General features: G+C 37.0%; 4 protein-coding genes across 4 annotated transcripts in view; all 4 read right to left on the bottom strand.

The window, feature by feature from the left end:
- The window catches only part of LOC121317734, a 24,551-nt gene extending 23,498 nt beyond the window's left edge, over positions 1–1,053 (bottom strand). Inside the window, exon 1 of the mRNA XM_041253880.1 lies at positions 870–1,053. The gene's annotated coding sequence lies outside the window, so the exon portion shown is untranslated. The remainder of the gene's footprint in view (positions 1–869) is intronic.
- A 33,189-nt stretch (positions 1,054–34,242) lies between these two features.
- Positions 34,243–59,412, bottom strand: LOC121317733 (dolichyl-diphosphooligosaccharide--protein glycosyltransferase subunit 2-like). The gene is made up of 4 exons (XM_041253879.1): positions 59,273–59,412; positions 43,572–43,635; positions 39,166–39,800; positions 34,243–34,246 (listed from the first exon to the last, which is right to left on the bottom strand). Exons 1-4 carry the CDS (start codon positions 59,410–59,412, stop codon positions 34,243–34,245), a joined length of 843 nt encoding a protein of 280 aa, XP_041109813.1.
- A 1,604-nt stretch (positions 59,413–61,016) lies between these two features.
- On the bottom strand, positions 61,017–95,662 carry LOC121317506 (adhesion G protein-coupled receptor F5-like). The gene is made up of 21 exons (XM_041253513.1): positions 95,481–95,662; positions 90,646–90,752; positions 88,337–88,400; positions 87,259–87,417; positions 86,547–86,711; positions 84,043–84,149; positions 82,037–82,098; positions 81,278–81,426; positions 79,723–79,914; positions 79,036–79,236; positions 78,567–78,725; positions 77,724–77,942; positions 75,836–76,048; positions 74,868–75,020; positions 73,902–74,083; positions 72,958–73,146; positions 71,194–72,555; positions 70,294–70,335; positions 69,803–69,862; positions 65,073–65,136; positions 61,017–63,281 (listed from the first exon to the last, which is right to left on the bottom strand). The coding sequence occupies exons 2-21, from the start codon at positions 90,748–90,750 to the stop codon at positions 63,214–63,216; spliced, it is 3,915 nt and encodes a 1,304-aa protein (XP_041109447.1). The 5' UTR covers positions 90,751–90,752; positions 95,481–95,662; the 3' UTR covers positions 61,017–63,213.
- Positions 95,663–128,956: 33,294 nt separating this feature from the next.
- Positions 128,957–144,179, bottom strand: part of LOC121317505 (tumor necrosis factor receptor superfamily member 21-like) — a 27,525-nt gene continuing 12,302 nt past the window's right edge. Inside the window, exons 4-6 of the mRNA XM_041253512.1 lie at positions 138,810–139,075; positions 129,905–130,112; positions 128,957–129,454 (exon numbers count right to left, since the gene is read on the bottom strand). Coding sequence (XP_041109446.1) covers positions 129,225–129,454; positions 129,905–130,112; positions 138,810–139,075 — 704 coding nt within the window. The 3' untranslated portion in view covers positions 128,957–129,224. The remainder of the gene's footprint in view (positions 129,455–129,904; positions 130,113–138,809; positions 139,076–144,179) is intronic.

Raw genomic sequence — 144,179 nt, 5'->3', positions numbered from 1 at the left:
GAGTTTTCTAATTTCAAATATGTATAACAATGTTGTTTCATTTTCACCATTCACTGGTTACTGGTGACCAAACAATACTGGTATTGTAAGTAAGTTTTCACCCAAAACACAATAACCATCTATATGTCCTTTTTAAAAATGTATTAATCAACTAATTGTAGTTACATTTGACTTAAATTCAATTTTAGGGTTTGCAGCTGGTTATGATAAGAATCAGGCTGGTATTTCTTGTTGAAAAATCTAGCAACTGCTAGTGAGCTGGTGGCCGACAAAAAATTGGAAATTGGTGTGTAAAACTAACATTATTTCATTATTATTGTTTGTTTGTTTGTTTGTTTTTAAGAAAGATAATTGAAATTAAACAAATGTTGTTTCTTGTACTGGAATTTGGTTTTGCATCCAGAACTGAGCCAGTGTATACTTTAGCCCATAAGTATTTCTATGCATACATAGTCATTTTTTCAGGTTTTCTTTGGTTATTGTCAGATGACCAATATATATATATATATATATATATATATATATATGACAAACGTGTAGTTATTTTTCTATCTTACAAATAACATTTAAAATATGTTTTCTTCACTCCACAATTCATGGTTATTGTTGCCAATAAACACAAAAAATTAATTGAAATGATAAACTTCAACCAGCAGAGCTGTTTGGCAATTACAGGTCATAAAGGGCACATACTGTATATATACAGCAGTTAATAAAAACTCTCATGAAAACAATACAATTCACTGTCAACATGTCCAATTGTGAAATAACCAAACTGGAAAAACATTCATTTCAACAACAGGTTAATAACATTTAAAATGAAACGTTGTTTTTTATTTATTGTTTAAAAAATAAAATAAAACCTTTACCTCGGTTGCAAATGGTTACTGCAAGTGTTCTGAATTCTTACTTCAGTTTCAGAAGGGTAAATAATCCATACTCTCCTAATCAGCTGTACAGTAAGGATCTCTCAGGATCTTATTCAGCGTCTCAATGAAAGGCTGAATGGAAAACACCAGCTCTGATGTTATCACAATCAAAGTGAGCGTACTCTTGGAGCTTGGTGCTCTTCTACCAGCCAAATAAGTTCTCCGTCACATGTATCTGGTTTAAATTTGCATTAAAAATATCGCCTTTTGCCATCTGGTCAAGTAAATATTCCATCAGTCACTATGCCATTCCACTTTCCATTCCTTTTTTTTTATATTAAATTGTCTTATAAATTTGTCCTCATTTTTACAGCAAAATAACAACAGGTTATGAACAGAGCACATTGCAATATACTGAATAATAATAATAATAATAATAATAATAATAATAATAATAATAATAATAATAATAAATTAATAAAAGACATGCCAGTGTCTTAATCCAGTCTCCCTGTGGTTCCAGATGTCTAATATCTCTGTGACGCAAGACACTCACTAAAGTATAATTTATTTATAGTGTTTTTCTAAGTGAATTAGGTTGCCACTCTGTATGGGTTGGCACACTAAGGATGCCCAAGGAGGCCCAGATATCCAGACACCTTTGCTCTAATATCTCCATTTTGATGACCAGTCTATATGAGAGTCTGTCAAAGGCTGCAGTACTACCCAGATGTAACTGACAATCATGTAGAGAGGGGCCCGTCCTACTTTTATACAGCACATTTTCAAACAAAGACATCTCCATTATTCTCTGAAATTAATTATTGAAATGAAAAGTGAAGCCTTTTGAAGCATTTTGTTCAGTAAGGTTCGTTCGCTGTTGTCGAGTCGCATGAAGAGCTTCATGCTCAGGGTAAGGTCCTGGACCCGCATAACCCAGTGTCTCAAGTGAAAGGCATCACTAAAATGTAACAGAATACAGAACTATATATTTGAAATTATTATATAAAACTGACAGTTGCACTATACGTTGTGTCATCACCTTGTGTCGTTGATACACAATATTAAGCAATTATACATTTTCTAGGTAGACTAGAATGTAGCCTATAATTTAAATATGCTGCACCTTTTTCTTTTTTTGTCATTTATCTCCCTTATTTAAAAAAGTAGTATACTGCAAGTATGCTCCAGTCAAAATATTATGGTTTTACTATTACTGCTATATTATTTTACTTTCAGTATACCAATATTTTTATGAAAGTTGTCACATACTGACCAGCATTTTATTTTATTTTTTTAATTTATTTTCACAGTCGGCTGTGACAGCCGGATTGGAACCTGAGCTCTCCAGGCTATAGGGGGGTGCATCCTGCAGTCCACTCGGCACCCAATAGTTTTTTAAAGCCACAAGTTTAGTAATGTGATATAGACAATTTAATGTTTATGTGACCGGAAATGACGCACAGGGGTGGTTGGGCTTCTTTTTCAAGTCCAGTTGGCTTTTTTTCTCACAGAGATCTGGCAACCCTGATGCTCGTGTGAGTGTCCAGCAGAGTGTGTCTGGTTTGGGTGCTCGTGAGAGTGTCTGCCAGCGTGTGTGCTTAAATAAAAAGGATTTGAAGAACAGTAACCAAGTGTGTTGTCTCAATCCTTCCTGCTAGCCTGTGAAACACTACAATACCTTCTTCTCTTAAAAGGGTGATTTAAGCCCTTCACGTTCCATGAGGCAATACCTAATTATTTTTAGAGTTAAAGGCTTGCATATTTTATTGGAGATAAAAGATAAACAGACATCTGGAGACCGGCTATATGCATATACTAACGACAACTGGCACAAAAAAAGAAAATGACAACAAAAAAAACAGTAACTGCACACTCAACTGGATTAAAAAAAAAAAACGTTAGTGAAACTTTAAGAGCCGTGATTCTCCTAGTGGGATCCACAACTCAAAAACCATGCTCCCACCCCCCCCAATTCAGACATCAATGCCCATGACTTACATATCAATTGTATTCCCCCTTTTTTTGAAAGATCCAATATTAATCCCAGCTATCAGTATCACTCATTTAATTTATTTCAATATGCTTATGTTTAGAACTCATAATTAAAATATTGCGTTAATAACCAATCACTGAGAATGTAGAGCATGTACATATTGGTGTAAATCTTACCACATATGCACCCAAACTTATCATGTTAAACGCTGTACGTCCTCTCTGGAATATACAGTGCCTAAAAAGTCTACACCCCCTTGAACTTTTTTTCACATTTTGTTGTGTCAGTGCCTCAGAGTTTCATGCATTTAAATTACAATATTGTTCCACTTATCTACACACCATACTCCACACTGTTAAAGGAAAAAAGTTTTTATTGAGAAAAAAAATGTAGCTCTTGCAAAGTTGCCATTGGCCTCTTGTTAGCCTCTTTGATCAGTCTCCTTCTTGCTCGGTCATCCAGTTTGGAGGAATGGCCTGATCTAGGCAGGGTCTTGGTGGTGCCATACAGCTTCCACTTCTTAATAATCATCTTGACCATGCTCCAAGGGATATTCAAAGCCTTTGGTATTTTTTTATACCATCCCCTGATCTGTGCCTTTCAACAACTTTGTCCCGGAGTTCCTTTGAAAGAGCCTTGGTGCTCATGGTCGAGTCTTTGCTTTGAAATGCACTACCCAGCAGAGGGAACCTAGAGGAACTGCTTATCCTGAAATCATGTGAATCACTACAATTTAACACAGGTGGAGACCACTTAACTTGGTGTGTGATTTTGAAGACGATTGGTTACACCTGAGCTAATTTAGGATTGCTATTACAAGGGGAGTGGACACTTATTCAACTAAGCTATTTCAGTTTTTATGTTTAATTAATGTTCTACAAAATTCTAGAATATTTTTTCACTTCAAAAGAACATTGGTCCAGCAACATATGGGTAGAATTTAAACGATAATTTTAGATAATTGGGGGAAAAACTATTAATTTACAGGAGTACACCAATTTAAAGTTAAAACTATAAGAAACAAAGTCAAGTATACAAACATTTCAGCTACTGCCTTCTTAAGAGTACACTGAAGAAGGCACTGCAGAAACGTTAGTAGACTTGCCTGTTTCTTGCACAGTTCTGATTGAGCTTTTTGAAGTTCTCGAGGGTAAACGGATTTTGTAAACAGTTACTGCAGTTATACATTCGATTCAGCCTGAGTAAGTCAATGGCACTGAAGTCCAGGCACTGTCCAATGATTTCATTAAATGCTGGTATTGCTGTTGTGATAGATGGCACACTTTCGATAGTGCATGATTGACTCATAGTCATATGGAGTCTTAAAGTCAGTGATAAAGTTGTCATCATATTTATTAAAGTTGTGCTCTTTGCCTGTAAAAAAAAATCTTTATTAATACAGTCACATTTGAATGCAGATACCTCTGATTGTGTTTACAGGTAAACCGGTGTACCTGGGCGACCCTAATTATACCATTACCTGTTACAAAAAAATATATAGTTTACTACAGTAAATGTACATGGTACCTATTTTTACAGTCTGCTGTGCTGTCTGTGCTTGATCACAATTTATCTGTGATTTTATTCAGATTTACTACACTGTGCTAGGCTTTTCTCATGATATACTGCAGTGTTTTTATAAGGATAATCAAAGGTGGGCTACAGGTCTGATGGCATGACTGTATTTGAATAATCTTACAAATACACAGTACTTTCCTTAACAAAATGGGTTTATAGAAGCCCTACACATGAAAATGCCACAGATAACAGCTTAGTTGTCAGTGTGGCAAAAACAATTACACATGTAAAAGCATGGGTGAATGTCATGTACCTAATGTTATAGTAACTTTAACATATAATGTGTGTTTGTTGTTGTCTGAAGATGCAGGGTATTTTATGCATTTTGATACCTCAAGTAGACAGAAAGATAAAAGTGCCCTGTTGGAGTCTCATATACTTTATCCCAAGAGCAATCAACAGTGCCTTCAGTTTTTCTACAAGATGACAGGAGGCTCTGATAACTTGTTGTTAATCTGGCTTAGATTGGATGATGGAACTGGGAATGTTCGTACAGCTATGAAAGTACAGACTGTTAAAGGTATTTAAGTCATGTTATTAATAATAGTAGTAATTATGTGAAAATAGCTCTGCTTAAAAAAAAAAAAAACTAGTTAAATACAGAACATTTGTGTTTCAACTGTATTATCCAAATTTACCTGCAATAACGTAAAGATAAGATAACATTTATAGTGCTAAAGAGACCAAAGTTCATCTTTTCATTTGGGGAACTGAAAAACGTGAATGTGTTGCCTTACGAATTAAAAAATGTATAGGTTTAGTGTACTGTTTCTGCAGGTTGATCATTTAAAAACCTGTGATATCAGTAGCTACTTCAATACAAATTGAAACACACTAACTGAAAAAAAAATTGAAGAATATCAGTAAAATTAGAAAAACCACTAGCCTGCAACATTTTTATAGGCGTGTGACATGTCATGTGAAAATGTCACTAAAAGCTGCAGTTATGTGCAACTCTTCACTACAATAAGTTTATTTATATAGCGTCCTTCATACAGGTGTGATACAAAGCACTTTACAGGACAAAAATAGTGAAATTTATAAAAACAAAACAAACATGTCAGATGAAAAAAGCTTAAGAAATATATAATGTAAAAATATTTATAATTCAAACAAAAATACAAAGATACAACAATAAAAACCAAAACAGATATGTACATGCATATACATATACAGTACATATTATAAAAATGCCAGCTCAAACAAATATGGTTTTAGTCTGGCTTTAGAATTAGATAGAGTCTCATCTTCCCTCACATGTGCTGGTAGCTCATTCCAAAGTCTGGGGGCTCTATATAACCGACATACCATGAATGACCTAAAGTGTGTAGTTTTAGAAAAAATAAAATTTGATAATGTTCAGTATAGAAAAATAAAGGAAAATAAATGGATAAATAGACTAGATACAATGATGTCTGAAGGTTTAAGTAGAAAGGAACAGCAGATTGTGACATCATTAGCTACGGTGCCTTGTTAAAGTATTCAGACTCTTCCTCTGGTGTCCCATTTTGTGAAATTACAAAATGATGCATACACATTTTTTTAAACGTAATATTTTATTCAAAATTTGAATGCTCAAACTGACGACTTCTAAGGGTAAGATAAGTTACAGTAAATGTCAGCAAAAACTAAAGAGAAAAAACTGAAATATGTTGATTGCATAAGTATTCAGACCCGTAAACTCAATATTTGGTGGAAGCACCATTGGCTCCAATTCAAGTCTTTCCACAGATTCTCAATAGGATTCAAGTCAGGACCTTGACTGGGCCACTCAAGGACATTTACTTTCTTATTCTTAAGTCACTCCAGTATAGCTTTGGCCTTAAGCTTTAGATTATTGTCCTGCTGAAAGGTAAATTTATGCGTCAGTTTTAAGTCTTTAGCAGACTGCAATAGGTATTTCTCTAGTAGTTGCCTGTACTTTGCTCCATCCATTGTTCCTTCAATCCTAACAAGATTTCCAGTCCCTGCTGAGGAGAAGCATCCCCACAGCATGATGCTGCCACCACCTTGCTTGACTGTAGGGATGGTGTTGACTGGGAGATGTGCTGTGTTGGGTCTGCGAAAAAAACTTAATGCTCGGCATTTAGACCTAAAAGTTTCAATTTGATCTCGTCAGACTACAAAACCTTCTGCCACATTTTGGCGGGATCAGTCAGGTGCTTTGTTGCAAACTCCATGCAGGCTTTGAGATGGCTTATTTTTAGTAATGGCTTCCTTCTTGCCACCCTGCGCTATGGAAGACAGATGCAGATAGAGCACCGGACAGAGCCACAACTTTTCGTCATCACCACCCCGATGATGACCCTACTCCCACATTAATAACAATCAGACTGCCCGGAACCCAACAACAGAGAAGTAGAGTGGAACCCTCTGCAGCTGCAGAGCCACCTGTCCTCTCAACACCCCCAGAGCAGACTGTGACAGTGCTACTACTACCTGACACAACGACACCCAGACCTACCAGCAGAACCTAGGTAACCACCGTGCCGCCACCCACGGCAGCCATCGCCAGACCCAGATTGAAGATACCTCGCATCACCGGTCAGACCTCAATGGAAGACTCGGCCCAGTTTGAGCTAGCTGTGGAAAGATATGACTGGAACCTCCCCACTACAGCCACCTACCTGTCACAGTCTCTGGAGGGAGCTGCATCTGAGATCCTACTGGATCTAAACCCGTCTGAAATAGACAGCTATGGAGCCCTTTTAAGGGCTCTGAAGAGAAGGTTCATGGGGGGCCACTCCTACCTGCTGCTCCAAGACTAACTGTGCAACCGGAAATGCATAACAGGGGAGCGCTGGGAGCAGACATCGTAGAAGGGGGGCCGCAGACCCCTCCACCACCAACCCCTGCACCCCAACCCAAGCTTGCTATCGTCAGCTAAACTGGTGAGGGCACCTTTTTGTACACCATCATCAGGATAGAAGAGGTGACTTGCCCGGCCTTGATTGACACTGGATTGTCAATCACCATCTTCCGCCCTGACGTCATTCAACAGGCCACCACTGACTGGGAGAACTGGGTTACAGAGATGACCGTCCACCTGCGCACAGTTACCAACGAACTGGCACCCATCAAAAGGAGAGAGTGGCTAACTATAGAGCACAGAGGCCTCCTTCGGGATGTTCAAAGACAACTGTTTTTATATGCCGGGGAAAGGTGCAGGTATTCACAGATCCATGGAGATATTCTGGGAATGTTGATTGGTGGAGCTGCAGGAACTCTTACTCTGACCATTGCTGTTATTGCAATTTTAACCAGGAGACATCGATAGACAGTTAAATAATCCTTCTTCCTCTGTCCTAAATCCAAATTCTTATGTTCCAACAACTCTTTCCTTTCTTTAAATATTGATTTTCTTAAGACATACAAGCATGTTATGGTGAACAATATTTTATTTAATAACTTTAATGACAGCACATTTAATATCTAAATATTGTATTTTACAGCTTTACTAAAAAATAATTTCATCCTTGTTTAAAAATGAATATATTTTATAATATTGTGCGCTGATCTGTAAAATAAAAAAAACGAATAAGCAAATGTGTTCATTTATATTTCAGTTTCTGAAAGAGAAAATAAAAAACAAGTAGATTGATTTGTTTCTGCTGAGATTTAAAAGGAACATCTTCCACTTTCTGGAGTGTGGGTGGAAATGACCAAAGCTAGCAGTGAAACATGTAAGGCATCAAATAGAGTAATATCCTAGAGCACATCATTGAAATACTAAGAGTAACATTTAAATACAGCGCCTTAAACACACAAAGCATGCAGTGTAGTGCACTATTTCACCATTTCCCCAGATTAACATAAGCAATTACATTGATAATACAATCAACCTCGGTTAATTCGACTGGTGGATAACACGACACTTGGTCCTGGATTTTCTCTATATAAAATATATGCATCCTGCCTCTTTGTTTATTTTTTAATTCAATACCACACTTTACTCGTAACTCGACACTTATTATTGGCATTATTCGTTCATTCATTTGCAACTACCTAGTGCAGCTGGTTACAGACAAGTATCAGTTCACAATGAGTGAGAAGCGAAAATGTAGTTCTTGTTCCATTTACTTTAAAGCTCAGGTTATTCGGGTTAACAAGATTGTTGCAGATCTTTCAAAATGTGTGTTTTTGTATGTGAAACAATTGGCAATGTTTGACTTCTGTGTGAAACGGTAAGTTGTATATTATTGTTTTTGTTCACCAAGTTAATTCTGTAGAATGTAGATTTATTAACTTTTGCTATTTAAGCCATCAAATTAGACAATAAATGCCAATAACTAAAAGTATAGTCAACAATTTGTGGTAGGATTGTTTTTACTAAAAATAACTCTGTAGTTATTTTATTAATTCTTATTTCAATTAAACTATGAGTTGTACCAAGCTTGTACAGTACTGTATACTGACTGTAATTGATTCATTCAAAGCAGTTCTTTCAACTGTTTTCATAACTAAAATAAATGTGTAAATACTGTGCACATGTGAGTTCTGTTACTTATTTATATGCATGCCAATGCCATGGCTCATGTGCACCCGTAGTTAACTCGACACCTTGGGTAAGCCAACATCAAATGGCATCTCCGTGGGATGTTGAGTTAATCGAGGTTGACTGAATATATAACAAACGAAAGTAAGATGTGGATAAATTTACATTTTCCAATGTGTAAATGCTCCTTTTCTAATGGTATCTCTGTTTTTTGCATATTATTTCCTCTGTTATGAATGGCCTCTCTGTAACTGTTCACAGAAGGCTTCTGACCACTTTTGACAACATTACTGCCTGTACAATTCGTTTTGCATGATGTGACACATTCACTTTAAATAGGGTATTATTCTCTAAAAAAGACTGTTTCTTCCCAGTAGGAGCCCTTAGATCCAGTGCACTGGAGGAGAGAGTTAACAGAGTAATCAAGCAGAGTTTAAACTAGGGACTTGGGGGGCAAGGAGGCTAGAGCCAAGACTATAGCCAAGGGGAGTTAACACTACAAACTACACAGCAAACAACAAATACAATAATTAAAATCAGGACTGGAAATGATGTGAGGGGAACAAGAATAAAACAAGTACAGTCAAATAGTCACTGATGTTCATAAACTTATATGCCTATATGTAAATGCAAGAAGCACTGTAAGTAGAAGCCATTATAGGAATAACAGAATCCTGGTTCTCTAAACAATGGAGACGAGTTCAACATAGAAGGATATAGGTTAGTTAGGAAAGACAGACCCAATATAAAAATGAAGAATGGGAAATACTGGAAAGTAATAGCAACAACAGTGAATCAATATGGATTCAATTAAGTGAAAACAAATCTAATGGTTTAATAGTGAGAGACTGCTATAGACCCTCCAGTTCTGATAATCATTAAATGAAAACTTATATGCAAACATCAAAATATTAAGTAAGGAAGGGGACCACTTAATTATGAGAGACTTCAACTTCCCAAACATAAACTGGGATCACATGACCTTAGACAACAGTTCAGACATGGGAGAATTAGTGCAAGATTGTTTTCTATCACATCTGGTGAATGCCTCGACTAGATACAATTCCTGTCTTGATTTGGTATTAACAAACAACAAAGTAACAAACAAAGAAGCAAGGACACATAACTTACAGGTAATAGAGCTAAATAAATCAAGCGTAGATGAAGAAAAAAAAATAGCAAATATATTAAATGATTACTTTTCACAAGTTTTTACAAAGGAAGATATTGACAACATGCCCCACATGTCATCCAGTTCCTATCCAGTTTTAAATAACTTTAGCATAACTGAGGCAGAAGTGTTAAAGGGACTAGGAGCTCTTAAAATAAACAAATCCCCTGGGCCGGATGAGATCCTCCCAGTAGTACTCAAAGAAATGAAAGAAGTAATTTACAAAACGCTAACCAAGATCATGCATCAGTCTCTTGACACAGGGGTGGTAGCGACAAACTGGAAAATTGCAAACGTAATACCAATCCACAAAAAGGGAAACAAAACTGAACCAGGTAACTACAGACCAGTAAGCCTGACTTCTATTATATGCAAACTTATGGAAACTATAATAAGATCCAAAATGGAAAATTACCTATATGGTAACAGGGTCCTGGGAGACAGTCAACATGGTTTTAGGAAAGGGAGATCGTGTCTAACTAACTTGCTTGATTTTTTTGAGGATGCAACATCGATAATGGATAATTGCAAAGCATATGACATGGTTTATTTAGATTTCCAGAAAGCTTTTGACAAAGTCCCACACAAAAGATTAATTCTCAAACTGAACGCAGTTGGGATTCAAGGAAACACATGTACATGGATTAGGGAGTGGTTAACATGTAGAAAACAGAAAGTACTGATTAGAGGAAAAACCTCAGAATGGAGTGTGGTAACCAGCGGTGTACCACAGGGATCAGTATTAGGTCCTCTGCTATTCCTAATCTACATTAATGATTTAGATTCTGGTATAGTAAGCAAACTTGTTAAATTTGCAGACGACACAAAAATAGGAGGAGTGGCAAACACTGTTGCAGCAGCAAAGGTCATTCAAAATGATCTAGACAAGATTCAAAACTGGGCAGACACATGGCAAATGACATTTAATAGAGAAAAGTGTAAGGTACTGCACGCAGGAAATAAAAATGTACATTATAAATTTCATATGGGAGATACTGAAATTGGAGAAGGAATCTATGAAAAAGACCTAGGAGTTTTTGTTGACTCAGAAATGTCTTCATCTAGACAATATGGGGAAGCTATAAAAAAGGCTAACAAGATGCTCGGATACATTGTGAAAAGTGTTGAATTTAAATCAAGGGAAGTAATGTTAAAACTGTACAATGCACTAGTAAGACCTCATCTTGAATATTGTGTGCAGTTCTGGTCACCTCGCTATAAAAAAGATATTGCTGCTCTAGAAAGAGTGCAAAGAAGAGCGACCAGAATTATTCCGGGCTTAAAAGGCATGTCATATGCAGACAGGCTAAAAGAATTGAATCTGTTCAGTCTTGATCAAAGAAGACTATGTGGCGACCTAATTCAAGCATTCAAAATTCTAGAAGGTATTGACAGTGTTGACCCAAGGGACTTTTTCAGCCTGAAAAAAGAAACAAGGACCAGGGGTCACAAATGGAAATTAGACAAAGGGGCATTCAGAACAGAAAATAGGAGGCATTTTTTTACACAGAGAATTGTGAGGGTCTGGAATCAACTCCCTAGTAATGTTGTTGAAGCTGACACCCTGGGATCCTTCAAGAAGCTGCTTGATGAGATTTTGGGATCAATAAGCTACTAACAACCAAACAAGGAAGATGGGCCGAATGGCCTCCTCTCGTTTGTAAACTTTCTTATGTTCTTATGTTCTTATGTTCTTATGTTCTTAAGGTAAATCAAAGACGGTGGTATAAGATTACAGGAGAGCAGATTAGAATCAATAGGAGATCAGAATCTTTATACAATATACCTAAGTTAACAGAATGTACACAAACATAATTACAGGAGTTTGCTATAAGAGAGAATGGTGTACCAAAGGAGCTAGCAGAACTTAAAATAAACAAAGCCCCAGGGACTGATGGAATCTGTCCTGGAGACTTCAGGGAAACTAGTGCGAGTGCTTCTTTGCAGCTGTGGTTTTAAAGTTTCGATTAAATTTATAATCATTGCTTTTGGGAGATGGTAATTTTAAATTCAAGTTTCATCTAAAAAATCAAGAACAGCATTTGGATCTGTCAGAAGCCTTTCTCGCAATAATTGTCTATCTTCTCTCTCCTCTAAAAAAAAAAGTAAAGATGCCATTGAGAAAGTGGGGTACTTTTTTGTTCTTTTTTAAACTAAGTTTGGATAGGTTCTACATTGTCATAAATGTTAGGATCAAAATTTAGGAAATTAACGAGTTAGGAACGCCCTGTAATACATTCTTTCCTATCTTAACTTAAGATAGGAAAATTAGTTAGAGTCCTTTTTCTGTAATACAGATTTTCCAAAACTGACACTTAGAATTTCCTATCTGTAAGATAAGATAAGATTTGGCAGTTAGGATTTTTCTGTAAGACAGCTCCAGGTTTTTAAAGCAATCTAGTCGCTTTAACACTTATGCCTCTGTTATGCTCAAGTTATTTAAAACTGGATAGGACATGTGGGGCGTTTTGCCTGTATTCTCCTTTGTAAAAACTTGTGAAAAGTAATCATTTAATATATTTGCTATTTATTTATTACCTCCTCCTTCAATGTTCTTTTGATGTTATAATATTGGAAAAACTTTTTGGAACTGATTTTAACCCCTTCAGTAATGTTCATTTCTATCTCTCTCTCTTGGCCTTTCTAATTTCCTTTTTGACTTACGTTTGCAGTTCCAAGTACTCTTTCTGTGTAGTTTGTTCTTGGTCCCTTTTAAACGCTCTGTAACGTGCCTTTTTTTCTCAGAATATATTTTTTTAGTTGACCATTAAACCATTTTGGCCATTTTGTTTTAGATTTTGATTAGTCTACTTTTTGGATATAATTGTTTTGTGCCTCTAGTACTACTTTATTAGATTCCTTTCAGGATGCGGCTACTAAAATCAACATAATCTGCTTAGATTTTCAAAAAGCTTTTGACAAAGTATCGCACAAAAAACTATACCTAAAGATTAAATCAGTAGGAATAAACAGTAAAGTAGCAGCATGGATTCATAACTGGTTACAAGATAGAAAGCAGAGAGTTATAATTAGAAGCCAGGCATCAAACGAGCATTGGGACCATTGTTATTCCTATTCTATTTAAATGACCAGGACCAAGACCTAATCAGTAAACTATGCAAATTTACAGACGACACAAAACTGGGAGGGATAGCCAGCACCCAATCAGCAACTTTAATAATACAAAAGGATTTAGACAAGATTCAAGCTTGGGCTGACACATGGCAGATAACATTTAATATGAATAAAGTCTTACACATAAGGGGCAAAAACTTTAGCGGCATGTAGAAAATGAACAGTAACGAAATAGAGGAAGCTATGTATGAAAAGGACTGGGGGGGTCATAGTGGATTAAACTTTAAAGTGAACTAGACAGTGCGGAGAAGCAATAAAAAAAGACAGGACAAGACAGTTTCATTCAAATCTAGAGAATCTTTATTAAAATTACATAATGCACTGATACGCCAACATCTAGAATAATGTGTACAGTTCTGGTCCCCATATCATAAAAAACGACAGGCCTTGGAAAGAGACCAGAGGAGAGCAACACAATAATTCTAGGATTGAAAGGCATGTCGTGTGAAGACAGACTGAAAGAGCTGAATCTGTAGAGCCTAGAAAGAAGGAGAGTCAGAGGAGACTTAATAGCGGTATTTAAAATTGTCAAGGGGTTTAACAAAGGAACTGCTGAGATTGTTTTTCACAGGTCACAGAGAACAGGACCAGGGGCCATGGGTGGAAGCTGAAGAAGGGCATATTCAGAACCGAGGGAAGAAGGAACAGGGTCATTGTCTGTGCAGGGATAGATTGGTCCCCCTCTGGCTCACTGTGAACCACTCTTGAGGAGTGGGATGATGGAGGGGAGGACGGAGAAGCAAAAGGGAACAGGTAGAAGTGCTTGAACTAGGATTTAACTAGCAAGCTAATTGAAGGTAGGAGAGGATCCCATTCCTCCTGCCCCCTGAACCATATACAGTAGTCTCCTCATTTAAGAACACCTCCTAACAGAACACTTCACGAAAGGGAACACCCTTGTAATGAAACACAGACAGAGATTCATTCACAACCGATACTGACTCTTGTGAGAGTGTCTTGAGGGACACTGATTGGTTTATTAACTCTTTCCAGAACCACCGTTATATCATTTCATTGTTTTGTATTCCGATTTCCACAAGTGCACCTCATCGCTACAAAATGGCATGTAAACAAATGGCAAAATGCACCCCTGTTTCTCCTACTACACACAGTGGGAAATTGTTCAAGCTCTTGGAAAAAACCTGAATCAGACACAAGTTGCCGAACTATTTGGTGTTTCCCGTTCTGGTGAATTGTTTTCACCATTCTGTTAAATAATGTGCACGTGCATAACATAATGTGCTGCTCCATTTTTTAACATTTGTAGGGGTGCTGAGTTAATTTAGTTTGACAGGTTATTAACGTTACCTTAACCCTAAGTAACATTGACATTGTGAAGGCCCGAGACACATCAGCTAATTTCCTAGTCCATAGCGATTTAAGCTTTTTGACCGTGTTGTATTGCTTTAGTTTTATTAAGGTTAGTTTGTTTGTTATTTATTATTACAGTTCATTAACATACACTTGCCTATTGTTTTGCTTTTACTTATTCAGTTAATTTCATATGTTGTGCACGTGCACCATGACAAGTAATACATATGTATTTCTTTTATGTTTTGATTCATATTGTGTCTGGTGGCTAACTCTGTGTTAGAGAACATTTTGGCTATAAGAACACTTCACTTGCTTCCCGAGGGGTGTTCTCTTAGCTGGAGACTACTGTACTGTATTCTGTTTTACCAGTATAAATATTGAAGGGACCATAATCATAATCATTTAGAGTTATTAATTGAATATTTTATCAAAATACAAGAAGTCACTTTGTAAAGATGCATTGAGTAATTTAAACTAACAGACCCTGAATCTCCCACCTCGGGGTTTCTATAACTCCCCATTTATGGTATTTATTTTTCTACAACCCAAGAGCAAATATATATTGTTGTCCTATGGTGGATGTCACAGTTTACATTCCCATCAAAGCAGTGGTCCTTTTTTCTCTAAAATGATTCAATAAATAAATGTTCTCTTGTGTAATGTAGATAGTGTGTAGTTTTCTGGTACAATTACTTTGCAGAACAACAAGGTATTCATATGTAAGATATTTATGTTTTATCAAAAAAAGTGTAACTGACCTACAGTATTTAGAAATAATTTATTCAAGAGCTTCATTTATATAGGTGGGCCAGTTCTTAGATGTGGATGTGTGTGGGGTTGTGCTGGTAGAGCTGTGTAGTACAGTATATGCAGGGTTTATTTATTGTATAGTGTGTATTTGAAGGGTTTCCTGGTTTTCTTCTGGCTCTATCTAGGAAAGACCACATCACCCAAGTTTGTTATAACATAATACAATAATACAATTGCAATCTTAATCAAATTTCTTTATTTTCAGGAATTAGTTCTAAAACAAATAATTTCTAACTATTGCTAATATTACTACAATTAGAATGTTTTAGTCTTATTTACTAAATATGTATACATAAAAAAGCAAATCAAAATAAAGTTGAAAATAAATTTAGACCCATTGAAACTGAGTTATAATTAAGGTTCACATTACAAATCATTAGAGGGGTGCTAGGGGTGCAGTAGCTTTGCATATACAGGGGTTACAGTTTTGTTTAATGGCTTTCAGCACCCCCACTAAAAAATTGTTCCAGTGCCATTGAATCATTAGATATTATTTCGGACATGTTGCTTTATATTGAAGAATATAATTATGTCTGACAGTTTTTATATTAAAAGAAGTACAAATTGAATATTGTTCCGAAACTAAAATAATGTTCCAAAACTAATGATTCCTCAATTGATACATAAAAAAAAAATGTCCAAATGAAAATATCATTTTGTATTGATTGTTTAAATTGTTATAAGTTGGGTTTTATGATGAGTTCTGTTGTTTAAATATTCAGTTATTGTTTCCCTCCTTCCATACGAGTCATGTGACAATGAATCCTTTTAACTCTACAGATCCCACCTACTCTGCATATATACTGAGAGAGAGCAGGTGGGGTCAGCAGATGCCCCATTGTCACATGACTCTAATGGACTGAGTAAGGCTGTTCGATGCCAGGCAGTAAGAAATACCCAAGTTCACAGGAAGCCAGGCATTATTGGAGCAACACCATCTAGAACTGTTCAGAATTATTGCAAATGCCATTCAATACAGTCATTTAGACAATCAATTTAAATGACATTTTCAGCTATTTTACTAATTAAAGGAAACGAATCCCTGACCCTCCCACCTGGGGGAATAGTGCCAGAGATTATCAATGCCTGTTACAACAGTTATCAGATTCTCACGACTATTGTCTTATTCCCCAAGCAAATCCCCACCTAGTATCTACAGCTATGGCCAAAAGTTTTGCATAACCTAGAACAGGGCTGTCAAACGTAGTTTCTGGAGGTCCGTAGTGTCTTCTGGCTTTCATTCTACTCGAGCTCTTAATTACTTAATTAGCCAAATTGTTTGATTAATTGAACAAATTTAACACTTCTCTCCAGGTCTCAAAATGTTTGTGTAGTGTATCTTGATTCAAGTGCATTTTGTAAACCATCAACTGTAAAAGACCTTGAAAAATATTAAATATGTCCAACTGAACAAATAATTAGATCAGTTATGTTAATGGAGAGCTTAAGTTGAAATGAAAACCAGAAGGCCCTTTGGCCCTCAAGGACTGGAGTTTGACACTCCTGGCCTAGAATTTTAAGATTGAGAAATAATTTACAAAAAAAAAAAAAAAAAAAGAAAAAAAGAAAAATCAATGTGAATATCATTTAAATATTTTATTTAACATCATGTAATCAAATAAATTACAAAATGATACTGCAGAAGTCTACCATAATAGTAGTACCGTTTTTCATGTTAGATTTCGAAATGTCACATTTTCCAGTTTTTGTCAGTTTTTCATTACGTATATGAAAAACTACAAAGGGGTATGTCATTCAATATGTTAACATAACATGCTTTAAAAAGCAAAACTGTTACAGTATAGATGGGCTGGGAAGCAAAACAGGCAAATCCCCCCCCCCCCCCTCCCCCTCTTCTTGGGCAGGATAGCATGATAAATCTATAAACAAAATAAATTTTGTTTTGTGTTACAGCATAGCTCTAAAAGTATGTATATTTCTCACTTCACAAATTATTAGCAGTTTACTTTCAATTTAAATTTGGTTAAAAATAAGTTTGTCCATTATACATGTTAGAACCCCTTTGTTGTTTATTGAACAAAAAAAAAAAACTAAAATGTTTGGAACATTTTACAACAATATTTAAACTTAATAATAATTTAGTTTTTAAAAATCCTACATTTATCATAAGGGTGTATGTAAAAACAAAAAACAAAAAAAATAATAAGTTTGTCACCAATGTTACAGATTGTCCTGATACTTTTGCTTTCCCATTTGTAGTCAGTAAAACAGAAAGCTTTGTTTTCCAACGCTGGAAAATTGCCCACTTTATATATTATCTGTGCAGTGGGCTACTCCCCTTTCTAATTGTCCATTGCGGAAAATACAGGCCAGTTTTGCAGATTATTTTCCTTAGGGAGACCCACAAAATACCTTCTGTATAAATTTGTTGGATTTATGCAATCCGGAGTATTTTTTACAAGAGCTGTTTGAATTCATTTATTTTTATGTATGAGTTTGTACACAAATTGTAAACGGGAAGCTGCAGTAATTACTAATCAGTCTCAACTGAAAAGTTGAAAAAAGAGTATTATTTTTTTTGTTTACAAATGCCAGAATGGATGCTTTTCTATGCTTAAAAATGATTAGTTTCTAAACAAGGTAGCAACAATGACTACAGCACATTTGCAGCATACATCACTACTCTAGGCTGCTGTTCGCTTTTTTAACAACAGTCTAGAGGAGTTTAATTCATAACAACCTTTATTTTAATAATAAACTATTGACTTATTTTGATATCCATGTAAAGAGGGCCTGATATTGCATTCCAGGTTCTTTCTTTTCAATCTAGAAAAAACTAAAAACAAACAAACAAACAATTATCCTTAATATTAGGACCTAACCTAAACCACCCCTGCATGTTAAACACTTTTTATAAACTTGACAGTGTAAAGCATGAATGTATAGGTTCTCTCTTTTGCCAGTCACCCAATTAAATATTGTTTTGTTTTTTGAACATGAGTATTCTATAGAATTCTATAGAAAAATCTCATATAGGTGGAATTGTGCTGGTAAACAGCAGGATATTAAAAGTTACTTTACAATTAATTATTTTAAAAGAATCGAGCATTTAATCTAATATTGTAATATAACTGTTTACATTTAATGTACTAATTGTACTAGTGCTGTAACAAAAGAGCAGGAATATATCATATGAAATACAATTAAAATGGTTGCTTTTTCTTTGGTCTAAAAGAGAAATTATAAAACGTATAGCATAAAGAGGGCCTATGAAATCTTTAGTGTTCAAATGATATGCAAGAGTCAGAAAAATGACAAACCTGACACTGTTACTTTCTTCACTTCTTTACAGAACTTGAGGTTTCACTCTTGGACTGTGGAGCGTACTGAAATAGAAAATAAAGCAGATATGTTGTAAAATAATGTATACTATTGAAAACTGTAAAACAGTCATGCTAGAATTAGGAAGCTGTTCAAAAAAGATCCACTCACCACAGAGTTCACCCATTTCAAGAGAGCATCTCGCACCTACGCTCAGACAAAAAGAGAAAATTATACAGTGACCTGTTATTTCAGAACAAAAAGCTAGTAACAGTGGTTAATCACCTAGTCATATACTGGCAATTCCATTTTCAAGGCACCATGAATAGCAAGAAGATACCAAAAACTACAGCAGATGGTACTACAGGGGGCCACAAATGTACTTCAGTTCCTGTTAGCTGGTATCTCATAGGCGTGTCATGAAAAAGTGGTGCTAATGTATCTTACTGTGGTTTCATGCAAAGTTTTGATTGGGAGTGCAGTAAAGCAGAAAATAAAATAACAAAATAACACAAAAGTAGTTTAGTAAATATCATAGCATTTGTATTCTGTATCGATATCTGCTGTTTTTCCTTAGATCATTAGTTACTATGCTTACTTACTATTCCAGCAAACATGCTTCTGAAAATACTCCTCTGAGCTGATGTGAGGGCAGGAAGCATATCAGTGTTACACAGGCTTCAGTGCACTATACTTTGTCTACAGGATTCACTGAACACCACTAATATGCTTCCCCAACAGAACATTTTCAGGAGCCAGTTTTGCTTAAATAGCAAATAATCATGGCACTAATGATATACTTTAACTAGAAACAACAACAAAAAAGCACACGTAAAATGGAGAATATGTGTTTGTGTGTGTGATAATAGCATAAATGGCACGAATAGGTAGTTTACCTATATATATATATATATCTATATTATGGATATATATATATTATAGTATATATATATATATATATTATATAATTATATATATATATATACAAAGGTAGTGGTTACAATCCATCACCAACATCCACTATTTCATAAATGTCTTACATATTTATTTTATTCATGTATCTTTTACACATCTTTATTTACTACTGTTTTGTAATTTGTTTATGTTTTCACTTTTATTTAAGCTATTTACTTTACCTACAACTTACATTTCTCTATCTGCCTTGCTGACTAAACAACAGTTAACATTTTTAAATAGTAGTGTCCAATTAACACTAAAACTGTACGAGGACCAATTAAGGTAAACAAATCCTTGTATCTTGAAGGGGCCATAGTAACACAAATCTCCCCCCAACTTTGTTTTCAAACTGATATCTTACTCAGGATTTCACTGATCAAATTGAAACATTTGAAAATATGAACATTTAAAGCATTTACTGCTCATACACACCTTTTTCTCTGTAAAGCACCCAGTTATCAAAATAAGCAGGCCCTTTAAATAATAATAATACAAATATATTAGTATAGTTGTTAGTTTAGTATTGGCTTAACAGGTAGTTACACTTTCATTGATTTTGAAAATGTAAAACAGAATCAACATATTAAATAATTTGTGCATACCTGGAATGAGTTCAATACAGAAAATAAGTAGTGAACTGCTTTAGCTCCAAATGTCTCAGGCAGGTCAAATATCATAGTAAGGAATCCCAGAGCCCATGTTAATCCAAATACTGGAGTCAGGATAATAACTGCTTTCATTATACTTTTCACATTCTCCTTGACATCTGCTTTATCTCCTTCTGATACTGAAGGTCTCATTACCTTTGAAATGACCACAACCAAAGTAAAAGTATTGATGATAACAATGATTCCAACAGGTAGAACAAAAGCAAAAATGGATCCATTCATTCCCCCTTCATACGTTAGCCAACAGGAATCTTTTCTATGATATTTATTAGGATTTTTCATGTATGTTCCAATCACAATGCATATTGGGCTTAAGTAGCCAAGAGCAAATGAAAAAGATAGGTAAATTCTCTTTCTCAGTTGTTGAAAGAGGAAAATCATTTGGTGAAGGAGCATCATGCTTTGACAGAGCATCCAAAAAAACATCACTAAGAATGAAATGTGCATGGAGATTGCTAGAGCTAGACAGAGTTTACTACCCCTGCCACCTTGGAAAGAAGCAGACACAAAGCAGCAGTCTGCAATAAGCAGAGACAAAGAAATGTTTACCAGGGCTGTGTGTCGAAAATGGGAGATGTTTGACTTAACTACTGAATTCCATACTAAAAATTCAATTATGAGACAGAGCATAAGAGAACAAATGGACACACCCACTCCAACATAACCAATTTCTTCAAGCCAAGGTAAACTGATAGGGAATTTTGACATTAGCACAGAGAAAGATGTTAAGTGGTCACAAACACAAGATGTAGTGGCTGAGTTTGAATTTTGTCTGTCCAATCGGCAGCCTTCACCGGACCATCCTCCGCTACCATCATTTCCTTTGAAATCCCAGTAAACACACATCATCTTATACTTTGAAGTTGTTTCATTGTCCAATTGAAATTGCATTTCTACTGTTTGTGGTTCTGCATCTACTAATGTGATGGATTGAATTACACTGTTAACACCAAAGTTTTCCACTGTATTTTTGGGTAAAATTGAATTTAAAGAAAAAAATGTTAAGATAGAAATTGTGGCATTTGGGGAGTTTATTTTAATGTTCATTTGGACAGCTGCATGTGAGGATTGTATTTCTGTTATAGCAGCTGCTAGTATAGGCTTGCATACCAACTGAACATTTTTAAATATTTTAGAAAATGAGTCATTTTTTGCATATGCCAGCTTTGTAAAGTTTTCGATAGTCTGAAGGAATTCGGAAGCTTTATTAGTAGATTCATTCCATGTTTTTGTCAAAGAAGAGTCCAAGAGACTGTTTGCTCTACCAACATATTCCTGCATGAGGTAAGAAAATCATAGTTAGCCATTGCACAACATGCACCATACCAACAAAGAGAATAATTTTATTAATTCAAAATGGGTGAGTTATTTATATAGGTAACATGAAAATAATAAAGCCAACGGGTGATACAGACATTAACATTGGTATAGTCCGATATTGGATTTTATAAAAATAATATTAGCTCAAGTGAACTAATTGTGACTGTGTGAGGCATTTTGGATTAAAAAATAGGATCATGCCATACCACTATATCACATAGTATCATTAAAAGAACATTCACACTTTATCAGTGAGGGAGTCCACATACAGTAAGTATGTGAATCTGAATTCATTTCAACATTCAATCAATTCAATTTATTTTGTATAACACCTTTCATGCCAAGGCATCCCAAAGCGCTGAAGACATTAAGAAAGAGCTAGTCAAAGCATTTGTCGCTGAAATTATTATGCCTGTATTTATAGGTTTCAATAAAAGGGAAAGACTTACTTCCAAAACCCCCCCTGAAAATGTGGAATTTGTCTTCATTGAAGCAGAAGTTATTAGTGTCAGAACATTCAATGATGCATTAAAGGCTGCAGCTGACACCTGTGTAATTGTATTTTCAGTCTTTGCAAGGTCTGTTAACAAGTTACTGACAACTTCTTTCGGGTGTCCAAGACCTTCTACCAGTTCCTGTAATAAAGAAAAACATATATATGATCATTCAGTGGGATATAATGAATATTTACATTAGATTTACTTTTAAGCAATTATTTACAATTACGTGGCTAATATATACAGTATATTTTAAAAAGGCACCAATGTAGAAGTATCTATTCATTAATTAAAGGATGTTTAGGACATACAAGTAAACTCAATGTATGTGTATAGATGTGTATTTTCCATTTTTAAATAATATTTTAATAAACTATAATGTCAATCTGATAGTTTAAGGTAAATAAACAAGCAATGGGTAGTTCTTTATTATCCTTTGGTAAAATATATTAAATCAATAAAAGTTACTGAATTTGATGTAAAGACGTGTAATAGTCAGATGAAGGGTCTTGAGCTGCTTTTGTTTTTTTGTGTTCTGACAGAAACAAACTTCTAGTTTGTTTTATTCAACTACAAAGTTTTATCTGTATTGGAAATCACATCGAATCAAGATGAACCCTAAAACATCAATGTTATGAAGAATAATATTTATTTATACAATCAGTGTATTCAGAGTATTGTCTTGTCACTTGGCATATGTAAAGTCAAGAAAGATGATGGGAGGCATGCTGTACAGAAAAGTATGTTCTTTTGTATTCTGAATATAACTAAATATTTTAGACCATTAAGCTACTAGCCTTGTACCATACATACCACACAGGACCATTTCACACCATATTTACACTGAGACATTGTAGACTGAGACATCCCTCGCTTGCTTGCAACAAAGATTTGGCAAGACCTCAACTTTCTACATCTATAAAACCAATCCCAGAAAAATAGTACAGTTTAAAATGTTTTTTTTTTGTTTTTTTAGTACTGTACTGACAAGGCAAAAGCTAACACCGGATTGTTAAATTGATATCCAGTACAGGCAAAGAGCTTAGCTGAAATTTACCTTTGCCCTTTGAAGTACTTCATATAATTTTTTGTCAATGCAGTTTTCCACTGCTTTGTCCCATGTGCTTCCTTCACATTTTCGTGTTCTTATCCCCACCTCAGTAGGTGAACACTCCAGAACTGCCACTTTACCACTTTTGCTTGCTGACCAGTCTCCATCTTCTGGACAAACATTATCATCACCTGGAATTTTGATGGAAGCAACATCAAATCAGTGGTTATAATTATTTCATAATTGTAAGGTTGTTGTCACACACTCCTCAGAGTGGAGCATTTTCATTTGACTATGTCTTGGTATTTACAGTTTGAATTAGCGTAGGGGTGGTAGAGGTGAGCTGAGCCTGAATAATAATTGGGCATTTCAAATTGGGAGAAAATAACAAAAATAATTGGCAACGACTAAATTTTAAAATAAAAATAATAGCTTACAGTACCTAAAGGCTAGTTTTTTTTTTTTTTTTTTTTTTTTAAGATCTACTGCTTCTGACACAAATTATGTGAAATGGCAGACTTGTAGTCGAGTCCTCAAACCTCAAGTCCGAGAACTGAGTGTGGAGACCAAGTCATCAGTGACCGAGTCACTATCATCATTCAAGTCCGAGTCATTATCATTCGAGTCCGAGTCCCGAGTCATCAGTGTCCGAGTCACTATCATTCAAGTTTAAGTACGAGTCCTAGTCATCAGTGCCCGAGTCACTATCATTCGAGTTTAAGTCAGAGTCCGAGTCATCAATGTCCGAGTCATTATCATTCGAGTCCGAGTCCCGAGTCATCAGTGTCCGAGTCACTATCATTCGAGTTTAAGTCAGAGTCCGAGTCATCAATGTCCGAGTCACTATCATTCGAGTCTGAGTCCCGAGACCTTGACTTTGGCTCTCAAGTCTGAGTCCTTGAAACAAACTCAAATCAATTCTCATTAAACTAGTGCTAGTAGTGGGGGAAAACTTTATCTAAAATACACTGTCTGATATCCCTCTGGAAAAATGCACAAAAATGATTTCAATGTATTTTTTCTAGTTATATTATACCGTTCTATTTAGGAGGAAGTGTGGTCTAGTGATTAAAGTCCAGGGCTTGTAACTAGAAGGTCACTGGTTCAAATCCCACCACTGCCACTGACTGACTCACTGTGTGACCCTGAGCAAGTCACTTAACCTTCTTGTGCTCCATCCTGCAGGCAAGATGTTCTATCAATGTCCTATGGTAATGTTTTATTCACAGCATACCTTTGTAAAGTGCTTTGTGATGGTGGTTCACTATGAAAGATGATATATAAATATATATATATATATATATATATATATATATATATATATATATATATATATATATATATATATATATATATATATATTATATATTATATTTGCATGCCTTTTTCAACTTGTTTGTCACTATCTTCTTTTCTTTTGGAATTGGAATTGAAATACTGTTTGAATGTATCTGAAGTTTATAGATAAGCTTCCAGTTTGTGGATGTTGTTTTTCACTTTGATAGAAGCCGTGATCTGGACTAGTATCTACTTAAATTCAGGTATAATCTGCCAATCTGATTTAGAAATTGCCGGAACTGTATGCTGTGTTCTTAGTATGTCGTATTACTTTTATTATTTGTTTTGCAAAGCAGAAACTTTGTTTCATGATGCATTTATGATACTGTGCTTCAGTTCATTTGATCTCAGATGAACAACAATGTATTTTTTATCTTTACTCTTTTACACAAAAACATCTATTTATGTATTTCCTCTTTGTGTAGGTTCATAATAAAATAAAAAAAATTAAGTTCTCACAGAGATTTCTAGGTTGACACTGCTTTATAATAATAAAATCTTTACTTTTATAGCATTACAGAGGTAGGCTGTGAACTGTGTATTATATGCAGAATCACTTACAGTAGGACACTGATTTGACATCTCATCTGCAGGATGGAGCACAAGGAGGTTAAGTGACTTGCTCAGGGATTTGAACCAGCGACGATTTTAAGCACTAGACCACACTGCCTCTATAGTACAGCCAGTACATGCTAGAGCTGGGGATAATGGACCACTCCTTGGTTGGGTCAGGTTTATTTTAGACCCATGAAGACCTCTTCATGGACTTGGATGTTATTTCTGACTATATTGATTATTATTATCCAGTGTGTGCTAGGCTTTCTGTTGCTCTCTCGCTTTCTCTCTCTGGTTTTGTAGCTCTGTATTTCTTCCTATTATCTTGTATTCTATTATGATTTACAGTGTAATCGTAAATCTCGAAAAACTACTCACTTCTAAATCTTTTGTAGTCATTTCTGTATTACTTTAGTATAAATACATGTTAATCTGGATTCATATGTTGTTTTTTTCTGACTTTATGTGAACGAAAAGACACAAAAGCGCCCGTTTTCTCATTGGAAATAGTGATATTTTGAAATGTACCTGTCCTGGTCACAAAAGCAAAGTTTGTGGGGAATAATAGCCATTTTCTATACTTTTGAGGCATAAGCAATTAGGAAATAACACTTACTACCCAGGAACAAAAATTGTGTTACATAGTGTTATTTTCCTTTTGGTAAATTGAGTGGTATTAAGTTGTTCTGTTGTTCTTTTTTGCTATTAAGCAGTCCTTCTATCATATCAGTCTGATATACCTGCCTAATTAACGGTAGACAAGTTTTGATTTGACTAGTGGCTTGTTTTATATTGAATTTGACAGGCGAATTCATTGACGTTGCTTGCAAATAGTGACGGCATGAGCTGGTAATGAGTGGACAGTAGAAGCAAAGCACAGACTGTTTAATCACACAGCAACGTTTTGATATGAATTAAGAAGCTCTAAATGTATCTGTATGATTACAACTTATATGTTTTTTTTTTCATTAATTGTTTTCAGTAAACTCAAAATTACCAAGCTGACCAATGTTCTATTGTTTTCAGTGCAAATAAATGATATTCTAGAGATTCAAGCAGCTCAGCAATATCAAATTAGTTATTTTTCAAGAATGCAGTTTAAGAATTGTGGTACAGTGCTTATGAAAACTTGGAACACAGTTTAAAGTAATAAAGAGTAAGGCTCTTTAAAAACCAACAAATTAATTACTTGTTAACCATGCTGACATTAGTTATTCCTTATAACACCTAATGCAAAAGAGCAAAAAAAAACGTGGTCTTTTCAACAGTTGAAGTTGGATTTGGAGCTGGACTCGACGTGTGTTTAGGCTACAACCTAACTAACTCGCTTCCAATTTCTTATTCTTTCAATGAGTGGCTGCAAAGACAACAGCGCTAACCAGTGATTGGATAATGTTTTGTTGGATGGGTTTTTATTCTGCAGTTTCCTAGTAACGGAAGGCATTGTATTCTGAGAGATGTAGTTGTTGGTGTAAGTTTTAGGGGAAGTAGGACTGGAAAGGTAGATTCTTGTGTATTAGAAAATAAAAAAGCACTCGTCATGAAGCACAAATGTCTTAGTCTGAGTCCCACAAGGTCGAGTCCGAGTTGAGACCGAGTCTTCTTCAGCTGTGACTCGAGTCCGAGAAACAAAAACTGTGACTCAGGTTCAAGTCCCGGATTCGAGTCCTACAAGTCTGTGAAATGGTAACAAATGTTCCAACAGTCTTGTATAGGGCTACATTTTACGAATGTAGAAACTTATATATCACACCCAAAGTCAGCTTCTCTGCACTCATTCTTTGCTATAAACATGTTCATATTTGTTCCAGCATTTGCTGTGTTAGTTCTGACTTTGTGTATGCTTATCAAAGCCACTGCTTTTAAGATGTCCATGTTTTTGCTTTGTGGTGGAGAGTGGCTCCAGCAGAAATAATTGAATATGTTGCCTTGTTTTATTTTCTTTTTTGGTGGTGGTGAGATTAAGATTTTCGCTACCTGATCCACAGTATTATAGCCTTCTAAAGTGTTAATTTTTCCCGTTTTAAAATGAATCTATTTTTTGCATTGAAAAACCCATCTCACAGCAAATGTAAAGGTTCTGCACACCGAAGGCTGTCTCTGTTTGTCCGCCACTGACTTTTTGGAGGGTTCAGTACAAAAGTGCTTAATGTATTCAGGATTTCTTACTAAAAAAGTAATTGGAGAAAAAAAAAACTTTATTTACAATATTGACGGAAAACAAAATATTCTACAATTTACGTTTTTTCAAGTAAACATTTAAATATTTAGGAACATTTGTCGTATAATAACTTTGAATGTGTCAACACTATTTTGTCTGCTTTAATAATCATTATGTTTAATTGTTAAATATTTTGAAATACCTATTTTTTATACCGTCAAATGTTGTGTAAAAATGCAGTCCTATAAAACAAACACACACACGTATATTGCAGAAATACAAGCAGTTGGTACAGACTACAGTCTCCCAAAGGGTGAAGAATGGGTTGTTTACTGAAGGGCTCTCTGATCTTCCACTAGACCACAATGAATTTGCTTACACAACTCCAGCGGCTAAGAAATGTTTACCCACGTTTGTGCGAGAGTGGGCCCAGAGAGATAATTCCTTAAAGCAAAAGTAGCCTAATGTACATACAAAACGTTAACAGTGGTGCAGTGCGAACGAGCATCTACATTCAAGGCCAAGGGAAGCAATATTTAAGGCCCTTGAGGCGCAGGGCCTGTGCGGTCACATAGGGTGAATAGGCCTAGGGCCAGCCCTGTATGCAAGCGCCTTTTTTTCACTGTGCACATGTTTCTTTTGTCAAAAAGTGAGGGGGCACTTTTTTCTTTTACATTTTTTTAAATATATTTTAAATGCTTTCTTCTGAGTTCAGCTGCTCTTCACTTTTCATTATCTACCATAGATATTTCTAAAGTAGGCTAAATCAGCAAGTTGCTTTATAGAATAATCATGTTTCCTTTTGTTTTTCCAGCAATACACATCTGTGCAAAAGATTATGTTGGTATTTACTAATATAAAGGCAATTTGCAAGATCTAGCCTTCATTGCATATGTCTGTGGCAATAGCGGTGGGCTGTTTTTCTGCTGTAGGAGAGGGACATATACAGTAGTCCCAGTTGCAGCAAAATGTTCTACTGTGCGTTTAATGGTACCTTTCAAGGCAATACAAAAAACATTGTTAGCCGCAGCTACAATTTAGAACAGTCTTGCTACATGTGCTTCATGAATACGACTGGAGGTTTTAGGCACAGTTAAAAATGATACTTTTTAGGAAAGCAACTATCCCTGTTAGCTTTTGTGAAATGGTTTTAATCAAATCTTTAAAGTAAAATTAGTACAATAGTTATTTTAACTTACCTTTAAGAATTGAAATGTTTATGTCTTGTGATTTCACCTGCCCCATAATGTTTTCAAATGAACATGTTACAGTAATATCATCAGGAGTACCAGTATCACAATTGATTGTTATTGAGGATGTATAGATTTCTGAAAAGATAAAATAGACTTAGTTACACAATAATATAATAAAACAGTAAAAGGTCATTGATCGGAAAATAAATTAGCTCCAAATTCCTCTAACTTTTTCAGGACATGCAATTATTCATCTAAATTTAGCCTATTTACACTAACTGCTTCACATGTTATATTTGAAACTGTATGTTTTCAGCTGAAAGGCTTTTTTTTAAGTGACATCAATTTAGCCCCAGAATAAAATATCCTCCAATTTTACTCAAACACAAACCTCAGCTGCTAAAAATAACTTCCACATTAATCCTCAATACAGTACTTTTAAAAAAGAATTAAAATGAACCCCAGGACCAGGAGATAGTCAAGAGAAAAATATTTTCACACATCCAACATACTCTCAGAAGAGGCTACACAGCTGCTGAAGTGATCTGAAGAAGACAGCCATGGAGTTTTCACTGCTCCACTCGCACTGGCAAAAGGTAGCAGCTGGTTGTGTTTTGTTATGATATGTTAATACATGCACAGAGGTGATTGTAATACATTCAGCCAGACTGTCAATTTCAGTGTTGTTCTGACAAGTTATTTACAAGGATCTAAGCATGTGGGACAGTCCTAACAGTACAAGCTGCAGTAAGTTATAAGTTAAAAGTACAAATGTGATAGATTTAAGATTATGGAATTCAGAAAACCAGGAATCGGTGATGCCTGGTGCCAAAATACTGAAACATAGTTGTAACAGGGGATATCTGTGCTGACTGTCTGGGGCATGGGTGGTTCTGCAGGAAGAGGGCAGCAGCTTTGTAAGAGCCGTCTGTCAGTCATGGCAATGACACAGAGAGGTGAGGAAGAGGGTTGGTGGGCTTTCCCTCTCTCTGATTGGCTGAGAGGCAGGCCTTGGGGGATAGCTCGGCCCATAAATACTGCACTTGGTTATGCATTCAGGTAGCCGTGATTGAGAATACACAGAGACGCTGGCCGAGAAGGCCGGTGTAAACATAGACCAGGCAGGAACGGCAGTGGTTGGAACAACACTGCGCACCAGCAACCCCTGTGGCTGATAGGGCGCCTGCGGGTCTGCAGTGGAGCCTTTCAGATATAGTTCTGGTGGCTTTGCTGTGAATCCGCAGTGTATAAAATGACGGATGGGCAGGAACACATTTCGGAGGACACATGTTTCAGCCTCTGTTTCCTGAGTCACTGGGGGGGTTGCAGCGGTGAACCGGGATAAAAAGTAATAATTGGTCATTCCAAATTGGGCAGAAAACTGGGTCAAAATTGTCCAACCAATAAGAACCACACAGTTGAATAAATGCTGTTAATATATGGAGTTGCGTACTACTAAAAGTGGTACTAAATATTAGTAAATGGTAACTACAGTGTGACTCCATGTATATATGTATTAACTTTGCTTCAAAAATCCAATGAAAACAATGGTGGTGTTATTTGTAGGTTTCTAAATGTATTCTTTGTTAAACTTTACAAATGTAAACTTTGATTTTAATTCTGTGTTTTTTACCTTTTGAAAAAAGTTAGGAATAAGTTACACTTTGGAGTGAAAATATTAAGAATATGAATTAAAATATGAATTGGTTAATGGAAAGGTTGAACTTATTTGATGAATCCAAAAAACTGTACTACAGTAAATCTGAACATTTAAAACACAAGCTTCATACTGCACACTATGGGGCTTCAACGTCATGCAACATACACACTGGTATTGTACAGTTGAGTAATGCATACAGATACATTGAAAGCAATAAGCAAGAAAACTTGTATTTAATAAGGAGTCTTACCTTCAGTGACTTTCAGATTTGAAATTGTATTATTCCATGTCACTGTATACGTCTCATTGCTCTTGTTGATAATGCAGGTTGAATTTACTTGAATTGGTGTTTTGTTCCCACAGTCAGGGAATTGTGGGTTTGCAACACCCACAATATAATCCGGTAAGAGGGCTACATTAAGGGTTTTAACTCCTTTGTGTGTTATTAAACCTTGCGAAAACTCACAGGTGTAGATACCTAGGAAAACATATTTCAACAGGCAAAAAAAAAAACAGAATTAAATTTTAACAATACCTCCAGTTTTTTATAATAATAACTGCAGATCTTTGTTTCTGTTACATTTGTTCACCCCCCAAATAATTAAAATGCAGTTCTGCTGATATGTACCGGTGCATAACGACAGAGGACACTGTGCTTTTGATCTGTTTTTCTATTCTTCTTTTCTCCAGTGCTAGCTTCAAATGTCATTCTAATTGCTTTTTACATTTCCCTCACTTCTTTTCAGGATCTGAATGTTTTAGTATACAAGTATGCATGTCCATTTGTCTATTTTATGATCATTTGTAATTATTCTGAACAGTTCCTCCAATATTGAGTTGTTATCATTTTATATACCTGTCTTTACTTTGATTGCCCAAAGATTCGGTCTTCTTTATTATTTGGTTCAAATCATGTGACAATGTGAATTTGAACTCTGCAAGCTCATCTGACCTGTACTCACTTGTGGAGGAAACATAAATATTCATTCCTTAGGCATATTTTAAATGCTACACTGGGTGATTATAAAGTCACTTTGAATTGAATGAGGCCATCTTTTATTGAGTGTTTTGTGTCCCTTTGAATATGCTGCCTTCTTTATGATGGAGCACCACCTCAAAACTAATGGAGGACATAAACTGTACCAATTACAGACATCTAGGATACAGTACTCCACATCACCCTCTTTGACCCGTGGTCGTATTTTTCCTCGCTCAGCTGCTTTGTTTATTTTTTTCACAGTAATTGCAGAAGTGGCCAATAGACTTTAAATTTACTCACACTAAGAGAATATTATGGCAAATCCATTCCATCACATGGCTTGCCTCTTCCATAGCTACGTATTTTGCATTGAAGAGTAATACAAATGTAGACATACCTCCCCAGCTTTCACTTGTTTTGAAAATGGTAATGGTGTAAACTGGTCCTAAAGAACCAAATTCCACTCCGTTTCCTGGTACAACTTGCAGTAATTTGCCGTTTTGACTCAAGAACCATTTTGGGTTCACTGTATTGTCCTCCAGAGTACAAGTTATTATAACCTGAACTCCAGATTTAACAGTCTTTCCATTTCCTTCCTTGATGGTGATTTGAACAATTCCTAATTCAAGGGTTACATGGTAAATATATGAATGATGTATTTGTTAGGTTCAGTACTTTTATTCCTAATATTCATCTTCATTCTTATTAAGATCACTTTATCTTTTCTTACTTCACTTGTTGCCTTTATCAGATTATATCTCCTTATCAAGTGCTTTTCATTTTTTTATGCCATGCAAAGCTACTTTGCTCTTTGGATGCAAGTTATTGAAACACAGAGGTCAGGAGATACCCACCCAGCATGTTTCTGCCGATTGGAAAACCAGTATGTGAGGCAGGGTCTTTTCATCCTGATAGTATACCACTATTGTACAGTACTGTAGCTCTACCTTTCCCTCAGGGGCACCAGATGAGAGCTGCATGCAATCAAGCAGAATGGCACCAATGGAATAAAAGTATGAGAGGCAAGGCTCTTTTGTCATCGTAGTTTACTACTGGTATAATTTGAATTATATTTTAATGCTTTAACAAGCCACGTCTCATTTGGGAGCGATGTTGGTTAAAATGAGAAAGTTTTCCTCATTCAAAGACACAATAAAATATATCCAAAATCCCATAATAAACATAGGTTATTTGTACTGTCTTTTATAAAGAAAAATAATCCTTTATATTGTAGTAAAACTGGTGCGACATAGAGTCCGACTTGTCAGCTAAAAGAAGACTATCAAAAATGTCTAAGGTTCAGCATTTATAACATAGGTAAAGCTCTAAAGGGGTTGATAAAATAAATCATATTCTTTACATGTTCTCTGGGTCTCTAAAAACAAAGCTTTTTTTGGAGTACAAAAGGCATATTTATCCTATTGTAGGCATCTGTTTCTGATATCATTTATTCACTAGGTTTACTGCATGCTTAGATGTATTAAATTGTATTCCTCGGCTATATCTGCTTGAAGGGGAATTTAATGATTTTAAAAATAATAGATCTCCTAAATGATGTATTTCCCCTCGGTGGGATTGACATTGGATTGAGCTTCTTTTTGAACTAGTGGGCTCTTGTAGCATTAGGCCTTGTTCTTATAAGACGGACGTATTGCTGGAAGATACTTCCGTAACCAACTAATATTCTAAAATTAATTTTTAATTGTTTATTTTTTTGCTTGAGACATTACGCTATTCCCAGGGGTTCACATAACTGGTATGCAGGTCCGCATGTGAACCAATAAAGAAAAATACAGACTCCCATATTTTTCTTTGAAGACACAAAGGCGTACCGTATGTCTATACGTTTAACAGGAAAGCATTTTTTATAAAGGCAGCGAGGTCGCTCGCTTGCAATGTGAGCCATACCTGCCTAACCTCTGGGTTTTTCCCAGACTCGGGGTCCCCAGGCTTCGTCAACTATCTCCAGGAGGGTTCTAATTTAATTACAGTTTCTCCCTGCTAGTGCTGTCATTGGCTGTTTTTATTAAAGAATGGAGAGTGATCAGTGGAACCACCAGTTCATACGATCAATAATCTTCTTTTAATGGGCACTTGAAAAAAATCAATGATAGCAGGGATCTTTATGAAGCCATCCATTCAGAGTTATGAGTGGTGGCATTAAGGAAGCTCGCTGATGCTTCGCTTCCCAAACTGAGCGGGAGTGAGAGGAGCTGTCGATGTTCCTACTTAAACTTTCAAAGCTATTGTTGTGGTCTCTGACACTGCCCTAATTTTGGTGCGTACCAAACCATTTCTGCTGGTACTCATGTGAGAACCTAATGTTAAAAGTTATGTGAACTCCTGGCTGTTCCTGATGTCCAAAATCTCATCCTTCATCGGAACATGCTAGATTAAACAGACAACTTGTTATAAGAACTGTTGATATGACCTAAATTATTGAGAACAGGTCCTTAAATAGGCCTAATTTTCTTTAATTCAACGGGTCAATACATTTCTCAATTTTTACCTGAGGGCAGGGGATAAAATGGTCTTCCAATGATTGCTGTACCCAGATTATGCTCCCTCCGGCAACAATACTGGTTTTCTGTTCGTACAATAAGCCACTAATTTTAGTCACAGAGCCAGCATTGTTGCAGGAGGGAGCATGAACGGATATACTGGGATATTTAAAAGACAAATTTTTTTTTTCCAGGCAAGTGCTTCCAAATAAAAATGTTGAAAACTGTAATCCCCTTGTTTATTTACACCCCCCCCTTCCCCTCCCATTGGAAATAAGTCAAATAAAAAATCACATGTTGCTGATTCACAGATGAAAATACTAATATAAAGCGTATGCCTTTAAAAAGCAATGCTTACCTGTTGTGTTTACTGTCATCATACTACCATTCAATGAACTAGAAACATTGTCCATTCTGTCTAGAAGCATCTTATTGGTGAAAGGTGCATTCGTGAGCATTACAAATTCAACAATAATGCTTCCTGTGCTTGAATAGATTTGTTCTCTTTATATAAAAAAATGAAAACAAAAATGACTGTTAGAAACAGGGACCATGCATTCATATTCTGTGTGTGTGTGTGTGTGTGTGTGTGTGTATGTATATATATATATATATATATATATATATATATATTTTTTTTTTTTTTTTTTTTTTTACCTGAAGCCAGTGATTTTCAAACAGCGAAATTCATTCAAATCACTGAAATGTATCTTCAACTGAAACACAAAAAAGTGACATGTACATTATTGTTTACAACAGAAAACTACTTTGGAACCTGTATTTACATAATCACATGCATCCCATGAATTTAAAGTGTAAACCTTCTTAAAGGTAAAATGGAAAGTGCTTGAAATAGATTAATATCTTTCCCATGTATCATTGATGTTACTTGGTTTCCAATTATTGCCTTTTTCATCACATCATTGAGACTTATTTTTAAGCAAGGTTCATAGTCACAATCCTTACTGCTGAAGACCATTTCCAGCTGTGCTAGTTCAATATCAAACAAGGACTTTTTGCTCTATTAATGTGAGACTTAAGGCTAAGACATGTGCTAGATTATATATTGTGTGATGTGATGTGAACAGAAGCAAGACTAGTACTGGAAACTAGGCATGTGCTGAGCAATGTGTACCAATCGTAAAGAGTCACTTTTGCTATTACTTTTTTTTTTTTTTTCTGGAAAATAAGTATGTCAGAAAAATGCATTGCATCAGCTTCTGGCTCCATAGGGCAGTGACAACTGTCAATCAAGTCTAGAGACAAAGACTCAATCTGGGTTAGAAGGAGGAAGGACCATCAGCACAGCAGTTTCAGAGCAAAGCTGCTGTCAGCGAATTCTTCCATGCACTTCGAAAAAGGGATTTCCCAAGGATATGCTTTCCACTCTATTTTGAGTGTTTCCCCACAAGTTGTTTAAAGAGCAACACGTTGCATTTTTTCATCAAAGATACATTTAGTATCACTTTTCAAAGCTTTGGGAAAATGTGTATTTGTGCATTTTTGAAGTTGCAGCTCAATAAGCAGCCATTAGCCTAAAATTGAAAAGGTTTTTCTTTTTTTGTACACAAGCACCTGTCCATCACAATATTATCAGAGTCTCCTCTGATAATAATAATAATAATAATAATAATAATAATAATAATAATAATAATAATAATAATAATAATATGTTATGAACTTTAAAATTTTATTTAATTTAAATTTAAATATAGTGCCATTCACTCCAGTTTCCCAAGGCACTGCACAATCTAAATGCCCAATATATAAATTCATTTATAAACATTGTAAACTTGAATACAAACAAGATAAAACAGCGTCTTGTTTAGGTGAAGTAGGAACAGAACCCGTAAGAAGTGATAAATTGATTATGTTAGTGATAGCAGGCAAAAGAATTCCAGCGCAATGTTTAACAAAACTGTAGGGCCATGGGTCAATAGCTCAGGTAGAGTCTCGAGCCTTACTGATCAACCCACATGCATTTAAGGAAGAGACAGTCGAGAAATCAGAAAGATTTGCAGTGACAGGAGAGTAGGACAATGCATAAATAGCAGGGGTCATATCTTGTGACTAAAATATGAAGCAAACTCCTCACAGTGATCAGCGTTGTATTAAAAGGTGGTGGGGGTGTAGGGATATATAATAATAATAATAATAATAATAATAATAATAATAATAATAATAATAATAATAATAATAATCTTCTTTATTTTATATAGCGCCTTTCATAAATAAATATCGCAAAGTGCTTAACAAAAGTGAAAACAGAAAAAAAAAACTGAAGAGGACATGTAGACTCCCATGCCCTATGATGGAGGAGTAATAATTCATTTTTGCTAATTTTAGCTCTTTAAGATGCAATTTCCAGATTTCCCTGAGTACCGTGAGACCCGTGTCCCTCCACCTCTGCTGAAACCAGCGTCCAGATTTGAAATCCCTAAATTTTGTGGTATACCAAGGGGAAGATTGATCCTGTGGAATTAATCAAGTTCTAATGGGAGCAACTGTATTAATAACATTGATCAAGTTAGAGTTATAAAGAGCAACTGCATCAATGAAACCCTCACAAGTAGCCGATTGAATAGGATGGAGATCATGGGGAGAGTGCCAGGTTTCTGTAAGACTAAACAAATCAAGTGAGTTATCAGTGATCCAGTCTGCAGTAAGCGGGGCCTTAGAAGCAAGAGAGCATGTGTTAAATAAATCAACCTTAAGTGAGGGTGATTGTAACAAAAGTGCAGGCAGAGTTCCCGTCCCCGCAGGAGTACAAGAGGAAAAAGAAAATCTTGAAACAATAGTCAGAAATCTGTTTCTAATGTTTTTTGCTACCGAAGCATGAAAGGTCTGGGAGATCTATACATTAGGAGTAGATCTAGGAGTTAGGACAGTAGGCTTATTTCACCTCCCTAAAGGAGATTTACTGTACAGTTTAGAGAGACACATGATTAAAGCCAAACATCCACAAAAATCCAATGTGGGATTGAAGACTGTTGCTGAGAGGAGAGCATTTTGTGCTGGACACTTCAACAGATTGAGTTTCCAGACTGAGTATAACTTCAGTTACATTTTCCATTCATGGCACTATAAGTAATCTACCTCATTGTTGAATGAAGAATTTCTTTAAAAGTGAACTTGCTATATTTGTAATCTATATAGCATTAATAAGCTTAATGTGATATATTCTAAGATTATCTGCATCACTTCAGTTTAGGCTCTGTGTGTGAGCAAGTTACTAGCTACATCAGTTTGCTTGGGCCGAAGAAGTTGTTACTCTGTGAGGACATAGATGGTGTCATAATTCAATTGCCCTGCTGTCCAGCATGAATGCAGTGAGGGCTTTTGACTTGTTTGGTGCTCAGACTAAGATTTACTTTCTGACATTTGTTTAATATCTGTGTACTTAATAAAACACTACTATTGATTAAACATTCCTTGTGTCTAGTGTGTGTATGTGTGTTCATAGTAAATTCTTTGTAATATGTCAATTAAATATTAAGAACTAATCAACCCAGAAACTCTGAATTGCAAATTATTGAATTGTTTCTACAGTCTACGATGATGGTTAAATGTAATTTAGTTAAATGTTTCCTCAAGATTCTCCTGTAGCACAGAAAAGATGTACAATTAAGCATCGTTGCTTCACTGCAATATGAACTTCCAGTTAAAATAACATTTGTCTGATAAGAGATGTATGATTCTTAACTCTAAACCCATGCAATTTTTAAATAAAGACAATGTTTAGAAGTGCTTTTGTATTAAATACATTCTAACAGTGGGATTTGAAACTAAGCTTAGAGACAACAAATAAAGGCTTTAGCCATTGAGCTACACAGTTACGCTTGCAATTTTAATGCCGATATCAGCAACAGTCTGGAGGTGAGTATACAGTAGCTTGACTAACATTTGACATTTTTATTTGTAAATACTTAAGGTATAAACAGATCAAACATATTTTGAGATCATTCATGAATGTTTGTTGTGAAATGCCTGAGAATGAATGTACTTTTGAAACTGGCTGTGTTTACGATAGAAATGTGATGAGCATTTCTTAAATGTGTTGGAAAAAATCAGGAAGTGTTTTCTTTTTTTTACAAAAATAACAATGCTGATGGAGTTCAAAATCTCGTTGTAAACATAGTCTATAATGGCAAGTGTATTGTGTTGTACAGGTGTATTATACATACCTGGTCTTCAAGCTTTTGCTTAAGGGTTGTGTAGGCAACACTTCTAATGTCATTAAGATCTTCTGCCACTGTATCAGGTATAAGGAACATTCCACTCACAGTTACTGTAAAATTATAAAATCAAAGTTAGTATGTCTTCTGTTCTTGCATTTATTATTTCCTAATAAATTTGCAAGCTTTTGGTTATCTGTTTTAAAATGAGAACAGTTTTCATCTTAATTTTGATGAATATTTAATAGAAATGTCAGACAAAGATTTCTTTGTCCAATAATACAAAGAAGACAGAATCAGATCCAGTCAAGAGTCTTTCACGAGGACATATGATGAGGGACCCGGTCTCACAGACCAATTGGCAGATCAAGATTAGTACTACTCCGAGTATGTGAAAGCAGCCCTTAACTCACTGAAAATGATTTCAACAAATAAGTGTAAGAAAAAGATCCCTTGAAAAATAATTGAAGTCTAGCTTTTACTCATTTTAATGTTGGCAAGCTTATATCTACCTCAATTAAAACAAATGTGTCAAACAGATGGTAGTGTGCATATGAGGATAACAAACAATGGCACATTATATCCAATAGAAAATAACTTACCTCTTTTCTTAGGTAGACACATGGGTATGTCATCTGATAGATTAATTTTGCAGAATGTTTCATTCAAACAGCAATGCGGGTACAACGTACATACAGGGCCACTCCAAGTATAGTTTTGTTGGCATCTACATTCTGCTACTTGGTCAGTGACACTGCAATCTGTAAAATAATGTATATTTTGTGCTATTAAGAAAAAGCACCAAACAGTGTCCTAGGTAAAATGTCACAGAAGCTTAAAACAAAATTAAGAAAGTGAATGTAATTCTCATTACCTTTCCCATTACCATTTCTGTAGTTGCTATTTGTTTTACAAGAAATCATATTTAACTCAAGTGCCTGCATATTTATTTTGTAAATTTGTTTTTTAACTGGGCTACATTAGTATTGTATTGTATGCTATTTAAATAAACAATTGCTGGGTTTACGTGCACTTGAAAGTCGACTCTACAGTCATTAGTGTGTGACGTTGTCACGCGAATCAATTGCTTTCTCATAAAAAAATAGCTGTACAATCCCATGTAAACTGGAGCAGGAATCGTGCTTGTGTCTCATGAGATTTCAGCAGTCAAGATCCCATTTAACTGGCGGAATCTCACGTTATTCCTTAGCAAAACCGTACCAAACCACGCACACACGCACGCACGCATGCACGCACATACACAGACAAGAAAGAACGCAAACGTTTCTGCAAATGTAAACCTCTCAAATAGCCTATTATTAATGTGTATTAAACAACAAACCAAACTATTAGCCTCAAATTATTATTATTATTATTATTATTATTATTATTATTATTATTATTATTATTATTATTATTAGTAGTAGTAGTAGTAGTAGAAGTAGTAGTAATAGTAGTACTTGAGGGTCTGAAACATGTTCAAGTGTGTCCAGTACACATACATGAGCCCCAGCATTGCAGCGTGTCCCAGGTGGAACAGGAGGGTGCTTGGGGTAATGCTAAAGTTTGAAATGTTGGCACCAAGTTTAATCCACAGGATGATCAGCAGCAGGAATGGAGCCAGTACCAGAGCTGTGAATGCATTGGAAACCACAGTCGCTGGCTTCTTCTCAGGTTCTCTGAACAGATGCTGGATCTCTGGTTTGGCAATATAGAGGTTCTTGGACTGCACCACTGAGGGGGCATCTTCATCCGGGAACTTCAGCACAATATCAGCCATGTTCCAGAGAATGGGATTCTCCAGCGTGGCATCCCTGATGATGAGGTGCAGTGCATACGTGCCAGACACTGAATTAAACTCAGATTTCCTCTCTGCAGCATCCAGCTCAAACCTGTACACATTTTTACTGTCGGGCTCAGCAACAAACATCACCTCCTGGTCTGTCTTTTGATTATGCAGGTGCACAAAGGTCTGGTGTGGGGTGAGCTCCACCCCGGTGTTCTCATCCACCAGCTGGAAGGACAGAGCCAGGTTTTGGTGGCTGTCTGCGATTATTATGTCTGGAACATTAGGATGCTTAGCCTGGTACTCTGCCTATAGAACTGCCAGTGCATGAAACTGCTTAGGAACCTCGTATGTATTTTTACATAGCCCCCTGTTCTCAATCTTATATTATATCAGATATATCTTATATAATATATTATATCTTATCTTATATCAGACATGGACATTTAAATATCCCCTCTCCCAAATGACTATGAAAGGAGTAATCTGCATTGGTACGGCCAACTTTTTTTTCCTTAATCAGAACAGCATAGCAACATATTTCCTGAAAAGACTGGCAAAAACATTGTGAGGAAAGCTGTCATGACTGGTACATGTAAACGCCGTCAAAGATACCAATTTTATTTTGATGTGGTAAATAATGTATTATGTATGTGGCTAGATAAAAACTATATCAGTACATATTTATTTACTGTGTTTCATTTGGCAGATGGAAAGCCTATTTACAAACAGGGTTTAAATCATTCAAGAAAATTCTTAAACACCAACAATAGCACCACGTTCATTTTATGTAGTGCTTTTCATGTTAGAAGAGTTTACAACAAAATATGAATACGACTTCCAAAGTCTACAAATGTCACTAACAGCAAAGTACATCTCTACTATATCAGGATTGCAAAGTAAATCATTTTTAACAGCGATCCTAACAGTAATTCATGTGGTATAGCTTACATATAAAGTAGGCTATACATACTTAAATGCATTCTAAACAAGTGCAGCACAGAGGAAGCACATTTTCACTGTGGCAAAAAAAAATGCCAATACTTTTAACTTGTTATCCTGCTAATGTTTACTTTTTACCTACAGGTACCTTGTTTTTTTTTAAATTAGAAAATGTCTCTCGTAGTTCAGGATTTAAGGCAACATATCTGGGTCCTAACACAACAATGGTTAAAAATGAGTAATTTTTTTAGAAACCAATAAAGACATCCTTGGTTCCTGGGTCTTAAGAAAAGTGACAGGATGACCTTTCTACTCTGTTGGCCTGCTTAGTGGCACAGCATATAAGAAGATATAACAGAGGTCACAGCCTTACATGATTTCTCAATAGGAACCAAATACAATGAAATAACAACATATGTCTGCAAGCAAAATGAAAGCGGACAGTTACAGTCAGCAATATTACAAAAAAAAAAGTGTAGCTACAGTATTTGGCAATAAATACAATTAATATTGAACCTACCTGTAGTGATGCTAATGTTGGTTATGGTGACATTGTTTGCATCACCAGTCAGGATGATAGGGAGATTTGTAGATTGTATGTAGAATGCCATACTGTCAGTTATTGTTCCATCAAATACTAGCTCTGCATAATATGGCATCATTGACAAGTCTGGAAAATGCAACACACAGATATACTAATGAATTTATTATACCTGTGTGCATGTTCTATTAAAATGTACCATGGACACCCCCAGTACACACCACCATTCTGTATTAACCACCCAACATCTTTTCACTCTCCAGCCACAAAATATATATTTAATACTCATTATTAGTACGTAATACACTTTGAACCATTGCCATAATGCATCGTTAGCTACAGTCAGAGAATTTCAAAGCAGTTCTCAGCATCGTCACCTGTTGACAGACCTGAACTGTTCCAGTATAACAAGAAAGGAATGCAAAATGATCAACAAATGATTTGTATTGTCATTAATGGCATTTATTAAAGCATTACACTTGCATTTACTCATTGCACTACAATGTAAAATACTGCCTGATTATTAGGGACATTCTGCAGCACTGCAGCAAAGTTTCTTCATTCAAAATACTGCAACATTAGTACAGCACAGCAGTGCTGTGTCACAACGTGTTGGATGCTGTTATGCCACATTTCATAATTGGAAATCAAATCCTTATTTACTTGTCTCCTGGCAAGGCAGAGTGCAGATGAATGAAAGTTGTGGAGTATATTCTAATGATCTTAATATTGCTGCCCTCAATTGTATGAACCTGATCATTAAAATTGATGATGATCTACACTTGTACTATTAGCAAAATGTAGCAAACAGGAAAATGAGTGTGTGCTGTAAATATATATTTTCAAAAAAGATCTAAAAACAGACATTTATATAAATCAAAAAGCTTGAAGCCAACTAAAAGTAAATTCATTATTTATATATAGAGAGATATAAAAGAATACTTACTTGCTTCATCTGTAACTGTGACCTATTGTAAACAGATATCAATTAAAATATATTTAGTATGCTCCCATTCCATTTTTTCTGTCTTTCTTTTTATCTGGTTGTATATACAGAAGATGATCCATGAGCATTCATGGAGTACTGTATATATTCCATGAGTGGGTAAAGTAACTGACGAGCCCCTGAAGGGGGCAAGTGGGTTGTTTATGGCTATCCCCATGAGTAAAATGATCATTCTGTTTAGTATTCTGTTTATATAACAAGTAAAATATATGGAGAACAAAGTATTTATAAATCTAAATGAAACCGCTGAAGGAGAATTACAAACTCAGTGTTCTCAACACATTTAGTTCAGGTATTATGGCTATATTCTTTTAGGCAATTCAAAATGTGCATTCTCATTTAAAGATAGACAATGTACAACCTTACAGTCTAACACAAACTGACAAAGTGTGTAGAACAAAATCTTCCTTTGTGGTTTAAACATTTCTGTGTGTGTGTGTGTACATGAGATTTAAAGATGATATTTTGGTAATTTTTCAGTGTCAGTGTGGCTCAACATTGTGTTGTATTTTACATTATATTGCTAAATTTGCTAGGGGGAAAAAAACTTATGTTTACGGTGGAATGTTTTTTTTTTTTTTTAATTTGAGATGTTATTTATTGCAACACACACACACACATAAATATACATCTGTCTTCTTTGCATTATACATTACAAATAAGTTTGAATATTCTATATTTAGTCCAGCAATAGAAAACGCTGTGTGGGTTTTGAGTTCCATTGCTCCAATAACAACTGCTTATAATTGTTCTTTAAATCTACCTTTACTAGTCTTTGAGCTTCCATTCAGCTTCTCCTGAGAATCCTAAAAAACATCTTCTTAATCCATTTGAACTATGTAACACTGACCTCTAGCTATCTGAACAGTCTTCGGTCACGCTTTATTTTGAGGGCCGTTTTTATTAACTGTTAACAAACATTGTTCATTTTTAGCTAAGGGTTAGAATTAGGGTAAGGGTGAAGGTTAAGGTTAGGGTTAGGGTTAGGGTTAATAAAAACATGATTTAATTCGCTAAACATTCCTACAGTAACCATTTGAACTGATTTCAAGCATATGATCGACTGGGTATTGGTCATCCATAGGGCTTTGGTGTTTAATTGATCATCCATAGGGCTCTGGTGTTTGATTGATCATCCATAGGGCTCTGGTTAGGGCTCTGTTTGTTAACAGTTAATAAAACTAAAGGGCTGCGGCTTGGATCGCATCACTCCAGCCGTGGTCATACACCACACAGTAGAGCCCTCATCGACAGGCTCTATCGCTTAAATGAAATGCCTTTGCAGTGTAGTATGTCACACATAATAATAATAATAATAATAATAATAATATAATAATAATAATAATAATAATTGGTTCATTAACTTTTCATTAAATAACATAACAATAACTCATTGAAATGTAGCAACAAGAGTGGCATTAAGGCTGATTAAGAAAAATGATGATAACTCATCATTAGACTGAAAGAACCCTGGAGCACTCAGAATGTTGTACAAATCATGAACAATAAGATAAATTTCAAATGACATTGTTCTTTTCTTGAACTTTTTTAAAATGTATAATCCAGGTTTAAAGTACATAGAGATCCTTACCTGGAAGGTGAGGATAAACAGTGTGCAGCTCAACACAGCCAAAGGAGAGATCTTCATTTTGTGTCTGAAAAAGAAAGAGAAAAAGATATATATGCACAAAATATGTGTCACCTATCCTCAAACCACCTGCTGTAATCACACTTCCAAATTAAAGTTTTTAGAAAGCATTTAGTTTTAATAGAGTTACAACTCCATTCCGAACAAGAATTTGTTTGTTTTTAGATTTGGTTAGATAAATAAGGAAAATAAACCTTTCGTTCATTTGCTTGTTTTTAAATGATGATAGGAAGATATAAACAAATTGCGTGGATGTGACTTCACACCACCACATTGGTTATGAGTGATTAAAAAAATAAACAAAAAGTAAATGAAACCCAAGGCGTGCAAGTGAAACGAACACAAGGCTGTCGGTACCAGACACACACACAATTTTGTGACTTAAAGTTAATTGTAAATTAAACATTAACATGTAATATATTATATTATTATTATATATATATATATATATTATATATATATATATATCATGCACGAGCCTCTCTTACAGATTCCTCCTTATCTAAAAACATGTGCAAATGCCCATTGGTTTAATTAATTTATTTCTGTTAAATGCTTTATTATTAATTATCCCCTGCACCTGGTGATTATTGTAAATTAGAGCCAGGTGCGGGGTATTTAAAGAAAGCAGATAGTCTGTTCAGGGCTGCTGCTGTGTGGAGGGCCAGGTTGATGGTGTTTTCAACCGTTATGTAAAAGGTACTGTGAAAGTCTTTTTGTTTCAGCCGTAAACAGCTTAGCTGTCCGGTTTTATTAGAGTAGCTTCCTGGTGAATGATTAGTTAGTGCTCCAAATAGGAGCTAGGTGTTTTCTGTTTTTGTTTATTTCATTTTGTTTATTAAAAGTGCACGTCAGAACTGTTCGTTTCAATCCTGTGTGTTGGTTCTTGACTTTGAAGGGAAAAGAACCCGTGCGAGCCTGTGTGGCAAGTCTTCACTTCACTATGTGTGTGTGTGTGTGTGTGTTTATAAATACATTATTTTCCATGGAAAATGTGTATGTCTGTTTAACATAAAATATGTATAACAATTTTGTTCCATATGGAACAAACATATTTAATATATGGTAGAAAAGTATGATCCTTATATTTTACTTAGAAATTGCCCCCCTTTTTATATATTTAAAATGTATGATATATGTTGGTCTCTAATCCATATATTTTTTTATAAGGGATTACTTACTAATGAAAATATATGGGGGACCATATATTTTTCAACATATAAAATAAATATATGGATTACAGACAAATATATTTTAAATATATCCTGTATATTTTAAATATATAAAAAGGGGCCAATTTCTATATATGAAACATAAGGATCATACTTTTCAACCATATATTAAATATGTGTTTGTTCCATAAGGGATTAGTGACCAAATGATACTGGTATAAGTTTTCACCTGAAACACAATAACTATCTGTGTGTCATGAAAAAAATTAAGCAACAAATTATAGCAAAATTCAATTTTTGGGCTTGCAGTGAATTATATGATAAGAATCCAGGCTTTTTTTTTTTTTTTTTTTTTTTTTTTTTTTTAATAAATATAATTAAAATGAAACAAATGTTTCTTCTACTGACTTGGGGGTTTGCGTCCAGAATTGAGCCCATTTAAGCTTTAGCCGATATACATATAAATACTTGCATAGTGTTTCTTCAGGTTTACTTTGGTTATTGTCAAAAATGAGCAGTATATTTAAAAAATAACTTATGCCAAATGTGTAGTTATTTATCAATCTTAAGACTAACATTTAAAATAGTGTTTCTTCGTAGCATAAATAAAAATTAATTGAAATGATAAACTTCAACCAACAGAAGTTTATGGTTGACAATTACAGGTCATAAACGGCACATACTGTATATTCACAGCAGTTAAGAAAAACTTTCATGAAAACAATACAATCCACTGTCAACATGTCCAACTGTGAAATAACCAAATTGGAAAAACTTTCATTTCAACAACAGCTTAATAACATTTAAAATGAAATGTGTTTTTTTTATTTGTTTTAAATAAAACATTTACCTTGGTTGCAATTGATTACTGCAAGTGTTCTGAATTCTTACTTCAGTTTCAGAAGGGTAAATAATCCATACTCTCCTAATCAGATGTACAGTAAGGATCTTATCCAGCGGCTGAATGGAAAACAGTAGCTCTGATATCACAATCAAAGTGAGCGTACTCTTTGAGCTTGATCATCTTCTGCTAAACAAATAAGTTCTTTGTCACATGTATCTGGTTTAAATTTGCATTAAAAATATCGCCTTTTGCCACCTGGTCAAGTAAATTTCACGCCATTCTGCTTTCCATTCCTATTTGAATGACAAATATATATATAATTTTTTTTTTTACCAGTAACCTTGGTGGGATGCAGTTGCCTGTAGGCTCCTACAACGAGACACTTTACTAATAAATACATGCTTCGTTATGTCTGTTTACTCTCATGCTGGTCGAGTGGTGTTTAGTTGAGGGGATATGTCTATTGTTATATAAGTGTTTTTTGCGTATGACCCCTTTGTTGTGTATGATGTGTATAACACACCCCACACTTGCTGAGCACTTTGTGGATGGATATCCAGAAACACATGTTGTAAACACACAATGTATGTTTAAAAATACATGTTCCAATTTTTATATGATTCATGTTTCTGAGACCTAAATCAATAAACACTAATGTTGTAAAAATGTTCTGTTATATTTTTTATGGTGTGTACCATAGAGCAGGGTTTCCCAATCATGGTCCTGGGGACCCCCTGTGTCTGTTGGTTTTCATTCCAACTGAGTTCTGATCATTTGCATAATTAGCTCTTAAACAGTTGCAGATTTCAAGTTAGTTGTAACATTTTATAAGTAACTTGAACTCAGCAACCTTTAAAGAGGTGAGAACAAGTAAAAAGGTCTAATTAAGCAAATTATCTAGTTAAATTAAGGGTCTAGTTAAGTAATTGAGAGCTCAGTTGGAATGAAAACCAGCAGACACAGGGGGTCCACAGGACCAGGATTGTTTATCCCTCTATGGCAGGGTTTCCCATTCTCATTTTTGCTGAAACTACCTTAGCATGCACTTGCTTTTTTCCTGGCATTTTCATCTAAAACCCATTCTGACTAACAAATGAGCAAACAAGGAACAACACTGTCTTCGGTGTTACAGTTTGCATGTCTATTTTCTTTCCATGCATATGTATTTGAATCTTTTTTTTGTTGTGCATCCCATAAACCATAGAGCAAACTTCATACAGTATTTGAATTTATCTTTGATTGAATGTATTTCACATTGTGGTCCTTATGAATTTACAACACAGAAAATGAAATTTGCTACATCCAGACTGCCAATTCTGTCAAACTGCAGGACATTGATTAAAAAAGGGACCTTATGCCATTGTTACCCATTTATAGACAAGAGTAATTTGTCATGAAGAACTGAAACCTGTTAAGAGAAATATGAAGAAAACTATTACGAATTACTATCAGAAATTGACAGTGGGTCTCCCCACTGACTCCTCCTACTAACAGTGCAGGATGTTGGGAGCTCAGCAGTTCTGGTTGCATTGAGTTCTATCACTTTAAAAACTTGCGTAAGCCAAGCTATACAAATGTGTTTTTAAACAAGGTTTAAAAGCATCGACAGAAGGAGCTTCCATTATAGTACTAGGCAAATCATTCCATAATTTCGGTGCAATGTAACTGAAGCATCTACCACCTGAGTTTTGTTTCTGAATACTTGGTATGGAAAGTAGCCTGGTATCCTGTGATCGAAGTGGACGATTAGGAATGTATGGTTTTAAAAGATCCTTTAAATAGGGTGGAGCTAAGCCATTTAGGTTAGGTTAATAATAGCACCTTAAAATCTATCCTAAATTTTACAGGGAGCCAATGCAAGGATGCCAGCACAGGGGTGATATGATCTTGTTTCTTTCAGTTAAAACTCTTGCAGCAGCATTCTGTACAAATTTATAATCAATTCTTGAAGATTTAAAAACATGCATCAATCTCCCTGCATTCTGCTTGGAAAGCATACCTCTGTCTAGCTATGTTTCTTAAATGAAAAAAGGAAATTTTTGTAACATTTTAATGTGGGATTCAAAGGAGAGGTCTGGATCAAAAATGACACCTAGGTTTTTTTTATCTCTGCTCTAGAATCTGAACAGAGACCGTCAAGTAGAAAATCAGATGAATCAGTGTTCTTGTATTGCTTCTGAGGTCTCATTATTATCAATTCTATTTTGTCTGAGTTTAGCATTAAAAAGTTTTTAAACATCCAATGTTTAATGTCAGCAAGGCAGGTATTCAAAAGATTAGCAGCAGATACATCTCCCTGTTTGAGAGACAGGTAAAGCTGAGTATCATCAGCATAGAAATGAAAATGAACTCTGTGTCTACGAATGATATTTCCCAAAGGTAACATATATAGAGAGAACAGGATTGGGCCAAGAATTGAACCCTGAGGAACCCCACACGAAACCTTTGACATAAAAGAGGTCTCCTCCTCGACTTTAACAAACCGAAACCTATAGAGAGATAGGATCTGAACCAGGACAAGACAGTACCTGACAATCCCATTAAATGTTCAAGGCGATTAATTAAGACAGAGTGATCAATGGTGTCGAAAGCAGCACTTAGATCCAGTAGAACAAGTACTGAAGGTGAATTGTCACCTGTTGACCTTCACTCCTCTTGCTCTATAAGTGGGTTGCAGCAGTAAGGTGACATTCACGCACTTTAATCTGGGCATAAAACAGTCGTAAATTTTACCCGTAGTTTTTTTACATTTAAATAATGGAAATTTAACTAAAGGCACCTAAAAACATCTTAGCATTTATTTCCGAAAGAATGACAAAATATTGATAAAAATCAGTATTTGCGTTGGCTATTTGAAATGACAGCCATACAATAAAAATATTCCACATACTGTAATGAAATTATAGTTAAATGAGTTTATCTCGACATATACTATATATCCTATATATATATATATATATATATATATATATATATATATATATATATATATATATATATATATATATATATATAATTATAGTCCCTATAGAAAGTCTACACCCCCTATCAAAATGTTTACCTTTTGTTGCCTTATAGCTTGGAATTAAAATGCATTATTTTTTTTTTTTATCTACACATCCTACCCCACAACTTACAAGTGAAAAAAAAATATTCCAGAAATTTGTAGAAAATTAATTAAAAACACAAACTAAAATAGCTTGGTTGGATAAGTGTCCATCCCCCTTGTAATAGCAATCCGAAATTAGCTCAGGTGTAGCCAATCTGCTTCAAAATCACACACCAAGTTAAGTGGCCTTCACCTGTGTCAAATTGTAGCGATTCACATGATTACAGGATAAACTCAGCAGATCCTGTAGGTTCCCTCTGCTGAGTAGTGCATTTCAAATCAAAGACTCAACCATGAGCACAAAGGTGCTTTCAAAAGAACTCTGAGACAAAGTTGTTGAAAGGCACAGATCAGCGGATGGGTATAAAAAAATATCAAAGGACGTGACTATTTCTTGGACCATGGTCAAGATGATTATTAAGAAGTGGAAGGTGTATGGCACCACCAAGACCCTGCCTAGATCAGGCCCTCCATCCAAACTGGATGACCGAGCAAGAAGGAGACTGATCAGAGAGGCTACCAAGAGGCCAATGGCAACTTTGCAAGAGCTACAGGCTTTTAAGGCCAATACTGGTCAATGTGTGCATGTGACAACAATGTCCACTCCAAGCACTCCATAAATCTGGCCTGTATGGTAGGATGGCAAGAATGAAGCCATTACTCAAGAAAGCCCGCCTTGAATCCCGTTTGATATATGCAAAAAAATACTCCAGAGATTCTGTAGCCATATGGCAAAACACAGCTCATCACCCAAAGAACACCATCCCTACTGTAAAGCATGGCTGTGACAGCAACATGTTATGGGAATGTTTCTCATCGGCAGGGACTGGGGTACTTGTCGAGATAGAATGGAAAATGAATGGAGCAAAGTACAGAGAAGTCCTTGAGGAAAACCTGCTGCCCTCTGCAAGAAAGCTCAAACTGGGACAGAAGTTCACCTTTCAGCATGACAACGACCCAAAGCACACAGCCAAAGCTACACTGGAGTGGCTAATGAACAAAAAGGTAAATGTCCTTGAGTGGCCCAGTCAGAGCCCCGACCTAAATCCAATTGAAAATTTGTGGCATAACTTTAAGATTGTTGTGAAAAATGTCCATATCTGAAAGATATCAATGACATATATAGGATATCACGACCTTGTTTTATATATGGAAAAGTTTGTTTATAAAAAACTTACAAAGTCTATGTTTTTAGTCGACAGTATAAGTAATCTTTACTGTCTTTATGTCACGTGATAAATGACAGAGTCGAGACACTATTTGATTATATAAATATATATATATATATATATATATATATATATATATATATATATATATATATATATATATATATATATATATATATACAGTGGCTTGCAAAAGTATTCAGACCCCTGACCAATTCTCTCATATTATTGAATTACAAATGGTACATTGAAATTTCATTCTGTTTGATATTTTATTTTTAAACACTGAAACTCAGAATCAATTATTGTAAGGTGACATTGGTTTTATGTTGGGAAATATTTTTAAGAAAAATAAAAAACTGAAATATCTTTGACTTTCAGTCAGTCCCCAGACTTTGAAAAACGTTCGGTGACATACATATAAGCCACTGTATGTGTGTATATATATATATATATATATATATATATATATATATATACCAGATTCTGAAACTCAATATGTGAGTTATACAGTTCCTTTCTACTATTAACAAGCTGAGCAACTCAATTGCGGCATGATTATACCTTAACCAGCTGTTTACATTGACTGTATCTGGTGTAACCTGTACTGTAATTAAGTCATACAAACACTCACTGAACCAAGTAAAATGTTTCCGCTTTGTTACTGAATTATAGATTTTTGAGGTTACAACTGTATTATTTTTTTTGTGGTATCCTGTGTATATAGTAACTGTACCACCACTGGTATTGTTTTAACATTAGTGTACAAAAATCACATGTACATCAAAATAATGCAATACCATTCTGTGCTTGCTGAATGTTTTAGGGGGATCAATAATCCCTACCACAAAAGATAAAGAAAAGCAAGTTTGTTTATTTATTTATTTATTTTATTTTTTACCTGGATTAAGTTTTTTTCACACTGTGTAATTAAATTCCTAACATATGGGACATGATGCAAGTCTGGGCTGTCAGGGTTACAGATTGAACATGGCGCCACTAATCTAAAAAGCACCAGGCCCTGTTAATGGAGCAGTAGTACAAGTCCTTTATGCCATGTCACTCAGAAATCAGCGAATGCATAAGTATAGTGCACCAGGAACCATAAGACCCCCCCCACCCACCTACTCAGAGAGAACTCACAGAACAACTGACATGCCTACACTCACGATGAGAGGGTTCAATCCTATCAGCAACAGTAAAGAATCTACCCACGTCTGTGACAGAACATAAACCTGGGTCATCACTGCACCAGAGTGAACACGCTACCTCTGCATTAAGAGACAGGCTCCACCCAGAGTGAACATGCTACTCTGCATTAAAAGAGCCAGGCTCCACCCAGAGTGAACATGCTACTCTGCATTAAAAGAGCCAGGCTCCACCTAGAGTGAACATGCTACCGCTGCATTAAAAGAGCTAGGCTCCACTCAGAGTGAACACGCTATTGCTGCATTAAAAGACCCGGGATCCAATAATGAAGCAGTGTAACACAACTTTACCCATGGAAGTGTATTCATCCATCAAGAACCAGTACAATTGGAATAGGCATTTTTAGTCGATTAAGTTTATTGACATAAAAATTGGATTAATAATGGTTATTGGCATTTTTAAAACAGGATAAAACAGACAGTGAGAAATGTGGTATTCATTTTATTATACCTCACATGTGATTGAGTTTATAACAAATATTCAAACAATACTTCTTGCTGAAATCTGTTTTGCCAGATGTGTTTTAATCTCTCACAGTAAAAGTCAACTGGTTAAACAAATGACAACATCCTTTTTTGGCACTTGCTGATTTATGGAAGGCAGAGTTATGGAAAATGCAGCTTTGGTGAGAAAGTCCAGAATAAAAAAAATAAGCAAAAAACAAATGGTATTAAACATAGTAATACCAATGTATTTAAAGGTTTAATAGTAAAGTCTTAAAATCATACACATCAGCATAACTATGCTAAGACTGACTGCACGTACATAAAACTGTTTAATTATGGCCATAATCCTTCAGAATCAACAAAGTAACATACTTGTAAGTAACAAAACACAAACCAAAAGTACTATTACACATTCACATGGCTTTCAGTGACTGGCAGCCATAACCACTTTTATTGTAACTATTGAGATCCATTGTTCAAAGTATTATTCAATGGCTTTGTTGGTATGTCAGATATTTCATTAGTTTTTAAAATTATTTTCCATTTTTAGTACTGTTTTAAATTTATCATGACAATCATTTTGCTTTATTCGTTACGAGCCTATGCTTGAACAGCTTCCTTCACAAAAGTGACCCTTACTCACCTTTTCATGCACAGCACTAATTTACAAAACAAACTGCAACAGGCAAATACAGCAGCAGCCATTTTGTGTGAAGTAAAATAATTTGTATTTCAGTTCACACGATTTGTACCAGATGAGTAGGCCAGTATTTGTGTAAAATGTGTTCCCTAACTTACCAGTATTACTACTGTCTGTGACAGAACATAAACCTGGGTCATCACCGCACCAGAGTGAACACACTACCGCTGCATTAAAAGAGACAGGCTCCACCCAGAGTGAACACGCTATCACTGCATTAAAAGAGCCAGGCTACACCCAGAGTGAACACACTACCGCTGCATTAAAAGAGACAGGCTCCACCCAGAGTGAACACGCTATCACTGCATTAAAAGAGCCAGGCTACACCCAGAGTGAACACGCTATCACTGCATTAAAAGAGCCAGGCTACACCCAGAGTGAACACACTACCGCTGCACAGGCTCCACCCAGAGTGAACACGCTATCACTGCATTAAAAGAGCCAGGCTACACCCAGAGTGAACACGCTATCACTGCATTAAAAGAGCCAGGCTACACCCAGAGTGAACACACTACCGCTGCATTAAAAGAGACAGGCTCCACCCAGATTGAACACGCTATCACTGCATTAAAAGAGCCAGGCTACACCCAGAGTGAACATGCTATCACTGCATTAAAAGAGCCAGGCTACACCCAGAGTGAACACACTACCGCTGCATTAAAAGAGACAGGCTCCACCCAGATTGAACACGCTATCACTGCATTAAAAGAGCCAGGCTCCACCCAGAGTGAACACACTACCGCTGCATTAAAAGAGACAGGCTCCACCCAGAGTGAACACACTGCATTAAAAGAGCCAGGCTACACCCTGAACACGCTATCACTGCATTAAAAGAGCCAGGCTACACCCAGAGTGAACATGCTATCACTGCATTAAAAGAGCCAGGCTACACCCAGAGTGAACACGCTATCACTGCATTAAAAGAGCCAGGCTACACCCAGAGTGAACATGCTATCACTGCATTAAAAGAGCCAGGCTCCACTCAGAGTGAACACACAGTCGCTGTATTAAAAGAGCCAGGCTACACCCAGAGTGAACACACTACTGCTGCATTAAAAGAGCCAGGCTCCACTCAGAGTGAACACGCTATTGCTGCATTAAAAGAGCCAGGCTCCACTCAGAGTGAACACACAGTCGCTGTATTAAAAGAGCCAGGCTCCACTCAGAGTGAACACGCTGTCACTGCATTAAAAGAGTCAGGCTCCAATAGTGAAGCAGCAGAACACAACTTTACCCATGAAAGTACATATATGCATTAGGAACCATTTTTTTCTTGCTCTCTAAAGAAAACTGTTTTGGATGAAGCTGTAAAGAAAAGACTACCAACTGCTCCTCAAACAAGGTGGAATTTTCATAATTGAGCAGTGAGGACAGTTTTGAACAGCATAATCACCTGTTAGAGTGTTTTCACACAATTAGCGATTCAGGAGACTTTGACAGTGTCACAGTTAGAGAAGCTATTGTTTTTTGCAAAAGCCTCATAGACAGTTTCTGTACTTTTTGTACTTGTTCCTAAAGCTAATGATGAAGGTGGATATTTTGTATGAGAAACTCCAGGCAAGGACTATTACATCTGTTGATGCAAATTAAGCAGTAAGTCAACTTGTTCAAAGCATTCAGAACATCCGAGCATATGTTAGAACACTGGAATCCAGCCTCCACGAGAACCTGCCACCAATGCAAAAAAAGACGAAGGGGCCCAAATATCACAGAAGATTATGACACAGCTGTCTTACAAATTTGTGACATCATCATCTCTCACACAGAGGAACGGTTTGCCTTCAGAAAGCACGTTGTCTCTGCAAAATTGCTGCAGAGTGACTGTTTTAATGAATATCAGGTAGCTTTCCCGGTAGGTGTACCAGATGAAACAGTTTAAGCATATCTAATGCTTAGTTAGACTTCCTTATGCATTGACTTACAAACAGTGTATAAAACAAAATATTTTGCTTGAACTGATGATATATAACAACTTGGACAAAACATATCCGGAGATTACAAAACTACTGAAGATATTTATTACCACTCCGATGACTACAGAGGCAGAAATGTGTTTCTAAACCCTGAGGTGGATAAAAAACCTTCTTGAGAAACAGTATGAAAACAGAACATTTAAATGCTTTAGCCGTGTTATCAACTGAAAAAGACATGATGGCTGGCATTCCTGACTTTAATAACAAAATAATCGAAAAATTTGCCACAAGACATCGCAGAACAAACTTTTTGTATCACTTCCAACAAGAAACAGATCCACTGGACAGTGCTTCTACCTCTGAGGTTGGCCCCCTGGACCCCACACCCTGGAACCCACACCCTCACCTGCATCTGAGGTGTGAACACCCAGAAACTTTCACCACCAGCCAACACTGTGCACATAGTATACTGTAATTAGTTGTGTAAATCCTAGATTTTTGGTTTTGCAACAAACTAAGATTTTTTTTTTTTTTTTTTTTAAATAACAAAGCTTAGTAAAAGAATAACAAATATTCAAACAATACTTCTTGCTGAAATCTGTTTTGCCAGATGTGTTTTACTCTCTCATAGTAAACGTCAACTGGTTAAGCAAATGACAACATCCTTTTTTGGCACTTGCTGATTTGTGGAAGGCAGAGTTATGGAAAATACAACTTTGGTGAGACAGTCCAGAATAATAAATTAAGCAAAAAACAAATGGTATTAAACATACTAATACCACTCTCTCCCAGCTTTGGTGCATGACACTCCCACCGTCACTGGTTTTAAATCAACTCTCAAGACCCACTTGTTCTCTCTTGCTTTCCATGGATATCTGCTATTAACTGCTGTGCTGTTGCTACTATTTCATGTATTATGCTATTATATCATGTATTATACATTTTTCACTGTATTGTATTAGGCATTGTTTTTTTTTACTGTATATCATGTATTATGCATTTTTCACTGTATTATATTAGGCATTGTTTTTCACTGTATATCTTGTATTATGCACTTCTCTGTATTTACAGTATTCTGGATTTTGGTTTCACTGCATCTTGTACAGTGCTTTGTGATGATGGTCCACTATGACAGGCACTATATAAAATAAAGATTGATTGATTGAATGTATTTAAAGGTTTAATACTCAAGTCTTAAAATCATACACATCAGCATAACTTTGCTTAGACTGACTGCACGTACGTAAAACTGTTTAAATATGGCCATAATCCTTTAGAATCACCAACGTAACTTACTTGTAAGTAACAAACCAAAAGTATTATTACACATTCACATTGCTTTCTGTGACTGGCAGCCATAACCACTTTTATTGTAACTATTGAGATCTATTATTCAACATATTATTCAATGGCTGTGTTGGTATATCAGATATTTCATTTGTTTTTAAAATTATTTTCCATTTTTAGTACTGTTTTAAATTTACCATGACAATCATTTTGCTTTAGTCATTACAAGCCTGTGCTTGAACAGCTTCCTTCACAAAAGTGACCCTTACTCACCTTTTCATGCACAGCACTAATTTACAAAACAAACTGCAACAGGCAAATACAGCAGCAGCCATTTTGTGTGAAGTAAAATAATTTGTATTTCAGTTCACACGATTTGTACCAGATGAGTAGGCCAGTATTTGTGTAAAATGTGTTCCCATACTTACCAGTATTATTACACTTTTCTATTTAGTTTGTTTAAATGGCTAGCCCTTTAACCACAAATGTAAAAAGTACATTGACTTGTGATATTTTACACTGCTCATTTGGCTGAGTTCAGTTGAAATTTCAAAATACACAATACAATGAATTGCTGGTCACATATTACATATTGGTTTTCTCATTGTATTTACTCCTTTAGGAGTCTATTAACGAAAGAGTGCAACCAGTCAAATCAGCCAGAAACTGTCAAACCTAAATACAATAAGACAGAAGTCCCCTGGGATCTAAGTGAAATAGCTGCAAAAGAGAAACGTCCAATCCCTGGCTGCCACTCCCTGTTGACAGCAAGTCTCTGCCCAGTAAGCGGCTTCTTTCTTAAATGTTTTGAACTATTTACAATACAGGCCAAAAGAAAAAAATAAACAATATTAAAAAACACACTTATTACCATGCGTAGGTTTTTGCCTACGTATTTCCCTGACCGTGCAGCTCTTTAGTTTGGCACTTGGCCCGAAATACACATATGTAGCAATGACTGGCTTTTCGTAACTCAGTGCAGCTGTGACCTCAGGACAGGTAACACTTTTGTTTTCGCATAAATTGTTTCTGCTGTTTTGAGCCTATGTACAAACTATAATCAAATCAATTAAAACCATTTACTTTTGTTAAAAGTGACACACTATAGGCCTTTTAGGTAATTGTCACAGAACATATAATAGCACACTATTGGAACACTTTTTCGGTTAAGCATGCACCTTATGTGGGGCAGTGTACACATTATTCCAGTTAAATGGCACAATCTTTTATTGCTTCATTAGCCTTTGTTCCACTTCATTATACAACCTGTTACTTATGCTTTGCATTTAAATGTTAAAAGAAGTGAGAAATGTTTGAAAATGTGTGTAATCATTGTGTGCTTTTCCTGTGTTTATTGTAAGCTCTGAATCAATGCAGGGTTAATAAACTATTAAAATGACACTGTACATAGCTGGTGTACATCAGTAGTTTGCAATCTACATTGATGCCAGCTCAGAACACCATCAACTGAGACTTGTATGTGAGATCACTGATGCATTGCCTTTGATTTGCTTTCTTATTGCTTGCATTTTGATTCCTGAATAAACAGTTTTTGATTAACTTTACCTGAAGAAGATTAATTGTTTTTAAGAAGAAATAGAACCTCTTACAGTTGGTTCCCGTCGTCTCAATTGTCAGTTGTGAATATACTGCATGCAGTAGCTAGAGAATGGATCATAGCAATACTGGGACAGCTACAGGTAGCCTAATTGTAGGCTGCTTGAGACTTGCCAGAAACACGTTACCAAAACATACGGTTGAACCACTCAATTGCGATATGTGTTTGTGGCTGGTATCACAGGTAGCCTTGGAATGCCCCTTTTGAGCTATAAATTATTAGAACCCTTTGCATGGCAGGTCTCATTTGCTAGGGTGAGTGGTTATTTAATGGACCCAGATTCAGTTACAGTGAGTCAGTCCACTGATGATGTGCAAGACAAAAAAGGTTGGAAACCAAGTGATATGAAAAATAGTGAATTACACTTTCCAGTGAAAGCCTGAATTACTTCATAAAAAGGGCATATGACAAAACTCCCTAAAATTCCTATTAAATATCCAGAACATATTAAAGTTATAAATGAGAGAAGTTCAGTACTGACACTGTCAGACTATTGTAATAATTGTACTGTGTTTTAAAGAAAATACAACCAGTAGAAATTCAGTCAAGTTTCTTATTTAGAAAAGAAGTAAGCTTTATCTGAAAGTAGTCTTTAAGCTAAACATAAGTATTCTAGACTAATTCACCTCTTAAATCAACCTGTGATAACCATTTTATATTCATTTGTTAACTCTCTAATTTTACTTCTAAACATATTACATTATCGCCAATTCTGACACTGGTGAATAAGTGACTGGATTCTTGATCATCCTTAACCTACCATACCAATTTACCTCTCCATGAACTGAATCTTTGGATGGTAAATCTATACAATCAATACAATTTTCTGTGTTTGGAGGATCACTCAGTAAGGAATACAATATTGTGATGAGCGTAATGGCACAATCCTCTCTCAAAATGTTTTCTTAATTGCTTACACCTATATGAAATATGCACTGGTGACTGGGCTGCATTTAAGGTAGTCTGACTTGTATGAGAGAGACTGGACTTAATGCGACATGCTGCAGGCGGGAGGCTCTAACTGTAACAAGCTGAATGTAACCTAACTGGAGCGAGAGGCCAAAGAAATAAGAACACCAAGCAGCTCAAGTAAAATGAAACTACATGCCACTAGAGTGAGAGGCTTACTCAATACAAGACTGTGGAAAAATCAACAACAAAGAGTGTGTTGTATTTCTTTGACAAGTTTAGCCACAAGTAACTTGACGCTGACACCGTCTTACTGATTGCATTTAAAAACTGGAATGTCTTAAACCTGGAACTGAGGAAAACCTGAATACCAGAGGCAGAGCTACAAAAGGACGTTGGAGGGCAGGACTTGGGTACCCCTTCAATTTAAGGAGGACTAAGACCGAGACTTTTTTTTTGGGGGGGGGGGGGCTTCTGACTTAAATGCTTTTTAACTTTCTTTTAATTGATTGTCCTTCCCTCCCCAACCATGACTTTCCTCTGTGCTCCACTCGGCAGTAACCGAACTGAGCTCTGCTGAAAAGAAATGGAAGAGAACCAAACTCTCTGCTGCCCCTCTACTCTCTCCCCTATTAAACGTTCCTATTTCCATTCTATTGTCCAATCCTCCACTAACAACCCCTGGAAACTATTCTCTACCTCCTACCTCCTCAATCCTTCTCCCTCTGTCTCCTCTGATGACTTTGCCTGTTCTCTCAATCTGGTTTTTGCTCTGCTTACTTCACTGAAACTGTTGTCCTGTCTGTCGCTAACTTGCTAAACTCTGCCCATGCTGCCTCTCTCTCCTTTGCCCTAATCCTCCATGATCTCTCTGCTGCCTTTGACACTGTCGATCACTCTATTCTCCTATCCTCTCTCGCTGACCTGGGAATCTCTGGCACTGCTCTCGTCTGGTACTCCTCATACCTCTCTGACTGCACCTACCAGGTAACCTGGAGCGGCTAAACCTCCACACCTCACCCTCTCAATAGGAGTGCCCCAAAGATCAGTCTTGGGTCCTCTCCTGTTTTCTTTCTACATCCACTCTCCCTGGGCCCCCTCATCGCATCCTATGCTTTCTCATACAATTTCTATGCTAATGATGCTCAGATCTTCCTCTCCTTCCCCCCTCTGACCCCACCACTCCCTTCCATATCTCTACCTGTCTGTCTGCTATCTCCTCCTGGATACACTTGCATCACCTCAAACTCAATCTCTCTAAATCTGACCTCCTTTTCTTCCCCTCCTCATCCTCCCCCTCCTCGGATTTCTCTATCTCCATTCCTCTGGAATCTCCCACGCTCTCCTTCTTCCTCAGCCAAGAACCTTGGAATAACCCTGGACCCTGCCTCTCCCACTCCCAGCACATCTCTACTCTAGCACGCACCTGCTGTTTCTTCTAGAGTAACATACGAAGAATCTGACCATTCCTCACTAATTAATCCATGCAACTCTTCGTCCAGGCCCTGGTACTCTCCCGCCTAGACTACTGCACCTACCTCCTGGCCGGCTTCCCTGCATCCACCACCCATTCGACCCAGCTCATCCAGAACTTCGCTGCGCGCCTGGTGTTCTCGCGGCCTCGCTTCTCCCACGCTACTCCAGTGCTCCGCTCACTCCACTAGCTCCTGATCACTGGTCGCATCCAGTTCAAGACTCTTGTACTCGCCTACCGATGCCTTGACCAGACTGCACCCAGCCACCTCCAGACCCTCATCTCTCCTTACATCCTCACCCGACCTCTCTGCTCTGCCTACACTACAAGGCTGACTGTACCTTCTCTATGCTCCCCTGCCTCCAGAGCCCGCTCCTTCTCCACTCTTGCCCCCATAGTGGTGGAATGACCTTCCTACAGATGTCAGGACTGCCCAGTCCCTGACTACCTTCCAGTGCCTTGTCAAAACACAAAACTTCAGGCAACAGCTGTAAAACTCAACTCTCCCCTTCTGGTCTATATAGCATTCCGCATATTTTGTATTTCACTTGCACTTGTATCTAACCCTGATGTAGCTATCAACACTGTTATCTGCTCTTGAATTGCAACGATATCAAATCGTACTTTGTTTTGTATTTGCTCTTATCAGGACTGAAGTCACTGTATTTTGTATCTTACTCTTAATTGTACTGTATTTTATTTTGTAACTATAAGTTAAGGACGTCTGCTAAGAAATTAATAATAATAATAATAATAATAATAATAATAATAATAATCTATTATGGGGCGGTGTCTTGTATTGTGATTTAGCGATACTTATTAACCATATAACTATTGGAGTTTATATTATCTAACACCTAACTTAATTGTACATGAACCTATATTGATTCAATAGATCTGATTCTCATCTATTGGCTACATGTTTGTAGATTCACATCTGTTTTTATATTAATGAGTGTTTTGATTTGTTATCGTGTTGAACTGAAGGATTCACTTTATTGTTTGTTGCGTGTATCTGTAAATTTGTTTAAAGAATTAGCATTATTTGCTGTGTGTATTTTTAGATAGTTTGTTGAATTTGTTAAGTGATTTATATGCAGCCATATTGACTCTAGCCTTAATGATTACTCTTGCTCGTGTGTCTAAGCATACAGTAATTTAATATATGTTGATTTTTCTGATGTCCTCTTTTTTTACTTCTCAATAACTACAGGATTATTTTCTTATACTAGTCCTATTTGCTGGTGCTGCTTTTATTGTATAGAGCTTCCAGCAATGCATTATCTTTGGACCTTCCCAGGTGATCAAAGAGGTTGGCAGGTACACGCTACTCTATGTAAATCCAGTTACTACACTACCCTACCTTGGGAAAGGGTTTCATTACAATAGTATCGCTTCTTTATAAATACATACCATGTGTATGCAGGTCTTTTGTTAAGTATATTCCATCTACTGTGTTGGAATTAAAAAGATGCATGTTCTGTTCCTGTGTATTTGCTTCACAGTCATATTGTTTGTGGTCAATAAAGCAAAAGAAGAAGAATTGTTTTTGTTTTTATTTTAAGACCAGGCTTTTGTACAGTAATTCAAAGTAACAATACAGTACACATGTAAAGCTGTATTTAATGCATACCTCATAAGTTAGTGTTAAATTACGTACAGTATTTATTTAAAGTACTCAAAGTTACAAAACTTGACAGAGTTGTATATTTTGGGCACTTAACTAATTGCATTTAATAAACAGCAGTGCACCATTTCACATTTTGACATTAATTTGTTTCACAAGCAAGGCCATATAAATCTACTTCATAAACACAACCTCCTAACAAATAACAAAACGAAAAATGTATACAAATCTTAATGGCAAAAGTGCATAATTCAAACAACATTAATATGCAACAAAAATAAAAGGTATTACTGCTAGTTACTACAGTAGGATAAAAAACATTTTCCAACTTAACTTTTTTTTTTTTTTTTTATAAACCAAAATGTAGGTTTGGTAGTAATCTAAGCAGTATCACTATTTAAGCAAATATGTGCTGGATTTGCAAAGCTATTAACTCCAATTAGAACAGGCATTGGAGATTCACTTTAACATGATTGGTCAAGGTCCCTAATCTCTGGCAAAGGACCTTGAATGCTATTGTTAAAACTATGATTAATCTGTTTCAAATCAATCCACCGAAAAATATGTAAATACAATATTTGCTTATGTAATTGACTTTTTTTCTGCTAATACATTTTAGGACCTAAAGGTAACTTAAATAGTGAAAAATACACAAACCTGCACCCAAATCTTATAAATATTTTTAAACATCTGTCAGCTTTAAAAACAAAACCCATGGAACACCCATATCTATAGAGACCAATGGTGTATATGTGGAATACTCTGCAAGTTCTGGGGCATTGTATTTTGTTGGGGCTTGAATTTGTGGTTCAAAAGACCAACCTGGAGGTGTTTTATTTGCATTCAGTACAAATGTCAATATATGGTGTGAGTAAAATCTATATATATATATAAAATCCTGGGCTCGTAATAGAACATGAAACAAGCAATGTGATTGGTAGACCAAGGTTCCAGCTATCAGATGGATACGGGCAGTGGGAGCTTTGTCACAGATCAACATGACTGAAATCTGAGACGTAGGTAAAGTTGTAAAGTTATTTTTATTCCTCACGTCTGTACTGTTCATTGTGTCTGCTCTGACAGAAAGAAATAAAATAACCCAGTGCCAACTCAACTCTGCCCTCTGGTGTATTTTTACAATGGCAATGTGCACACTATAAAAAAATACTTTCGTTTACAAGTTTTAACTGAATAATTTTACTCAACTTAGTGTGTAGCTCAGAGTTATACATGAAACTACTTTATTTGGTGTAGGGATATTTAATAAAAACAAAACCAAACAAAAAAGTTTGCCTTAAACATGAGTTATGCTTTTTTTTTTTTTTTTCTTCAAATCCACTGTTTTACCTGGATTATAAATGCAATAAGGCCCTTTAGGGCATCCGCATGTGTTGAATACACAGACTTCGAGGATGGAAATCCTCACAAGGCGTCCGAATATTTGACATATACACACACACAGGGGCGGTAAAAAATAACTGTAAAAATGGCATTTGAAGCAGCTTTTTTTTAATGAACAGAATATAATAAGTGAAGTTGTACTGCAACTAATCAGAGGTTGCAAATTAATTCTGAACGGACATAGCATGTTTTTATCGAGACTACTCAATGAGGCTTGTCCTGGATTGTGTTAGCTAACATATCCTTGCTTCCGATTCTACACTTGTGTGAGCTGACCTGCTCAGAATTGGCTTGTGCTAACAGCAGCAAATGGCCTCAACTTCAACACTATTGCAATTGGGAATTTTTGCAAAGGTTGGAAATAAACATCTAATGATCTCACTCTTACATTTAGCCTCATGTTAATTATGCTAAAAACAGTGAACCAAGGCTATTTGAAATGGTCTTCATTAGCTACAGTAGGCTTGCAGAGCTTAAACCTTTCCAAAGAAGTTTCAGTGTTTCATGAAAAAAGCCCAGTTGTTTATGTTGGGATACATATCATACATTTTTTATTAAAAAAGGACAAAAAAAAGGCTTGTGAGCGAATTATATATATATAGATAGATAGATAGATATCAAGACATTTGCTTCTGTGCAAAGATATTTCAGTGTCTTTACAGTTTTGAGCTATTGCTCAATCAATAGATTGCTTTTTTGTTTTTCATTTAACTTAGAACAGAGTAAGTTGATGTAGAATTACTTGAGCTCATGGCTTCCTGCAATCTATAGGTTTCTGGAAAAAAAAGAAAATATGTTGTTAAGATTCAAAATGATAATTGGTACTTTAGAGCCCTTTTCATAAAGGTTTAACTCATTAATAATTGAACTGTATAAATGCCTTTAGCAAGAGGTCTTGTCATTTTACTGTCCCTCGTAATGTGCCAATGACAGGTTACATCAAATAAATAAACCTTTACAAATAAATCTTGTAACAGTGGTAACCGCTTTTGAGCTTGTGGAGAAGTTGTAATATCACAAGATATTGCAATAAATAGAGTTAAATGGAGGCGGGTTTAAATAGAAATGCAGAGAGAACTAAACACATTATAACTGAGGATGTTACAGAGAGGATATGACACACAGAAAGAGAGAGAGAGATTGATTGATTTTACCTGCTGTGCAGTATGCTATACGATTGTAATTTGACAGTGCTGTTTCTGACACTAAAGATACATCAGCAGTTACTGTATAAAAAACTCTTAAACTCCACTTTTCTGAATTTCTGTCTGAAATCTATCAATGCATTGATGTATTTTAACACATGCATGTATTTATCTCAGATTATATGAATAATTCTAATTTACAGTGTTTGCTTGTAAAATCCATTCACATTTTACTGTGGCACAGCAGGGGCCTGGGATTCTATTTATGTGACTGTTTAAAGGGTTAGAATGTGTTTTTCATGAATATCAAACCCCACTTAAATCATGAGTTAAAGCTTTGTGAATTGGGTCCATAGTTCCATCATTTGTATTATTATGTATGCATGCTACACATTTGTAAATGCTACTAACATTCAACATCCTTTGGGGTACTAACAGGCACTAAAACACAAAACGACCACACAGGACAGCATCTGTGCCAGCAGGCAGGACTGACAGTCAGACTGTAGCAGAGCAGGTAGAAGGTTTATAGGGGTCTATGACACCAGCTCCCAGTAAGTCCAATAAGCGTGCATTTACTGTATACGATTTATGTCTTCAAAAAAACAAGATTTCTCATTCCAGAAAATCAACTTTCACAGGAATTTTAAAAAGCCAACTGTAAAAGCAGTTCAAATACTGTGTAAAATAGGGATGTGTCCAATATACAAATAACAGCTACAATCTAACATTCAGGCAACTGATAATGTAATTAAAAACATATAACTGGTCTGAAGTACCAGTCTGGATCAGTGATAATAGAGCTGGTTAACTATACTACAGTAAAATAAAAAAAGCACCTGCAACATCACATTGAAATTTTAAATCAGCACAGTAATACTGAAGTGTTAGACACTAAGACACTAAATTTTTTGCAGAAAAAAAGTAAAATGAATCATAATGGAAATATAATTTATGTCATTCTTACCCTTTATTATCTTCGTGTTTATTTAATACTATTTCAAAACAACTTGGTAATGGAAAATACATTTTAAAAGCATCGTCAAACATTCAAAATAGCTGAATGAGTTTCTTTGAAGTTACAGTGAGTATTTACTCTTCATAGAGATGTGTTAATTATGAATTGGATCTGATCAAAGGCTGCTGACTGGAGCCCATATTTGGAACTGACAGACGTATCTGGAATTTGACTACACCACTCAGCTAGCAGAGAGTCCATTACAAGAGTGAATGAACAAAGATAAATAAAGAAAGAAAGAAATCATAAATCGCATTTCATGATGTTTTATACTATTAAATAAATAATACGAATCTTCAGCATTTCCCGAACAAGACATTGTAATTTAAGTGATTTTAAAATCCTTACATTTCGGTCTTAGTGGATATTACCAGAACAGGTTTCTTTCATGTTTTTTACTTACTTTTTTGGCCAAAGATGTTAGATCTGTAATGTGTGTTCCCACTCGAAACACCGGCAGTTGTACTCTGTAACAGGAAAAAAAAGAAAACACAGTAAGTGTACATCCTTATTCATCATGAAAGCACCTTCCAAGCAAGTACTCAGGGGTTATTTACTGTATAGTTTTGTGTACTGTAAGTGATTTGATACGTGTGCTTGGACATTTATTCTCTGGTGTAGATTTGCCTTCTTGGTTTTTATGTATGTTTTGAGAATAGAGCATTGTTGCAAAATATCTTTTTGTGTGTTGGAATTAAATCTTAATAGATTAGGTTTATTGAATGCACACTGGATTTCAATAGCAGAGGTTGTTAATGTTACACTTTTTTCATATTCAATGTTAGTAGAAGGTATAAAATGCACACCAGAACTAAGACCATTATCGTATGTGTTTGTAAATTTCTTTGGGATTAGCATGTGACTTTTTCCACATCACATCTCTGTCTGTCAGACTGCGAGAAGTGATTTGCGTAGCTTTTGCTCCCTGGCTTATTGTTCTTGAAGTAGCTTTCGAGGAAGTGCTTGTTTTGATCTTCCATTAAAATCAAAAATTGTCGAGAGGCACGTGACCTCTCAGTGGCAATGCACGCTTAATTCCTGAACTCTGTCTGCAATTGAATTATTTTTGTGTTTTGCATTAATCCGAGTTATATTCAACCACATTGAAAGCCACGATATACATATAAACATGTCGTCGGTTAAGGCAATTTCGAAAAAAGAGGATGAACGCTCGCCTCTTAAGAAAAAATTCAAAGTAACTCAACATATCAAGAGACGATCTGGACAGTGTCATTTTAAATGGAATCACACAGGCCTTGAGACAACAACAGAGCAGCCCAGATGCTACTATTAAAGAGGCACTAAATGAGACATTAGATAATGTATTCACCCCACAGATCACCAGTAAAGCAGTTACAAACTGGTAATTTAGATTTACAGTCCAAATCTCTAAGAAGCTCCAATTCAGAGTTGACTCCTTACAAGTTACAATGCAATCAGAACAACATGCGATGAACGACAACAAACAGAAAATGACAGAACATAGTGCGAAATTGGTCGGGATGGAAGACACGAACCAGAGGAATAATTTACAACTGGTTGGGCTTCCAGATTCTGAAGGAGGATCCGACGCTATTGCCTTTTTGAAGGCTAATCTTCCAAAATGGAAAGAGCCCATCATCTGTATAACATCAAAGACAGCAGCTCTCATCCTCACACATTGATCTTTAACCTTCTAAGATACACAAACAGACAAGCAATTTTAAAGGGTGCAAGAGCAGTTTATCCAATATAACATGGCCGATCAACCTTGCTGATCTTTCCTGACTACAGTAACAAAAAAAGAAGACGAGAGAATTCTAGCAAACTAGAAAGAAGGTGATCTCTTTTGAAATTAAACCATTCCTCGTTTATCCTGTCTTGCTCAAAGTGACTCACGACAGCAGTCAATTTGTTTTCCGTTCCTTACAAGAAGTGGAGGATTTTCTTCAGTCAAAGTCTCTGCATATGATCAGCCCCAAACGACCATGAAGAAATCACATTTTCAGACTTTTGGGGCAACAGATATTGGATGAGTCAGCGGAGATGATAGTCTGAGATCTCATTCTTAGGTTCTGTGCTCTGCTGTATATATACTTATATATATGTTGGATCAATACCGTTTCCTTGGGGGAAAAAAAATCAAAGCTAATAGAAACTGTCATTTCTGAAACACTATGTAGGTTAGGTGCTTGCTTAATTTAGTAGGACTAAGGATGTTTGTGTTTTATTATTAATAACACAGTGAAATTTGGTTACCAATCTTAATAATTGAAGCAGCATTTCAGTTTTTATTATGATCAGGATTAGTTTATATAATCCACAAAATTCATTATTAGACATACCGTAGGTGTTTTACTTAGTACTTATTATAACCTATGAAGTTCACGATGCAATGGGTTTATTGTTAAATGTGTAATCAAGAGGTTACAAACTGTGGTTGACAACAAACTGCTGCTGTATGCCGAGCTGGGGAGTTGCATTGCGTCAAGAGGAGTCATGGCTCAATCTTTTTTGTTTTTCCAAACCAGAGGGGAACTGCGGTTTTTGTGGTGTTTTGTTCTTTGTTTTTTCCTTTATTTTTTTGTACACTTAGCAGCTCACAACGAGGCATGTATTGTTTATTCTGTGCAATATATTTCATCCCAGATAAATGTGCAGGAAAAAGAGTGTTTTTTCATAATGGCATATTTTAACATTTTGTCCTGTAATGTTTAAATTCACTAGTGAAACGTACAGGTGTTTAGCCATTACAGTTCTTACAAAAAGGAAAAGCCCCAGGGCTTGATGGTCTTCCCCTAGAGATATCATTGGTAATTTGGGACATTGTTGGTCCACTGATTTTCGATTCTATTAATCACGCTATTCAGTGTGGTACATTTCATATAGATCAGACAACTGCATTAATTTCTCTCGTTAGAAAAAGTGTTCTAGTTTTCGTCATGTCTCCCTCATTTAATAGTAATTTGAAAATGTATGCTAGGATGCTAGTTGCTAGACTGGAGCCTTTTATAGGGAATTTAATCCACTTTGATCAAACAGGATTCATTAAGGGGCGGTTAGCTTCAGATATGTGCAGATTCCTACACACAGGCTTACACAGGCTATGGGGCAAAGTACAGTTATCACTCCAATTGAAATAAATAGTTCCAAACATCACATATCTCCACATGCTAATGATATTCTCTTGTACCTCTCTAATATCTCTGTCCCCATGTGGTGAAACTGTTTGATGATTTTAGAAAGCTAGCAGGCTGTAAAATTAACTGGACTAAATCAGTATTAATGCTCCTTAATATGGCAGTAAAAATCACTAGGTTACCTACCATTATTCCAACTGATAACTCGTTTACATACTTGGGTATCACTCCTCATTTCGGAAGATTGTCAAGGATAATTTCAGCGCTCTCATGAAGAACATTAAAACTGATTTACAAAGATGGGGTAGTTTACAATTTTCTTTATAGGGAAGAATAGCAGCAGTAAAAATGAATGTTTTAACTTTTAATTTTTTTATGCTACCTGTGTCCCCTCCTCCAAAATACTTTGAGGAAGAACATTCCATGATTTCTAAATTTATTTGGGGAGGCAGATGCTCTAGAATCCAACTAACCACCCTACAATGTACTAAATCATCTGGAGGATGAGCTCTTCTGAATTTAAAATTATATTATTGCGCATTCGAGCTCAGGGCAATGAGGACCAGGATGGACCAGGATTCAAGAGTCCCCTGGCACTCCATAGAAGCAGCTTTGGTTCAGCCACATAGACTTCAAGACCCCCCATTCACTAGGGTTGGTTGTAAAAAAATCTCAGTTTTAGATTTGGCCTGATAGTAATACATTCTTTAAAAATATGGAATAATATTGAAAAAGTCTTGAGTGGCTCTTTTCAATGTAGCCAAACCTCTCCTGTCTGTCATCACCACCACTTTCTATCTGGTGGTCAGCCTTTTGTTTATCCTGTTTGGTCATGCAGGGGTGTTAATATTTTTGATGAAAACGGTATCTGCACATTTCAGATCATTAAGGATAAGTACTCTCTCCCGGGTTCATCCTTCTTTATATCTCTAAAATTTAGATCAGCCATGCAGACCTATGCGGAGCCCTGGAATTCCCTTTTACCATGTCATCCGATGGCAGATTGGATCAAATGCTCACAGAGTCCGAGACATGATTTCTCGTATTTAGAATTTGTTACTTCAAACATGCAGCTGTCTGCCAGTCAGAAACACTTGGGACCGAGAGCTTGGATGGATTGGACTAACTCCTAATTGGGACAGTGTGGTCTAATATTTCCTGCATCTAAAAATGCAGCTCATCAATTAATACATTTCAAGCTCATACACCGAGCCTATGCCCCACCTTACTGACGCTTTAGACTATTTCAATTCCTGCCTGTAACATCTGCCAACTTGGCACTCCATGTACCTTCATGCACGTGTTCCAGGATTGCCCTGTCATTGCCAGTTTTTGTGAGCTCTGTGCTATCTAATTTCACAGGGGTTAGTTTTGGACCTGATCCATGTTTATGTTTTTTAAATGATGACTCGTTATTTGATTTTTCATTAACACAAAATAAAATTTTAGTAACAGGTCTAACTTCGGCGAAGAAAATCAATCCTGCAGCTTTGGATTACTCCAGACCTGCCTCTGTCTCAATACTAGATCACTGCTTTTCAAGATATTGTGCACTTAGAACGCACTACAGCTAGACTGAATAGGGCTCGGTCATCCACAGTGAGGCACGGAGTGTGGGTTCTGCAGCCAATGCTGACTTTATCTTGGCATAACAGCTTTTATTTCAGATGTACAGTTATTGTCCTTTTCCTTTTGAATATATATGAATAACACTATGAATAGTATGAATAATATATGAATAACACTGATTTTTTTTTTGTTGTTCTTGTTGTTATTGTGGTTTACACACACAGACACACACACACACACACACACACACACATATATATATATATATATATATATATATATATATATATATATATATATATATATATATATATATATATATATACACACACATATATATATATATATATATATATATATATATATATATATATATATACACATACATATACACACACACACAGTAAAAAAATAAAAAATATTAATCACAAGAAAATGCACTCACCCTTGTTTGCTGAGAGACGTATCTTGATAACGAAAATGTCTTCAGCAGTACGTCCCGTATCTATAGTTAAAGTACATACATATTGTATATTAGACAATGGATTGCTGTATTACATCATGATTTGAATTACATGGCACATACTACATACTGTAATAAGTATTTAACTTGGAAAATTGTAACTACTGGGTCATTTTACTGTAACCATTAGGTTCCTATTGTAAAATGCCTTGGTACTTAATTGGTAAATGACTTAATTGTGTAAGGATTACTGAGCACACAATAATAACCCTCTTTTGATTATTAGCAAACAATTAGAAGGTGATGCTTAAAAAAAAGGACTCAATAGATACACTATACTGTAGTTTCCAATTAATTTCTTATAATAAATTATGTAGTATGTTGCCAATTGAAATTGTTACTGAACATTACATATCACCAATCCCAATTACTCAGTTCTCATTTAAATATTAAAAAAAGGTTATGAAACCTACCTTACTGTCCAATAGTGTTCCAAAGACTAGAACAAAGAATCCCTAATGATTAGAGAAAACATGAGCACACATTACTGCGTTACACGTTAATGCAATTGTTTTACCCAGTTTATCTGAGGTCTTTCTGGTCTTTTTCTCTGTTATGCTCTTAACTGTATGAATGTACATAAAGAGAAATAAATGATTTTTATGTGAGATATATACATTTATTCTGTGTTTCTTGGATCTCTGTTGAAAAACAAGTTGCACATGCCAACTTTAAATTTTCCTGGTGTGCATGTGCAAAATGTAAAATAAATAAATAAATAAATAAATATCCCTAAAATGCATTTAATGAAAAGTGCCCATGATTTTTTAAAATACATTTTACACTTTTTTTGACAGTGGCAGAAATAATGAAGTGCAGCTGAAACAAAGACTGCCAGAGAAAAGAACAAAAAAAAAAAAAACTCCAACCACGCATGGCTGTTTGTTGCACATCATTCAATAAACCTTGCAGCTGTGCAAGGTTTATGCTACAGTATATTAAATCTAAGAACTGCATCTCTGCCCTTTACCATTAATTATGGATATACTATTTCACACAAATACCTAGACAAAGAGAAGGAGATGTGATACCTTTTTATTGGACTAACTAAATACCAATTAATCACAAGCTTTCAAGACCTCAAGTTCTCTTCTTCAGGTGAAAGTAGGAAATAGATTGTTTACATTATTTTAAACTAATAGTAAACGTCAATCTCTCTTTTCTACTTTCACCTGAAGAAGAGACCTTGAGGTATTGAAAGCTTGTGATTAATTATTATTTTGTTAGTCAAATAAAAGGCATCACATCTCCTTCTCTTTGTCTATCATCTCTGGACTAATACGGCTACCAGTTCATCTGTCAAATACAAATACCTGAAATGCATTGAGCACTGTGAACACAACATTGATTCCCTTGTTGTCAGGCGCAACCACCGTTCCAATTCCAAATCCCCAGGTAAGACCCAGAAATGGTGTTAAGATGGCGATGCATCTAGCAACTACTTTTAAGGTGCTTGTTTCTTCAGCCCTAGGCTTGTCTCCAATAGTTCGTCTTAGCATCTTGACAATTACCACAACCAGTATGATCAAATTGATTGTAATTATGACCAGGGCAGGTATAACAAAAGCAAGGAGGACCATGGTGTTATCCCAGTTCAGCCAGCATGCCCCTGTTCTTGTGTAATTACCCCCAGGGGCAGTAACAGCTACCGAAACAACAGCAATAAGAAGTGGACAGCCATAGCCCAAGCAGAATGCAATCGCCAGCATTTGTGACTTGCCTAGGTCTTTGAAGACCAGGACTACTCGGAAGAAAAGCAGAATAGCTAAAGTTAACATCCAGAAGAACAAGGCCAGGTAGAAAAAGTGAATAAAAAAAGTGGCTGCACTGCAGGCTGGTGTGGAGGGGTCAATCGCAGCCCCTATGATGAACCATATATCAGCGATCAACAGAGATAAAGCGAGGTTCACAATTGAAACATGTCGAATGTAAGAGGTCTTATTTTTGTTCACACTCTGCCATACAACTCCTTCAATAAGAAGGCACAAAACTAAGCTTCCCATGGAGATGCCCAATCCAATATAGGTAATGTAATCTAATGCTTCTTTTACACCTGGGTCTGTTATCTCTTTGGGTGACATTAAGATTGAGAAGGAAGTCAAGTGTTCACACTGACAGCGAATGGTACTGTTTTCCAATATCAGTGGGTTACAGCCAAAGTCATCCCATGATCCTGTGTTGTTGAAGAGATTGAAGTTCCAAAAGACACACTGAGGGTTACCCAAAGAAGTATTCTTCAGTATAAAGTCCAAGCCAACATTTTTAACATTGCCACGCACTGTCGTTGTCAAAACAATGCCATTTACTTCTTTGTTTGTTGTGTTGTTTCTGAGTGGGAGGATGTCTGAAAGGTTTAAGTAAGCAATACTAACGATTAAAGTGTTGTTAGGAAGAGTGCTTAGTTCTGATTGAGGAATATTTACACTACCACTGACTCTTGTATTGTTAAAATTAAAGGCCTCATTGTAGTCACTGTTTTTTGCAATTTTAGTCGCCTTCAAATTAATGTTATTTGTTTCTAGTTGAAAGGAAGAATTTGTAGATAATGACTTGGTGAAAAGTTCCACTGACTGCAGTAAACGAGAGCTGGAATTATCAGTTGCATTCTTATTTAAGGTGTTCCAGGATTGTAACGAATCCAATCCTATTACATTGTTCACTGTTTCAAGAAATCCCTAAAACAAATAAGAAAAGGTAAACAATCTTAAAACAGCACTCAAAATATCAACAATAACTGCAACAGCAACCAGTCGATTTATATATAGCAACAACTTATAAGTACACGGGTCATTATGGTAAAAGGCACATAAAGACACTCCAGGCTAATTGTAATAAAAAACATATCATATATGATATAAGCGGGCATTCTGAAAATCATAAATCAAGTGCATATTCAATGTGAAAATGCTTTGGAATAAATTATTTCCAGTAAGTATGTATTGAAAAAAAAAAAAAAACATGTTTCTGTTTTGAACAAATACTTATTTTTCACTTTATTACTAGTTTATGAATAGGGGGTAAGGATATATACATCTGACACCTAATGTTTCTTTCTCAGCTGGTGAATGAAAACTTACCGTCAATTCAGTCTTAGTAATGGTGACATTTTCAGCAGCGTTTGAAAAGGTGTTCAATATATTAACCACTGAGGAAATGGTTGCAGTTGATGAAGTTATATTGCTTTTTAAATTTGTTGAAGTGGTCTTTAGATTTTCAATTAAGGAGGGTAGCAACGTTTGTACTTGTATTGGGCTGCTTGTCAGTTGCTGTTGTAAAGGGAAGATCAATCATAGTTATAGTAGGCAACAAAATAACTAAGTGGTAAAATATTCTGAACCTGTGATATAATACATTACACCACAATTGAGAAAATCCACCAATCAAAAAACATTGTATATTCTCTGGATCTAATGAAAAAACGTGGAAAGTAATTAGTACTGTCACCTAATTCATCATAAAAATTTAAATTTACAGCAGACTGCTAGGTTTTCACATTTTACATTAAAATGTTCAGGAAGGATCTCATGATCCTGAGGTCTTAAATAACCTTTTCAACTCATTTGTGAGATCCTTCTCAGTACAAAAAACAATACAAAAACAAATCAGATAACATTTTTGGTTTGATCTGTAGTGTATACTGTAAATAACTTTTAACACTTTCCTCACAGTATTACGATACTGTTTTAGTTTAGGCTTTATGCCTGGGCCCAAACATTACAACACATCGACTGTTTCTTGTGTGTTATTATGGTTCTGAAATAAGTGTCATAGATTTATTTTAAAAAATAATAGAAATACAACCCTATTTTTACCTGTATTTTTCATTGTAAACATAGCCAGAGAGAAAGAGAGATTTCATAATTACTAAACAGCACTACTGCTTACCCAACATTTACTTGAAATATTTATTAACAAGTATTTTATTAACATATATTGTAGCTCTCTATTTGAATAATTAGCCACTTCAAATTGAATAGAGCTTATTACATATGTGCATATGTTTTGAAAACAGGAACATTACCAAAGTTTTAAGGAAAATGTCATTGATTGCGTTTAATACACATGTGTTACTTATAGTAATCCAAGTCCCACTTTTGCATTGCACAGTGATAGTTCCAGTTTGTTGTGGTGGACATGCTGTTGTGATGATGTCATTATTCTGTCCAACACCGTAGGTAGGCTGAGAACATAACACTTCATTTTCTGGTTTAAACAAAGAAGAAACAGGTCACATATTTCCTAACGGTGGGTACGTTTCTTAGTTTTTTTTCTTTGATACAGTAAAATATTATAAATATTATTATATGATCAACCATACTCAATAAAATGTCAGTAAACATAAAACGACCACCTATGACCCAGTTGTAAACAAGGCCTCAGTCTCACTGGATAAATCTCCTGGTTAATTTTTTTTTTTTTTTTTTTGCATAGTTTTTACTCTTATGTTAGATATTAGAAATGTATGTAAACTTTCATTACAATAAACTCAAATATATATTTAATTGCATCACTTTATTACACAGAAACCAACAAATGTATTGTAGCTTAATATTTGGAGAAGGGAATGAAATAAGTTTGAGCATAGTGCAGAGTTTCAAGTACTGTATGTAAAAAATAAGAAAATAAACAGCAGCCTCTGAACCAGCCTGTGGCTTTAGGCAGAGATCACTATTTGGCAGCTTGCTCATCCTAATCTGGACTGTTTACTAGGGCCATGAGCAGCTGTGTTAATCCTCTTTTTTTATTATTATTTTAATATATGGTATAATGCCTGTTTTAATATTTCATTTAACTGCTGTGTTATTGTGAGGGTTAACTTAATAAATCATTGATTGTGTTGCTTGTTTTTATTTATTTATTTATTTAATCTACAAATTACTGAGGTGGTTTAGATGAGGTTTCACTATGTTGACTATTCTGTAGCCTGCTAATGTAGATCATCAGCATCATCCCTTAACATACCTGTACATGTACTGAATGTACTCACCGGTCTTTTTAAAAGATTCCAATGTAATGTCCTTGGTAATTAATTTCTGAAGTTGGTTTGTTACCTTACATGTTATGACTTGAATCTTCACACATGTTTGTGGGTATATATATGTAAAATTGGCACAATTCTGATCCTGTGAAGCTATTAGATCTGTAAAACAGAAATAAAGAAAAGCAAGAATATACATAAGAACTGTTAAAACTAAATGTAAAGCGCACTTGAAAAGGTTGAAAAGAGTATCTTTATAACTAGAAAGTGCACAACACCGTACATGATGATATTAAAATCTTACTGTTTCACAAAGCAGGTTTCTCGTCAAATCTACATGTACAGTAATTTATAATATATATATACTATATATATATCTATATATATATATATATATAATATAGATATATATTATATATATATATATTAATAGGTATATATAATAATGATGTCAGTTATGCATTTTTATTGTGTTTACTGTACTTCAATTAGTAGCCTATTGTTTTGTAAGGTATAATAACTGAAATAATTTGAAAAGATGTCAATGTAGAAAAACTGCAGTGTGGGCCAGAGAGTGTCTTTCTTGCAAACTTTATTCATCTTACTTGCAGCAATCAAGCCAAACAGAACATCACAATGCAATTGTCAGAGTAAACTCTTAGAGATGTAAAAGGTCAGACCCATTTCATGAGTGCAGAGAGCCTTGCTGGGGTAGTATGCTATAGACATCTTGAAATGGTCTGCAGTAGCAGGACACCAAATACAAATAAGCAAAGTTCAAAAATAAAGCCTTAGATGTTCAATTGTATCGGATAAACAAATAACATAATTTTTAACGATGTAGGCAGACCACAAAGCTACGCAACTTCCTTCATTGCACCTAATCTATGTGCATTTGACTTAATGTCAATTTGTATTTTTGCTCCATCTTTTGTTGGTTTTATTTTATGAAGTAAACAAAGAATAAAATGACTTGCCTCCAGGTTCAATCTTTTTGTCATTAAATGTCATTGTGTAAGTCTCTGTACCCACAGGGATACAGCACTTCAATACTTGACTGGTCACACTACTGTTACACTCATATTTCATTTGTTCAGGATACACAGTGATTGTTGGCAATGAATACACATTCATTCTAGCCGTTGCAGTGGTATTTCTTGATTCATAAGAAAATACACAACGGTAGTCACCTAAAACAAACAAGCAAGAAAAGCATCTTATACTGGGATATTTTAAGAAGTGTATTTATAATAAAACATTTGGTTAATTAGATTTATTTACAGTAGCACAGCAATGTACTACAAATCCCAACCAATTTAAAAGCAGTAAGGCTGCACATTTTGCCTGCTCACCTTACAGACACCAACCTAAGCATCTGCAACAGAGGAGTTTAATAGCACAGACATAATTGAAGGATGACTCACTAAGTTTTTAAAGGTTGGATCCTGCAACCTAGCCTGCTGGAACAGAATTACAAATTCAATGCTGCTAAAAGTGGGCAATGTGGGCCCTCTAGCAAAGACTAACTAATAAGGCAGAATTGCAATTTGTAGCACCTAACATTTGACCGTTATAATGTTTGCATACTGTAACACAGCACATTGATGATAAATTGGAGCAGTGAGTTTTTCTTCTCACTAAATACCATTGGGGAAAAAAGCAGTAAGATTGACAGTACCGGTAATTCTATTATTAGATCATAGTACTCGATCATGTGTGGAGTTCACACAGACTAAAATAAATATTCTTGTTAATGCTTATTTTATAATTGAGACAGCATTGGAGTTTATAGTTTTTCAATTGTTTTTGTTATTCCATAATATAAATTTTAGAACCTTGTTTATAAAACAACTACATTACAGAACACCATCATATTAGGAGTCCTCTGAAAATGACAATACTTTGAAATATTATACTGTGACTTTGTGAAAACGAACTTCGCTGTTTTGAAATGATGATATTGATTCACAGGGGTAAAAAAAAAAGTGTTAATGGAAATGAATTATGGGGTGGATTAGGGAACTACAAATATGATTTATTTTGAAATTACCAAGAGAAACAGCATCTGTAGAGAACAAAGTGCTGTTATAAAATGGGTAATGTGCAATAAAAATAAGGCATTAGGAATTAAGAATACCTATCAAATTTTCTTATATATATATATTATATATATATATATAGGTATATATATTATATATATATATATAGAGTATAACTAGAGGCAGTACACTCTCTGTGGGATCACAGGGTGGACTGGAGGCTGTATCATTGGTAGTACTTCCATGATGGCAGCCTATGGTGGTGTTAGCATAAGAACCACTCTAACGTATTCTCTTTTTTTGTCTGACTTGGTCTTCAAATATTTTAGGTTTAGGGATACAGCTATTAGAATCCGCCCACCTTTTTGAGCTGTACCATGTTCTGGCTGTGTATTTTTTATAGTGTGATGTGTGGTATGTGTGAGCTATGGCATATTCTCATGACAATGGAGAACATTTTTAAACTGCATGTAAGCCAAGCCAATCACATGCAAATCCAATCCTCCACATGAGAGGATTTAGAGATCTTTCTGCACAAATGGAAAACTTTTTTTTTTTTTTTAAACTCCCTTTTTTGGACATATTCAGAGATGATTTGTCTCATGTTATATAAATGTAAATTTGAACAAATCAACCACTAAGTCTGTTAAACCAAAGAACACTTTGCAATGAATCAATGCACAATTTGAGTTAATCAAAGTTGTGCTATGTGTTTGTCAAATAATGGTGACACGATGCATGAGATACCCGTGATTTGTGATGTATACTATAGCAACAATGAAACAACAATGAATTTTTGCAATGAAAAAAAACAGCATTTACTCACCTTCCCATAGTTTGTTGACTGTTGTGATCGTAAGATTCATTTCATTCTTATCACTAGCGGAATTCCATACTGAACCACTAGGTTTCAAAAGAATGAAATCACCTGTACCTTGTTTCAAATACCATGAAGTATTATAATTGTTTGCTATGTCAGTTGTGCAGGTAATGGTTGTTACATCACCACTAGACACACTCTGTATTTTCATTTCTGTCTTATTTCCTGAAAAAGTTTCAAATCATTAAAAAACTAAACCAAGCATTTTCCTTGAAACAAACACAAAACAGGGAAAAACAAAACAGCATGTTTTACTCTCCTCATATGAGATGCTGACTTCATATTCTCAATGTTATGAAAACTCCATGGACACAATCTTCCCTTTATTTTTGACCTATGACCTAATATGGCTGCCATATTATGATGTGTTCACGTACATTTTCGGTTCCCGGATGAAAAATGAAAAAATGACTTAAAAGTAATCACACAGTTGTATTCTATGATTTTATGTCAAGTCTGATCGTGGGTATCATTCAGTAAAAAGTATGCCTTTTGTTGAAGTAATTTCACAAAGCTGCTGCTACCACACTCTTAAATATCTCAGTGTTAGATAATGCCCAATAATAATTTTATAGCATTTACAGACACATTTCAATATTTTACGTCATGTAAAAAATGTTGACAGCTGAATAGTTGAATGTGATTTAATTGAACAATATTATGTCAGGCACACAAGTTTAAATCATTTACCCATAATCATCAATCAGCAAATCTAATTATTGCGTCACAAAATCTAATTTAAATTAAAGGCTTTTAATTAACTGTTAATTACATATGACTTATACTTACCCATTTGTACGAATTTCACATAAATATTTTCTTGCCAGACAGCTCCAAAACCTGTTTTTATTTCACAAGTATAGCCTAATACTGAAACAGATTTTGATTTGCAAATTTCTGAAGTTGGTGTATAGATAGAACAGTATGGATTGTTTGTGCTCTTCACCCCTAGAAAATGATTTACAAAGTTCCTGTTATTTTATTTTAGTGCTGGATGACATAAATAGTATATTCATATTCTAAAATGTAGAACATAATCATTTTTTTCTGTAATTACATTTTTTAGTTAGGTGTTACTTACTGATCGTGTTTACTTATGTGTCTAAACCAGCAAATACAATGTTTAAAATACATTTCTATATGACAGTGCTCAACCACCCCTACCTATTATACACCACCTTTCTACCTGCGTTTAAATAATTCCTGATAAATTCTGGTGTTTTGCACATTTAGCAGTTAATGTTAAATACCTCCTTACCACTCAATGTATTCTTTCCATCACTCCATCCAACAGTGAAGTAATCCATGTATGGTGTTATGCAGCACTTCAGGTCATTGGTTTCATCACAAAAGGCAGTAACTGATGAAGTGGATGTGATTGTTGGTTTATTTTGAATTGTGATTTGTTGTGTATATTTGTATATTACAAAACCATCTTCGAAAATGCAAGTATAATTTGCTGTGAAGAAATAAGTGAAAAAGGTTACTTATACCCCAAACACACATTATAAATGCATTTAACCAACCAGGAATTCAAAATTTTAGATACTTCTATAGGTTGTGTGTGCTAAAACCCAACAACTTCTTCACAAACCCTTTCTCCTGATGGCAGGATCTTCTACATTAGTATTGTTGATTTAGCAGCCATCTTATTTCAGCATTTACACATCTCTGTATTTAACTTAAGACAAACACAGAGACCTTGTTGAGGGCTGTTTATATTCGTGAGGGAGACCATTTTCCAGAGTTACACACAAGGTGGCAGCCTTGAAACATGTCTTATTCAGATGATATAATCTTTAACAGGATAATGCACTAAGCCGCCCAAGGAACAACTCCTGTTTCCACCCACGCAAAACCCCAACTAAAAAAAAAAATATAAACAAAAAGAATAGCTGCTTATACTCAATCAATAAAACAATGAAAACATATTGCATGTACTTACCATTGTATCCAGGGTGAACTGTTAATGTTGTACCATTTGCTGTTTTGCTAATGACATGCCTTCCATCAACTTTGACATCTGTATCATTCACTTTCCACAATGAATTGGAATAATTTACTCCAATGACACAATTCAGGGTTAACGTGTCCCCTTCAAAGGCCACGGTGGGAGTGGAAGTAAATTCTGTCTTGTCTAATAGCAATAGACAGAATATAAACAATAAATAATTAGCTAGCAACCTTTAATATATATTGTATTCATTAAGCAAAAACAAACAAACACACTTTATTTTAATTTAAATATTCTGCAGGATCTGTACCTGTTAGAAAATATGCTTAAAGTCACTAATGCTAAGGCAAAGGTCAGTTGTGCCTGCCTATAGGCTGCTATGTGGGTGCAAAGGGGTGAAATCAAATTTGGCCAGTGAACTGATTTAGGTACCGTGCTTTGCACACGGTCTGTCGTGCTGATCGATTTTGAAAACAGTGATCAGGTTTGCCTTGTGCTTCAAACAAACCTCCTCTGAGAAGGTCATATCTGCTAGCAGCAGATATTGATCACACATTAAAACAGGAATGTAAAAGGAAACCATTTAGGATTCAACTGAATCCCTGAGTGAAACGTTAAGAATTGTTTTCTCAAGTACAGTACATAGTAATTGCTCGTACAATTTAGCATTCAGATTGCAGTAGTATATACATATATGTGTGTGTGTGTGTGCGCGCGCACGCGCGCGCTATGAGCACTACTGTAATCTTTATGCGGTGTCAGCTAGGCCAGGACTCGGATTATGTTTTTTGTGTTAGTCTGGTAAAAAATATATTGGTCTTAATTTAAGAGAAAGAGAATGCCGTAGTGTGCCAGAGATCGAATTATTCCTGTTATAAAACAGGCTTGGCAGAAAACATGAAGCTACTGGTTGGAAGGGACTTAACCCTACTATGAGAGAAACTGTGCAGTTTGTTTCAAACCTACCGAAATGTGTTTAGAAGACTTGGCATAAGTTATAGCTCGAGTTTACCAATATATTTTAGTTCAATAAGTGTGGTAACATCAGAGTAAGGGGTGGTGACATCTAAAACAATGCAGCAACAAGTTTTGTGCCAGAAGTTACGTTTTATGCCATAAATTACATTTTGCTGTGTTCCCAAGTGTACTATTATGTGTGGGGCACTGAGTCTCTCCCGATACAGAGGCAGATTAACAGTCAACCATAGACAATGATCTCACACGTGAACAGAAGTGTTTATTATATGCTGTTTACATGAACTAATATTCCACAAGGTAGCTCAATATTCTATGTATTTATTCTGTACAATCTTACCTGATTCTGAATATAGCATTTAGATAACTGCAATGGAATATTAGCCTGCATGTAAACATAATGAGTGTTGGATTCAGTTCTCATCTACTCTGTACCTCTATTTCATTAAACACATTCTGATTTGCTTTGAACACATTTTGAACATCTGGACAAGGTAAATAAACACTGTGTGATTTGCGGTATAAGTAGCATTTAGTCTGTGTTCACCTATACTAATAATTATGTTCTTACCAGTAACAACTGCTATAAAAGATGACTGGTCAACTGTATAGCCTTTCACAAGAAGAGCTGATGTTACTTTGCTGTTTCCTGCCTGCAAGTCGGAAGATGATGATGTCCCAGTTGTCGTTATCTCATAGTCTACAATAACACTGCCGCTTCTGCATTAATGAAAACAGAAATTATCTAAAGAAAGGAACTGATCATTCTCATTTCTAAATAAAATTGGTTTTGATGGCAATAGGAAGTACCAATATTTGTTAAAAATACTTTAATCATATGCAGTTGAATTATTATAATTATATTCTTCCTATGGATGAGAGAAAAAAGTGGAAACTTCAAAAGTTGAAGTCCTTCATGCTGTTAACCTAGAATAACAGGAAATATAATTGTTTGGGAGTGGTGATACATTTTTCTTTGGAAATAAAACAAAAGATGATTAAACTGCACTTGGACATTTTTATACAGGCGAGTGCCATAAAAGTGTAGTGGTGTCAGTGTCACTGGTAAGCAGTGTATTCTACATTGTTTGCTGTGGCACTGAAAGTAGTCATTTGTGCTATTTCAAATAAAAAGGAAGGGGAGAAAACTGAAGTTGAAAGAATACATAGGCACACAAAATATGTAATTCTAGTATTACCATTGTGTTTATGTACCTTCTTTTGTATAAAGATGTGATAACCTTTATGAAGAAGATGTCTAAAATCTTCAGCTAAACAGAAGACACATTTAGGTTACTACAACTAAAACTACTAATAATAAACAGCTTACCTGAAACCTGTGACTTGTATTGTCTGAAAGCCCTTTATAGTTCCAGAATAACTCCTAGTTATCTGAAAAGAAGAAATCCATTGCAAATATACTATATGTATGTATGTGTGTGTGTGTATATATATATATATATATATATATATATATATATATATATATATATATATATATATATACGCACACACACACACAAACATACTATAGTGGCTATAGAAAGTCTACACCTCCTTTCAAAATGTTCACCTTTTGTTGCCTTATAGACTGGAATTAAAATACAATTTTTTTTTTTTTTTTTTTTTTTTTTTTTTTCATTTATCTACACATCCTACCCCACAACTTCCAATGAAAAAAATATTCTAGAAATTTGTAGAAAATGTATTAAAAATAAAAACTGAAATAGCTTGGTTGGATAAGTGTCCACCCCCCTTGTAATAGCAATCCTAAATTAGCTCAGGTGCAACCAATCACCTTCAAAATCAAACACTAAGCTAAGTGTCCTCCACCTGTATTAAATTGTAGTGATTCACATGATTTCAGGATAAATTCAGCAGTTCCTGTAGGTTCCCTCTGCCGGGTAATGCATTTCAAAGCTAAGACTCAAGGCACAGATCAGGAGATGGGTATAAAAAAATATCAAAGGCCTTGAATATACATTGGAGCACAGTCAAGACGATTATTAAGAAGTGGAAGGTGTATGGCACCACCAAAACCCTGCCTAGATCAGGCTATCCCTCCAAACTGGATGACCAAGCGAGAAGGAGACTGATCAGAGAGGCTACCACGAGGCTAACGGAAACTTTACAAGAGCTACAGGCTTTTATGGCCAAGACTGGTCAAAGTGTGCATGTGACAACAACATCCCAAGCACTCCACAAATCTGGCCTGTATGGTAGGGTGGCAAGAAGGAAGCCATTACCCAAGAAAGCCTGCCTTGAATCCCATTTGAAGTATGCAAAAAAACAGGAGATTTTGTAGCCATGTGGCAAAACACAGCTCATCACCCAAAGAACACCATCCCTACTGTGATGCATGGTGGTGGCAGCATCATGTTATGGGGATGTTTCTCATCGGCAGGGACTGGGGCACTTGTCAGGATAGAAGGGAAAATGAATGGAGCAAAGTACAGTTAGGTCCTTGAGGAAAACCTGCTGCCCTCTGTAAGAAAGCTCAAACTGGGACAGAAGTTCACCTTTCAGCATGACAACGCCCCAAAGCACACAGCCAAAGCTACACTGGAGTGGCTAAGGAACAAAAAGATAAATGTCCTTGAGTGGCCCAGTCAGAGCCCTGACCTAAATCCAACTGAAAATTTGTGGCATGGCTTGAAGATTGCTGTCCATCAACGCTCCCCAAGGAACTTGACAGAGCTTGTTTTGTAAAGATTTTGTTTTTGAAAAAAAGTGGAAAGTGAAAAAAAATCCTCATTTAAATGCATGAAACTCTGAGGCACTGACACAACAAAATGCGAAAAAGGTTCAAGGGGGTGTAGACTTTCTAAAGTAGACTTTGTAAATTAAAAAGTCAATTTTTTTAAATGAAATACAAACTTCTAATGTTACAGAACTAGTAAGACGCAACAATGTGTATACAGGAGTTTTATTGTCTCCTTCCTTTTCTGTCATGCTTGCATTATTATTCAGAAGTTATAATTAAATTAGTGTCTTTTTTTATATACCTAATCCGTCCTGTCACCAACACACAAATATGTCAAGCTAGAGTGGTTGGGCTGTATTTATCTTTGAGTTTGCAAACACTGACTCTGTCTTACCACTAGAGAGCGTAATAACATACAGCCACTCTGACTGATCAAACTTATTCTGCATGCATGCTTGGGCTGACAAATGGGATCTGAAGAGCATATGTTGTTTTAATACCTTAAAATACATGCATCAAGATAAAAAATTAAAGCACAAAATCACAAGCTTTCTTAGGCATAAACATCCAAAGAATAAAGCCAGTGCTGCGCATGCAGCTGACACACATAACACACAAAAATAAACACTCACGGCATCTTCAATGTCATGTTTGTACTGGTTATATAACGGGGATGATTTATTATTTAGAGCAGGTACAAATTCACGGTCCATCGAAAAAGAAATTTTTATAACATAAGCTGTAAAACAAGAACATTATTAGTAAAGATTCTAAAATGAAAATGAAAAAGGCAGGAAATTGTCAGGTAACTCCCACCACTCCACCCTTCCTTCACCCATGTTCTGACAAGGCTTTCCAGCACAAACTGCTTAACTGGCACAGTAGGCAACACTAGACAACACAGGCAGTCACCACTACTGGGCAGGTCAGTGGGTGGCTGAGGATTCAAAAGTTCTCTGAAACAGCCCAATTCCAGCTGAGTGCTCATGAACTTAAATGAACACTCAGTCGGACTAACAATTTGGCTAAACAGATTTTTAAACTATTCTTCAGCTTATAAGAAATTAAAAGGCCTCTTGTTAGTTTAATTGAGTATTTAATAAAGAATCAGTTTGAAAAAAAGTAACGGCAGACACAGGGGGGTCCCCAGGACCAGGATTTAGAACAACTAATCTAAGGCATATTAGGTTGTTGCAGAGAACTTTTGAATCCTCAGCAACCCACTGACCTGCCCCGTGGCTGTGACTACCTGTGTTGTCTGACGTGAACCCACCTACTGTACCAGTTAAGCAGTGTGTGCTGGAAGAGCGTAGTGGCGGTGTTACCTGACATTTACCCATCTTTCAGCTTTATCAGATCTTACTGTCACTTAAAACATATTTTTTTCTTTTTAATTTCCATTGTTTATTTCCATATATATATATATATATATATATATATATATATATATATATATATATATATATATATATATATATATATATATATATATATATGCGCCAATGGAAAGTACATTTTTTTTCCATTGTAGGTTTCTCTGTGTAAGTTTTAGGTTTTCAAACCATTTAGTATTTGCAACATCCTCTATTAATAAAGCAAACATTTCCAAATATGATCACATTTAAAATATATTATACACTTAGACATAGACTTGTCATTAATAGACAGTGTATTTGAATTTTCTGTTTACTTATGTGGGGTCTGAGCAATGATGTGGAATAATAAAAATATCAAAAGTTGAAGGGAACAATACTTTACAAATGCATCAAATAACCATTGTAAAAATTGATTTGAAATATTAGTATAAAAATATATAATTGATTGGACTATTCCATTGGTCACGTTAAATCTTGTATGTAAGATAAACTAAACCACACATACCTAATAAAGTTAACATGCAAAACAGTAAACAGTGTAAATAATGGTAGAAGTAGACTAGAAGACAAGCTTTCCATAAAATTTTTCTTTTCACAATTAATAATCCACTTATTTTGTAGCCACATGTACTGAACAGGCTTTCTTTTTGCATTCTACTGTAAATTTAAGTTTCAACAGTTGTGCTACTATACTATTTGTATCGCTAGCATTTGAATACCTAAAGTTTGATCAAACTTTTTTTTTTTTTTTTTAATTTGCTCATGATCGCTGTTTAACTGTAAACTCCTAATTTCAACTACCGAGCCACAGCTCCTGTTTGCCCAATCCACTCATCAGGCCATCCTGGAACCTCTTCAACTACAGACAGATTTACCTGACCTATCAAAATCTCAGAGGGTCACCAAAAATGTGTAACAACTTCAACAACTCAGTCTGCAACAACTCCAACTGCCGATTTCTTCACTCCTGTTCCTTCTGCGGTGATGCCTACGCAAAGTCCATCTGCCCACTGAAATGCTCTAAATAACAATCAATCCTGACAGTTTCTTCTCCTGTCAATGCCCTCAGCCTCCACCCCAATCAACAATTTGTTGAATACCTCCTCAATGGCCTCCAACATGGCTTCTCCACCGCGTTGTCCTGCCTTCCATCTTCCTCCCTCTCCTGCAGCAACCTCCATTCAGCAACATCAGACCCTCAAGCAGTTGCCTCCTTGATCGAGGCCGAGGTGGACAAAGATTTTATGGCCGGGAGTCTCACTCCCCCAACAGACTGAGTCGGACTCCTGCACAAGTCTCTACCGTCCCCGGTGGATCCTCGCTGGTCAGAGGGCAGCCCCAGCCACGTCTATACTTTCTCAGCTTATGCACTAGCCTCATGCAGGCCACAACTTGCTATCACTCTCCCTAGTTTCTTTTCCAGGTCTGAGCACCTTTCTTGCCCCCTCTGAGGCAGGCCTCTTCACACCAACCAGCTACCAACCTTTGAAACTTCATCATTGGCTTTCACTTCATTCACAAATGACTTTTTAAAAATGTAAGGATTGGGTTTTATTAGTATAACAATGAGTATAAAATGAGTTTTATGAGTATAAATTACCAATTCTTTTTTTTTCTTTTTTTTTTATCCCAGCCTCAAAAGCAGTATGATAAATTTAAACTCAATATAAAAACTTTGCCAGTGTAGTTTGTAGTTTATGAGTCCCTGAAGTATAGCTCAAATCAATAAGGTTAAAAGCATTCTATCACATTTTTCTTACAAAGTTTTTCCTGGCAGTAGAGTCCAAGTGGTGGAGCTGCTTTGATGCAATCACAGGTGTCAGTGGAACCTCCTGAGCAAGATCCAAATGTGATGCAGTCTGTAGAAGACCAGGCATAATCGTTTTCACACTTGCACTGTGTGCCTTCACCACTGGGAGTGCAAACTAAAAAAAAAAAAAGCACATTCCAATTTCATTTTAGGAGTTTAAATAATAAGAAAAAAAAAAAAAAAAAAAACATGTAATGACAAAGTAATTTTGGTCTAAAGATAAAACTAGGTGGATCTTTTCAGGATGTCTTTTGTTCCACCATAATACATATGGAACAGAAGTAGTATTTTTACATGTGAGGCAAACTTGTTTCCAGTAGCTACAGTAACCCCCGATAAAGGCACTCCACGCAGAGTGCAGGATGTGCCCTATATCCTGGAAATCGCAAGTTCGAATCCAGGCTATGTCACAGCCGACCGGCAGTTCCTAGGGGGCGGCGCACAATTGGCCGAGCGCTGCCCGGGTAGGGAGGGCTTAGGTCGGCAGGGGAACCCACGGCTCACCGCCCATCAGCGACCCCTGTGGCCGATAGGGCGTCTGTGGTTCTGCAGTGGAGCCTCCAGATCTGTGTTGTCCTCCAGCACTATAGGTGTCAAAATTGTGTAGTTCTTCACTTAGATAATCCACTTGTATTGTATATTGACTCTGCTAGTGTACTTACCTGTTGTAAGGACCCCATTTGTAACGCTAACATTTGTTTCAACATTAAGAGGATATGATATGTTGTTCTTCAAGAATTGTTTCAATCCATCTAGAAAGGACTCATTGGTAACATTGACCAACACCTCAATATCGGCAAAATATTCCTGAACGGCAGTTGCTGCAAAGAGGAACAATGGAATTATGACAAAATAACAGGTGTTTGTAACATTGAAATAGTTAGCAAGGATCTTCATTTTCAACATTTTCATTTTCTTCTTCCCAAAGCCAACTGTATACAGTATATATTCAGATTAACCTATTGCTTTACTTTCCTAAAATGCAATTAAGTGTTCTGTTTTTTTGTTTAGCTTTTTTTTTTGGCTGGAAGTGGGTACATCTTGACTATATAGTAGCATATTTAAAAACGTACACACATGCTTTGAGATTACTCATGCAGGTTGTGAAATGACTGAGAATGTCTTGACTCTGATACAGCTCTGTGCCCTTTCCCTGGTTTCCACAGCATTTTGTACCGATTTATGTTTTTATTTTGCTCCCGAGGTTCTAGCGCTTAAGTTATTTGTTTTCATGTTGTGAAATAAGAATTTCTTAACACAAGCTTTGTAACATATTTTGTGTCTCAGTAAGACGATGATTCTGGTTTGTCCCTAAAATCTCCCAGTTAATCATAGTAGGATCACCCTTGAGTCTAAAATACTAATTGCATACACAGGTAGAAGGACTGCAATGAATAATTAGTAATATAGCATTTATTTTATAAATAAACTATATATATATATATATATATATATATATATATATATATATATATATATATATATATATATATATATATATATATATATATATATATATATATATATATATATATATAATATACAAAATATTTATTCCTTGAACATATTACATTCAGTAAAACACAAAACTAATGCTGACTATAATAGGTTTACAAAACAAAGTAATGTACCAGTACAAAAGACAAAAGACTGAGAATGTAGTCTGTCTGATTAAAGACAATATGAAATGGTATGGTTCTATATTAAATTTGTGCTGAATGACTACAATAAATTCCTTACCTTGACGTTTTTGCCTCAAATGGGCATGATTTTGATATTTATTATTAACTGTTGTACCTCCTACCTATGATTAAAACAAAAACATGTATTTAGGAACAGTAATACAGGTTGTCTGAAGCACAATAGTTATCAAACTTTTATATAGTTGGGAACAGTGTTAACTGGTGACTAAAATTTGTGGGTGTTCACACCTCAGATGAAGTGAGGGGGGGGAAGTCACAATTAATATATATATATATATATATATAATATATATATATATATATATATATATATATATATATATATATATATATATATCCCCCGTCCTTGGTCGTAAAAACAAAGGGGAGGAACCAGCAGACAATTTATATAAACCAAATAATAGACTCATCAGCTACAGACAAGCAGTAAAAAAAAAAAAAATAATAACACAAAAACACCTAGAAACAAAACCATACGCGGCTATCAAAAATATTATATACTGCCAAACAGGCAGTAGTGGTACACAAATAAAGTAAAAATGATATCACTGAGCTTAGTTAATTAAAGCACTGCAGCCTCACTCAGGAGAAAAAGGGACAGACGGCGTAAAATAATTAAAACGTCCCTTGTGTTGCATAAACAGCCCATGTAAAGCAATGCACACATGGTTCTTTTCTTAGTAAGAGAGGTTCTCAATGAAATGCAGGCTTGTATGGTTCTGACAAGGTGATCCCAGAAACCTTTCCTTCACCTGTCAGATGGTCCTTCACCTCAGCTTGAGAATACTGCTGCAGCACATATGATTTATCTATAAACATGCAATATTGATAATAACTTGAAATAAATAAAGACATGAAACAAGGTGTTACTATTGTCTACTGATAGGTATCATTGTAAGCTCTCCTTACAGTAGTTTTAAATGCATTTCTTATTTTTAAAAAATGTTTTTGTTTGTTTTTGTTAAACAGCAATTTAAGTTGTCTACACTTTTTTTAGTGGGAGAATGCTTAATTTCCAGTTCACACTTAGTTCTATTAGTACTAGATTTTGTTTTTTATGTAACAAGTAATATATTCTACTCTTAATTAACCTGTATTTAAATTATATATTATATATATATATATATATATATATATATATATATATAGTATATTATATATATATATATATAATATATATATATATATATAGCTACGTATACATTATATATATGCGACGTCGACATTTCTTGTTATGAAAAATTATATAAGCTGCAGCCTGTAATAGACACGGTGGAGGAGAGTGTGGTACACAGCCCAGGCTTCAAACCTGCAAGAAGGGGATCCCCGAGACCAAGCTCGCACAAGCACTTTGACATTAATGAGCACCTGCCCTGGATGATAGTTCTTTTCCTGCTGCTAGTGCTGGTGGTGATTGTGGTCTGTAGCGTCAAGAAAAGCTCAAGAGTGCTAAAGAAGGGGCCCAAGCAGGACCCAAGCAGTATTGTGGAAAATGCGATCCAGAAAAAGCCAAGTACCCCCACTCAGAATAAAGAGAAGTGGATATACTATTCCAACGGACACGGTTAGTAAATAATATATATATATATATATATATATATATATATATATATATATATATATATATGATATATAATATATATATAAATTGTACAACAGGGTAATCAGAATCTAACTTTATGGGATACATTCCCAAAGCTATTTACTTAATATCATCATTAGCACCTTTTTTGTTTTTGTTTTTTTCAGAAAGTAGAAATGCACCCGATAAAGTTACCAGATAACAAACACACAAGACTTCTAATTCAGATGCTTGAATGAAGTATTCAGTTGTTTCTTATGCATTTTAGACATTTACGCTTATGATGTTTTGGAGTAAATAGCATTGAGAATCTAGCCCTGTGTGTATTGTTAAGCTTGATTTTCCACTGTGTACTATAAACAAAGGGTTTTTTTTGGACAAAAGCCTCCTGTAAAACCCACCTGCTCCATAGGGAACTCCACTATTATTATTATTATTATTATTATTATGATGATGTGAAAAAATTACAATAATGGAAAACAAACCATTTACACAGAAATACAAGAACATGTGTATACATATTCATGCACTGATAAAACCCTGAAGACTTTTTTTAATTTTAGTTCAGACTTTGACCTAATAAAATGTATTTTTTGTTTTTGTTTTTGGGGTTTTTTTTTTCATTTAAATTTGCCATAAATCTAAATAGGTATTCAGCTGTTTCTGAAATATTTGGATTTGGATAATGCTAGTATTTGGCTTATTTTTATGATACTATGCAATTATTTTCTGGTTTTAAAGAAAGCTGTAAAATGCTTACTTACTAGTAAATGGTACTCATCTTCATAACCATGCAATACTTCTGCTTGTGAAATATTAACTAAAAGCAGCAGTATTACTGAATACAAATTCACTGCATACGTGGCCATTTCTGTTAAAAAAACAAACAAACATACATTTTAGTAACACCCACTATTTCTCTGATGATATTCTTTACAGTGCACATACATTACCTGTAGATTATTTGACAAGAAGAGTCTGACAATACAACACAAATAATTGTTTTAAAGTAAATCAGAAACTATAAAATGACACAATTCATCATAATAATTATATGGAATAAATGTATGCTTGTTTTTACTAGAAATAGCAAAATGGGCCTATTGTATTTTATAAATAATTAGTTATTTCAGATATAAAAAGGATGTGATATAAAAGTAAAGAAAAATATACAGGTGAAGTCATAGAAACTGGAGCACTTCTTTAATCTGTTACATGGCATCTAATAATAAGACTTATCTACAATATAATCATATTCCCCCTATCTAACTAGGAAATCTGAAGGCAGCATTTACAGTAATTAGGTGAACAATCCTGTTGTCAAATGTTTTCGGTCTTGTTAACTTGGTAGATACTGTAGCATGTTAACTGAAAGAACACACACGAAATCAGCTATAAGTTGTTCCTTTGTAATAACTTATTGCTGATTTCTCATTCAGACTTGCAAAACAAAAAAAAAAAAGAAAATATGGCACTTCAAACTTCTAGTAGCAAATACACAGCAGTCCATACAGTTTAGACATTTGTCATGGTTATTTATAGGTGCAAAGCATTTTCATCATGCTTTTTCCATGCGTTACATGTATTAGGCTTTGACATTCTTATGCATATCTTAGCCAGTTATTTGAGGGGCTTCTACTGCTGTGTCTGACCATGTTTGCTCAAACCTGCAACTGGTATTCACCTTGCAACGCTCGTAGAATGTATTGATTACATTAATCTGACACAACACATTTGCTCTGGCCTGAATAACTCCAGACAGTATGTTCAGGGTATGAGATCAGTGTTATGCTTACCCATGATAATTCTCTCAATTTTGCTAATCTATTGTAGCACCATGCATGAACACTGAAACAATTCAAATTTACATAAAACATGTAATGCAAACGTAATTTAAGCTCAGTAGACTTTACAAATTAAAAATACTTACAGGAAACACCATTTTTTTAAAAAAAAAGCACTTTCTTTCTCTTTGTCTTTTGTAGATTTCTCCGTGTACAGTATTTATTTGTAGGTTCTCTATCTACAGTATCTCTATCTATTTCACCATCCCCCTTTCCTTGTTTCCTTAAGTCGCACAAAAATCATATTGTATCTAGGCATTAAGACATCAGATTAAAGATCAAATCTTGCATTCTTCATTTATAAACAAGGCAATGGTGTATTTAATTGAAATGTCTATAATGCAACACAAGAAGGGCTGTTTAGCATTGGTTATAACCAGGAAACAGATTTTGTGTTTAAGATACTGTAGATAAAAGGCCAAGAATGCAAAACGTGTGTCTATTAAGCAAATCAGTAAATTGTTAGTGTTAGGAATTAACGGCAGTTGCGGAACAGGAATTTACATCTAAAATAGAAAGAGAAAAATGTAGTGTTATCTTTATTATGGAGTGGGTAGGTTGCTTGTAGTTTGCCTGCATTTTGCTGACATTGTAAATTATAGGCCAATATATATTGACATCTAAACCTGTTAAGAGACCAGACCGAAAGTATAGCACCTTTACCTACTTTAGATTGTGATTGCCTCAAGACCTTGAAGGGACCAATTTAAGGGCAAAACATATAAAAAAGAATTGAATAAGAACGTACAACATATCTGTTTGCAGTCGCTCTACACAGGTTCTGATTACTATACTACAAGTATTGTATACTGCATCTGATACAATGCTAGGTTTTGCGTTCCAGTCAAAATTAATATATACAGTTACTTAGCCATTTTGGGCAGCAATAACCTATAACCATTTATGTACTGGAAAACTGTTTTGGAAATGAATTTAACATGGTAAAACAAAATGGTCAGCAGTGAATGCCGTATTGCAGAAAGGGACTGGCCAACGTAGCAGAGCAGAGGCTGGGTGGGAACTGGCGGCCCTGCGCGCCGAAAGCGAGCGTCTCAACCACAATGCAAAAGAGCCGGGCTCATCGTATTATGTATTTATTTATTTAAAAATAAACTTGACATAATTACAAAAACATAAACTGTCCACTTTTATTCTGTAAAATGAAAACATTGACCCCTGCTTATCTATAGTTAAAATCTCCCTCTGTTTAACCAGATTGGTAACAAGACAGTAAATCGATTGACAAAGGCACTGAAAAGATTAACTAGCTCTTCAGCCAGCATTAAATCTCCTGAAACAGTATGGCCAGTAAAAACCAGCAAACTACCAGCTTTCATTCATACTTATAAAACACTCAATAGGGCGTAAATAGTGCAATACCTGCATTCAAAGTGAGAACAATGGAATGAGCACCTGTCGTAAAATACACTGCACAACCTGCTCACAGGTCAACAGTACCACAGACATCATGTTCTACCACAGGATTGTGTTATGATCTAACAGGTTCTTTTGACTTCCAAACCACAAACGGAGTTTACATTATAACTAGTCAGTTTCCGCTAAATTTGCATAACATGAATAGGATTGTGAACACCTGGACTCCAGGTGCAGTCCAATCGGGTTGCACTTTAATCAACATGATCATGACATCTAACAGCAAGATACATATCCGTTTCATACTCTCTACAAAAAAGACAACTCGAAATGAACAGTCCCGTCACATTTGTACTATTGAAAACATTATTTGTACTGAAGATATTGCACAAAAAGGAAGAGATCCTAAAGAAGCTGCACAGACTATACCTCTGCCCACATGCTCAGAAAATGAAGCCAAATGTGGTCTTTTATTTAAACAACATTATCATGTCCCTTAGCACACCTGTAATCCAACTGTCAAAGTTAATTTAGCATTGGTGAAATGCTTTTTGTATGCTGTGTACTTAAGTTGTACATTTTATTAAAATGTATATATGAATCAGTACAGAATGCAGCTATTTACTCTTGGGGAGACTGGAACACATTGGGTATGTTTCTGCCTTCATAAGCAGGAATTACAGATGAAGTCACAGTGATATGTCAAGTTTAGATACAAATATGCATATATCAGCCTGTAATTTCCAATGTGGACAAAATGCAGGCAAACCGTGTATTAAAGCAGAAATATACAGTATATATTAATGTAACTATTACATACAGAAACATTTAAGGGATGGGTTGGGAAGGATCAGGGATGGTTTGTTGTGACCATAAAACATTTTAAAAAATGCCAAAAATAGCTTTAACCATTAACATCAGTTAATGTTAATATCAGTTTCCACTTAGTATCACCACATTGAAATGTCCCGGCCAGAATATAATGGGGATAAGCTCCTAATATCACTTTGGTTACACTTGTTAATATCATTAACAATGAATGATCCACTTACAGCACATCGTGAAATGAAAGCATATACTTAGGTTTACATGTCAGTGCGTTGCTGTTTAGTTTTTTAAGAATAGTAGCACAATAAAGTAAGAACAATGCATGTGCTTAGTGCAGTTTATTATACTGCACTGAAAATGCATTTTCATTAATGAACAACCTAGTATTACAGTATATATTAACCTATTATCGTAACAAAACATGCATATTTGTGTCATGTTACTGGTGAAGTTAATCCTGCCCTGTGGCAAGGTGAAAGCCCTGTCTGTGTAAACTGCTTGAGTGTTTTATTATTTGTTTCAAAATTTTAAAAAATCATGTGTTCCTGCTCTGAGTCTCTATCCCACTGACACCATATGTAGCAGGATAGCATCAAGAATGAGTCAGAAAAAGCTTCAGTTTAATCGCTGGTGCGCACATTTAACTAAAAAAACAGGGCAAGGGTGCCAGTATAAAGGTTTAAGCAAACAAATCCACTAAAACAAATAATAAAACACACACACACACACACAATTGGAAATACATTAAAGGGGTTTAACTGTAATACTATTTACTGACACTAATGAAAAAATGAAAATGAAGAATGCCATAAACTGTATTGTATAAAAAGTCAACTCATCAAAATAGCATAACAAGCCAAGCTATTTGTAGCCACATTTCTGCACTACAATATATGAAAAACATTTCTCCTTGTGAGAAGTGTAATACTTTGTATTTTAGTGTCAAGATCCCTACTTCACATGGAAAATAAGAATAAACCCAATCTGTCAATAAAGACTGTTTAAAGGTGGTCCCTTGAGCATGTGAAACCAATTCGAATCACATTCTGGACAGCATCATTACTTTTTACATGCTGAATAGTTTTGAACAGTACTACTGTCTAATTAAATAGGTTTTAAATTACTGTATATAAAATGTACCATCTAGGTAAAAAAAAACAACTTCTCATAAGTATTTCTAGATCTGTTTTTATGTCACTATCTGTCAGGAGAAGAATGTGATATTCACTATTACTTCATTGTGTATTTTGTATCATTGCCAGTTCAATTTTTCTTTCACAGAATTTGTACAAACAACACAGCGGTAAAATGCCCTAATATTAGGGCATTCCTCATGTACTGTATAACAGTTCCGGGTTTGTAAAGCACCAGGTACACTACTGGTACAAGAAATCCTAGTTGCATAAAACTTGGCAAAACTTGAGTGCACCAACCCAATAACATCAATTGAAACGAAAACAGCCTTTAAATCAAACGATAGAAGGTTATTTGATATTTCTTTGTTTGTTTTTAACAGCTATGGTAACAATAAAATACATTAAACTGTTTCTTACCTTTCTGATTGCAAGTTTTCTGTTCCGCATAGGTGTAGTGGAAGATTTCTCTTCGTAACCTGTAGTAAAAAAAGTATCGACTCTGTATTAGAAATCCCTTTACATTTCTGCGGTTCAGTTTTCAAAGGCATGTGGAATCCTCCGGCAGCGGAGGAGTACTGTGCAAGACACGCCTTAATGAAACTTCCTGAAACAGCAAGAGGAACAGAGAGTACACCTGTCTAGCAAGTTCATGTATTCACGTATTTCCTCGTGTTTGTTTAATTACCCAATAGTAGGTACTGGATTTACAATTTCCTTTCTGTTTTTACATGATAACATTTATAAACAATAACATAACGTATATAATAAGCAGTAACCTGCTACTGCTGCATATAATTGCAACATGATACTTATGTGACAACCAGGTAACAAGCAAGTTTACACAGGGGACCTGGAGCAAAACTAAAGGTCTAATTACATCCTATTCATATTGCCTAAATACAATCTGAAACAAACTTCAGTCCCTTCTCTAGTAATACTTTATGTGAGTAAAAGGCAGGAGTTCAACCATAACTAGTCTCACTTTCACTTCAACTACATAACCACTATGCACTCAGATTCACATCTTAACACTTTCCACACTTTCAATAGGCTACTATTTTCATTTACCCGATCCAAATCGCAATACATTGCCTCAATATAGGTTGAACAATTTTGATATTCCCGTAATGTATGTGTGTGTTTGTGTTTTATTTTCCATTAAGTTAATAAAGAAGTGATATCTGAAACAAAAACACATTGGAAATGTGAAAAAATGTCAAGTTATCAAAAGTGCACAGCTATTTAAAGTGGAGTTATCAAAAGCACAAGCCAAGAAAGCACTGGGGCAACCTTGCCCAGCACAAAGCAAATAGGCACAACTGTCAAACCTATATTGAGGCAATGTATTGCTGTTTGGATAGGGTACATGTACATAGTAGTTTTGTCTGTTGAATGGGTTAAGATGTGAATCTGAGTGCACAACGATTATGTAGTTGGAGTGAAAGTATGACTAGTTAGGGTTCAAATCCTGCCTTTTACTCACAGGAACCATACTTTTATGAGGAAACATACACAGATTCAGGACAGGCAAATTAATGTGGAATACAAATCAAAAGAAAGCGAATTGGACTCCTCCAGATGGAAGATATAAATGGTTAGATTGTACATAGAAGTAGTTAGAAATGAAACAATAAAAGGCTTAAAAAGTGAACTTAGTTTAACTACAAATGAAGAAAAAGATCTAAAAGAACTAATAGAGGATGATGATATCATTATCCGATAAAGGTTCTCGGGTGGTAGTAATGAACAACATTGATTATATGAAGGCAGTAGGGACTGAATTGCAAAATATAAATATATATGAAGAAGTACAAACTAAAATGTTAAAGGTACAACACATGATCTGAATAGGATTAAAGAATAAACTTCCAGAGAATACTATTTTATTTTGCATGGATGTAAAATCCCTGTACCCCAGTGTTCCTAGGAATGAAACTTTAGAGGCATGCAAAGAGACACTGGATAACAGAAAGGAGAAGAACACAATACCAACAGAAGAGGTATTAAATATGATCAAGATAATTGAAGGAAGTAGTTATTTTACATATGTGTTTCAAGCAGAATGATGGCACAGCAATAGGCTCAAAGTTAGGCATGCATTTTGCAAGCACATTGTAAATGGGAGGATATGTTGTTGAGTAAAGTATACCAGAAACCTTTAGACTATATACGTGGATGACATTTTCTGAATATGGACACATGGAGAGGAATCTCTTTTCCACTTTCATGAATTAGCAAATAATATCCATCCTAATATTTCACAGGACACCTGCAAAGGCAGAAGGGGAATGGTGTGCTTGTGGTACTTGGGCGACAGAGTGTTAGTGACAAAGTCAAATAGACAGGACCCCTACTCTGAAGGTCCACTAGCTGCTTGAGCTGCTCAATTATGTATTCATTTATTTCAATATTTATTAATGTATTTATTTATGTTTTACTTTTACCAAATATATAGGCTATCCTTCAGCATAGCTAATTCTCACAAATTAACGTTCCTTTTTGTCCAGTTGGGACCACAAATAGTATTACTCTCATCAGCCCATATCAGATAGAAGGTCAGAACAGCTGGGTTCAGGTAGGCAGAAGCAGGGAAAAAAAGAAACTTCGTCAAACACAACCACCAGAAATCAAAACAACCAACAAATTTGAGTCACTTCAAAATTCTGATGAGCAAAACCAACAACAAGAGAGCGAAAGGAACAACATCCAGGACCCTATTGACAGTGGTGACCAGACAGCAAAAAGAAGGGAGGTCATGATTGTTGGGGGACTCCATATTGACAAACACAGCAAGTTCAATTCGCAGTTTGGACCCCCTTACTACAACAGAGCCTCGGTCAAGCACATCACTGAGAACGTGGACAGGCTCCTAGAACGAATAGGAGACGGCCCGGTAGTAGTCGTCCACATCGGTACAAACAACATTGGAAGAGAAAGACCAAAATCCCTGCAAAACAAATTCAGAGAGCTAGGAAGGAAATTAAAAGAGAAAACCAAAACTGTGGTATTTTCTGGTATACTACCGGCACCTTGCAAAGGACCATATGGACAGCTGGAAATAATTAATCTAAACGCATGGCTGAAGACGTGGTGCACACGGGAAGGCTTCACTTATCTTGATCATTGGACCACATTCTACAATGAGGACTATCTGTATAGACGGGACAGACTGCACTTAAATAACAAGGGAACCAGTCTACTTGGAGAAAAGATCCTCGAACAGGTTCAGAAGCATTTAAACTAGAAAGGAAGGGGGGAGAAATCAACAAAAAAACAGAAGGGAGACCGCATCAAAACAAGGACAACAACTCAGGTAAGACAACCATTAAATGTATTTATCTAAATGCTGGAAGTATCAGAAACTAAATTTTAGAACTTGAAGCTACTGCACTAACAAGTAACTATGATGTGATAGGTGTTACAGAAACTTGGTTGTCTGAGAGTGATGGGGACGAATATAATATTTGTGGGTATACACTGTATAGGAAAGACAGGCAGGGCAGAAGAGGAGGAGGGGTAGCGCTATACATAAGAAACAGTCTTGAAGCCCAGGTGTTAAACCTGGACAAAGAAAACAAAGCCGAATCAATATGGGTCAGAATAACTGACAAAAATTAAAAGGGCATAATAATAGGAGCATGGTATAGACCTCCAAATTCAGACGGTGAGCAAAATAATCTGTTATACAATGACATTAGAAATGCATGTAGCAAAGGAGAAGCCATAGTAATGGGGGATTTCAACTTCCCCATATAAAATGGGAAAACCCGGTGGGGAGCACGACTGATGAAATTGAATTGGTGGAAATGACAAATGACTGCTTCCTAACACAATTTGTCAAGGCACCGACTAAAGGGGAGGCATGCCTTGATTTAGTCTTTTCAAATAACGAAGACAGAATAACTAAAACAGAGGTCAGAGAACCACTAGTAAACTCAGACCACAACATGGTCTCATTTGAAGTGTTTTTTAAAAGCCCAAAAGTAATGACTAAAGCTAAGGTTTACAATTTTAGAAAAGCAAACTATGAAGGTATGAAACAGAGACTAACAGAAGTAGATTGGAGTAAAATAGAGAAAACATCCACAGAAAAAGGATGGTTGTTCTTCAAAAATGTAGTACTAGAGGCACAAAACAATTACATCCCTAAAGTAAACAAATCTAAATGTAAAACTAAATTGCCAAAATGGTTTAATAGATCAATTTAAAAAAAATATTCAGCGAAAAAAGGCACTTTACAGGGCATTAAAAAGGGACCAAAAAGAAAGTACACAGAAAGAGTACACGGAACTGCAAACGCAAATCAAAAAGGAAGTTAGAAAGGCCAAGAGAGAAATAGAAATGAACATTGCTAAGGGGGCTAAAACCAATGTTTTTCCAATATCACAACAGCAAGAGAATAATCAAAGAGGAGGTTCAATGTCTAAGAGATACAAATGGCAAAATCATAGATGAAGAAAACAAAATAGCAAATATATTAAATGATTACTTTTCACAAGTTTTTACAAAGGAAGATACGGACAACATGCCCCACATGTCATCCAGTTCCTATCCAGTTTTAAATAACTTTAGCATAACCGAGGCAGAAGTGTTAAAGGGACTAGGAGCTCTTAAAATAAACAAATCCCCTGGGCCGGATGAGATCCTCCCAACAGTACTCAAAGAAATGAAATAAGTAATTTACAAACCGCTAACCAAGATCATGCAGCAGTCTCTTGACACAGGGGTGGTACCGACAGACTGGAAAATTCCAAACGTAATACCGATCCACAAAAAGGGAAACAAAACTGAACCAGGTAACTACAGACCAGTAAGCCTGACTTCTATTATATGCAAACTTATGGAATCTATAATAAGATCCAAAATGGAAAATTACCTATATGGTAACGGGTCCTGGGAGACAGTCAACATGGTTTTAGGAAAGGGAGATCGTGTCTAACTAACTTGCTTGATTTTTTTGAGGATGCAACATCGATAATGGATAATGACATGGTTTATTTAGATTTCCAGAAAGCTTTTAAAAAAGATTAATTCTCAAACTGAACGCAGTAGGGATTCAAGGAAACACATGTACATGGATTAGGGAGTGGTTAACATGTAGAAAACAGAAAGTACTGATTAGAGGTAAAAACTCAGAATGGAGTGTGGTAACCAGTGGTGTACCACAGGGATCAGTATTAGGTCCTCTGCTATTCCTAATCTACATTAATGATTTAGATTCTGGTATATTAAGCAAACTTGTTAAGTTTGCAGATAACACAAAAGTAGGAGGAGCGGCAAACACTGTTGTAGCAGCAAAGGTCATTCAAAATGATCTAGACAAGATTCAGAACTGGGCAGACACATGACAAATGATATTTAATAGAGAAAAGTGTAAGGTACTGCACGCAGGAAATAAAAATGTACATTATAAATATCATATGGGAGATACTGAAATTGGAGAAGGAATCTATGAAAAAGACCTAGGAGTTTTTGTTGACTCAGAAATGTCTTCTTCTAGACAATGTGGGGAAGCTATAAAAAGGCTAACAAGATGCTCAGATACATTGTGAAAAGTGTTGAATTTAAATCAAGGGAAGTAATGTTAAAACTATACAATGCACTAGTAAGACCTCATCTTGAATATTGTGTTCAGTTCTGGTCACCTCACTATAAAAAAGATATTGCTGCTCTAGAACGAGTGCAAAGAAGAGCAACCAGAATTATTCCAGACTTTAAAGGCATGTCATATACAGACAGGCTAAAAGAATTGAATCTGTTCAGTCTTGAACAAAGAAGACTACGCAGCGACCTAATTCAAGCATTCAAAATTCTAAAAGGTATTGACAATGTCGACCCAAGGGACTTTTTCGACCTGAAAAAAGAAACAAGGACCAGGGGTCACAAATGGAGATTAGACAAAGGGGCATTCAGAACAGAAAATAGGAGGCACTTTTTTACACAGAGAATCATGAGGGTCAGTAATGTTGTTGAAGCTGACACCCTGGGATCCTTCAAGAAGCTGCTTGATGAGATTCTGGGATCAATAAGCTACTAACAACCAAACGAGCAAGGTGGGCTGAATGGCCTCCTCTCGTTTGTAAACTTTCTTATGTTCTTATGTTCTTATGTATTTCCTTGCACCAATAGGGACCACAATGAGTGATACACTGACAGGAAACCAACATTTTTCAGAAATCAAGAATTCAGAAATCTGAGAGTGGTGATGATGATGATGACGATGACTGGAAAAATCTCCAAAATCTCCAAAATGTAAAAAATAAGTGTCCCGAAAATTCTCAGCTGACGGACTTCATCTTTCAAAATACTAATTGTTTTCTCAGGTAGCACTGATGATAGTATAACACAACACACTTGCAAAGTGAAGGTTATAGTTTCAAATTCCATGCATGCCAGACCTTTTCTTTAAAGTGAAAAGATAATTTTGGCTGATTTACCTTTGCTGTACCAACACCCGGGCAACACGTAGACTATCCTTGCTGAATAGAGAGTCTCTGACAGTTCTCACTAATAACTTGGTGTAAGGAACTATCGTTCCTCTCAAAATGCAATCGTTGTGCGTCTAAAAACATGATTGGGAATAAAGTGCATGTATGTAGGTAGTTTGAAGAGTGTATAAGGTTGTAATGAACAAATAACAATTGTAGTTGCAAAAGCTCAATTCCCAAAATACAATTATCAAAACATTTAATGCAAAAACTGAAATTGCTAACTTATTTTCAAAACACACATTGCTAAATCCTGAACAATCCTTTCAATTCTCCTAATACATTTAAATTGCTATTTTCCATATTTGTGTGATTAATTCCTCTTCAAAAGGCCAGAGAGAGTTTTTGATTGGCCTAAAATTTGACCTATCAGTACCACCTGGAGGGGCAAATGTTAACATGTATTTTTGAATTGGTATGATAGCAATTTGTGGGGGCAGTACATGATGTCAAATAGGGCCTGTCCAGATATACTATGTACAATATTTTCATCTAGTACTAAAATTATTTACATAATAGTACAAAAATACTTGCATTTACTGCATTCTGAATGAACAAAACTAATTTTGGTCCTCCGTCTTTACTTTTGATAATAAAGTGGTTAGCGTATAATGTCAAAATGTGAGATGCGATTCACAACTCATTGTCATATATTGTATTGGAGAACATGTTGGTCATTGTAAAACATTTTTATTATGATGAATCTAGACTTAAAAACATTTGAGAAAACAGAAATTCCAATGCTTCTTACTAGAAGAAGTTTTTATTCCGCAATTACATAAAAACAAAAATTAACACCAAAGAAATTAGTCTACCACTAATATTAATTTTATGTCCATTTTGTGAAAACAACATTCTGCAATCCTGAAGCAAAAAGTATTAAGACCATTGTAACAGGGCGAGACCTGTGCCTACTATCTGACATCATGCATGATCCTGTGGGGGAGTGGTCGGTAGCCCTGCAAGATCCACCTGTCGATCATGGCGAAGACATGGAGATGTTGGGTGAGCATGTGTTCTCTCCCTCTCTCTGTATGGTCGGGAGGGAGGCCTTGGGGGAACCTGACCTGTTTAAACTGTGCTTTGTTATTCCTCAGCCCCGCCCATCTAGGAAGAATCACTGTGAAGGCCCTGGTCATGAGGAGATTGAGGAGAACAGCCGAACCCAAGAATCAAAACCACGAAAGTAATCATAATTACGTACCCGAATCGGGACGTGTCTAGTTAGTGGGGAAACCTGGCAACCCCAACGAGGATAGCTGGTGAATAGCAAAACGCAGGCTGAAAACCCGAGCTGTATAAATAGCAACAGTGGGGGAAATTAACTTTTATTTGTAGTTTTGTTATTGTGTTTTATTTTCCCTTTTTCTTTTGCCTTCTGTTTTCATTATTATTTGTGAGCACTTGTCTGTGCAACTGGACTGTGTACCAGCATTGGTTACACAGTGATCCTGTTTACTGTTGCCAGTACTCAGGCCCCAGACAACAGCACCCTCTGAGGGGCAGAAATAAATCAGTGCGCCTGAGCAGCGTTGAAAATAAAGTTTCATATCTGTGTCAGTGAATTGTCCACCCTGCCAGAACCATACATTTGTGTGATACACAGTTTTATAATAAAATGTAAACTTTATCTGGTGTAATTATTATATATGTAAAACTATTTTACTTACAAACACTGTGTAAAATCATGTTTCAACTATCTTACGCAACATAAAATTACAACATTGTGTTTATGTCACCCATATAAACTAGGATATGAAACATAACTGAGAAGTATTCTATTAGTTATCAACATAAAAGCCCTTTGCACTGTATATTTCACAATTGTTAAAACTGACAATACAAGATATAGTGCAGACTCATCGTACTTACAAGATTACATTAACTATAATAAGCAAAATTTTGTAGGTATTTTCATCACTAGTTAACTCCATTCTTCATCTGTTTCCTTTCCATTTTCATCTTCATAGTTGTCAGAGAACTCATCATCATTGACCTGGTTTGTACAGGTTTTCTGAGTGCACAAGTTGGTACATTTCAGTCCATTTGCAAGGCATGGACAGTTGGGTGTTTTGCATGTCCTTGAACATTTGCAAGATAAAAGTTGGCACATCAACCCAATCTATTCCAATGTGTTCTTTGTCATTATCTTTCTCAACAATCCAACCATTCCCCATTGGAGAAGGAACAACTGCCATGACTCCATCTCACCCTTCTTGGCACGGCAGAATTTGTAACGCAGATCATTCACATCACTGGTTGATGCCTTAGCATTTTATAAGAGACAGGTGAGTGATTGAAGGTTTTAACAACTCTGATGGTAGATTCCATTCCACACCGAGTTGTTTGATGGCTTCTTGGTATTCTGGATGTGCCTTGATAATTTTCAGGGCAGATACCTTTCCACGTCCAGCAAATGCACTTACTGTGTGATAGCCAAGAAATGCCATGCTGACAGCCAGGCCAAGAGACCAACCTTTTTGACCTTTTACTTGATGCAAGCTTGTGTTCCACTTTTTTGGTAAATTGAGCACTGGATTTCTTCACTGAAAGCCTCACACGCACTAGAACTGTGTCATCAGACACAATCTTCACTGCCTGGTGTTCTGATGAGGCTGGATGAAGCATGACCCTTGTATCTGCTGTGGATCTCAAATCCTCAATTTCTTCAGATCCATTCTCTGATATTTTAAATCACGATTCCATGCATGTCACATTCAGTTCTTTGCCAACTAATTTCCCTTTGTTCTTGGGTTGTTTCCACTCATTCACCAGTCACTTGATCAGACTTTCCTTATTGCCAGGACTGGACAGGAACTTTCGCCGCTGCTGCACACTGTGACCTGGCACAATGTTCTTGAACTGGGTACCCGCTCCTGCACCCCTCCTTACCCTTATCCATTCTTGATTGAGGTCTTCCTGTACACATCAAATATGACATCAATGCGTCTACTGCCAGAGCCTTCCATCAATGCATATGACAGTGCATAGTTTGTCAGTTCAGCAAAAGTCTTGTGGTTTCCTTTCAGCTTCTGCAGCAGGACCATGCCATCTATGAGACAGACAGACTGTTATGGAGGTGATTCTGCTGGACCACATTCTTCTGTATTTCTTTATCAAGGGCAGGTTTGCTTGTTGCCTTAGAGCTCCATCTACTTTTGCCAAGGGCCATGGTGGAGGGCCACCAAGATATGACAACACTTCTTTTAGTTCATGGTTTCTGCTCTGGGCAATTATAATCATGTGTGCAAACAAACTGCGATCCATGTTGATGATCTCCTGGGCACATGCTTTGTAGGTAATTTTCTTCTTGTTGGCATTGCTGACTGTTTTGAGATTCTGCTTTGGCAGTGGGTCATGACATTTCTTACAAGGAGCGCTTTGTAGACTCTACATCTTTGAAGCTCTACTGTCTCCTTCAGTTTCATATTTTCCATCACCAGAACTCAAGGACTCTTAAAGATGTTATTTCTGATGAATTTGTACAGTTTCTCATGTGCAGTATGTTCTGTTTTGGGGTACTCAGTGTCAGCATCTATATCAGCATAATTTAATAGTGACTGCGTTTGTGTAATCACGACAGCCTGAGCTATGGTAATGAGTGAAGGAACCGAACAGGATAGCAGTATCAACCAACGATCGTTTGGGTGCGGTTTTACAATGTTTAGTAAGGAATTTGTGAAAGGAGGGGGGAAGGGTGGAATGTTTCAGTACACCATTAAGGTTGGGTCAGATGTCCAGGGGCAGTGGGGGGATGGTAGAAGAAGGGCAATGCCTGCTTGCTAGGTCATAAATTCCAGGTTGAAGTGGAGCAGGGAATTTTATGTAGAAACTATATAACCCATGTATGTGCCTTACCCCGGCAGAATACACTAGTTACTAATGAAGTGACTGTTATTCTCCGGAGCGGTCTGTATTTTGATGACCACTGCAATAAACCTTTGATGCAACGATCGGTGTGATCGATTGTCTCTGATCATCTCTGCACTTCATTTTGCAACCCTACATGAGCTTCTGCTGCCACTAACTCCCTGGAAACAACAGCAAGTATTCTGCAGTCCAGTTTCTCTGTTGCAGCCTCTCATACAGCCTCATCTGAGCACATCTCAACACATTGTGTTGCTGGTTCTCTTGTGTCCTTGTTCCTCAGGTATTTGATTTTCTTCAGATAAGATATACATATTGGTTCATACACCCGATAAGAATGAGCTGAAAGAGATTATGATTTTCTAGGCACTGTTCTCTGTTGTGAAAATGAATTATTTGCACTGTCATCTTCAGCTTCTTCAGCACCAATTGCCTTAAGAATAAACTACAGCACTTTCAGTGGTATTAAATATTTGGTATTTCATTCTCTGGTGTACTTTTCTCAATATCAAGAATAGGAGTGACATTTCTTATTTCAGCAGCCTTGACCAGGGTTCTCCAAGAAGCAGTGTCTCTTGATGAAGTGAGATTAGTGCTTTAAGCTTCATTACAGCAGTGAATAATACATGATGAAACTTGTCTTGCCCTTCTGGATGGCCAAGGTCCTTCCACACCTCCTCAACCACCACCATTGTCACCTTTAGGATCACCATCACCTTCCATTTCTACTGCTAAACTACTCTACCTGAAGAGAAAAACAAATATTTATGAAGGAATTATATTGTGAGAAAGAATTAGTTCTCTATCTGTAAATATTCAGATAATATGGATTTATTTTTATACTCATGGAGACAAGTACACACAGAAATTAATCAAATAAAATAATATGATCTCTAATAGATTAAAGCCATATATACTTTTGTTTAAAATGAGTTTCCAAACTTTAGTAAAACTTTTTATATCATCTATGTCTTCACCTCCGCCAATGAATATAGTCAACATACAATGGATTTTGGGCATAAAACAATATTGTATTATTACATATAAAAGCTGCCCAACTGGAAATGCTATCATGCAAATTTTGTTTTCATATGACTGTGACAGAGAAAGAATGAATATTGGTTATAAATCTCCCTCCCGACCTGTGAGGGCACTCTGTAAAGGGAACAAAGTGTCTCGGACTGGATGGTCTGCCAATTAATTCCAGGGAAAGGTGGAAGTGAAACCTTGCGGTATATGTAAATGTATCATCACATGTTAATGCTGAGAAAAAATTAATTTGATGAAGGATATCAAGAAATAAAGGTTAAATATATTTGTGTATGTGTCTAAAAAAAAACAACAAAACATGCAGCGTTTCACCTGTGTAGCATTCTCCAGAGTGACCGTTATATTTATATTAATAAACGTTATATATTATGTACAGTATACATTACATTATAACGACATTTTAACTCAGGTTTGAACCAAACAATGTTACTCCGCACCATATAAAGACAAAGTGTAAATTGCATGACTGAATTCTTTACCTGGCACGGTGAATCTAAGAGTTTTATTACAATCTAATTTAAAAACCTATAAAAAAAAAAAAACCTCTGTGAAATACTGCAGAAGCCTGTCATTATTGAGACCTCTTTTTGTCAACTTTGAAATGTTTTGCTTGGAGGTCTATGACATACAGTACGCTATAGTGTATGTTTTCTGTTGCTCTTCAAATGCAAATATTTTAACTTAATGCCTAGTTTGGCCGCTATGCTGTCCCTGGTGTCTTGCTTCTTTAGCGTATCCTTATAATCTGGACAGCACGTATCATACAGTCGAGGGCATTTCTGCACCCTGAAAACCAGTCTTTCGTTCACCATCTCTCACTGTACATAGTGCAGATAACATCACACAACAACACTTCAGTTGATTGGTCTAGATGGAAATTTGCCATGCGGTATTATCAAAAAATCGCTCTGGTTTCTATTCCACGTGGTTTTCTGCCGTGCCTTTTTTCCATTCCGCACTCAGTGTAATTGCGCCCAATCAAAACAATAAATTCTATTTTTTTTTTTGCCACACGGTTTACCACTTTACGGTTTCTGCTGCCGCGGCCAGTGTAATCAGACCTTTAAATGAGTCATAGGTAACCTTCTTTGTCTGTTGCAGATGATTTTAAAAGGACACAGGAATTGCTTTGACTTAGGACCAGTCTTGGCAATCACCATTGCAGAAACCGGTTCAACCAGCACAGCGACTGCACATTGTGACATACCAGGCCAGTGTGATATTGCACTTTTAAAACGACTTGTTATTTTCCTGGTTGGAAAGAAATGAGATCCAAACCATTGGTTGTACTTGGTAAAACAGTAAATTAGTGAAGGGCACTTATGCAGTAAAGTATTATACTATTCTCTGTCAGCATGACCTAACCGTGCATTAACAGAATGTTTCCATGGTTGCTCGCAGTTTAAACCGATATGCTCGTAATATTAGCTTTATTCCATATGTATTTCAAAAATTACCTGGCGAGCTGTCACAACATCCAGCAGAAGTAATTAAAAATATTGTGGCAGAGTGAATGATGGTAAAATGAGTGAAATCTGGCTTCCTGACAGATGGAAGCACTAGAGGGAGTAACTCACGCGAGAACACCAAGATGGAGCATGCCTTAAGCATAGGGTCCAGTTACAGTGGCTACCTTGAGAAATGTATCAAAGTCAGGCTAGATCACAAGTACAACTGAGTAGTGGTTGGCTGTGATGAATTGATAGAGGCTTGGCCAAGGATACATAAGGAGAACTGTATGGACTAGTGGGAGATCCCTGGCAGGAGTCTGGTCTCATGAAGTGCAGCAATGCTATGCAGAGAGCTGACGGTGTTGTTATGTTTCCCTGACAAAATTTAAACCATAGATCTGAGTGGAGGATTGCTGGAGACAGGGACACTGCAGACAGATACAACGAGTGACCAACAAACCTGATCGGTGAGCGAACGTGTCACCGTGCAAGAAACGTACGACCAGACTGGGAGATTACAAGAATGAAGATTGTTATTGTTGTATACAATTGTAAATAGTGAGTGTGTGTGTCAAAGAGCACATGTTAAAATGATACACTGTGTGCACCAAACTATTGAGACTTGTGTTGGTTATTCCATCGCGCACCACTCCCCCTCAAGAAGACCAACAGAATATGTGTGTTAAGTTTTGGTACCGAAACTACAGAAAGGACATTGTGACATTGGAAAGAGTTAAAAAAAAAAAAAAAAAAAACATTTCTCAGACATCTAGGATATGAGTTATGATAGGTTGAGAAAACTGAGCCTAGTTGGCCAAGAAGGCCTAGGCTAGACTTGATCAATGTTTTTTTTTAAATCCCAAGAGAGGACTAAGTCAAACCCATGCACTATTTTAGAATCAAGAAATAAACTTGAACGAGAGGACAGATTGGAAGTTCAGTGGAGACAGAGAGAAGACAGAGGGTAGGAGGCACTTTGTTCACACAGATTGGTGTATGGAATGAGGTGACAAGTCAAGCTATTGTTGCTGATACATTGGGTTTGAAGGAATTCATAGGTTGTAGGAAATATTGTGTCTCTTGTAGATACAAGGACGATTGGTTAGGAACGTACGGTTGCTATGGGGGCTTGCTAAGCTGAGCTTATCTGTGGAATGATGTGGCAAGTAGAGGGTAGGTGTTTAGGTAGATCTATTGTGCTGTACTGGTCACTCAGCACAATTGGAAAAGGGAGGAGATGAGAGCTGCAAACTAGATTTAGTGTTCATGAAATGCAGGTACCAAGGTTTTATGAAATAATAACTAAACATTAGAGATACATAAAGGGTTGTCTTTAAAAAAAAAAAAAAAAAAAGATCAAATGGCTTTGCACAAACAAATCCTTATATGAATTTCTAAGGAATAAAAAAAACTGAATACGACAGGTTTGTATTATACTATGATCAAAATAATCTTATACCTGCATGTATTTTCAAAGCCAAAACAGGTTTGTGGAGTTCAAAGATAGGAGAAAAGTAAAATATGCCTTGTATGGCATATGTGCATTTGTAAATGTGCAAAGACAAATAAAGAGGACAAACAGTAAACAAATCCTATGACTTCTCTTTATCTTTTTTCTTTGTCTTTCTGTTTGTTTTTTTATTTTGTCAGGCAGTAGAGCTAGACATCAGGTCTGGGTTGCACCAGCTATGTGTAGGTTGTTACTTAGCTTAATTATAGCGTAAGTCTTTACTAACTTTGGTTTTACACATTACTAAATTTACACAGGTTGCACCAGGTAAGATAGTTATAAGATAAGGCTTAAATCTTATGCATACCTTCGGGTAGCTGTTCACAGAATCACATTCCAAGATGGTACAGCAACTGTTACCTTCTGTGAACTTCTGTTTGAAGAGGATTGTGTTCTGCGTTTTCAGCATCAGCGTATTTTGCGAGACCGCATACATCGTCTTGACATTCCGATGATATTGACCTTTATGTTCGTTTTAGATTTAGACATGAGCATATTTTGAAGATCACTGATGAACTCGAAAGTAATATAAAACATTCATCTTCCAGAAATGGAGCACTTCCTCCTTCTCTCCAGGTTTGCCTCGCTTTAAGGTATTTTGCTACCAGATTTTTTCAAAACCTGGTAGGCAACTCGATACAGGTGCATAAATCCACAGTCTGCAGAACAGTCTGTTTCATTTCACTCTCTCTGTGTAAACTGTGTAAAAGTGCTGAGGGGGGAGGTGGTCTCCTGACCAATCCTCCTTTCTTCATAGCTGGCAGCTGCCCCTTGTTGGGATCCGGCCACAGTATTTCCTGCGGAAAAACAGGGCTGACAGCAACCCCAGGCAAAGCAATTCCGGCGACCCGAGGCGAAACAGAGCCAGCATCCCCAGACGGACCCTCAGGAGCCGACGGCAGCAGTAGCGGACCTTCGGAGGCAAAATCGGGAGGGGAGGCCCTGGCCATAGAGGCGACAGCGGGAGCTCCACTTCTCCCTTGTACCCTGTAACCGGTAGCTCCCTAGGCGATGCGGAGCAGCAGGCAACCCTGGGAGATGCATGGCAGGCATCCTTGGGCGGAGCGAGGCAGGCATCCTTGGGCAGAGCGAGGCAGGCATCCTTGGGCAGAGCGAGGCAGGCATCCTTGGGCAGGAGCGAGGCAGGGGCAGGAGCGAGGCAGGCATCCTTGGGCAGAGCGAGGCAGGCATCCTTGGGCAGAGCGAGGCAGGCATCCTTGGGCAGAGCGAGGCAGGCATCCTTGGGCAGAGCGAGGCAGGCATCCTTGGGCAGAGCGAGGCAGGCATCCTTGGGCAGAGCGAGGCAGGCATCCTTGGGCAGAGCGAGGCAGGCATCCTTGGGCAGAGCGAGGCAGGCATCCTTGGGCAGAGCGAGACATGCATCCTTGGGCAGAGCGAGGCAGGCATCCTTGAGCGGAGTGAGGCAAGAATCCTTGGGCGGTAGAGACGGAACCAGCAGGTACTCACCCTCTGCTGGTGGAGGTGGGAATAGCAGGCACTTTTCCTCCGCTGTTCTCATCCTGGGCTGTGGTCCTGGGGGCTTCCCTTTCCTTTTGGCTCCTATGCGTCCTCCCTCTTGGGCTGTGGACGTTCATGCTCCTGCCTCAGGCTTCTGGGCGCCGGATGCACTGCCCCGCCCTTCTTGGCGCTGAATGCATAGGCTCCCCCATTCTGGGTGCTGGATGCACAGGCTCCCCCCATTCTGGGTGCTGGATGCACAGGCTCCCCCCATTCTGGGTGCTGGATGCATAGGCTCCCCCATTCTGGGTGCTGGATGCACAGGCTCCCCCATTCTGGGTGCTGGATGCACAGGCTCCCCCCATTCTGGGTGCTGGATGCATAGGCTCCCCCATTCTGGGTGCTGGATGCACAGGCTCCCCCCATTCTGGGTGCTGGATGCATAGGCTCCCCCATTCTGGGTGCTGGATGCACAGGCTCCCCCCATTCTGGGTGCTGGATGCATAGGCTCCCCCATTCTGGGTGCTGGATGTACAGGCTCCCCCCATTCTGGGTGCTGGATGCATAGGCTCCCCCATTCTGGGTGCTGGATGCACAGGCTCCCCCATTCTGGGTGCTGGATGCACAGGCTCCTCCCACTCAGGCTCCCCCCCCGCCCCCCGAGACTTGGCCGTGCTGTCGTCCTGCTTCTGACACCAACTGTGAAAGGGTGGCTTGCAGTGGTGATGTCAGACCAGAAACAGACTCCAAACAATGAATGGCGGGTGAAAACTGGGCCGTGGCGCTCAGTATTTTATTACTAAATAATAAACAAAATAAAGGTTTAAACAAAACCAACAACACAAACAAAGGCGTGTTGGCCAAACAAATAAACACACAAATAACAAGCATGCTTAGCAATTGATATCTTCCTCCACAGACCTACGTCTCTCCTCTGACACTCCTCCTTGAGCACAGACAGCTGCAAGCTTTTTTATTAGTCTGCACAAGATTAAATAAGGATGCGTGACTGTCAGTTAGTTAAATAATCAGTAGCTGATCAGTCACGCATCTTCACAAGGTTTTTAAAAATAAAAACAATAACCTGGTGGACGGCGTCTTGCTCGTCCGGCCAAACAATGTATAATAATAATAACAAATAATAAAATCAGATGGCTTTTGCTGTCGCATTAACATAACACACTGTGACGGAAAGATGAGTTCTGGTAATGAATCTTCCTCCCGACCTGTGAGGGCGCTAAAGAACAAGAGGAGAAGTATCTGGAAGGGCTGGCCTGACAGTTCGTTTCCGGGTCAGGGAAGTGGGTCAGTCTGGAAAGAAGCGTGACTCTGTTGTAAGACCGTATTGATTTGAAAGGTAAACAAGAGGCAGCTGCAAGTAATAAGGCAGCTGCAACCGTTTACCTAGATATCATGCGGGATTACATATAGGGGCCAGGGTAACGCTGATCTTTTCCTTCGTTTGGGTAAAAGCTCAGCAGAGAGAAGGACCGAGAGAGAAGCGCTTGTGCAGAAAGAGAAGAGCGTATTGTGTATTGTGTTTTGGGTTTTGTCTGTTTTGTAATTGTCTGCGTTTTGCACCACCAGACTCACTTAACTCACCTATCCGGAGCTGTCGACCAGGGTCAGCACAATCTGGATCACCACTGCACAGAACAGTCACAACATTCCCGTGTCTTCACGCACCACAAGCACGTCTGCACTCACCCAGGACTGGTGACCGTGCGTTCGTTTTTGTTGGGGACTGTGCCCTGCTTTGTTATCCCCGCGCTTTACACATCGTTGTGTATAGCCGGGGATTTATTATTTGACGGTCACCAGACCTGGATTACAAATAAAAGCACTTTTTTTTCACTGAATCACTGTTGTCTGTTCATCACTCCTGCACCGCATCACCGCAACATCTGTTCCCCTTACCAACCACTTTGCCACACTCCCATAAATCAAAACAATAATAAACAAAGGGGCAGGACACTCCGCCACAGTCGTTCCAACTGGGTTCCAGTCTGCAGACCTTGCCCGTCCAGAGCACATTGCATTCCACTCGTTCAGAGGGAGGAGTGTTAAGTTTAAGTCACAAGGAACATTGCATCACTCGCTAGCCACAAATAGGGACTGCCAGATGCAGTGGCAACCTGAACAGACTGACAGGAAGCTGAGTTGCTTTCTGTAGGTGGGGACAATGTAATGTTCACTGTGTTGTACTGTCTCTCTAGCTTGCTGTGATGTGACTAAAATGTCGTTAAAACGTCTGTTCTGATTGGGTGCAATTTCAGGGGTGGGGTCAATAGAATGTGTATGGGGTTCCGCACCCTCATCTGCATATACAGGGGCAGGACAGAGGGAATAAAAAGGGACTGTGCCTGCCAGTAAGAGCGGCATCAATAAAGAGCATCAATTCCAAAAGAGCGTCAACTGTTTTTATTCTGCCTTGCCAACATGGTACAATACAAAGCCCACAAATGCTATTAAAACAGCAAGCTATTATTATTGCTTTTATTTAAACTTTAAATTATAAATTAAATTCCTGAGAAATTAATGGACTAATTACGCTTTCTTATTGCCTGAAATTGACACTCCCTCACACCGTTTTCTTTTTATGGACAATTACTGCACAGCAAGCATTCAAGTTAACTAATGAAAGCATGTCAACCATTAATCACTTTATTTATTTTGCATAAGCATCTTAAGCACCTGATTTAAAAATGTCGCATTTTATCTAAATAGGTACCAACATCTTCTAACTCCAATGTGATTAATGGAAAATTAAAGATTTATAACTTAAATACATGGCATCCCAGAGGGAAAACAAACTTAGCTGCATATTTAATGTGTCATCTTTGACAGGCGTGCTGTGGGTGCATTTCTTACTGTTGCCAAACAGGTTTTTTTAATCCCAAATAAAAGATCTTTGATAAGCTTGTTTATTTCAGCTATTTTACTGTGCTTGAACTTTTTTGTCCTTAAAGGACACAAATGCCCTGTTGATAGCAGCAACCTTTCAATCTTGCAGATCTGAGGCAGTGTTGTTTGGTGGCTGAAGAAAAGAGCTTGTAACCAAGAGGACCCGGGTTCAAATCCCAGCTCAATCACTGACTCACTGTGTGACCTTGAGCAAGTCACTTGTGCTCTGTCTTTCAGGTGAGACATTGTTATAAGTGACTCTGCAGCTGATGCATAGTTTACACGTCTTCATCTCTGATATCCTTGGATAAAGGCATCTGCTAAATAAACAAATAATCTGTAATTTCAGGTTTTGTAATGAAGGAAAGCTGATGCTCAACGGGACAAATGCAAGGCTCTCGCAGGCCCAAATTGAGTAACACTGGAATACATAGAGTTTGTAGTTAGGGAAGTGAACAAAAAATAGTTTTTGGACTGCCATTTAAGTTAACAGAAAACTGTATACAACAGTTATAGTTAAGAACAGCTAATTAAATAAAAGTACATCTTTAAAAGGTAATTTGGCAGCTTTCATAGACGTATTTAATTAATAATCAGACAAAGCCTTATCATTGGAACAGGGCATTTTTTTTATAACACCAAGCATTTTTACACATACATACTGTAAGCAATTGTGAAAATGAGGAGAAGGAACCAGGATATTGCTGTTTTAAAATTCTTTATCACTTACTAATGTTACTTAAGTTCATTAACAGATACTTTTAGTCTCATTTAAGATACGCACCAACCAGCTGGATAACTGGGTATTGGAAGAACTTACACAATGACCCTAAGGTATGGTACAGTGTGGTAACTTGGTAACAATGCATCTCAACAACAACCAAGCTCTTGCTATTTATTCCACCTGTCTTGACAAATACCATAGAAAGATGTCCCTGTTGTCTCTATGTTACAACTGCAATGCTATTAGCTACGGTAAATCAAATACCAGAGGACAAAAATAAAATCAAACAGAATCTTTGTTTAAAATTCCTTCTCAGATAATGACACATACCATCATGTAGGGCCCACACACACACAGAATTGAAATTGCATCAGTGTCATCAGTATCCGAGTCACTATCATTCGAGTCCAAGTCCGAGTCCGAGTCATCAGTGTCCGAGTCACTATTATTCAAGTGGAAGTCCCAAGTCATCAGTGTCCAAGTTACTACCATTTGAGTCCAAGTAACTGTCATTTGAGTCCAAGTCTGAGTCACAAGTCCTTGACTTTGGGTCTCAAATCCGAGTCCAAGTCCTTGAAACAAACTCAAATCAATTTTCATTAAACTAGTGCTAGTAGTGGGGGAACAGTTTATCTAATGGATGTTGTCTGATATTCCTCAGGAAAAATGCACAAATAATTAAAAATAATAATAATAATTATGATTTTGATGTATTTTTTTCTTGCTAGATTATTTAATGTGCATGCATTTTTCAACTTGTCTGTCACTATTTTCTTATTTTTAAATTATAACGGCAATACTTTTTGAATATACCTGAAGGTTATAGATAAGCTTCAAATTCAAGTTTGTGGACGTTGTTTTTTACTTTGATAGAAGCCGTGACCTGGACTATAGAGCCGGTGTAGTGTTAGAAAGTAGTACATCATCAGAATGTGGTAAGAACACCAAAACTTGACTTGTGTAATGTCAGAAAGTGGCAAGCTGTCAGATTGCAAGTGGTATGCTGTCAGATTTTGGTACAGGGGCACAATTGCAATCTGATGGTGCTTTCCTAATTGCAAAAAGAGGTACACTTACCATTAATTATCTTTTTTTTTTTCCTTTGCCGACATGCTACAATACAAAGCTCACAAATACTATTAAAACAGCAAGCTATTAATCTTAATTTTATTTAAACTCTGACACTTTAAATTATAAACGAAATTTGTGAGAAATTAATGGACATCTAATTTCCCTTTCTTATTGCTTGAAATTGACACTCCTTCATACCGTCTTCGTTTTATGGAAAATGACTACACAGCAAGCATTCAAGCTAACTAATGAAAGCATGCCAATCATTAATCACTATTTATTTTGCATAAGCATCTTAAGCACCTGATTTAAAGATGTTGCACTTTGTCTAAATAGGTATCAACATGTTCTAACTCCAATGTGTTTAATGGAAAAGGAAAGATTTATAATTGAAATACATGGCATGCCAGAGAGAAAACAAACTTAGCTGCATATTTAATGTGTCATCTTTGACAGGTGTGCTGTAGGTGCATTTCTTACTGTTGCCAAACAGGTATTTTTAAGCCCAAATAAAAGATCTTGGATAAGCTTGTTTATTTCAGCTAATTTGCTGTTTGAATAGTTTTGTCTTGTTAGGGGACACAAATGCCCTGCAGATAGCAGCAACCTTTCAATCTTGTATATCTGAGGCCATGTGGTCTGGTGGCTAAAGAAAAGAGCTTGTAACTAGGAGGTCCCGGGTTCAAATCCCAGCTCAGCCACTGACTCACTGTGTGACCTTGAGCAAGTCACTTAACTTCCTTGTGCTCCGTCTTTCAGTTAAGACGTCACTGTAAGTGACTCTGCAGCTGATGCATAGTTTACACACCCTAGTCTCTGATAACCTTGGATAAAGGCATCTGCTAAATAAACAAATAAATAATCAGCAATTTTGGGTTTTGTAATGAAGCAAAGCTGACCCTCAAAGGGCAAAATGGAACACTCTCACGGGCCCAAACTGAATAAAACTGGAATACATACAGTTTGTAGTTATGGAAGTGAACAAAAAATAGTTTTCGGACTGCCTTTTAAGTTAACATAAAACTGTATACAACAGTTAACAGATCATTTTAAAAAGTACACCTTTAAAAAAGTAATTTGGCATGCACACAAAAACCTTCATTCTTTGCATTTGTCTTTTTATTTGTTTATCATATGCACCACCCAACTGGGTATAGGTGGAGCTTAGTGGAAACAATTTGCCATAATACTGTCGTTGACGGCTATATTGGTAAAAACATTTGTAAAATTAAATTAATGGTTTATTTTCTGCAACGTGTTCACTTCTCATATAGATTCCCCCATATTTACCCTCCACTTATTAAACAAAATAATTCAATGATTGCAAGTCTTACTTTAAGTTAATCTGGACCTCTTTGGTTTTGTCATCTGTGGAATTGAAACATTAACATAACACATCACAATAAATACAGGTTATGATGTTCATTCCTTGTATGTTTGTTTTATCTGCACATTTCAGCTCTTTTTAGTGAATAGAAGTGTTTTGTTAGGTATAAAACTGAGGTTGTGTGTTCTTTCTCTACTGTTATTATCCACTATGATTTACTGTATTCATTTAGTATAAGAATCAATGCAACCTGTCCAAATACTTGAACGCCGTGTGTGACAAAAGAGCATCTAATTTGGCAGGTGTGATGGCCAGCTCAAACAGGTTCTCTTGGGTTCTTTTCCCTTCACAAATCACAAACACCACACACTAGATTGAAAGAAAAATAGCGCTGATGCACCCTTTTAATGAACACAAACAAATAAACAAAACAAAGTAAAACCTAACTTTGTTTTGTTTGGCAGCCATTTACCTGCCACAAACACCAAAACTTACACAAGTTTCACACAATACCTTGCTACGACTGCTCACTCACACAGGCAGGCTCTTCTCAGCAGCCCTGAGCAGACTGGCTTCCTCTCTTAAATACCCTGCACCTGGTTCTAATTTACAACTACCACCAGGTGCAGGGGATAACTAAATAACTAAACAATTAAACAATTAAACAATTAAACCCTTAGCCCATTCACCCAAATGTGCATTCTCACATGTTTGTTTAGCAGGGAGGATTTTAACCCCCTCCCTGCTATCTCACTCCACATAAAAGGGTTCAAGTCCACTGGAGGGAGCTATGCTGCTTGGATCCTCCAATCAAGGGGAAGCTAGGGGAAGAACATTTCAAGACACATGGTAAGATTCACTGCAATGTTATTAAAATGTACACAATAATGTGTACTTTAACTAGAATGCATTCTGCAGCATTACTATTAGAAATCCAAGAGAAGGAAATAGGTTTCTAAAGTTATTTTGACAGGAATGTATTTGTTTACAGGCTGGTCAAAAACGTCCGACTGCACCTTCAACCTGTATTGTATACACTGTACAGTGTTTCCTTTTTACACAGGTGTATGACTTCTGTCGACTCTTTCCACCATCATCCATGGTTGTTTTGTTGTTTTTAATAAAGGAGGTTTTCTTTTGTTAGACCAAATAATGTTTCTCACATACCTTTATGCATGAATGCCCCACTTAAATGCCACTTATCTGCAAGCCTGCTTTACGTGTTGTAGTTTAACAATCCTTACCCTGCTATGAAAGGTTTTTTTCAGCTCTCTTCCATTCACTGAAAAGGTGTGTCTTTAAACAGAAACTTAAGGGAGGTGGTTTTAATATTTTTTTTCCGTTTTAAGTACTGTGATACAGATTTATTTTTTTAGATTACTAATTTGTATATTTTCATTTAAGAGTAAAATATTATTTGCATAAAATATATTGCTTCTGCTGTATGTGTCATTTATATTGCCTATATTTAGTACAGTATTGCTGTTTGTGAGAGTGTGTTTAGTTTATTTATTGTATTTTTCTCAAGCATAAATATAGGCTTGACTGATACATTGATGTTTGCTGAGACAGAGCGAGAGGTGGAAAGCTAAGTAAACTGCTTTACATGTTCTGAAATAGAATGGCTTAAAGTAGCTGCGTTTTTTTATTTGTTTAATCAAAATCCCCTTTTCCCATTAATGAATATAGTCATAGTATAGATGTGATTGTATCTGATTGAATTGTATTTTTTATGTAAAAAAGTATTAATAATATTTGATCCATAGCAATATTATCCGAATTAAATATAACATTTATATAATTTGTTTGTTTTGTCTCTGTAAGATGTAGGGGTGCACAGATTTACCAAAGGTTCCTTGGAATAACAAAGATTTATCGTCTGGCACTTCACAGATAGGTCTGTTTATTTTTTACCTAGTGATGGCTCGGTAATGTCGCTATCTGAGATTCTTGTTGGTGTGAATCTAGCTCAGAACTAAATGTGATCGTTAATTCATAAGAACTCTTTCAAAATGGCTGATCGTGGTGTCAATTAATTTAAGTTGAATTTATCAATAAACAAGTTGACTGGGTTCCCCAAAAGGTTGTAAATGAAAAACTTTGTAAACTTTCAAATAGCTTGTAGTCAATTTTAACTTTTAATCAATTAAATTGATTTCCATTGATTTCCTTATGGCATCTGCACTTTATATGAACAAATGCTATAGTGTACATAACAATTATGAAAAGTTATGAGCAATTAATTGGTGAACATTCCTTACACAGGTGAGTACACATAGAGTAATCTACTATCAACATAATGTAACTGGTTATCAAGCAGATTCATGAATTCACTAAGGGACTATTGTACTAGAGTTCCCCTAATTAAAAAAGAGACATTGAGTTCCAGTTCAGACTGACTTCTGTGAATCATTCTGACAGAGACAGACTTCTTCCCAGCTAAGTATTTTTCCAACAGTACAAATACGATGTAATGCTCACTGAAATGTGTCATTACAAACCACTAAATCAAACCCTCCTAATACAATACAATGATGCTTATGTAGCACTTTCCATCTGCTTTCACACAATGAAAAAACAGTTATATCTTTTGTCGCAGTGTAAACTTTTACCTGGATTCAGAAAAAATAAAAAAAAGGATGAGAGAGGATCAGTGACTGAATGCAAATCTTGAGACAGGGATATTGGTCCTGTGCATTTTAAGGAACACTATGGATGTAAATTTATAGTGATCTCATGCATATCCAATCTTTTTAAAATATGTACATTTTAAAATGTAAAAAAATACCCTAGGAATACATGTTGGCTTTAACTCTCAGAGACCTGTGGCACCTTAGAAATTCAGTGAATTTTTTACTTTGTGTCACCTCCCACATCTCTCTGACCAGATCGAGCATGCCCTGGGGTCTCCGCCCATACAACAGCTCGAACGGTAAAAACCCCGTGGAAGCCTGGGGTACCTCTCTGATCGCAAAGAGAAGTGGAGGAATCAGCCGGTCCCAGTAACGCACATCACTACGAATAAACCTGCACAACATGTTCTTAAGGGTTTCATTAAAGCGTTCTACCAGACCGTCAGTCAGAGGATGAAACACCGAGGTCCTAATGGTCTTAATTCCCAAAAGCTTACATGTTCCACGGATTAGCTGGGACATAAAATTGGTGCCTTGATCAGTTAATATCTCCTTGGGGATCCGCACCCGGGAGAAAACCTTCACAAGCTTGTTGGCAACAGACCTAGCTGACATAGATCGGAGGGGAATAGCCTCTGGATAACGCATAGCGTAATCCAAAATGACAAGTAGGTGGGTGTATCCTGCCGCGCTCCTCTCCAGTGGCCCAACTATGTCCATCGCAATACGCTCAAACGGAGCTTCCACTAGGGGCAAAGGCACCAGTGGGGCCCGTGAAACGGCTCTAGGGCTGGGATTCTGACATTCCCCACAACGCTCACAAAACCGCTTGATGTCGCCAACCAGCCCCAGCCAGAAGAACCGTGACACCAGCCTTGCTTTGGTTTTATCCCTTCCCAAATGACCAGACAGGGGAATAGCGTGAGCCAGCTGCAACAGATCCTCCTTAAAGTGCTGAGGAATGAGCAACTGATGACGCACTTCCCCGGTCTGGGGTAATTTATCAACACGATACAGAAGGTCTCGATCAATTTCAAAGTGAGAGTACGTGGCGGCGCATCTGGGCTCGACCACTCTACCATTAACCACAGCTGCTTGGTCAAAGAGCCTGCCCAGCACGTCGTCACGCCCTTGCTCGAGTCGGAAGTCACGGGAGCGAGCTAAGAAATCAGCTCCCATGGCTTCCAACTCGGGGTCAGGTCGGTCCCGAGCAGAGGCAGCCGAGCCAGACCCCTGCGCTGGCTCCGCGGCCTACCCCCCAGACTCTTCAACAACTGCCCCCTCCTGAAACTTCTCCGACCCTCTCCATTGCCAGCCCTCATTCTTAGCGATCCGGCGCTCCCGTTTAGTTTTACGGGGTTTAAATTTATGGCAAAACCATTCTGGATCATGAAAGGGAAAAATCTCTACAATTACTTCCTCTTTCTTAGCCAATAAGCAGTACTACCGGTACTGGCAATCGAGGACATAATCCTACCTGCACCTGCGTCACCTGCTGACCAATAGTCATACACACATTGATCTTGGGATAGGAGCGAACATCCCCATGAATACATTTAATATGCACCCGTCCCAATATATGTTTATGCCCCGGTGAGATTAGGCTCTCCTGTACTAGAGACTGACCACACCCTGAATCCAGGAGAGCCTGGGTTTTTGTACCATCCACTGTCACAGGAATAACAAAACCCGTGTGCTGAAGTGACTGAGGTAATTGAATGCGCCTACCTGGTCGGCTGAGGTCACACTCCATCACGGGACAATCCCGGGCGAGGTGGCCCACCTCCCTGCACGTCCAACACCTCAGTGGGCTGGTTTCTCTCCCCGAGGCTTCGGCAAGAGGTGGAAACACTGGATCCATAAAAGGGGTTCACTGATAAGGTGTCCGCACAAGACCTCGGTCCGACACTGCAGCAGCCCGTGGGTAGTCCCACCCTGCCCCAGTTCCCGGGCCGGGAGCTTCCACCGACACCCCCCAACCAAATCTTTGATTACACCTTCCCCCCAATCTCTTTGTCCTTTCAGGGGCCAGTTGAGGGGACGATCTGATAGCCACACTCCTTCCAGGCAGTCTCGCGGGCGTTGGCTCCGCTGCCTGGTACTGTTCCACCAATTCGACCGCCTGGTCCAGAGTATCTGGTGCCTGTCGCTGGACCCACTGCCGAGGTCCCAGGGCTAGAAACTCCAGAAACCGCTCCACCACAATTAGCTCTACCAACCTGGCTTTGGTGACTGCATCCGGGTTCAGCCAGCCCATGGCATAATCCTTTAGGCGGTGGGCAATGGCTCAGGGGTGCTCCCCCGTTGCAAACTGCTCCTCTCGGAATTTCTACCGGTAGCCCTCCGGTGTGGTCCCCACGCGATTCAGGATAGCTGCCTTCAGCATGGGGTAATCCAGCATACGCTCCGGGGACAGCGTCCTCGCCGCTGCTTGAGCCTCACTAGTGAGCTGTGACAACAAGTAGCTACCCCACTGTGCTTGGGGCCACCCGGCCGAGGTCTCCATGGCCTTGAACACCTCTAAATAGGCTTCGGGTCGATCCTCGGCCGTCATTTTAGTTGGTCTTTGCAACTGGGTGGTCTGGAGCTGCGGGTCTAGCCACCCCCTGCACCGCAGCAGTGATAGTCTGGCGCAGGAGGTCCATCAGGGCGATGAACTGTGTGGCATCCATGGCTTCTTTGGGTGGTTCTGTGGGTGTACTGCTTTTATGGGCAATGCCAGTGAATCCCACTGCTAACACCACGTGTGGAAGTATGGTGGGTAATTCACTGACACGGGAGACAAAACAGATATACTTGAAACACCACACCGGTGCCTAGTTTTATTTTCAGTATGTACACTTTTTACCCGCAGAGGGCACTGTTGTCCGTGGGCTGCCTATCAACGATGACAGACAGCACCACGGGAATACCAAAGCTGGTAATTAAATTAACTGTGGGCGCACTCGCAGGTGCTCAAAATAATAATGAAAACAGAAGGCGAAAAGAACAAGGAAAAATAAAACAGTAATAAAACTACAAATAAAAGGTGCTGCACTCGGCAGCGTTATCCCGGTCGCCGCTACCCGCACGACCCGGATCACCGACCTACTCTAGCGGCTCCCTGCCTGCTCTAAACAATACTTCGGGGGTCTGCCCAAGGGTTCACCGCTGTCACTCTCTGGCTTGTTGGTTGCTGTCTTTCTCCCAGCTGGTTCTCGGTCCTCGATCAGCGCTTCCACACATACAGCGCGTCTAAAAGGGCAGATCTGAGGAAACAGTAGAGCATTATTTTATAGGGCTAACAATCTCCCCAAGACCCGCCTCCCAGCCATTCAGAGAGAGGAAAAGTCCACACACCCACTTTCCCACCTCCCCCGTGTCACTGCTATGACTCACAGGCGGTTGTTGGAAGACAGCACAGATCTCCCCCTGCTACACACTGATATTGAACTTTTTACAGGAAACTCTCATTGCTTGCAATGATCTTAATAAAAAAATATTAAATATGCTATTGAATAGGGTTTTACAGGTAGTGCCTGAATCCTGCCTCATTTTTATTATTTGGATTGTTTAAAGTTGCTATTTCCAAAAACAGGTAGCTAATCTGTATCTTGTTAGTATTTCTATTTATTTAAAGTATGTTTTTTATGAATTAATAAAGTCCAATAGTCTTGAAAATGTCCTACACTGTTATTAAAGAAGCCAAACCAGTATATAACAATTTCAGTATCTTAGATTTATGCATAAAAAGACAGACTTTGAAAAAAGTTTTAAAATAACTGAGTTGTAGCTTGAGTGGGACTTTGTCACCAGTGTCTTAAATAAAAAAAAAAAAGTGGAAGAGTTCAATTAGAATTTGTTACCATAAAACCAACCAAAAAAAAGCAACATTGAGTGTTTAAATAATAAAAAAAACTATCCCATGCTGTTAATTTACATGCTGCCTCCAAGAGCTTATGTTATTTCACACTGGATTAAAAGGTTCCTTCCTTTTGTAGGTTATCGTCAGGTTTTGTTCCACTGTAAATCCAGCAAGGCATGAACACACTGAGGTACATTCCCCTGTTGAATACCCATAAATAGCATTTTCATATGCTTACCCTGGCATGGACACTTTTACCATGAAAACACAGGAAGATGTCATTTCTTAAAATATGAATATTGAATGCAATATCACACTCTTTCATTTTGCAAAACCAGAAATAAATAACTCAGACAAGGTAACATGCTATAAAAATGTATATATTTTAAATACATGTTGGCTTTAACTCTCAGAGACCTGTGGCACCTTAGAAATTCAGTGAATTTTTTACTTTGTGTCACCTCCCACATCTCTCTGACCAGATCGAGCATGCCCTGGGGTCTCCGCCCATACAACAGCTCGAACGGTAAAAACCCCGTGGAAGCCTGGGGTACCTCTCTGATCGCAAAGAGAAGTGGAGGAATCAGCCGGTCCCAGTAACGCACATCACTACGAATAAACCTGCACAACATGTTCTTAAGGGTTTCATTAAAGCGTTCTACCAGACCGTCAGTCAGAGGATGAAACACCGAGGTCCTAATGGTCTTAATTCCCAAAAGCTTACATGTTCCACGGATTAGCTGGGACATAAAATTGGTGCCTTGATCAGTTAATATCTCCTTGGGGATCCGCACCCGGGAGAAAACCTTCACAAGCTTGTTGGCAACAGACCTAGCTGACATAGATCGGAGGGGAATAGCCTCTGGATAACGCATAGCGTAATCCAAAATGACAAGTAGGTGGGTGTATCCTGACGCGCTCCTCTCCAGTGGCCCAACTATGTCCATCGCAATACGCTCAAACGGAGCTTCCACTAGGGGCAAAGGCACCAGTGGGGCCCGTGAAACGGCTCTAGGGCTGGGATTCTGACATTCCCCACAACGCTCACAAAACCGCTTGATGTTGCCAACCAGCCCCAGCCAGAAGAACCGTGACACCAGCCTTGCTTTGGTTTTATCCCTTCCCAAATGACCAGACAGGGGAATAGCGTGAGCCAGCTGCAACAGATCCTCCTTAAAGTGCTGAGGAATGAGCAACTGATGACGCACTTCCCCGGTCTGGGGTAATTTATCAACACGATACAGAAGGTCTCGATCAATTTCAAAGTGAGAGTACGTGGCGGCGCATCTGGGCTCGACCACTCTACCATTAACCACAGCTGCTTGGTCAAAGAGCCTGCCTAGCACGTCGTCACGCCCTTGCTCAAGTCAGAAGTCACAGGAGCAAGCTAAGAAATCAGCTCCCATGGCTTCCAACTCGGGGTCAGGTCGGTCCCGAGCAGAGGCAGCCGAGCCAGACCCCTGCGCTGGCTCCGCGGCCTACCCCCCAGACTCTTCAACAACTGCCCCCTCCTGAAACTTCTCCGACCCTCTCCATTGCCAGCCCTCATTCTTAGCGATCCGGCGCTCCCGTTTAGTTTTACGGGGTTTAAATTTATGGCAAAACCATTCTGGATCATGAAAGGGAAAAATCTCTACAATTACTTCCTCTTTCTTAGCCAATAAGCAGTACTACCGGTACTGGCAATTGAGGACATAATCCTACCTGCACCTGCGTCACCTGCTGGCCAACAGTCATATTCACATTGATCTTGGGATAGGAGCGTACATTCCCATGAATACATTTAATATGCACCCGTCCCAATATATGTTTATGCCCCGGTGAGATTAGACTCTCCTGTACTAGAGACTGACCACACCCTGAATCCAGGAGAGCCTGGGTTTTTGTACCATCCACTGTCACAGGAATAACAAAACCCATGTGCTGAAGTGACTGAGGTAATTGAATGCGCCTACCTGGTCGGCCAAGGTCACACTCTATCACGGGACAATCCCGGGCGAGGTGGCCCACCTCCCTGCACGTCCAACACCTCAGTGGGCTGGTTTCTCTCCCCGAGGCTTCGGCAAGAGGTGGAAACACTGGATCCATAAAAGGGGTTCACTGATAAGGTGTCCGCACAAGACCTCGGTCCGACACTGCAGCAGCCCGTGGGTAGTCCCACCCTGCCCCAGTTCCCGGGCCGGGAGCTTCCACCGACACCCCCCAACCAAATCTTTGATTACACCTTCCCCCCAATCTCTTTGTCCTTTCAGGGGCCAGTTGAGGGGACGATCTGATAGCCACACTCCTTCCAGGCAGTCTCGCGGGCGTTGGCTCCGCTGCCTGGTACTGTTCCACCAATTCGACCGCCTGGTCCAGAGTATCTGGTGCCTGTCGCTGGACCCACTGCCGAGGTCCCAGGGCTAGAAACTCCAGAAACCGCTCCACCACAATTAGCTCTACCAACCTGGCTTTGGTGACTGCATCCGGGTTCAGCCAGCCCATGGCATAATCCTTTAGGCGGTGGGCAATGGCTCAGGGGTGCTCCCCCGTTGCAAACTGCTCCTCTCGGAATTTCTACCGGTAGCCCTCCGGTGTGGTCCCCACGCGATTCAGGATAGCTGCCTTCAGCATGGGGTAATCCAGCATACGCTCCGGGGACAGCGTCCTCGCCGCTGCTTGAGCCTCACTAGTGAGCTGTGACAACAAGTAGCTACCCCACTGTGCTTGGGGCCACCCGGCCGAGGTCTCCATGGCCTTGAACACCTCCAAATAGGCTTCAGGTCGATCCTCGGACATCATTTTAGTGGGTCTTTGCAGTGGGTGATCTGGAGCTGCGGGTCTAGATGCCCACTGCACCGTAGCAGTGAGAGTCTGGCGCAGGAGGTCCATCAGGGCGATGAACTGTGTGGCATCCATGGCTTCTTTGGGTGGTTCTGTGGGTGTACTGCTTTTATGGGCAATGCCAGTGAATCCCACTGCTAACACCACGTGTGGAAGTATGGTGGGTAATTCACTGACACGGGAGACAAAACAGATATACTTGAAACACCACACCGGTGCCTAGTTTTATTTTCAGTATGTACACTTTTTACCCGCAGAGGGCACTGTTGTCCGTGGGCTGCCTATCAACGATGACAGACAGCACCACGGGAATACCAAAGCTGGTAATTAAATTAACTGTGGGCGCACTCGCAGGTGCTCAAAATAATAATGAAAACAGAAGGCGAAAAGAACAAGGAAAAATAAAACAGTAATAAAACTACAAATAAAAGGTGCTGCACTCGGCAGCGTTATCCCGGTCGCCGCTACCCGCACGACCCGGATCACCGACCTACTCTAGCGGCTCCCTGCCTGCTCTAAGCAATACTTCGGGGGTCTGCCCAAGGGTTCACCGCTGTCACTCTCTGGCTTGTTGGTTGCTGTCTTTCTCCCAGCTGGTTCTCGGTCCTCGATCAGCGCTTCCACACATACAGCGCGTCTAAAAGGGCAGATCTGAGGAAACAGTAGAGCATTATTTTATAGGGCTAACAATCTCCCCAAGACCCGCCTCCCAGCCATTCAGAGAGAGGAAAAGTCCACACACCCACTTTCCCACCTCCCCGTGTCACTGCTATGACTCACAGGCGGTTGTTGGAAGACAGCACAGATCTCCCCCTGCTACACACTGATATTGAACTTTTTACAGGAAACTCTCATTGCTTGCAATGATCTTAATAAAAAAATATTAAATATGCTATTGAATAGGGTTTTACAGGTAGTGCCTGAATCCTGCCTCATTTTTATTATTTGGATTGTTTAAAGTTGCTATTTCCAAAAACAGGTAGCTAATCTGTATCTTGTTAGTATTTCTATTTATTTAAAGTATGTTTTTTATGAATTAATAAAGTCCAATAGTCTTGAAAATGTCCTACACTGTTATTAAAGAAGCCAAACCAGTATATAACAATTTCAGTATCTTAGATTTATGCATAAAAAGACAGACTTTGAAAAAAGTTTTAAAATAACTGAGTTGTAGCTTGAGTGGGACTTTGTCACCAGTGTCTTAAATAAAAAAAAAAAAGTGGAAGAGTTCAATTAGAATTTGTTACCATAAAACCAACCAAAAAAAAGCAACATTGAGTGTTTAAATAATAAAAAAAACTATCCCATGCTGTTAATTTACATGCTGCCTCCAAGAGCTTATGTTATTTCACACTGGATTAAAAGGTTCCTTCCTTTTGTAGGTTATCGTCAGGTTTTGTTCCACTGTAAATCCAGCAAGGCATGAACACACTGAGGTACATTCCCCTGTTGAATACCCATAAATAGCATTTTCATATGCTTACCCTGGCATGGACACTTTTACCATGAAAACACAGGAAGATGTCATTTCTTAAAATATGAATATTGAATGCAATATCACACTCTTTCATTTTGCAAAACCAGAAATAAATAACTCAGACAAGGTAACATGCTATAAAAATGTATATATTTTAAATACATACATAGTTATGGATGAACTTTTTAGTAATATGCCCTTTTTGGATTTAGCACATCTTTATATAGTTGTTGTTGTGTGGAACTGTACATCCAATTCACCTTTTCATGAGATAAAAAAAAAAAACTATGCAGACACAGCAGTCATTATGACAAAGATTTGAACTTTAATGGCTTGATGCAACATGTTACAATAGTAATATGGTTACTGCTTACAAGTGTCAAATACTAAAACAACCACCAGAATATAAGGGGTAAACATCAGCAAAAAACACATTTATACTTCAGTACATTAGTGCCAGGCTAGAAGCCAAATCTGTGACTCTCTTCAATGAACTGCACAGAAATTTGTCTGCATAATATAATTCTTTCTTGCCATTTCAGGCCATATTAGTTAAAAAAAAAAAAAAAAAAAAAACTTTGACAAACTATCAGAGTTGTTATTACAATGGAACCAGTACCACCAGGGTATCTAAAGCCCAGCACCAGTGCAGCTTGATATATAGCCGGCTTATATCACCCTGACTGGTGAAGCAAATACAGCCTATTGCATTTAAACCAGGAAAAAACAGCTTCACCACTGTTCTTACTGTTTCATAATTATCTAAATCATTTCCATTTTAAAGAAGTCCAACGAAGGAACTGCCAGGTGTGCATTCATTTAAAACAATTAACAAGTGCGTCCACCTAATTCCAGGAGTACATGTTGAACATGACTCTTTAGTGTTACATTTGAATATAAATAAGTAAACTCAAGCAATGCACTTGTAAAATCGTCAATGCCCAATAAATTGACACGTTATCAAAATGTTTTTGTATACATATAATACTTAATATATATTATATATATATATCTAATATATTATATATATATATATATATATATATATATATATATATATCACACACACATGTCATTCGTTTGTTGTGACGTTCTTTATACCAGTTATTTTCGTCTAAACCGTCTTACGGTATGGTATTCGATGTTTTATTCCGCATATATATATATTAGAAAACACATGTAAAAAAATAAAGTTAAAGCACCTATATATTATATATATATATATATATATATATATATATATATATATATATATATATATATATATATATATACACACAATGTAGACAGCATGTTATTAATGAAAACCCTAATAGAAGCTATGACATGAATAAGAGAACCATTTTCCTAAGCTACAGTGAACCCAAAGCATGATGTTTTTTAAGGGCACTGCAGCACAACAGCTGTCCCAAAACAACATTTACTGGCCTTATCTCACATAAACTGTTCAGGTTTTACATGTAACATTCCCATTTTATGCCAGTCACTCCACCAGTTTGTGACGAGTGAAGTACAATCCCATGTGGCGGTGTGTTTACAGTAGATCAGGCAGATGGCTGTACACAGAGTCGAGGAGCTTTTGGCTGGCGTTCTGGCTCTTCACACCAGCCACCTCAAAGAGTTTATCCAGTTTGTCCTCCGCCTGAGGGATCTCATCAATCACGTGGAGCTCTTCTGGGTTCAGAATGTGAAGCATGTCATCGAAGATTGGCTGCAGGTCACAAGGGTCCAAGCGTACCTGTCGCAACACTGTATCTTTCTTTTCTGGAAATGAACAAGAAATGCACATGAGCTGACGATCACAAGATAAGCCACCTAGGGTGTAGTTACAGTTTTAAAGGCTTGTTTGAAAAAATGTTTAAAAAATAAGTGGAATATTTATTTTGAACTGGGTCTATGATAATCTTAAAAGTGTGTGTTTTTTGGTTTTAAAATATGTAAATTTCACCCTAGGCTGAAGGTAGTAAAAAAAACAATTCCCTGTGTCCCCAGCAGAAGGCTGTCATTGCAAGGACAAAACTGTTGTTGCTAAGAAGACAAGCCAGGCACTGTCAGCCATTGTCTAAACTATTGTTCTTCCACACTTGTTCTGACTCTTGTAACATAATACTAACAAAGGACAGCGGTTTATGATTTGGTTTTATGTAGTGTATGTGCAGTATGTATGTATGTTGATTATGCGAGTCATTAGGAGCTTGGTGTGTGTGTCATTACCTTTGGTAATAAAAGAACCTGTTCTGCTAAGAGCAGAGTTGTTACTGGAAGTGGAGTCACAGCGCAGCAGAGGCTCTGATTCATCAGCAAAGAATCCCTTCAGCTTGTCCACAGGGGAAGGCTGTGTGATAACCCCAGTTGGCTCTGCAGGCTTGAGGGTGGGACTGAGGTTCATATTCACAGCCGTAATCAGCTTGTTTATATCCAACTAGAAACGAAAGAAGAGAGAAAACAGCAAAGAATGAGAAATACGAAGGTCTTTTCTTTATTGGTGACCTTATTTGGGGCTCATGAGTTTTTAGCCTCAAATACCTCTGAATCCCCTCTAGGTTTTCAGAAAACTCTGGAAACTTCCTCTAGCACGCCAAATAAAATAGAGATTAAAACAAATAAATCGCTGTTATTTAGTTTGTTGTTCATTTTCAAACATTTCCTACAGTTAACAGATATGTTATGTATTTCAGGCTGCAAATGGGAACATATCTATTTCTTTAGTTTCTCTAATGGTGAAATAATGCATCATTAAATGTTTGTTTTGGTTTTTTTTTCAGTGATATTTAAGCTTAATTTTTTTATACAGTTGTAGTCAAAAGTTTACATACCTCAATGGACATTTATAATTTCTAGAAATTTCACGAAAACAAATAGTTATAGGTTATATGTCATGTATTATGGCATTTCTCTGTATTTAAAGTATTATTGATTTTCTTCTTGTTACTGCATCTTGTAAAGCGCTTTGGTAAACAGTGGGCACAGTGGTAAATTAGTGTTGGTGTGGTTTATATGTGGGAATGGGTTTATTTTGTGTCGTTTTTGGGACTTGATTAGTTTGATTGTATTATTGTTTACAGACGGGCTCTCAATTGAGACTTGCTGCCTACTATGCTTGGTTGAGGGAAGGGCAGCAAGTGATTGGCTGTGCTGGTCCTCAATCAGCACATGAGCGGGTCTCGACCGAGTGTCCGTCAGTTTAAAAACATCCGCGGGAGATTGCTCGGGGCTGCTGCAAGGCCTGCCGTTTTCACGGCACCTTTTGAGTTATAGTTTGGGGTATTGTGTTTTATTTTGCACTTTTTGTACAGTTTGCTGTATTTGTCCTCTGTGCGTTACCATCGCTGGTAACGTCACATGACCACCTTTATTTTACTTTCGTTTTATGTTTTTGTTAATAAATCCTTCGCGTCTGTGCCGGCGTTTCAACACTACTAGTCTCTCTGTATGCTTGAACAGCGGCTACCCACACGTGTGACCCAAGGAAGACCCTGTCACATAGACTATTTAACTTTTTTTTTTTTTTTTTTATGGAAGCCTAGTGTGTGCACATTCATTTCATGTATGACATGAACCTGTAACCTTTATAGTTAAAGAGCTATAAGCACAAACAGTACAAAAAAAAAAAAGACAAACAGCTTGGACCCTAACTAAACATGATGCTAATAGCTTTTACTGGCCAGCAACTTTAAATATCCCAAAATATTCCTATTTCCTACTACAATACATGTACATTTAACAGGAAATGCTGACAAGATAGAGAGAAGTACAGAGCTATGTTATGTATGATATTGAATAGTAATGTGCTAAGACATGTAACGTGTATATAATAATAATAATAATATACTGTACACATTTTAATAATACATCAACCTGCAATTAATAGGTTACATAGTCATCCATACATTTTTTTTCCCAGCAGTTGAACGTTTGCTACTCTTTGGGTGATGGGGAGTTGACATCACTGAAGAAGAGAAGGAATGAGACTGCCATCACTGAGAAAGGTGGGGAGGGGGCTGACGTCATTGAAACAGGGGGGCAATAGGCAAGGGTGGGAGATGCAGGATAACCAACAGATGGCAATGGCACTCATGCCACAAGAGCTTCTGTACATCTGGCAGTGGCATCCATGTATTTGGATGGTAAATGCAATATCATACCACAGTGTGTACTATTACAGTTGTATTAGATTGAGATATATTTTTTAAACAATATTGTGCATCGATATGCGTGTCTCGTACCTGAGACAAAAATAACAACTCTTCCTCTGCTGACTTACAGATTTTGTGAATCACTGCACTAGTGGGGATGGGGGAAAAGATGCACAACGAATAAAAAGGAACGACAGGAATTAGAGCATATTTTTAAATGTATTTATACATAGTTAATGGTTACAAGACAAATGTACCACTTTGCTTTTTAAATAAACATTTCCCCAGAGCCTGACGCATGCAAAATAGAGTTGCTTTTCAGCGGGTTTGTGTCATTAGTAAAACCTGGCAAAAGTTATCTTTTGAAACTGTTTGTTACCTTTTAGTTGATGATGATATTCGATCATCTGCCTGTTACTCCCTATCTTTAATACATTTCCTTTTTACCAATGAAATCCTTAACTGACTGCACCAATGGATTTAAGGGGAAATGTGTGCTCACCAAATGTCCTTATTTTAGGGGATTATGTTTGTGTATCACTTCGACTTTCTGATAAAATGGTAAAAAATTCCCTTTGTTAAAATTTGGTAAAACACACTGAAATAGCTAGCCTGGTGTGTTTATTTTGACATATCAATAGTGCTTACTTTAAGATTTCCTCATATTTTCCTGTAATTTCTGTTTGTATTCTTTATTGAAATATTTATTGTGCTGCTTATCATAAAGAACAAGATATTCTGCACTGTTATAATCAGACGCTCCCCTATCTTGCCTGTGATATTTGACTCGCAAGTCCGAATGCAAAAATAGCAGCGAAACGTTGGGCATAAAAAAACCCAGCAAATAAACACTATAGTGTGAAGAGCCCTTAATGCATATTTACAAACAGAAAGAAAATAATACAACATAATACAATTAATATATTTCATAAGTTCCTTATGCCATGCTTTCTCAAAAGGTATAACAAATAATGTTCAATTTGTTGTTATTACTGTGTTCAGTACATTCTAAAAGAAAATATCTCCTTTTACTGTATTTAAAGCCATTCTCCTTGCAGTGTTTTTCACAGTATAATTAGAACATTCTGTTATCAGTACATTTCTTGTTAGCAGCAGAAGTTTAGCAATAACAGAAAGAATGGTTCAGTGGAAATGAAACTAGGTTACCGGTGCTTTGCAATTGCTTAGTAACTGATAATGATAATGTCACTCTGCCAATCAGTTTAGGACATACATAGGGTGTTAGCGTGAAGTTGAACATACTTGAACATCGCCCCACTGCTTTGGGAATTCTAATCCAGAAGATGAAACTTCCAGCCCCGCCTTGAGAAAGAGTGTCCAGTGTGCAGGTAGATTTGAGCAATCTGTTGCTGTTACCGTAAACTAGGTGACTAATATAATCTGTATTAGAATATACAGTATTTGTTTATTAAACTGCTTAATTCAATATACTTTAAATAATACATAAATAAACATTGTTTTTATTATTGTTTAACACATATACGTAGGACAAAGAAATCATTATTAATATCACAATCCCTTACAGGCCTTACTCTGACTCACTGAAAGAACAGCTTTTAAAACAGAGTTCAATGAGGCAACTGGAAACATGCTTTGCCAATTAAATACACATGGTAACAAAGCCACATTCTTTTCATCAAGAGTACAGCTCTTTGTGACACACATCTGTGATTTTATGCAATATACTGAAGAATAATAGTAAAAAATGACCCACATCTACATCAATGTGGAAACATTCCATGTCTGTTATTTATTGGAACTCTACTTGCCTTCTTCAGCCACTTTGATGATTAAAGACATCACTGTATAGGCCAACCCATATACAGTAGAAGGCCATTTACTATAGTGGAACAATATTGGACTACTTGGATATTATAGAGATTGGTAACAATGATTGTTCTCTTGAATAATACAAGGACGTCAAGTTTGACATGGCAATATAAAGTTAATTTACAAGGCTGTAATCAAAATGACCCATGGCCTTGAATTTTCAAAGATCATGCAACACTGTTCATTTTATAGTAACAAAGCCTAAATATTAAAATTCTTATTAAGAAGTCCAATTTAGATGAAAAGACACTTTAAAATAAATAGTTTGATACAAATATTCTATAATTCAGAATCTGTTGACACTGAGGATCCTGCCATCCTTACTAAAGACAATTGCTATCCAGCAAAGATTCCCCATGTACTTGAAAACACTTAAACTCCTACTATGTTATTCTAAGAGTAGGTGCAAACACCCTTCCACAAATATTACCTCTTATTTATTTATTCCTGGTGTACAGTATCAGTAATCCGGATGTTATACAAAAAAAAAAAAAACCACAAACAACACAAGACCCACATATATATATATATATATATATATATATATATATATATATATATATATATATATATATATATACACACACACACACACACACACACAGTGCCTACAGCAAGTCTGCACCCCCTTGAACTGTTTTCACATTTTGTTGTGTCAGTGCCTCAGTTTCGTGCATTTAAATGAGGATTTTTTTCCACTTACCTACGCACTATGCGCCACACTGTTAAGGGGAAAAAAGTTTTTATTGAGAAAAAATTATATATTAAAAATACAAAACTCAAAGATTGTAATTGGACAAGTCTCCACGTGGTGAAAGGACCTTTGGCAGCAGTTAGAGCTGTGAATATGTTGGGATAGGTCTCTACCAACTTTGCACACATAGATTTGGCAATATTTGGCCATTCTCCTTCACAAAACTGTTCAAGCTATGTCAAGTTCCTTGGAGAGCATTGATGGACAGTCATGCTGAAAGGTGAACTTCCGTCCCAGTTTCAGCTTTCTTGCAGAGGGCAGCAGGTTTTCCTCAAGGACTTCTCTGTACTTTGCTCCATTCATTTTCCCTTCTATCCTCACAAGTGCCCCAATCCCTACCAATGAGAAACATCCCCATAACATGATGATGCCACCACCATGCTTCACAGTAGGGATGCTGTTCTTTGGGTGATGCGCTGTGTTGGGTTTGTGCCAAACATAACGCTTTGCATTTAGGCCAGAAAGTTCCATTTCAGTTTCGTCACACCACAAAACTACAGAATCTCCTGAGTGTTTTTTTACATACTTCAAACAGGATTCAAGGTGGGCTTTCTTGAGTAGAATACAGGCCAGATTTGTGCAGTACTTGGGATATTGTTGTCACATGCACACTTTGACTAGTCTTGGCCATAAAAGTCTGTAGCTCTTGCAAAGTTGCCATTGGCCTCTTGGTAGCCTCACCAATCAGTCTCCTTCTTGCTCGGTCATCCAGTTTAGAGGGACGGCCTGATCTAGGCAGGGTCTTGGTGGTGGCATACACCTTCCACTTCTTAATAATCGTCTTGACAGTGCTCCAAGGGATATTCAAGGCCTTTGATATTTTTTTATACCCATCAACAGCTTTGTCACTGTGTTTTTTTGAAAGCTCCTTGGTTCTCATGGTTGAGTCTTTGCTTTGAAATGCACTACCCAGCAGAGAGAACCTACAGGAACTGCTGAATTTATCCAGAAATCATGTGAATCACTACAATTTAACACTGGTGGGGGCCACTTAAATTGGTTTGTGATTTTGAAGGTGACTGGTTACACCTGAGCTAATTTAGGATTGCTATTACAAGGGAGGGGGCCACTTATCCAACCAAGCTATTTCAAATTTTATTTTTAATTAATTTTCTACAGATTTCATGTGGTGGCACTCTATTCTGAAGACAGATGGCTTGTTCGAATATCTTGAGAACAAGCTATAGAACTCAAATTTAGTGCTTTGTGTCATCAGTAAGTCTTGTTATGAACATACAGACGGATGCCTATATATATATATATATATATATATATATATATATATATATATATATATATATATATATATATATATATATATAAACCTGAAGTAATGTTAAATTGATAAGTGTCAACATATGCTAGTATGCACTTTATTTAATGCATACCAGCTAACTTTTAGGAGATGATTAACGGCCTCTGGATTAGCAGGAGACCCTATTGGCTGAATGCTCTGGATGACTCGGTATAAAATGATCTGTGAGAACTTTCCACTTCAGAACTTGAGAATGAAAAATTAATATGTGTTTTTCTTTTTCCCAGGATTTGAATTTCAGCACGGGACTGTGGGAATCATGCAACTTTCAGTGCAGGAAAATCCCGCAGAGATATTTTAAAACACCAATCTACTGTATTTTCCATGCAATTTAGAAAGCCTGAAAAACTACAGCAATCTCTAAAGACGTGGGTGGCAGTGACAAAAGCACTATGAGATGCATTCTGTGTAGTTCTGAACATTTTAAGTGCCACGAGACTTTATTCTCTCGTACGTGATTATCGGCCGCTATCTTTAAGCATTACAGAAAAACCACCTACCTGGTCCACGTTTAAAAGTACAGACTCAGGGCTTTCCAAAGACTATTCAGTGCGTGTATAAAGCACTCCTAGCCGGAACTATGACTGCCTGAAGTTAAGCCTCTCATTCTATGACAGAGTTCACAGCTTAGGTTTCGTTTTGAGTCTATTGCTCCATCACTGTAGCAGCTAGACTGAAAGGGGCAGTATCCTTGGAAAACTTAGAAGCTCAGCTTCCCCCCATGTTCATTTCATATTGAGGTCCAATGGTGCATTGTTTTTTTTTTAGCCATCTATGATTACTATATATATATATATATATATATATATATATATATATATATATATATATATATAATATATATATATATATATATATATATAGTAGTGACCAAACATGAAAACCATTTTTTTTTTTTTTTTTTAACATATATTCTCCTCTCTACCACATATCATACCTGATCCTGTTGCAACTTACATAATATGAAAATACATTTTGTGGCCTTTCATTTGATATGTTAAAGGCATGCAGTACAAATTATCCACCCATCCATCCATTATCATTAACAACTTAATCCTTTACAGGGTCGCAGTGAGCTGGAGCCTAACCCAGCAGACACAGGGCGCAAGGCAGGACAACACCCTGGACGGGATGCCAGTCCATCCCAGGGCACCACACACACACAAACATTCACACAGAGGGCAATTTAGAATGCCAACCAACCTAAACAGCATGTGTTTGGACTGTGGGAGGAAACTGGAGTACCCAGAGAAAACCCATGCAGACATGAGGAGATCATGCAAACTCCACACAGCCAGACCCCTAGGTCGAAATTGAACCCAGGACCTTGGCACTGAGGCAGCAGCGCTAACCACCACGCCACCGTGCCATCCAGTACAAACTATCAAGTAGTTACACATATATAAATGAAAACAGTGAAAATCAGGCAGAAATAGGACTCAGCGTAAAGAGTTTAAAAAACAGAAATGGAGTACTGGTTTAAAAGAAAAGCACCCTTTTCTTCTGCTGCATGAAAAAACTTCACATCAGGCAATGGCAAAAGCAATGGAGAGTGCTCCGTCTCACAGGGATAAACAGCGGTCAGGTCTCCTGAAAGCAGCTTATTTTAAAGGATCACCAGTGTGAATGATAATGCAGTAAAATACATACAGTTTTTTATATGCAAAAGTGCCCTTTTTTTTTGCCATTCCCCCCTAAAATCTTGGAACCCCCCACCCCCATTGGCTGCAGCATAGGGGGGACATCCCCCCAGCACACATAAATGAAATTCAAGCCCTGTTTCCTTACACAGCAACCCCACCATCGCAAGACTACATCAAGACAATTGCTTACTGTTGAACACAAACAGCGTGGATACAGTATTATATGCTATGACCTTCACGTACAGGAAAGCATTCAGTACAGCAAACAGGCCTTTTTGCTACTTTGTGCAGTTTCTCAATTCCCTCAAGCTGAAATTGACAGTATAATAAAACTGTCCTGCTGTTTAAACATGAAGCTCCAACTGGAAATCCCTGGAGATTAGCATTGCTTAGATCCCACCACCTGCAGACTGACAGGAAAAAAACATAAACCCTGCAGTGGGATTATAGTCCAAGCTGTGCCTAGCGGAAAATGACGGCTACTTTTCTGTTTCTTTACCAAGTCTAACCCCTTAAGAGTCCCATCAATTCCCACCTTGCATTTCTTTTTTTGATATTTGATATCAAACAAATGAATTCAGGCTATTTTGTCATTATTCAACCCCTAAATCATCAAAAATGTATAGACAAATATAACAGACATGTGTTAGTCCATTGCAGATGGCAGGCATGTTAGTTAAAGACTTAAAACATGATTTAAAGACACAGTTTGTGGGGGCTAATGACAAGAATGAGGTTGTGTGGAACCAGTTTTCAGCGATACGTGTCAACCAAGATAGATATGAAAATACTCAACCAAATGTTTCAGTAATTGGCAATGCAAATATAGTTAAATAAAATTGTTGTTCTAAGAAAAATACTTGGTCCCATGATACAATCCCAGCTGTTTATTAATTAATGAATTATTTGCATCCACAGAAGCTGTTCCATTGACTTATTCAAAGATAAACTACTTATGAAGTGGTGAAGACAGACTGCTGCATTTTCCTGAACTAGGGTTTATCTGTACATCAGACCAACATTAATGATATAACTGAAAATCCTTGTTGGAGAACAATGCACCATTAATATATAATCTTGTAGAAAAAAGGACACAAACTTAGTGGAACGTTATCCAATACTGTATAATGCTCTAACACTGGACAGTTTTGGCTATGCCATGTGGTTTTCTTTTGTTTTAGTTTTTTTTTTTTTTTTATGACTAAAGTTCAATTTTGTGCACACTATACAAGTTCTGAAAGCTACAACTTACCTTAAGCTTTGTTGCAACCTACGTTTCCTTTCTTTCAAACAAACATTAACAGGCACTATACGATCAATAGAAGCTGGAATCAAGTTTCTTCAGATTCAGATAATCAACACTGAAACGGCACTCGAGTGTTACAACTTTCTAGAGAAATAAACTGTCTTTGAATCTTACCTGATGATTGTCCTCAATCACCCCCCGGATCTTCTCCACTACATCGTTGCGCCTGTGCCTTCGTAGACCATTGATGAGTTTAGCAAGATTGGCATCTTGGTCTCTTATAGTCCAGTGCTGTAAAGCTGCATACGCTCTCTCGTGATCTGCCTTGTACCCATTAGAGAAAGCTGCCACCTCCTTCTCTGTTGCATTGGCTAGAGACTGGTACATATCTATCCACTGGCTACCAATCTGTGCTGACACCAGTTTAAGTATGTCGATACCTGCAAAAAAAAAAAAAAAAAACATATGTAAGGTATAAACCACGACGGCCCATGTGGTTCCCATGATATATACCACGCCTGGGGTGGTGATAAGGCCTGAGGCATAAGCAAAGTGGTTTATAACGCTTATAGCAAGGCTACCTGTCACTTGAGGGAAGAAAAACAATTAAAACACATTTTAAATTAAGACCAGAAACTTTTATTGCGTATACATTTGCAGTGTAATATAGTCCCAAATTTAATTTAATTGTATTTTAATGAAAAATAAATTTCACGTCCATTATTGTGAATTTCTGCATCAAAAGTGGCATCTCGAAACTAGAGGACTGAGCACAAGCTGATGATGTGGATGGTTTGGGTGGAGTTTCAAATGACACTGAGAAGCAGCTGTGATGGAGGTCCTCGTTATATGAGAGGCATACATATTGAAGTCCATTTTCACCTTTTCAGATCTCAAAAGGTGTTTTTGTTAAGATATCGTACACCCCCGCGTCCACGTCGTGCCAGATTAAGTTGAAGATCGAACCAAACTTTACGCACCAATCCGACCGCAGTGTCAGGGGACAGTGACTCAGGCTTCCCGCAGACGCTTCAAATCCAGGCTGGTAATTCAGGGGTGTTTGGCCAAATCTTTTCTTAAAGTTTTCATGACTGACAGGAATATATTATTGCTGGTTTTAAACTCGACGTGAGCAACAATGTTAAAATCTCTTCTGTTAAAATATTGTTGTTAAAATAAATACTGTTAAAATATTAGTCCATCTATTTAGTCCATATTCAACATAATAAAACTTCTTCCACTGGCATAAAATGACCTTAATGTTGTTGAGATTTTTTTGACTTATTTCCTTAAAACTAATGTCCATAGCTTTTTTCTTTAAGCCAGTCTTAGTACATTAACAGCCCATGTTGTAGTTTTTTTTCTGTGTTTTTTTCAGTCTTTGTTTTCTTTTATTTCTTTTTGCTGTTACTCATCTACTGTTATGTGTCTGCTCCTGACAATTTCTGGTGCACTTATTTTAAAAAAAATAATAAAAATAATTCAGGTGGACTGCTGCCTTCACTTGGAAAGTTGGTGTTGTACCAGTTTTTGGCAGTGGTTGTAACTAATAACAAATAAAATGGCAGTTTGTCATGGAATTTAGAATGTAGTGGTGTGTATTGATTTATTCAGTTTGAAACGGCTCATTAGTATGCAAGCCATGGTATACGTTAATATACACACAGTCATGTGATGCTGTTTAACCAATCAGAGGTTGTTATTTTTCCAAGCCGTGTTTATATACGCACAAAAGAAACGAAACACTCAGGTCTAAAGGATTTAATCAAATACTTAAAATATAGATATCAAACAAAATCACAGAACATGTAAACAAAAACACAGATAAAAGAATCATGATAAGTTTTCAGTATGAAATGTGACACACTGTCAAAATGAAAACATTACAAAGTTAGTATCGGGTATGACCGCCCTGAGCATTAACACAATCCTGGCAGCACTGACGCGTAGACCTGATCAGCCTCTGGATAGACTGCTGTGGGATGTTCGGCCACTCTTCCTGTGCAGCCAGCATCAACTTCTAGTTCCTTGTGCATGGCGACTTTAATCCCCCTTTTAACACAGAGTAATTCTTAGTTTGAAACCAGATGCAGCAGGTCCAGGTTGTTGCAAAGCGGGGTTTATATGAATTGACTGCAGCACAAGGGAAACCCCAATCCATGACTCACTGGAACAGGTCCCACAGCTGTGCTATAATGTTTCTTTATAGGCCGAGTAATTTACTTATTTGCTACTTGGGTTATATTACAAAATAAATAAAACCAGTATTAAGTATTTAAAGCTGAAGTCCCTTATAGTGAAGGGACCATTGTGAAAAATACATTACAGTACAGTGCAGTTGATTTTCTTTTGTCTCCTCACACAAGAATAAGTTTGCTCTACCGGAATTAGGAGTATGAAAAAGAAAAAAAATCAAAAGAATCTCAAGTCAAGTCAGGTATTTAGTATACCTGTATTCCCTAAAAAAAGTAAATGCATCATTGTGGTTTACGTAGCATCCCAGCCCTCAGGTAAGCATGACACTCTCATATCACACACTACCCCATGTATTATTCTCTGTATCTCTGCCATTGCAATGACACTGTGTAAATGCAATAACTGAAAGAAATTCCAGCTTTGAAAAGCTTTACAGTGTGAATATGACAACCACCTTACTATTACTCTATAAGTAGAAGCCTTTTTACAACTCAGCAATTAAACTGATCTGAAAGGGTAGATAAGGACCTTTTTCCCCATGTGTTGCTACAACTGTTTATGTAAGGTGTGTGTGTGTGTTGTTTTACTTTTATTTATTTATTACATTTTTACCATTTTTTAAACTTTTAAATTGCATTCCCTGCCTCAAAATGGCTTCCCATGTACACACATGGAACTCTCAGAACTACATTTCCCATTATCCTCCTGCTCACTGGTAAATACATCTCAGGAGGATGATGGGAAATGTAGTTCTGAGAGGTCCATGCAGGTACATCTGAAGCCATCTTGAGGCAGGGAATGCAATTTAAGTTTTTAGAAAGTGGTCAAAATGTAAACAAAAAAAATTAAAACAATACATACACCTTACAAAAACAGTTGTAGCAACACATGGGAACATGTAACAATATAAAATAAAAAGGTCCTTATGTACCCTTTAATGATGCCCTTTATTTTAGTCTTACAAAAACAGAACAGCATAAGAAACTGGTAATGTATTGCAGTGCCACAAAGAGAAATTGGTATTGTGGTACGGTTACTAGTGGCATTTTATTGTAAAGGATAAAAGTGCACAAAAGTGCTAAACTTGGAGTATTGCCTCTGGGTGAGTGCTATTTCTGCCGCTGGCCAGCCTTGACCACCTGTCACATTGTCACAGTAGTTCAGTCTTTTGCAAGACATGCAAAACTACACACACCAATGTACAAACAGCTTTTTATCCCCCCAAGGCAATCAAGGCAATTCTTTTTCATACAGACAATAAACCAGTGAAATGTATTACATGTTTTGCATTGCTAGTCTATCTGTATACACAATAATCTGAATGCATTTTTATTCCCAAATTCATATTTTGCACCTGTTCAATACAAATCCACCATAACCATTTTTCTGAATATATGTAGTTATGCTACACTAAAATGTGTTTAAATCATTTTGGTCTGTTATAAGTGTAAGCAATTCATTTCATTACAAAATTAGGATGACTAAACTTGGACATTTTACAGTTAATGTATTTCAACAATTATGAACTTGACTCATGGTGTTCAACCACAGAACTGGCATAATCTGGTTTAAACTGCATACTGTTGATTCTCTCATAACTGGATATCTGAAACTGAAATCGGGAGCTTACCCCTGCATTACTTTAATTTCACTACTGCAGCCTAGTAACTTCAGCCTGCGTCACTCTCCAGAACAAGCAATCAGCACACATTGTACGGTTGCTTGATAACAAATCTAAATACTTTAATTACACAATGTACCTTAATTAAGTATTTATAGTGTATGTCCGTAGTACTCAATTCTGGCCCTTGAGATTCCAAGCAGGTCCTAAATTAGTTATCCATAAGGAAATGAACTGTAGTATTTCGAATTCGAAATTCAATATGGAGCGAATCACTTTCTTAATTATAAGATGACCATATAAAAAGTTTCTAACAAGTGTGCTACCAAAACTGCGGCTCTGCGGCTGTTTGACAAGTAAGTGTTTGAAAATTATACTAAAAAAACATTGTTGTGGCAGAGACACCTGATACTATATTCAAATATATATAATTAGGACTGTCCATTAATCACAGTTAACTTTTGTGATTAACGTGTACATTTTTCAATTTTTTGAGATCATTTTTTTTTTTAGCTCACTCCTGTCTTGTCCTTCTTAGCATACCGTAATTATTTTCCTGTGGCACCTTTTTAGTGCATGCCAGGATTGAATGAGTGTAGTCATCGTTTGAATATAAAATTAGTCACGAAACCGCATTATGTAGCAAAGAACTCAAACTGAAGGACTTGTGAATGCAAATATTTATTTACTTTTGACGGTTCACTGGCTAGAAAGAGGGTTACTTGTATCTACTGTCAAAGTGAGTTCCAGTATCACAGAAGTACGTCTAGCCTGCTGTACCACCTGCGTGCTAAACATGCTCTCACTTCTCAAAATACACTCTGCAAGTAGTTTTTTTGCTACAGACAACAACAATACAACAATAAACTCAACCCGTCAGTTTGGACAGAGTGTTCCTTTAGAAAATCAGGATCGCTGCAAACTCATGAATCAAGCGAAGTACGATACTAGAAGTATAACCAGTGCTGTTGGATAGCTACCCACTGCAGACCTGTTAACATTGTAGCTTTGTTTTGCTTCAATGACCACATTTATTTTAAATAATATTATTTACAATTATAACAGATATAACCATTACTCAGTGAATGTTTTGTTTTATTTAGGAAATGTCAAGTTATTAATAAAAACATAAAAATTATTATTATTATTATTATTATTATTATTATTATTATTATTATTATTATTGAAAAACTTCAGTTTATGAGTAATTGTAAAGTGAGTTATAAACTGATTCCATTGTGATTTAGCAGTTGGTTCAAACAATTTAACAATAATGCTGGATTGTAAATAAATATAAAACTATAAAGAGAATCCAGGTATAGGAAAATGTTATTATCATAATCCAGTTCCATGTAATAGAAATGTATACATTACATAATGGGTTAACTTTGTTTACCTGAAAATTCTGAGGCTTACCAAAGCTGTCACGCAGTGACCAACAATGTCATCACGCCAGTCTCCGCCCTTCCTGGAAGGCACTAGACTCAACCAAAGATTGTAATGGATATATTTTTATTTCAGGGAACCAGGGTTATGATAATAACCTAACGTTCCCATTCAAGTACGAAATGTATCCATGACATAATGGGCAATTACACCCAAGTCATCACAAAGTGCATTACTGGCAGAACAACTTCAATCTGTGAGGGTCAGATGGTAAGGCTGGGACCGGTAGATAAATTATTAATAATTATTGGTAATAATATAATATAATAATATAATAATAT

Source organism: Polyodon spathula, chromosome 6, assembly GCF_017654505.1.
Source record: "Polyodon spathula isolate WHYD16114869_AA chromosome 6, ASM1765450v1, whole genome shotgun sequence".
Classification (NCBI taxonomy): domain Eukaryota; kingdom Metazoa; phylum Chordata; class Actinopteri; order Acipenseriformes; family Polyodontidae; genus Polyodon; species Polyodon spathula.
The sequence above is the reverse complement of the archived record's forward strand: the minus strand, read 5'-3'. Positions and strand labels throughout refer to the sequence as shown.

Coding starts and splice junctions, on each gene's coding strand:
- LOC121317733 (XM_041253879.1), bottom strand. CDS start 59,412: ATGTGCTGGGAGTGGGAGAGGCAGGGTCCAGGGTTATTCCAAGGTTCT. Junction 43,636..59,272: donor GAGGAGGGGAAGAAAAGGAG/GTCAGATTTAGA, acceptor TTTCTTTTTCAG/ACACAAAATGAAGATCTCTC. Junction 39,801..43,571: donor TGTTTATCCTCACCTTCCAG/GTAAGGATCTCT, acceptor GCAGTTCTATAG/GCAGAGTACCAGGCTAAGCA.
- LOC121317506 (XM_041253513.1), bottom strand. CDS start 90,750: ATGGCCACGTATGCAGTGAATTTGTATTCAGTAATACTGCTGCTTTTA. Junction 79,915..81,277: donor TTTTATAGCAGTTGTTACTG/GTAAGAACATAA, acceptor TATTGCTATTAG/ACAAGACAGAATTTACTTCC. Junction 74,084..74,867: donor GGAATCTTTTAAAAAGACCG/GTGAGTACATTC, acceptor TGTTTAAACCAG/AAAATGAAGTGTTATGTTCT.